The sequence below is a fragment of the Mixophyes fleayi genome, chromosome 10 (genome assembly GCF_038048845.1).
Source record: "Mixophyes fleayi isolate aMixFle1 chromosome 10, aMixFle1.hap1, whole genome shotgun sequence".
NCBI classification, from domain to species: Eukaryota; Metazoa; Chordata; class Amphibia; order Anura; family Limnodynastidae; genus Mixophyes; species Mixophyes fleayi.
The window spans coordinates 7,543,173-7,687,351 of NC_134411.1; the positions used below are offsets into that span (position 1 = coordinate 7,543,173).

Below are 144,179 nucleotides of genomic sequence, written 5' to 3' on the forward strand. Positions count from 1 at the left end.
GTTTATGGTATAGGTATCAATACCCTACAGTTTGTGTAGTAATAAGTGTGTGTGAATCGCAGATGGTGTGACTGGCTTTCACACTGCACCCACGTTAATACATGTAGTAAATCATGTAAAGGATCATACATTTAAATTAAAACTAAATCATGGAAACTTATATTTGCACAAAAAATACATACAGGGCATTGTAGATAGGCACCAAATTGTAGGTACATTCACTTGTAGGTAAGTGAATATACACTATTATTTTAAATAATCTAATCCATTCTGGAGAACATTTCAGTCTGCTGCTATTCCATTAATATTTATATATGTAATTAAGACAACCTCACTAGGCCAAGAATTTTGAGGACATACATAAGGGTTTTTTCAGGCTAGAGCAGATTCAAAGGAACTTCAAAAGGAGCAATTACTCCATCTTGCTACAGTCTTAAAGGCACATTAAGAAATTTGGAAGGAGTGCTTTTGCCTATAGGGGATACCCTATCTTGGGGTGAAATTTATTGGGGCTGTCCCAGTTCTACTGATCAACAAATTGGTAAAGATCAACCCTCAGGATGTCTATAGAGAGGAGACTGAAGGAGCTGGAGGACATGTTTCTCAGAGGCCCTTATGAATCTGGCTGGGATTCTTTAAGTGTGGAGACCCTTCTAGATGTCCTCATCTGCCTATGTCAGGAATGCAATGCAGCACCTCTCCGTCGGGACAAGAACGTGACCGAATTCCTGGCCTGGGGTAAGAACTGCAGACCTACTTCTCATTATTCAGTGCGACTTGTGTGTATGTGTATATATATGATATGGCTTATTATAGACATCTGGATAATGTTGACATTACTTGGGTTACTTTTTGGATAATATCAAAATAATTTTGTAATAAACATGCAATTGTCTTAGCACTGGTTGTTGTCTACTAATATATAACTTTTTGCAAATTCTGGGCTTCTGAAAAAATATGCAGAAAACCTTCTAAAAGTAGTCAAATATAAAAACTACATCTTATAATTTGTAACTACACACACTAATCCAATTCCAAGGGTATGTCCAGGTAGATTTTTTTTTTTTATTTTTTTTTGCCACCTCGGATATCAACAAATGACTATCTGGACATTCTAGAACTCCTATCCCTGCTCCTGCAATGGACCTCGCCATAAAAATATATGTCCAGGATCTATTTTGACGTTTGCAGAGGTACCTGAATTATATCAGTATTGCTATAAACATACATCATTATGTAGTGAACTACTAGGGAAGCTTTGTCTTTATTGGTATGTTTTTCTACAGTATGTCCTTCCATTATTTTATTATCACTGTACTCATAAGGATCATATTCCATTTATACTAGTCCTTAAATCTTATTGATCACCCTTTCTTTTAGACATATAACTAATATTCCTTCTGTTGTTGTAACAATAAATCTCAACACTATCATTATAATTTGCAGGTATTCTGTTACTATTGTGTTGTGCATCATTATGTACAGGTAGCACACTGTATTGCATTGATGCCCTATGACCTCCCCTACACAATCTGGTGTGTCTATTAAAGCACAACTGCACCAGTTTAAAATATACATTGTTTTTTTGTGTTGCCTCTGCTTACTAAGGGGTAAATTAAAGCAACCGATAGGGTGTGACATCTTGTCATGCTGTGACATCACTGTCACCCAACCTATTCCCTGACCACAGCTTCTTGGTATCGGTATCTTTGAAATTCCCTTGGTTTAGACTGGTCTGTCTGGCTTTTTAGACACCTTTTAATTGCCTGTTTCTCACACTTGTTCCTTCGGCTAGGAGGCCCTACCTGTGTCACACTACAGGATACTAGTTTGTTTATCTGTGTTTAAATGTTCCAGTAGTATTTCCTTGTTATATGGTATTTCATTTACTTTAAAGTAGTAGGTGTGCAGGCTGCCCCTGTCCCTCCCCCAGTTATATACAAAAAAATGAAGGAAATAATACTGTTGTTGATATAACTTCTTTTTTAATTTTATATTTAGAAAAACTTAAAGTAGTAGGTATAGATGTTGATTAAACAGGTGGATTTACGGTTAGTATTCATATGTTTCAATATTTTAGTCAATAGTACCCTCAGATTTTCAAAACTTAATCCATAAATACAATTAGGCTGTCCTAGGGATTTTTATTAACAAAGTGGAATTGTGCAGTATGTCATGCAGTGAGATGTCTGCTGTCATTGGAGGTTTACAAACACATGTGCCAGAGCCAATCACAACCAATCAACAATTAGAGGGGAGCTTCCTAATGCAAGTTAGACAATGATGGCAAACATATGATTGGCTAAGGGGTGTTGTATATAAATGACCCCTGTTATCTAGCTAGATCGGAAGTGTGAACTCTTTTGTTTTTTTGGCCACAGGGCCGCGTTGTGAGAGAGTACTCATTTGAAGGGGTGACAATAAAACTTGCTTAAACTTTAAAATACTTAGAATTTACTACAGGAAAAGAGGAACCTCTTTCCAGGCACCCCATGTTTTAGTTATGGCACACCTCTCAAGATTGGTCATGGGGACTGAAGTGCACAACCAAAGGGCTGGGTGCAGTCACTTTGTAACACATTTGACCACCCTCACCCCTGTTGTGCAACACGTTTCTTCCCTTTCATCTGTGTAGTAACACATTTCTTCCCCTCCCACACATCTGTAGTAACAAATTTCATACTTGCCTACTCTCTCATAATGTATGGGAGATTCCTGATTTTCAGGGAGTACTCCTGGAAGAGCAAGCATCGTCCTGATTCCTGCCCACTTCACTAGTGGTCCGTGATGGGGCTTGATGACATGAATTGCGGCGTTAAGCAGCAGTACGGCCACAGTGATGCCTCCTCCTGCACTTGCCCCTTGACAACTTGGAAACCTCCACTCTGGGATCTTCCAAACAGGAGGTCAAGTATGACACATTTCTTACTCCCCCTTCCTATCCTGTAGTACCGCACTTCTTCCTCCCCCACTTATCCCTGTAGTACCGCACTTCTTCCTCCCCTACTTATCCCTGTAGTACCGCCCTTCTTCCTCCCCCACTTATCCCTGTAGTACCGCCCTTCTTCCTCCCCCACTTATCTCTGTAGTACCGCCCTTCTTCCTCCCCCACTTATCCCTGTAGTACCGCACTTCTTCCTCCCCCACTTATCCCTGTAGTACCGCACTTCTTCCTCCCCCACTTATCCCTGTAGTACCGCACTTCTTCCTCCCCCACTTATCTCTGTAGTACCGCCCTTCTTCCTCCCCCACTTATCTCTGTAGTACCGCCCTTCTTCCTCCTCCACTTATCCCTGTAGTACCGCCCTTCTTCCTCCCCCACTTATCCCTGTAGTACCGCACTTCTTCCTCCCCTACTTATCCCTGTAGTACCGCCCTTCTTCCTCCCCCACTTATCCCTGTAGTACCGCCCTTCTTCCTCCCCCACCTATCCCTGTAGTACCGCCCTTCTTCCTCCCCCACTTATCCCTGTAGTACCGCCCTTCTTCCTCCCCTACTTATCCCTGTAGTACCGCCCTTCTTCCTCCCCCACTTATCCCTGTAGTACACACTTCTTCCTCCCCCACTTATCCCTGTAGTACCGCACTTCTTCTACCCCCACTTATCCCTGTAGTACCGCGCTTCTTCTACCCCCACTTATCCCTGTAGTACCGCGCTTCTTCTACCCCCACTTATCCCTGTAGTACCGCGCTTCTTCCTCCCCCACTTATCCCTGTAGTACCGCGCTTCTTCCTCCCCCACTTATCCCTGTAGTACCGTGCTTCTTCCTCCCCCACTTATCCCTGTAGTACCGTGCTTCTTCTACCCCCACTTATCCCTGTAGTACCGCGATTCTTCCTCCCCCACTTTTCCCTGTAGTACCGCGCTTCTTCCACCCCCACTTATCCCTGTAGTACCGCCCTTCTTCCTCCCCCACTTATCCCTGTAGTACCGCACTTCTTCCTCCCCCACTTATCTCTGTAGTACCGCCCTTCTTCCTCCCCCACTTATCCCTGTAGTACCGCCCTTCTTCCTCCCCCACTTATCCCTGTAGTACCGCACTTCTTCCTCCCCCACTTATCCCTGTAGTACCGCACTTCTTCCTCCCCCACTTATCTCTGTAGTACCGCCCTTCTTCCTCCCCCACTTATCCCTGTAGTACCGCCCTTCTTCCTCCCCCACTTATCCCTGTAGTACCGCACTTCTTCCTCCCCTACTTATCCCTGTAGTACCGCCCTTCTTCCTCCCCCACTTATCCCTGTAGTACCGCCCTTCTTCCTCCCCCACTTATCTCTGTAGTACCGCCCTTCTTCCTCCCCCACTTATCCCTGTAGTACCGCACTTCTTCCTCCCCCACTTATCCCTGTAGTACCGCACTTCTTCCTCCCCCACTTATCCCTGTAGTACCGCACTTCTTCCTCCCCCACTTATCTCTGTAGTACCGCCCTTCTTCCTCCCCCACTTATCCCTGTAGTACCGCCCTTCTTCCTCCCCCACTTATCCCTGTAGTACCGCACTTCTTCCTCCCCTACTTATCCCTGTAGTACCGCCCTTCTTCCTCCCCCACTTATCCCTGTAGTACCGCCCTTCTTCCTCCCCCACCTATCCCTGTAGTACCGCCCTTCTTCCTCCCCCACTTATCCCTGTAGTACCGCCCTTCTTCCTCCCCTACTTATCCCTGTAGTACCGCCCTTCTTCCTCCCCCACTTATCCCTGTAGTACACACTTCTTCCTCCCCCACTTATCCCTGTAGTACCGCACTTCTTCTACCCCCACTTATCCCTGTAGTACCGCGCTTCTTCTACCCCCACTTATCCCTGTAGTACCGCGCTTCTTCCTCCCCCACTTATCCCTGTAGTACCGTGCTTCTTCCTCCCCCACTTATCCCTGTAGTACCGTGCTTCTTCTACCCCCACTTATCCCTGTAGTACCGCGCTTCTTCCTCCCCCACTTTTCCCTGTAGTACCGCGCTTCTTCCACCCCCACTTATCCCTGTAGTACCGCGCTTCTTCCACCCCCACTTATCCCTGTAGTACCGCGCTTCTTCCACCCCCACTTTTTCTTGTAGTACTGCGCTTCTTCCTCCCCCACTTATCCCTGTAGTACCGTGCTTCTTCCTCCCCCACTTATCCCTGTAGTACCGTGCTTCTTCTACCCCCACTTATCCCTGTAGTACCGCGCTTCTTCCTCCCCCACTTATCCCTGTAGTACCGCCCTTCTTCTACCCCCACTTATCCCTGTAGTACCGCACTTCTTCCACCCCCACTTATCCCTGTAGTACCGCGCTTTTTCTACCCCCACTTATCCCTGTAGTACCGCGCTTCTTCTACCCCCACTTATCCCTGTAGTACCGCGCTTCTTCCACCCCCACTTATCCCTGTAGTACCGCGCTTTTTCTACCCCCACTTATCCCTGTAGTACCGCGCTTCTTCTACCCCCACTTATCCCTGTAGTACCGCGCTTCTTCCACCCCCACTTATCCCTGTAGTACCGCGCTTCTTCTACCCCCACTTATCCCTGTAGTACCGCGCTTCTTCCTCCCCCACTTATCCCTGTAGTACCGCGCTTCTTCCTCCCCCACTTATCCCTGTAGTACCGCCCTTCTTCCTCCCCCACTTTTCCCTGTAGTACCGCCCTTCTTCCTCCCCCTCTTATCCCTGTAGTACCGCCCTTCTTCTACCCCCACTTATCCCTGTAGTACAGCGCTTCTTCCTCCCCCACTTTTCCCTGTAGTACCGCGCTTCTTCCTCCCCCACTTATCCCTGTAGTACCGCCCTTCTTCCTCCCCCACTTATCCCTGTAGTACCGCACTTCTTCCTCCCCCACTTTTCCCTGTAGTACCGCCCTTCTTCCTCCCCCACTTATCCCTGTAGTACCGTGCTTCTTCCTCCCCCACTTTTCCCTGTAGTACCGCCCTTCTTCCTCCCCCTCTTATCCCTGTAGTACCGCCCTTCTTCTACCCCCACTTATCCCTGTAGTACCGCACTTCTTCCTCCCCCACTTATCCCTGTAGTACCGTGCTTCTTCCTCCCCCACTTTTCCCTGTAGTACCACCCTTCTTCCTCCCCCTCTTATCCCTGTAGTACCGCCCTTCTTCTACCCCCACTTATCCCTGTAGTACAGCGCTTCTTCCTCCCCCACTTTTCCCTGTAGTACCGCGCTTCTTCCTCCCCCACTTTTCCCTGTAGTACCGCGCTTCTTCCTCCCCCACTTATCCCTGTAGTACCGCGCTTCTTCCTCCCCCACTTTTCGCTGTAGTACCGCGCTTCTTCCTCCCCCACTTATCCCTGTAGTACCGCGCTTCTTCCTCCCCCACTTATCCCTGTAGTACTGCGCTTCTTCCACCCCCACTTATCCCTGTAGTACTGCGCTTCTTCTACCCCCACTTATCCCTGTAGTACTGCGCTTCTTCCTCCCCCTTGTACCCTTGTGGAAACACAGTCTACCCTTTTCCCCTTGAAGCAGCACATAACCCCCCCCCCCACACACACACACACGTACTAACACACACCATTCACCATTCCACACCATTCTACTGCACAATTCTTACCTGTCCTCCTAATAGTACAGCTCATTCACTCCGATTCACTGCTGGACCCCCACAGCCACAGTGAGACCTGGTACCATACAGAACAGATAACGAGGGTGGAGGGGGGACGGCACCAAGACAGAAATACTACATGTCTCTGCCTCTGATACTCATTTTTGAACTGGAAACAAACATGTGAGTGCACAGCACATTTTTTTTAGATGCAATTTTACCGGTTCAATATAGGAACAGTTTATAGACTTTTGCTCTATGGCTGCAATTCTCATGTCAATGAAAGTAAAGTCATCATCACTAAGCACCTGCTACTATCACATTTTGTTTACTCCATTTAACTTCTCTTTTCTCCTGCTACAAGGTTGCTCTTTTGGCTGTTATTTTAATTTATTTCCGTAAGACTGGTTACCCATTGGTTTTGCGATCACATTGTCATGTGATTAAAATTTGGTGGTAATGAGGGCTTGCTCGGAACATCATTTGAGGACCCCCCACTGAAATAAAGTGTGCACCATCACAAAAATCCCAAAAAGTAGTGCCAAAATAAAAATATTCCCAACAGAAGGCGCAAATGGAAGTTGGTATGTGGTCATTGGAACCATGGCCCATTTCTATTGCTATTTATATTCTTTTAATAAAATGAAAATACAGGCAGTAAAATCATGCATTTTGACGCCAGTGGGTAAGGGCCCTAGTGCATTTCATATGTATTATCTGTGCATATTAATGCGCTTATTCTACAAATTCTCCTAGACTAGGGGAAAAAAAGCTTTTCATTGTAATAAATGGTTGAGCACTGACTGCTGCAACTGCTGAGGAAAATTATGCAACTATATAATTGAGCAGAAATTTGGTAATGTCTCAATCTCTGGCAATTTCCCTGCGAATTGTTAATTAATGAACTCTGATTACTCCTGTTTTTCCACACAGAAATAGGAGCATTATGTAGCACGGCTTTTACTTAAGTAAACCACTATACAGGCATGAGCTACCTGTGTGCTCTGCTGCGTTTAAGTTGGTTTACACATGGAATCACAAATGTTTCTTCTGTAGTTAAGTTTGTTACTCTGAAAAAAAAAAAAGAGTTTTTTTGCTGCCTGTCCTTCAAGTGATCTGACAGAGCTTGTTTTTCAGGTAGAACATGTCCATGCAAAACCCTGGAGAATGTTTAGTTCTCAGACTAAGTTCTTGAGGCCCTAATGAAAAATGTTTTGGATTTATGACTGCGTGACTGGTGTAGATCAGATGCATGTAACTGGCTCTTACAGCCTCGCTCTCTTTAGAGCAAGATAATTACTTAAGATAGCCATATTTAAAGGAAACCTGCAGCATTAATGTTCTTCTTTGAAAATTGGCAATAGCGATAGCACTCATTATACCTGGTAGAAGTATCCTTTTGTGTTCCAATCTTTTTTTTCTTTAAGACAATTTATTTGACGTTCAACTTGTGTTTTTTGGTTTTTTTAAGGATTTAAAAGTTGAATAGTGGCTGTGACCTGTTTAACCAATTAAACTTGAGCTGTTTTCACTTTATACATGCATTTGTAGCCTTTTCTGAGGGTTGGTTCACACACGTGACTTCAGAGGGGAATTACAAGAGCGGAGGGGGGCGGGGTGTCATAATTTGCCCCCACAACAAAATGAAACTGCATCATCGAGGCCCCAACTCTCCCAGGAGTCTGGGAGACCTAGCCAATGTTTGGGAGTCCCGGGAGAGTGGGCAATTATGACTTATTAAATGTGGATTAAGACCCTGATGTGTTGGCTATTTATTTATTTATTTTTTTGCTTTTTAAGTGTAAATATGCTTTTCCATACTGCACATAAGTTCGTAAGCACAGTCGGACACATCTTACATTTTCAACTCCTTATGCTTATAGATGTAGGATGACAGAGGGGAAGGGTGGGCAAGGTGTGTTCACGTAATGGTGATAGTTTTAATTTTTCTTTTAATACCCCCCCCTACTAAGTGGCTCTGAAAGACCAAGCCTGTGCTTTTCGTTCAACTGCACATGTGTAAGCTGGCTACCTGGGTCACACATGCCTAGAGACAGGTGGGATGGCAGAGGGAAGGGTCGTATGTGCATGGTGTGCTCACTTAATAGCGATATAACCAGAGGTGGACACAGTCAAAAATGAGTCCAACACTGCATCAGTCCTTTCTCCCTTTGATAAATAGGCCCCTATCTACAGCAAAAATGGATGTTTTGCCAGAAATAGGGCTTCTCACTATCTTTAAAGGGGTTACCTCCAGCGATAGCAGTGCTATGGCTATATGCAGACCATCAAATTTTATTTTTTTTCATGCTCCTTTTTTCTTTTTTCATTTACCCAGCTGGCGGGGGTTGAGGCGGGTGGGAGAAAGGGTGGGGAGGAGAGGGCGCTGATCCCTGCCAATGTAGTCTAGTTCCTGCCCGCAGTTTCCTCCCACACACAGGACATCATGCTGTGAACACTGGGACTTCTTACATTGCAGTGTGATTGCCCAGTATGTATTCTAGTATAACACAAGTAAGTTGTGGGCACTGCCATAATATGGAAGGGCAGTTTAATAAGTACATTGTAATCTATGATCTGTGCTTTGGTACAACACACCTAAAATAGCCATTGCAAACAACAATAAGGTGGTGTAAACACATCTATTTACTCTATTGCAGTTATAAATATTTGCTGTATAGCACAATGTATTTGTTGTTTATATGGAATAAAATTATCATATACACAAAAGGGGGTTAAAAAAAAAATACTCTCATCATACTTTACATATACTTGTATATTATATTAATTTTTCTACAAGGTTTCCAAACTATATATATATATATATAATTTTTTTTTTTTTTTTTTTTAAGTGAGTAAGTCTCCAAGCTGTTCCTTTTCCCCCCTAAACATTATTTTCAACAGACAAATAACAAAGCCAATGCATAGCAATATTGGATAGAAAAGTTATGTAGGCAACAGATCCAGTTTAACAAGAACCATAAACAGAGACATTGATGTTTAAAAAGTAAAATTGTGGGGGAGGGAAGAAGAAGCAGAGAACAGGGGGGCAAGGCAAATCTGTGACTGATTTGTATTATCCATGCCGTTTCTAGTTTTGAATAAGAAAATAAATGGCTGTCTAAATAATGCAGTAGATGCTCACTGAGGCCAGCCCTGTCAGTGATCTAAGTGAGACAGGCAGCCAGGCAACAAATCAGACTGCTGCCAGGCTGCTTGTCATTGCAGAGCGCAGCTGCGGAGCTATTGGCCTCTGGAGATAAGGCTTACTGTCATTCTCTCTGCAGAGAATTTCTCCAACAGATGTAAACGGGTAAGTACAATGGGGTGGGGGTGTCATATACCAGGCATTGTGTATGTATATGGCATTGTGGAATGTGAAACATGCCAAATTATTTTTTTCACATGATCTGTTGCCACAATTTTAACTGGATCTGGTTTTAATTGCCTTGGTAGTCACAAGGGTGCCCTCTGTATTTTGTGGCGGTCCCAAGGGTGCCCTCTGTATTTTGTGGCGGTCCCAAGGGTGCCCTCTATTGTGTGGCGGTCCCAAGGGTGCCCTCTATTGTGTGGCGGTCCCAAGGGTGCCCTCTGTATTGTGTGGCGGTCCCAAGGGTGCCCTCTGTATTGTGTGGCGGTCCCAAGGGTGCCCTCTGTATTGTGTGGCGGTCCCAAGGGTGCCCTCCTTATTCTCTCTGTCTTCTGAGGTCACTTATTGCTATGCTTTCCATATGTCATGTACCTATACATTTTCCAAATAGATCCCAACATTTCGGGATCTATACAAGAATCCAGTACCAGGTTGTGAAAGCTGCAGTAACATGGTGTTGCTCTCATCTACCTTTTAATACATATGTCATGCATAAAGAGGCACAGCCACAGCCCATGTTGTCCACGCCCCCATCCTATGATGTGTGGAGGGGGGGCCCCAGAAAGTTGCTGTATCGGGGCCCCAAATTTCTGTTGGCGGCCCTGGAGATTGGAACACTTGTGAGGGTGTAATGATTTGCAAAGCGGTGAGGCAGATGTGGAGCGGTGAGAGAGGAATATTTGTCCTGCAGCGACATTTGAGATGGATTTAAGTAGGGATAGATAGGTGAGAGGGATGAAGAATTTAGCACAAATTTGCAAAGTAAGAACAGTAGTTGACACCTGAAGTGCCCTAAAACCAGTGGCTTTCACTTTTTTTTTTTATGTCCAAAATAATAGTAATGCAACATCATTCATAATGAAACTGGAGGACATTGCTAATTCCATCCACTATCTAACTACTAATCTGTAGCTTCCTGTTTTCCTCCATTCTTCTCCCCACATCAAGACACTGCCCCTATCACATGCAGCTAGCTGCAAGTTCGCTTACTGAAACGCCTCCCTCCAGATCAGCACATATAGCTTATGAAATATTCTACGTTGCGTAAACATACCAATGATCTGATCGGCTAGAAGGTGTTCTGTCTCTTGCCCACTTCAGGACTGGGGGCATAAAGTACAAGCAGTGCATGGTGATTGTTTGTGTAGAGTCGGAGCACTTTTTTTTTTGTTATCGCCCATTTATAAATGACATAAACAACAAAGTAGCCAATTCAAATCTTGTAATCCTAGCTCATGTAGTTTTAGCCTATGACTAACATGCCAAGAAGCCGGCAGAGAAAGTATTGGATAAATGTTGTCAGATTGGTACCGCTTTTGAAACATTTGTAATTGTCTTGGAGACAAATAATAAATAGAAAAGTATAGTTTACTCTAAACCTCCGTAAATGGGTGAACAAGACCCGACTAGCACTATATCAAGAATATTTCTATCATCCTTCATCCCTTTTATATATTACATTCTAAAAATACAAAGTGGAAAATAAAAACATAAGGTGACAGTCTCATTTAATAAAAGCCTGTTCAAATGCATGTTGTTTGCATGCGCTAGTAAACACTTAAAAATCAAACTAAATTTCGTGTTTTTTAATGGAACTCATTGACACTGTTGCTTTAACGTTTAGAAGCCCTGTGCTGGATGCTGTACTTTTAATTATTTGACGCTCGTATTTTTCATTCATGCAGTTGAGCAGAGTCCTCCTGCTCAGTGGATTAAAAATGTTCTTTTTCAGATGCATTTTTGTAGGGAAAATAAAATGCATGGATGTGTGAAGAAACCCTTATTGTATTCACCAGTATGGCCTCTGAATGTGGCAGTGCAGCAAAATTGTAAGAATTTGACCCGAACGTGCCATGGGCACACAGGGTGGTGTGGCAATCCAATGCCACATACCTTGTTTCCTGATGCTACAAAACTATAGAAAGCGCAATGTTATTTTTTAATACAGCTGACCATATCCTTTAAAACTTCCTAAGGAATAGAATTTGTTGTTTGTTATTAGTCATGACATACTGAGTTGATGTAGGTCAATTGGCAAGATCTTGATTTCCTGGATTCAGAAATATCTAGGTGTGCCTACGCAATATTGTTTTACTGCTGATTACGACAGTTTAAACTACAATGAATCAAAGGCAGCATACGGGTATCTCTAGGATGTTAAACATATATAAGGGTAAAAAAAATTTGACAAATGAAAATTGGAAGTAACATTAATAAATTTGATTAGTCTTGGCTTCAAACACTTGCAGAGCAATGCTATGACCTATTAGAATATAATACATAATAATACCTAAAAAAATGAAATGTGGTAAAGTAATGTTTATCTTAAAGTAATGGGCACATGCTTTTGTATGTAACATAATATAGCCAAGTTAAAATTCTATCTAGTTGCGAATGATGTGGCAAATTGTTCCATCTTTACAATGATATTACTGGTTGGCGGCAGCGTTAAGAGTAGTCTTGCTGCTCTCCATCTAGTCTGGGACCAATCTGCGCATGCGCAGGCTGGCTTGCAAACTTAAACAGCATTCCGGGACTAAGGCTTTCAGTTCCAGGTTTAAAAAAATTAAATAAAACAAAAAAGTAAAAAAAAAGTTTATTTATGAAAAAATATTTAAAAAAAAAAAAATAGAAGAAATATAAATAACTTTATTTAAATAAAAAAAGAAAAATGTTTAACGTTAATAAAATATATTTTTCATTGCTGAGCCCTAAATCTGGAAAACTTGTTAGTTTGTTTTTTTCTGTCTCCGATTTAAGTCTCCTCTTCCTTTGATAAATAGACCTGTGAGTGTGCACTCTAATCATTGCTCAGAGGGTGACTATCACATAGCAGTGCTATTGTCCCATGATGCTCATCCTCACACTACCATGAATGGTCCATGGAAATCAATTGTAATTTTAGATGTATTTTGTTTTCACCATTGTTAGGACCTGACATATTGTCCACACAAATTTAATTAAATAAAATGATCTGTCTTAATTTGGTAAATGCGATTACAGATCCTTACAACTTTCAGCTACAAACATGGGCTAGTCAGTGAATAATTTAATGTGTTTGATTCATCTATACAACCATTGCTTTAGCTTAAGGGAAGTTTGTGACATTTGTTTTGGTCTGCTTGTGTTCACGGAAGTTTCCATTTTCTATAAAGTGACTTCTTTAAACCATACTTGCCAACTTGTTGACCTCCAGGAGATCCGGGTGAGAGTTGGGCGTGTGGAGACGGGGCGCATAGAATTGTCATTTTGGCCCCGCACCAGTGATGCAATGACACAAATGCATTATGGAGGCTCCAAATCCTGCCCACTTCACTATGAAATGGGCGGATGCGGTAGAATGTCCTACTCTCCCGGGAGACCTAACCGGATTTCAGGAGTCTCCCGGACATTCTGGGAGAGTGGGCAAGTATGGTTTAAACCCAGTGATATTAGAAGAACAATGTGCTGATGGGGGGCTGTTGCATGCTCACTGTTTTTAAATGCTTGGATTGGAATCCTGAATCAACTTTGAAGTGGTCATTGGTGCCATTAGATACTACATAGGTGTTTTGGTGCTATAGGGCCTTGGCAAGCTTTCATAGCCTGAGTAAACCCAGATTGGACAAATTGCCTATCAGAAGCAAAACTTGCTCCGTTCTATAGATAGATAGCATCACGGTAATTTGAGATGTTGCTAGACACATTTTGGAGGGTTTTGTTTCCTTTGTGCTTACCATGTATGCAAAAACCAAAACTTGCTGAATTAAGGTGTTAATAGGGGTAAATGCAGTCACACTGTTGCTTATGTACTTACCTTGGTTGTTGCAGTTCAGTGCAAATGTTGCTTTGAAATGCAGTTGGCTTTTACCGGCTTATTCCAAGACAAGTAGAGCAAGTGTGGTGTCGTGGTTAGTCTCAAAAGTCATGGTAGTTAATGAGACATACTTACAATAATATTAGGGAAGCTCAATTTTTTTTTTTTTTTATTTAAGACCTCTAAATACCATAGGGCAGGGTTTCCCAAACCCAGTCCTCAAGGCTCCCCAACAGTGCAGGTTTTCTGGATCACATGTGACATAATTAGGACCACCTGTGGATCTGTTACAATGTGTCAGTCAGTAATGAATACACCTGTGCTCCAGCAAGGAGATATGGAAAACCTGCACTGTTGGGGAGCCCTGAGGACTGGGTTTGGGAAACCCTGCACATAGGGGAGTCTAGTTACCAGGTGAGAGGTTTCTGTATCTGTTTTATAGCATACCTCCAGAACTCCTGCTGTTGTTTTAAACTAGAAAAGAAAGTGTAATTCACTTGACTAAGAAATAGAAATGTATTCTCAATGAAACATTACAAATTAACAAATTGTTTAGGGGTTATGGACAGCTTTATAACCATAGTTAGGAAAAGGTTAATATAGCAGACCACTTTATCACCAACACCACCCCCTTCCCTTCCCGTTCCCACTTTGAATTGAACACATTATAAACTGTAGAAAAAAACATCTGAATGTGCACCATGTAAATACTTTGGAGTAACCACCCATTTCGGGTATTGAAGGCGATTTGAACAGATGTCCGTGTAGTGTTGTAGACTGCCCTCCCCATGTAGAAGATTTCCCCTCTTGTAAAAGTAGATTTTATGTTGATGCGGAACAGAGGCTTCCTCCCATGAGACTAGAGGAACTGGGAGACTTACCTCACTAATCTGTGTATATGATGTTGCTGATTTGTTATAATGGGTTTTCAAGGGGTAGAGAGACAAAATAAGAGTGACAGCGATGCATCCAACATGCCCTCTATTTATCTCCTTGCCTTGCTTTTCAGCTCTAAATAAGTTTATTTTAGACTTCTGAATAATGGTTCCTGGAAAAGTCAAAGGAAACCTGTAGTCTCTGAGGAGAATCTGTCACTTTCCATTCCACCTCTTTGTGGCAGTGCACACGGTTCTACCAAAAGAAACGAGACTGAGGGACATATTTGTCAAAGGGCGAAATGCCAGAGAAAGGGCCTCTTTCTTCTGCTTCACCTAATATACCAAAGGTTTACCACCAGGGTACATTTGCATGTTGAAGCTTATTGATTGGCGGTACAATACATGTTCTGTTCTCATCATCCTGAGATGAAGAGAATGATTATATGAAAAAAGCGTGTTTTCAATGTTACATAGTTTTCAAATACTTTTATTTTTTTTATTTTTATTTAGTGAAACTGAAAGCTCCAGTACAGTACAGATGCAAAAATCTATAAATACTGTTCCGGCGAAGAGATAGATTAACCTATACTGCTGTGGGCTGGTGTCGCCGCAGCAGCTGAATATTACTGAGTTGCCCGTCATTTTATCTGTAACTGGATTATCACAGTGATTAAAAGAAAAAAAAAAAATCTTCCTTATTGCCCCATATTTATACACCTGTCTGTCCATTTTCTAGAGACCACAGGAACAAGCCATTACACCTCATCCACTGCAATGCACATAATTGCAAAATACACATAAGCAGAGGAACCTAACCTTGAATACAGACAACTAATCTTTTTGCAAACATGGCTTGTGCAGTGCAAGCAGGTTTCATAAGGATATCTGAGGTGGGCAATAAGTGCATGTGCATAGCTGGTTTGGATAGAGCAGTGAAGTGATAGGAATCCTGATCAGGGCCGGATTAAGGGGGTGAAGGCCCCCGGGCTAAGGGGGCCTCCATCCCCCCGTGAGGGCCCCCCTTCCCCGGCGCGCTGTATGCTCTTTACTGAGGAGATCTCGTGAGAGTGAGACTCACGAGATCTCCTCAGTAAGCAGACTAGAGCGCGTCGGGGAAGGACCGTAGTGAAATTGCTCAGCAGCATTGATCGGGGCGGGGGCGCCCCCGACCGATCAATAATGCTGCTGAGCACTTTCAAGGGCCCCCTGGATGCCCGAAGGCCCCTGGGCTGTAGCCCAGTTAGCCCTAGGGTTAATCCGGCCCTGATCCTGATGCACTTCAGGGGCCACATGGTGTGGACCTCTAACCTTCAAAAGGGTCACACATTACCTATCATCTCGGGAATACGTTAAAACAATACATTTAATCAAAGAAAGAGACACCTTTCTGTAATAAGCTATCAGCAGGCATTTTAAAAACAAGTGTTCCAAGCTGTTGCCAAAAAAAACTATCTGACAATAGCAAGGATGCTTGAGGGCTGCCTACTGCCCATCACTGCTTTACAGAGCCCCAGATGTAAGTGTTTCACTAGGAGGTATCCGTAAAGACTTTGCTAAGACTGAATATTGTTATAAATACATATTCTGGGTGTGTTCAGACATGCAGATTAATGTTTATCTTCTAATTAGTGGTGTCCTTGTTTGCAAATCACTTGTTAGGCTATTTCTCTCTGGAGAAGAAGCTGCTTATTAAATATTTACATGCAAACTGGTTTGATTATATGTCTGTGTTTAAATATATTGCACCAAGTGTGTAAATTATATATGGGTGTATATGTGTGTGCATATGTGGTTGGTTCTACACTCCTCTTATGCATCTGTTGCCAGTGAAAGTAACACGTCAACTCTCCTGATTTTATAGTAAATAAAGTAATAATAGTAATTCTACTGTCAGTTCTGCTGACCCTGCTCTTCATCTGAACTCGCTTGGCACCTGTTTTGGCCAGTGAGTGGAAGAGCTTGTTCTTCAGCTATCAGCTCAGAATAGCTCTACTGTAGAAAGGTGTTGTGCACTGAGCTGTATTCCAGATATTTCTTCACCTTTTCCCATGGCTGTGCTGTCTAATACTGATTTGAAAATATTTTGCCTAAAAAACACATTATTAGTAATGTACCAATAATCCTTGTAAATATTTGTTTTTACAATAAACCTTGTAGCCACACGTTTCTTACCATAAAGATAAATCAAAGATTATTTCATTGTAGAGTTCGGGTGGGATCTGAAAACTTGTTTATTTGCCACACTTACAATTAGATGTTTCTTGAGCAGATACTATCTTAGATGCTATTTTGTTTTGATGTCAAAATGCTAATTTAAAACTGTAATATGTATACTTGAGACATGTGAAGGTCTATTGACCTATAAAGACAGTTTTACTCTCTCCCAATGTCTTTTATTCCATGATCCCTTGTTGTGGTGCCGGATATCGGGGTGATTCTTAACATTTCAGCCCATCCATAAGAATGCAGAAATATGGAATTTAATACCCTGGGGGCACCTGCACACTTTAGCCCTCATTTGTAGAAATATCTATTCACACAATCATTTTTGTCATGCAGCTGTGATTGAGCATGTTCTAGAACACTAACTTTATAAATATATCTATCTCTGCTGGGAGCCTGTTAACATATCATAGACCCGGCATCCAATCAAATTGTCCCTCTTTTGTTGGTAGTCAGGGCCATCTTTTCCATTGGGCACGATGGGCAGGTGCATGGGGGCCCCACGGGCAAGGGGGGCCCCAGAGGCAGGGCTCTTAATTAGAATAAATAATCCTGCAAAAGAAAAAACCTGCAAAAAAAACCTTCAAGTGTCACTGAGCAAGTACATCTATCTATCTCTATCTCTATATATCTATATCTATCTATCTATATATATTAGTTTCCATTGTTTTTTGCTTTTTTTTTTTTTTATTTTTTCCCACAACCTATTGAAATGAATGACTTTTTACGATAGGGTGTCAGAGTGTGTTTTCTGCTCTGTCTTCTGATTAAAAACTACAAGCAGCGTTTATGGCTACCTGAAAAACAGCCCAGACAAAAGGTTCTTCATAAAAGTCTGCTATTTCCCTACACCTTCATCATCATCATCATTTATTTATATAGCGCCACTGATTCCGCAGCGCTGTACAGAGAACTCATTCACATCAGTCCCTGCCCCATTGGAGCTTACGGTCTAAATCCCTACACCTTTCGCACAAGCAGTTGTAGAGCTTTTCAATAGTGTCATTCTTGCTAGTGGGACTATTGCACTGAAACATATTGCCCCAGCCTTTTTTTTTCTGATATGTGAAAAACTCTTGTATGACACAAATCTCTATCTGTTCTGCCTTTCAGAAATTGCTCTGCAAACAAGGGTTAGGTGTAATAATTTTTGATGTCCAGGTGTGCTTATACTGTATGCAGATATGGGTGGATGTACTTGTTTTTGCATATGTATAGAAATATTTACTAATTCTGTATTTGTTATAAAATGAACTAGTTGGGAAACCAGAAACCCTCAATGACAGAAATTGTCATGTTTGTAAGATATAGATAGAGTGCCCTAAACTAGTTTCTTGTGTTCCTGTTTATTGAAATAGTCGGACTTGTCCAATTGAATATGATTTTATTTTTGTGTTTGTGGTGTGTATGTCCTTTTTAGGTGTGTGTTTGTTTTTTTTTTTTTGTTTTTTTTAAAGTTTTAGATTATAATTCTTGGCTATATGGACAGTACTATAATCTACGCACATCGCTCAGGTATTTTCTAATTTTATTCTTAAGAAAGACGGCACACACCTGCAATAACTAGTAAGGCACATTCTGATTTAAATATCTCCGTGTAGTTTGTGTACAGAGAGCAGTCCTTGCATTTGTAAATGTAAGTGTCATCTTATTTTTAAAGTTTAAGTAAAGGGAATAACTGGCGCACAGTCTAAAAATAGTGCTAGTGTCTGCAGGTGGTAATAGACACGTTGCAGACAGTCGTTTCATGCAGGTACCCAGCTGTCGGCTATTTAATCCCAGCAGCACCTGAAATGCTAGGGGTTCAGTTACATTTAATGGCTAATTCTGTAATGGACATTCGGCATAATCTGTGGAAATACTTCAGTTTTTGTAGTCTGTTTCACTTGCCGTACTGCTAATCTTTATTCACAATTGCACCTTGGGTTAGTCTTGCTCATTGTATGGGTTTCCTTTTTAGGACATATAGAGCCATTAAACATTGCATTACTTCTCATTGTGGTAACCAGGGCCCCGAGAGGGAAACACATTTCTTTGTGACACCTTATGGATAAATTCCTCGGTTCAATCACCCTCATAATATTCTCTACATATACCATTTATTGTAAGGTAGTTGCCATCATGTGGTAAGGATTTCCACACTCGTATATGATGAAACCTTCTTCTTCTTTTTTTTTTTTTTTTTTTTTCTATCCACAACTTATGGATCCTTGTCATCTACCTGGTCCTTGGTACAAAAAGATAATCAGAAAAGTCTTTGTATTGATCTAATTTTTTATAAATATATATATATATATATATATATATATATATATATTTGTGCAGATAACAGATACCACATAAAAGGGGGCGCGTAACCTTATTCAGTATACAGTCACTAGGCGGGATAATGACACCCAAAGTCCAATGTACAGGAGGCAGCCAGTTCCAATACAGGTGGTGAGTCTGGAAAATCTATAAAGGAATAAAGGAAACACGGCGCCACATGGTGTATTACTTTACTCTCTCTTACTACATTAATATATTGTGGTAATACACCATGTGGCGCCGTGTTTCCTTTATTCCTTATATATATATATATATATATATATATATATATATATATATATATATATATATATATATATATATATATATATATATATATATATATATATATATATATATATATATAATCGGCCACAACATTAAATCCACCTGCCTAATATTGTGTAGTTCCCACTTGTGCCGCCATAACAGCTCTGACCTGTCGAGGCATGGACTCCACAAGACCTCTGAAGGCACAATGACATTAGCAGCAGATCCTTTAAGTCCTGTAAGCTGTGAGGTGGGGCCTCCATGGCTCTAACTTGTTTTTCCAGTGTATGTATGTGTATATATGTGTGTGTGTGTATATATGTGTATATATATATATATATTTATATATATATATTTATATATATATATATATATATATTTACACACACATACATACACAGGGCTGCCATCAGAAATCATGGGGCCCACCCACCTGGTGAGCGCATGCGCCCCCCCCCCCCCCCCCTCATGAGCAACAGCGCAACACAAAATTACCTGGGGGCCCGCTGTCTTGCAGTCCGCTGGTCTCCGCTACTCTGCGCTGATGTTTTCAGCCTGGTTGTCACCGTGACAGCCAGGCACCAGAATGGAGGAATCATTCCCCTGCGCTCATTTGTGATCTGCCTGTGACAGCCAGATCACATGATCGCAGGGGAATGATTCCTCCACCCCTGCGATCGCATTCTGGCTGTCACGGTGACAGCCAGGCTGAAGACATCAACGCAGAGTAGCGGAGACCAGCGGACTGCAAGACAGTGGGCCCCCAGGTAAGTTTTGTGTTGCGCTGTTGTACCGGGCCCCCTGGTGAGCAGTACCCCCTGCGGCCCTGTGTGTGTGTGTGTGTGTGTATATGTGTGTATATGTGTGTGTGTATAATATATATATATATATATATATATATATATATATATATATATATATATATATATATATATATATATATATATATATATATATATATATATATATATTAGTGTTGAAGAGGAAATTTATATTTAAGACATATCTGTTTAAAAGTGCATACACTTAGTTTTTCTAACCTACTTTACAATCTGTTATTTATTAAGTTATTTAGTGACTTCATATTATGCAGCCCATTACAGATAGTAATCATTCACATCAGTCCCTGCCTCAGTGGAGCTTACAATCTATATTCCCTACCATTCTCTCTCACACACACTAGAGTTAATTTAGTCAGAAGCCAATTAACCTAGGAATTCCCCAGTTGGATTCCATTTAATGTGTAAGTAGTATTGTTGTTACAACAGCCTAGGTGCACAACCTTATATTTATCTACAATAAATTTCATCTTTAATTTCATAACCGAATTTACCATTTTGTCGATCCCTTTCTGTAGTAGGTAACTAACTATCTTGCACTGTCTTCCTAACCCTAGATAGTGTCATAAGAAAATATGGACACCTTCCTTTCAAGGTCATCTACAGAGTCATTATTTAAATAAAACCTAAAAATGAACTACAACTTGTCTTTTTGTCCTTCAATCTGTGCTTTACCAATACTTTTAACATTTACCAAGTACTTTTATCTTATGTAGCAGAACAAATCCAAATATATCTCATTACTGCACTATCAAGATCCACTCGTAAAAACTAACCATGCTTCTTAAAGATGACTGCATCACTCAGCTGAGTCGGCAATATTTTATTAATGAATTTCGGCAATAGGGAGGTTTTCTATTGCTGTGATAATTTGGCGATATAAAATCATCATCTATCTCCTGTCTGTGTAATTAAGAGTCCCATTAGGATTGTTCCACATAACTGCAGCTTTTAATGGTGTGCATGGGGCTATTGCTGGCTAGGCACCTGATTTCCTGGTATTTTTTTTTTTTTCTTTCTTCATTTTGAATAAAGACGAAACAAAACCCTATCTATTTAAGAGATCGGGTCATATTGCATACTGTCCGGTTGACCCACAAACTTTGGGAGGGGGGCAATGCCATGATGGGAGATGGGCAAAGTTGTCAAGTGTGGATCTGCTGCATTTTTAGACATAATTTTCCCTAGAGGCCTCTTGTAACCAGCTTTTTGTTTTTTGATGCTTATGCACTTGAAAAAATATATTCAGATTAGACTTGCTATCTTTAGCAACTTGTTTTTTAGCTTCAGTGTTTGCTAAACTAATTTTTTATTTTTAGATACTTTACTTTATTTACTGTATTTATGGATTTTACCCCCCCCCCCCCCCATCACCTCCAATACTTTCTTATTTAATCACATTGGTCACCTTTGTATTCCTAAACATTGTGTTGCCATGCAGTATGTACTGAAAATAGCATTTATTTTACTTATTTTAATAATTTAATAAATCCTCTTTGTCTCTTTGAGGACTTTTTCCCAGCATACAGGTTTCAATGTTTCTCTGGGGTCATTGAATTTTGGCATACATAGTGCTTTGTTTTGTTAAGCTCTCTTACAAAATGTTTGTTTGAAAGGTCATATGTCTCCTTGTTTTGATCACTATCCCTGAAATGCACCTGTACATTAGCTGTAATAGAACTAGATATGGGCGGGTCCGGTTCCCCGAGAACCGAACCCACCCGAACTTTGGGTATCTGAGTACCGAGCTGAGCAGCTCGGTACTCGCCCGTTCAGAATCCAAATCGAGGCCGAACGTCATCGTGACGTCGTCGGATCTCGTGGCTCGGTTCTCGCGATACTTCAAGATTATAAATACACGCCTCCACAGCAATCCATCGCCATTTGACAGAGGGAGAGAGCAGGGTGTAGTCACAGGCTGATTAGAGCAGGGACAGAGAATACAATATTCTTATTCCAATTGCTGTAACAAAAATCACTAGAGAAGAGGATAGAGGTTTTTTATTTTTGTAATATTTGGCACTCCCCAGTGCTTTTGGGGTGTCCCCCATAACTGTGCATAAATATTTCTGGCTGTCAAAAGTCATATCTGTCAGCAGTATCTACCAAATAATTTTTAGCACTCCCCAGTGCTTTGCGCTCAGAATGGATTCAAAGCAGTCCACATATGATCAGAATGAGCAACCAGGTTCTGTCACCAGTCCTGATAGTGTTCCCAGTACGTCATCTGGCCAAGGTGATGTCAAACAGAGTGTTTCCAAATCAGTGCAAAAAACAAAAACCCCCAAAAAATTTACTGTGTTGAAGCGAAAAAAAAGTGTTACTGAGCAAAAGTTGTGGCTATAAAAAAAAAATTGCCAACATGCCATTCTACACACGCAGTGGCAAAGAGAGAATAAGGCCTTCACCTTTGGCTATTAGTGGCAGATCCAAAAATGTTACAGACCCTACAAGTGGTGCACAACTACTGTTAGGCGTCAAAGCCGAGCTGCAAGATAACAGTAAGGCATTGGAGAATACTGTTTGCTCTGAATCAGAAATGACACCGATCCCTGTGGAGAGTCCATCCAACAGTGGTATGTCTAATTGTGAGCATTCTGTTAGTGTACCCATAAAGAAGGGCCCTTTCAGCAGTTCTGCTGATGTGTACCTGAACAGCCCGAGTGTAGCCGCTGATACACAAATTGAGGATGCCACTTTGGAAATAGAAGAGGATGAGGGGGAGATATATGGAGGTGACGAGGGCGCTAATGAGGATGTTGATGATTATGATGCAGACAGATACCAAATTGCCTTTCTCAATTTCTATTTATATTCTAGATTATACAACGGCTGAATAGTTTTCTATTTTATTCCTAGTGGAGAGGGGATCTGATGCAGACAGATACCAAACTGCCTTTGTCCATTTCTTTGTATATTCGAATTTCTAGTTCTACAATTTATGCAGGCTGCTTTTTTTATATTCAGCTACAAGTGGAGGGCGGGGGGGGCTTAGATAGCCACCAAAGTACCGTGGTCCATTTAATTCTACTTTCTAGCTCCACAGTCTGTGCAGGCTGCTTTTTTTATATTCAACTACAAGTGTAGGGTCTAATATACACCCAAAGATGATGGCTAAATTGCCAATTATCAAAGATGGAGGAGGTAGACAACCAGGTTTGACTGTATAATTTGCAGACAAGTGTTCGCATTAAGGACGGCCTACCAGGGATTCAACTGTTTTTTCATAATTTATTAGCTTTAGAATTACCTCACTTATCTAAGAAAACGGTGGAGCACTAAATTAGGTTATTTTAGACCCAAAAAATTGTATTTTCTTCAAAAATAGCAAAACCAAAACACGAAGATAATCCAGATCCAAAACCGAATACAAAACCAAAACACGGGGGTCAGTGACCATCTCTAAATAGAACAGATATTACATCAGTGATGGGCAACTGGTGGCCCTAGAGCTATATGTGGCCCTCAGAGCCTTCACCTTTTGGCCCCAGCTCCTTTTTGTATTACACATAGTTGGTCCTTTTCACAACTTTATACCCTTTTGGCCACAGCTGTTATGTTCTGCTTTTTGCCAAGCTAACCAACTAAGCTTATTGAAAGGTGGGGTAATAGGTGCAGTTTGGTAAGGTTGCAAAAAAAATACCCAACAACTTTGGTCTTGTACTTGCCCAGAGCAGCCAAATTCCCATCCCTTGACCTCTTCCTTGGCACAACGTAGAGCTTTATCCTTACGAGAGAGGTGTGTGATCTCTGCTTGCTTACTTAGCCAATTGACCAAGCAGTGTAATTTCATTTGCTTTATTTCACTCCCAGGTTTATTGACCTCAATAATCATTGTAGGCTGAGGTAAATATTTCTGTCGCCATAAATAGTGCTTAAAGGTTTTATAGACACAGTTTATATTTTTATACATAAAAGTATACAGCTAAATTCTTCTATTTGCTGACAAGACATTGTATTGCACGATCAGAGATGCTCACTGACCCCCGTGTTTTGGTTTTGGATCTGGATTACCATCGTGTTTTGGTTTTGCCTAACCGCCATTGCGTGTTTTGGTTTTGTTTTGCTATTTTGTTTAAAATTCAATGTTTTTGGGCATAAAATAACCAAATTTAGTGCTCCACCTGTTTTTTGGATAAGTAATGTAATTGTAAAGCTAATAAATTATCCAAAAAACAGTTTCATTCCTGGTAGGTAGGCCTTCATTAATTCTACACACAAACCAGATTGTCTTCCTCTCCATCTATGCATATTGGCAATGCAGCCATCGTCTTTGGATGTATATTACACCCTACACTTATAGTTAAATATGTAAAGAAATGGACAAAGGCAGTTTTGTTTCTGGCACTCTAGGCCCCCCTCCAATTGTAGAAAATACTCAAAAATTCAGCCGTTATAGACTGTACAATATTAATTGAAATGGACAAAGGCAGTTTGGGGTCACTGTGTCTATGACACCCTACCCTTAATGAGAAATTGCCCAAACAGCAGCCTTTCAAGACTGTACGTGATATAGAAATACCCCAAGTCCCTTTCCTCTTTAGGGGTAGACTGCACCCTACATTTAAATAGAAAGTTTTAAAAAGATGTTATCGTCGTCATCTTGAGCTTCATCCTCACCCTCATCAGTGTGTACGTCATCACAGACTATCAATTCATCGCCGCTTGAATCCGCCATTAGAGAACAGTCAATGCTTGGATGTCTTTGATGGTGAAAGCCTTCCTCGTGGAAGATGTAGTTCATTTTTATAAACATTTTCTCCACATTTTTGGGAAGTAACCTTCTACGGCGATCACTGACTAAGTTCCCTGCTGTGCTGAACACTCGTTCAGAGTACACACTGGAGGGTGGGCAGCTTAGGTATTGCAAAGCAAGTTTGTACATGGGTTTCCAAATGGCCTGCTTTTCTTCCCAGTAAGGAAAGGGACTGTCTGACATTTCCATATCAATTACCTCTTGAAAATAATCCTCCACCATCCTTTGCATGTTAATACTCGTATTGGATGGAGTTATGGGCAAGGTCACACAATTTTGGAAAAATTCTTCAAACCAGCCCAGATGTTAAACTGTTCTGGTCTGCCCCCTGCGTCTTCTCTGCTTCTTTTTGGTAAATTTAATTTTTTACGAGCAGCAGCTGCTTGAGAAACTAAAGGAGGACATGTCGTCAAGCCGAGGCCCAGTTCAGAGGACAACTTGCTGAGCAATAGCTCCTTACAAAAGTTCACATCTCGTTCATTTTGAAGCAAAGACTCAATGTAGGTCTTAAACCTTGGGTCAAGCACAGTGGCCAAAACGTTCTGATCCGAGTTCAAGATCTTAATAACTTGAGGATCATTGTGAAGCAGATTAAGTACTTGATCGACAAGGCCAACATACTTTGCTGAATTGCTTGCTTTCATCTCCTCCTTCAGTTTCTCAAGCTGCTTTTCCAATAGTTTAATTAAAGGAATAACTTGACTCAAACTAGCAGAATCTGCACTCACTTCACACGTCACAACTTCAAATGGTTTCAGCACCTTGCACAGCACTGAAAGGATTCCCCACTGTGCAAGAGTGAAATACATGCCCCCTCCTTTCCCAATGTCATGGCTTGTGCAATACGCTTGGATGGCTTTGCGCTGTTCCTCCATCCTCTGAAGCATGTACAGAGTGGAATTCCACCTAGTTACCACCTCTTGCTTAAGTTGGTGGCAGGGCAAGTTAAACTGCTCTTGGAGCTGCTGCAATCTCCTACATGCTGTGGCAGAATGCCTAAAATGGCCTGAAATTTTACGGGCCACCGAAAGCATCTCCTGCACCTCACGGTTATTTCATAGGAAGCCCTGCACCACCAAGTTGATGGTGTGAGCAAAACATGGAATGTGATGGAATTCACCTAGCTATATTGTTTGCGTTATCAGAAATGACATCCTGGGGAGAGTCCAAGTGGTATAGGCCATGTATCAATCACATCTCTTAGTTTGCGTAACAAATTGTCAGCTGTATGCCTGTTAGTGAAGCCGGTGATACAAAGAGTGGCCTGCCTGTGACAAATGTTACGTAGTGGTGTACATGCTGCTGCTGTTCCTGCTGGTGAAGGTGAATGACCAACCCAGTGGGCTGTCACAGTCATATAGTCTTTGGTTTGACCACTTCCACTTGTCCACGTATCTGTGGTTAAGTGGACAGTGGGCAGAATGGCATTTTTCAGCGCAATCTCAACATTTGTACACACTTTTTGGTATAGTTGTGGAATAGCTTTAAGGGAAAAATGGTGTTGCGATGGAATTCTGTAACGCGGACAGAAAACCACAATTAACTGTGAAAATCCAGCTGCGTTTATTGTGGATATTGGACGCAGATCTAGCACTAACATGGCAGCCATGGTGTCTGTGATTCGCTTGGCGACTGGGTGAAAAATTAGTCTAAAACACTGTGGAATATGGGAGACCCCAAAGCACTTGTAGTGCAAACAAATTGAAAAATAAGCCTCCTCTATCCTCCTGTCTTGCTGCTCTAACAATTGCAATTAGAATTTGATTTAATAATAGAATTGAATAGATTTGAAATGAAAGACTAATAGAATAAGGTGTACAATTATTGCTCTGTCCCTGCGCTAATACAGCCTCTGACCTAACCCTGCTCTCTCCCACTGTCAAATGGCGATGGATTGCTGTGGAGGCTGGTATTTATGCTTTTCAAATCTCGCGAGAACAGAGCTCAGAAATACGAATACGTCACAATGACGTTTTGCCTCGATTTCGATTCCGAATGGGCGGGAGAGTTCGGCTCGGTACTCGGTTAGATGAAATTCGGATCTCGGGGAACTGAGCCCGCCCATCTCTAACGATAATACAACATTTCTGGGTTCTTGATCTTACCTGATAAACATGTCAAGTATCCCCTTGCAATAACATTTTTGTTTTTTGACATCAGAGAATTTGTGGCTCCTTGCTTTATTGTGTAAAAAAAAAAAAAAAAAAAAAAAAAAAGGCTTTCCATGATAGATGATTATCAGAGCTGTCACCTCTCATTGCCATGTAGTCATGCCCTCTGTGTTTCTCAGGTAGCTATTCAAATCGGTCATTGTATACAGTGGCATTTTTCTTACAATTTTTCTGTTTTGATTGACATGAAGACAAAATAGATGCTCTATAAGCCTTTCTTGTACATTAAAGAAGTCAATTTATGAAATTAAATTCTGATTGCATTCATACCATTTGCTAAGAAACTTATTTCAATTCTGGTGCGATCAATTGTCTTTGGGGATTATACAAACAATTGACTGGAATCCACTTGTGTAAAATGAATGTTCTAATTGATTAGTGCCTTGTAAGAAACTGATTTGTCTTGAAAATCTAAGCACTTTCAAGACAGCACGTGGGAGACCCACATACCACTTCACAACTGTCCTGATTTTGGGGGGAGATCCCAATTTGCGCAACCTTCATGGGAGGGGAGGAGCGCAACGCTTGACTGGGAGAGATCTAAGATGCTCTCCCCATAGGAAAGAATGACTAGCGCCATCTTCAGATGGTGTTGGGGCCAATCTCTGAAAAGCTTAGTCTTTTTTGAGCTTGATAAATTCATCCAGATTGCTGTCCCCACTGAGAATAATGGGGACTGCGGTATTGTGTGGTAGTTTGCTTAATGCCGAAGATATTTCTGATATCTCCTACATTCGGCTAATGTTAGATAGCCCGATAATTAAATTTTGCCTAAACTGTACGGAAAATAGTTGCTGTATGATTTAAGGCTTCATAAATAAGCCCCTAAGTATTAAAGCAAGGTGGCTGAATACCTATTTAATTGTCTGTTTTATTTGTAATTAAGAATTATATTTTTTTTGTTTTTTTAAATATATTTGGTGTTGCAGAATATTTTGTTTTCTAAATATATCCGTTTTGATTCCATTGTGTAAGAAAATAAAGTGTGAAAAATGTAAGTACTTTGTATAGCATGTACAGTGCCTATAAAATCTATAATTGGCAGTGATATCTGAACAGAGGTGAAGATGTATTTTGCTTTACAGAGGTGGGAGTAATTTGTTGTTTTTGTGTGTGTGTGGTAGACACACCATGTAAACAAACTCATGAATGTTTTGGTGATTGGATACTGAAGTGGGAGTACAATGAACTAGTGTAGGAATATTTTTTACACACTGTTTGGTAATGTAATGTCAGCTTGAGTATACTAGTCATTTTATAGCATGCTCACATCTCATACAGTGGCAATATTACAGCATGCAAATCCTATCAAGTGTACAAGGCTTATGATTTGACAGTTGGTAAAATGTAAGCTGTTATACTGTATATTTACAGCTTGTCGACGGGGGGGGGGGGGGGGGGGGGGGAATTTCTGAAATGAAATGGAACTTGGTCTCTTCATAACTAACTTGCTCTAAACCCTTCATTTCTATGGTCTTTTAGCATTCTTGTAAACTGGAGATACCTTTTATAAACTAAACATGCTTTCTGTATGATTTCATTGAACATGAAATGCTCAGTAGGAGTATAATAAAACTCTACTTATTTACTAAAAGAGCCCGGGGGGGTATGTTGGCAAGTATAGGATGGGTTTGTTTTGTGGCACTAGACTGGCGGTTGAAAACTTCCCATCCAGCACCGCAGGCGGGTGATCTTCTCCTGAGACCCCCAACTGGCACCTGTAGGGGGTTTGATGCTAGCACTAGACTGGTAGTTGGTACTCTTCCCTGCCCCATGAAAACTGTTTTATATTATGGGCCCATTTAATAGTGCCACTTCGTCCCCAGCATTCCAGGGGTAGGGGGTGCCTGGCATGCCTCCAGGGACTGAGATTAAAGTCCCCAGACTAGTAGTAATATTTTTATGTGTTTTCTTTTCTTTAACACAGCTCTGCTCAGCTTTACTGTGTCCCTCTTTTACATGTAATGCAGGAAACGGAACAACTTCTATTTTCTATATTATTGTTTGTGAGGCATGTATGCAGTCGGCAGCTGACCGGGACTGCTGGTCCTTCTATTGCCATCTAGGAGACCTTTCTTGGGTTATCTCTAGGTAAGAGGATAGGATTTGCGTCATCATCAGGGAAGGTCCATGATGAGATATGCAGTGAAGTGGGTGGGCATGCAGGAGCATGGCCCTCTCACACAGCAGTCTGGGAGAGCTCCATGAAGTTCGGGTGTCTTCTGGGAGAGTAGAAAAGTATGGGCCTAACATAAAGTTACGCATTGTTTGGAGTTAGGGACACTCTCTGGTTCATCATATATATACAAATGTGTGTAACTAAGATTCCTGCATGTTATGTACAAACAGAATAGCAGCCTTTTTACTGGTTCATAGCAAACTGTGCTGGGAGATTTCTATGTGTGCGCGTCATTAAAATATGACAAGTTTATAAGGTTTTCCCATTTTGTTTTGTTTTTGTTTTTTGTTTCTTTACATATTTTACTGCTTTTATTGTGCCCCTCCCCCCCTCCCCCATACTATACTATCATAGCATGGAAGTTTTTAACTTCCGATTTCTGCACATTTATGGAGCATTGAATGTGGTATGTTTAACAAGACTACAAACAGCACCTCATATTATATTTGCGGCCCTATATATAGAATCATACATCCAGTCCTGACTTGAAGGATTTGCCCCAGCCGTTGACACCTTTCTTCCCCGTCTGTTGCTTATACCTCCCATGGCCGGATTAACCCAAGGTGTAACTGGGCTACAGCCCAGGGGCCTCAGGACATCCAGGGGGCCCTTGACAGTGCTCAGCGGCATTACGTTTAACCGATCTCCTCATTAAGGAGCTTACAGCACGCAGCGGAAGGACAACAGTGACAGGACAACAGAAAGCGGTAAGCGCCGCACTTGGGGTGGTGGACGGTGGGCGGCTCATGGGGGGGCGGCTCACTTGAGAAAGGAGGCCCCCTTAGCCCAGGGGCCTCCATTCCTTTAATCCGGCCCTGATACCTTCCAATATTCCAATTCACCACAAGTCTAGGATGTTTTAGGGGAGGGGTTTGGGGGCAGCCTAGTGCTTCTGAAGCATGATCATTTCCACAAAGTGGCATTGCTACATCCCCTTGTCCCCTATTCCAGAGGAGACCAATGTTGGGAGGTATGCAGAACTGTTTTAGAACATACATTTTCTATGGTGTTTAAAGCCTAGGCTTCAGCATTTTGTTTTGTGAATTTTTTTCACATATGGTGTGACTGCATGAACCTCCTATGCCATCCTGTTGTGGTGCTGGGGACCGGCAGGGCTTGCTTGCCTTGTCACTGTCCCCTCTCTTTATCCCAAATGCGCCCCTCTAAATGCAGTAGGAGGAGCTTTGCTGCCACCGCTAGGCTCCTTCAACGGCACCTAGAGCTGCAGGCTAATTGGGCATAGCATACTAGATGCTGGGTCCCACCCTCAGAACAGCCAGAAAACTGATTAGATGGGTCTAATCTGTAGGTCACAGGAATTACAGCAGGTAAGTAGGTGTCAAAGCAAGATGATTAATCAATGATGTTTATTAGCTCAAGAAGTCCTTATAAGGACAGATAAGCACTAATTGGTAGGACCAGTGATCTCCAGAAGCTCAGATGGTATAATACAAAACATGGTCAAACAAGGCTCCTTTTATACAGTTTCTGACACATATTGGCGATTAACACGATTTTAAACTTGCCAAAATTGACATCAATCTGTGATTTCCCAAATCACTTTCTGTTTCATTATTTAGACAAGTTCTAAGACACAGGATGAAAAACTACACAGGCTAGAAAGGTAACGACTCCCTGCTGTACATTCAGACTAAAAACATATGTTGGCCACTCTAAGATGAATTCCTCCAACATGGCAGATTACCTCATAAAATCAATACATGAACAATATGAAAATATTTTACTCCCAGTGCCGGGACTTGGCCCTTTCTGGCACTGGGCACCGGTTAGTAATCGGCGCCACAGCACCCAATACATTAAATATATACATTTAAATTAATAAACATACCCTTTAATACATCTTTAATCCATTAGGGCTGGGATTTAACCCATACGGCACCTTAACATCCGGTATTAACTCATTCAATGCTGCAGCAATCATCTTGACCATGTGGGAGGTGAGGGGGACACGGCCACATATGGCTTTTGTAATCATAAATGGATTAGGTTAAAATGACAGGTAGTATACAAGTTGATCCACTATGAAAGTATGTGTGTATATATATATATGTATATATATGTATATATATGTATATATGTGTGTCTATATATATATATATATATATATATATATATATATATATATATATATATATATATATATATATATATATATATATATATTCCTCATACTTATCCCATACTTACCAACTTTCTGTTGGTGAAATCCGGGAGCCTGCAGAGGAGGTGGGCGTAACGGGGGGGCGGGGCTCCAAGTGGCGTCATTTTGGACCTGCCCCCATGACGTGATGACGCAAAATGCGTCATTTGACAGCGGGGGGCGGGGCCAAACGCCGCGATTCACCGGGAATCGCGGCGTTTGGGACTTAATTCTGCCCACTTCACTAGGAAGTGGGCAGAATTATCCAGATGCGGGGGATTGCCACACTCGCCCGGGAGACTCTCGCAAAATGCGGGAGTCTCCCGGATATTTCGGGAGAGTTGGCAAGTCTGACTTATCCACCCTCCCAGTATGTCCGTATGTCCGCACTTTCATGCTTGCTATTCATCTCCCCTCCTGGATCTCCCAGAAATGCACATAAATAAGCATTTCTCCTCATTCCTTGACAGAGTTGTAACTGGGAGAAGGGCAACAGGGAGTCGTCCTGATCTAGTGTAATCCTTCACCTCTCTCCCAATTCCCCCAAATCCAAAAGCATGACAGTATCTAACTCTCCACCAGGTTTTCTCTTTCTTAAGCTGCCTCCGTTGAGTATCAGGCTTAGGCTGGAGGTATCCTTGTGATTGGTAGAGGGATTCCCTTTGCTGGAAGTAAGCATGAAGTACTGTGTAACCAGAGCAGGCCTGACAGCTTTCATATGTCCCTGCCTTATATAGGCGGTTTAATGTTGAGTCAGAATGCTGAGGAGTTTGCTGAAAGGCAGAGCATGAAATCGGAAGTAAGAACATATTTCTGAAAAGGGGAGTTAATATATGTAAGGGATATATCAATTGGCCCAGACAACTGACTTTAATATTTGTATGATACAACACCTTTAATAGGCCTTCACTTTTAAACCTTGGGTCTTGGCTAAACCATAATATGATAGAATTACCAACTTAAAGCTGAAATGTTGTCCATAAAATAGTGACACTTCCCCAGAGAGGAAAAAAGCTCTACTAACAACATTTTATAGTTTATGGAGTTTGCAATTTATCAGGAATTACAAAATGATCACAGTCTATTTTTAATCAAGTTTATTTCAATTATTAGAGTTCTATGTTCTGTCCAGAATTCTCCTTGTGTTGCACCAAATGTCAGTGCATCTGTTACTTGCACAGATTTTAGGGGCAATCCAGGGAAATTGCCTGTCTGTGCATACATTTGATTTTGGGATATCTTCACATTGGCTTTTTTATTTATGGAGAGATAAAGGTAATAAAGTTAAGATGTATAGACCTATCAAAGCAAATTCAAATGTGATCATTAGAACAGTCAATCAAACAGACATATTGTCTAACTCTTGTTATAAAAGAATCAATAATTAATATGCTGAGGAAAATCTTATGTATGAGAGATGACTTTTAACTTGGAATATTCATTCAGTTTGAAACGCCAGCAGAAATACTTGCCTCTGCATTGTGCCGAGTCATAACACCACTCAAACTAAGGTATTATGAACCATCTATTGACCATAGTTGCCTACTCCTCAATTTCTAGGGGTTCTTCCGAACACCCAGGATAGTAGTGCACCATCTGCATCCCACTCACTTTGCTAATGAGGTGGGTGGGGACAGGACTAGAAGACACAATTCACGACAAGGAGTAGGGGGAGTGATGGTGTGACACCCAGCACCAGTATGTCTTGTAGGGGAGATCCAAAATGTTGGCAAGTATGCTGCTGATGAAGTACAGATGTGTCAGAATTAAATTGACAGCTGGCTCGTCATGATATGACCGGATCATGGCATTACTGAGTTAGTTTGATACTATAACACTACTGCGTAATCACTGTTCTGCTTCTGAACGTAGTACCAGTACAGGCTGCTTTGTGGAATCTTAATGCATAATGCGAAAGTCATTCATACTAAAATCCCCTGTCATAATGTGGAACCAACCCAGTCAACGTGTGGTGGAATTCCCAAGAGGTATCTGGCTGGCAAAAAATGAGTGCTCCACTCCCTGGGCGGGGCAAGCCAGCTGAATAGCACATGGGCTATCCTGACTCCCTGCTCCCTTTGACTGTTGCTGCATCCAGGACCTGTGTATGAGAAGATGGCAAGTATCATGATCATCGTCACCATTTATTTATATAGCGCCACTGATTCCGCAGCGCTGTACATAGAACTCGCTCACATCAGTCCCTGCCCCATTGGGGCTTACAGTCTAAATTCCCTAACACACACACACACACACACACACGCGTCAATTTGTTAGCAGCCAAATAACCTACTAGTATGTTTTTATGGGGTGTGGGAGGAAACCGGAGCACCCAGAGGAAACCCACGCAAACATGGGGAGAACATACAAACTCCTCACAGATAAGGCCATGGTCGGGAATTGAACTCATGACCCCAGTGCTGTAAGGCAGAAGTGCTGACCACTAAAGCTGGGTACACACTACAGAATTTTCCACCAACTTTTTATACGGAGCGATTTTACATGCGATCGATGTTCCGATCGCTCGGTCCATGGACTGCATACACACTAGCCTTGTTTAGGACGTTAAAGGGAAGAGGGGACGTCCCTTTATCGACTTTTTACAGCCATGTTGTCGTGAGCAATGACTGTAATTTCGTACTCACTGTTGTGGATCGGTCGGAAGTTTATACACACTACACAGTGGAAACGAGATTGGAACGAAAATATTAAACGGTACGACCAACCAAATGAGGCGACAATCGTCCATTTGGGCAGACTTTCGACCATCGTGTCACTGCACACACTGACCCGACTTTTGAACGAGCGGTCGTATGTCGGCTGATTTGGCCCATTATTGGATGAAAACTGTGTAGTGTGTACCTAGCTTAAGACACCGTGCTGCCCAATATTATCTACTACATTGCTTTCAACAATGGAACAATGTTGTGTCAATTCTGAAGTGTGTACGTACTCGCGACTGTCTGTCCTACAATTCTGCTGATAGTTCCTCCAAGACAAAGCTGTCTTAACGTATGAGCCCACTGGGCAGTTGCCCAATAACCCCATGAGCAAAGGGGCCCCATAGGCTTGCCGACTTTTCAGTATATTATTCTGGGAGATTTATTCGGAACCTTCAAACCCTCTAAATGTTTAGGTGGACTAAATACCTGAGTATCAGTTGTTATCTGTGCATGCGATCTTATGTTGCGAATACATTTCTTGACCTTGACTAAAATAACGTACACGTACTAATTGTACATGAATGGGTGAGTTGTTGTGTAGGTAGGGCCCCAGTGCACTGCTTTGCCTGGGAGCCTATAATGCTCTGGTGTGCATATTTAATTCTATGATGATTGCTCGTCTCGTATGTGCGGTGTAAAACGTAAAGCACATGGAAATAGTGTTCTTTTCAGATCACCCTTGACGCCATGGCGATAAGCAAAAAAAAAAAGCACAAGGTTGTCGTTTATTTGAACAGGTCATTATAGAACAATAAATCATACCTAGTGTACAGTTGTGCACGGAGTTGACGAACGTACACTATACACAAAGCAGAACAAAGCATTGAATGGTCGAAGATGGTATTTCCTGTTCCTGGATGTTTGTGCGTGTTGTGTACGCTAAGGTTCAGACCTTTATTTAAATGATATTTGCATATTGGTGCAAGGACAGCAAATATCTGTCCAGGTTTGTACGGAGCCATGATCGTATGAGCAGATGGTTATGACAGACAAAACTCAGAGATTGGACAGTAAATCGTCTAAGTGTGTACGCATGAATCTACAGGCTGTTAGGGACTTTGTCGTTGGTAAATCGTTACAGATAACGCATCGGGATAAAATTTCTGTAGTCTGTACCCAGCTTTACAGTATGATATGTTCTATTAAGTAAAGATCAAGAAATATTGCATGACCTATATTGTTACAATAAATACTTTGCTTAACTCAAACACAGAGGCTGGACATATCAAATGCAGAGAGCGTATCTCATGGCTATCCTTGGGTAACTAGATATGCCAACACCCTTAGGAAAATAATTGACCACCTGGAAGCACTTTTTATTTATTTTAATTTTTGTATTGTTTTTTTATATAATTTATTAATTTAATAAACTTTACTAGCTTCTTATTTATAAATGTTGAAGTAGCAGAGAGCTGGTAATGAATCACCAATTGCAAAGTGATCAGTGTAAGGGACATTTGTATGTCCTTGGTTCCTCCCATGAAGTAGTGGCATCTCAATGCTCCTAATGAAAGCCCTGCAATAGAGCAGTCAGACTTATATACTTACTGTCCTGCACCTGCTCTTCATCGGTGCTGTCTGTTTCCTATTCTGTTTGACCCGCTGTTCCCTTGGCTGTATTACTAATTATTTATCTTTGCACACTGGCAACTACCCGGAAGCTGTCATCAGTTCTGGTTTAGCTCCATATAATGATGCATTAGATTGATCTGAAGTAGTGCCAGGGCTTTGCAAAGCATCGGGGACACCTGTATATGTATCAACACAATCTCTGGCCAGTGTGATATATGATCAGTGTCTTTTGTTTTCAAAATATTGTTTCATTTGATCTCTGATCTCTTTCTGTGTTAAGACATCTGTCACAAGAGGTGAATTTAATCTCCATATCCATTCTGACTTGATAAAGATTGATGTGTTAACCGAGAGAGACCAGTATATGTCCCGATGCAGTGTTTACCAACTCTTTTGAAGTTCTAATTGGGAGTTGATGGTGATTTATGACGTCTAACCTAGTATATTCCGTAATCCCCTTCTGAGGGAGGAAACTGCCTTCATCGGTTCTGTTCAGAGTGTAATTCTTTAAGGGGCACATTTATCATTATTCACATAAAGTGAAAAGTAGTTTTCAATCCTTATCGCAATGATAAGGATTGAACTACTTCTCACATTTATGTACAGCCCTGCACAGAAACAGCAGCTCCGAAAAACTGCTGTTTCAGTGATAAAAAAAAACATACTTACCCCCCTCTTCGGAAGCGCTGTCTCCGGGTCTTCTCCTCATTCTTCAAGTGCGCATGTCCAGTACACAGATCCCCTCTCTGTCTCTGCAACTATCGTTGCAGAGAGAGAGCTGTGAGTGACAGGGAGGGATCATGTGATTCCTCCACACATGCGCTGTCCAGCTCTGCTCTTCGGAGCAGAGCTGACAGCATTAGATTTCCTCATGTACGCCAGCTGCAGCTGGTACATTAACATGACAAGTTCCCGAAAAAAATGTTTTTTCGGGACTTGTTAGATTGCGGCCAGGAGCAGTCACCATTCTGTTGAATGGTGACTGTTAGAAAAAACGAACTGCAGCGAAAATTAGTGGTTTTGAAGATTGAACAGTCGAACGGAGCTGTCTTAAATATCAATTGCAGACTTCCTTCACCTATTTTCACGGTAAGTGCACGATAGGGGCACATTTAACAAATGACGGTATTGCACTAAGTGTTTTCCAAGGTCTGAAGAGAGAAGTGTGGGAGATATTTGAGGCACCGTTTGAGGAATCTAATTTGGGCTCTAGAATAGTGATGAGCAAGAGTTGGCCCTAGGGCTCATGCGTTCCTCTGTGCCTTCACCTGTGGCCCCCAGCTCATTCCTGCTTTATGCATCGACCCCCAGCTCTTATTCTTTGTTTTATGCCCGGCTGGGTTTCACCTGCGTCACAAGCTATTATTAAGAAGACAGAGAATAAGACTGAGCTTGATCTTATTCTTGGCCTGAAGCATCCAACTTTCACATCACATAACCTCCTCCACGCAATATAGGGAGGTCACACGGTGCATCAGAGAAAGCGGAACATACAGTCTGTACCACATTATTTCCCTGCTTTCTCTGCGGAGAAAGAGCTGCTTCACTCCTGTTTACTTCACTAAATTTGGGTAAATTCCCTGGGTTGGACTTGCGGTCTTCATTACAGTTGCATTACGAAGTTATATTCTGTTAAAATGCTATTGAGGCTTCTAGTCCATTTTCTTGGCTATGTTGCCTCCTGAGCTGTAACTAGAAATTTTAGCACCTGGGGCAAGAAAGAAATGTGACACCCCATTGTCCTCACCTTTTAACCAAATTGACCGAATATATTTCCCTGCACACCCGTGCCAGCTTTGCACCCTGGGCGGTTGCCCCTCTCGCACAGCTCAAGTTACGGCTATGGTTGAATCATCCAGTGTGCAGAAGAACAACAGAAGGGAAATAAGTGCTAATTCATGATCCAAACAAAATTGTTGTCCATTTAGAAGGGTAAAGCAATATGGACGGCAAGGAGGAGGATAGGTGGTATTTGTTTTAGCAATGAGAATAAAGTACCCTTTTTTTTTTTTGGATCATTTTTACAAACTAAGTGACTGCTTATTTTGTTTTGTTTTATAGACCCTATCAGCTGTATTTATCACATCTATTGTTTGATACTTTGTTTTGTTTTTTTTGTTTTTTGTCCCAAGAAGGAGACAATAGGATTTATGGAACATGGCAGCATATATTATAATCGCCTTACACTGTCCTCTCGAGTTGGTAGGCGAGGGTTACATAGGTGTTGCAGAAAAGTGTCAGGCTAAATACCCTTCTCTCTGGATGACTTTGTATGATACTTGCTGACTCTCCCTGTATGTCTGGGAGACTCCCAAGTTCCTGATTAGTCTCCTGGGAGAGCAGGCGATTCTCTCTCATCGTGCGAGATGGAGAATTTGAGAACATGTTTTGCAGGGGAATCACATCATTTTAGCCCTGTTGTGGAATGACACAATTGTGTAGATTCGCCGCAGGGGGTGGGGACAAAATGACACGGTTTTGTGGTACCCTGCCCCCATCCACATTACCATTACACCTCCCCTCCGGGATCTCAGAGGGGAGAACTAAAAAGTTGAAGAGTGTGCTTTATACCATGGACCAGCTGTCTAGTTGTGTGCCCTCTACTGGTTGGGGGTATCCCCAAAACTTGATCCCAATCTGATAATCTTATTATTTGGGAGATGAATTCCTGTTAGGAATGTTGACAAATGTAAAACGTGTATAGCTATCTCACTATGCACGAAGATACTTAGGTGGGAGGTACGGTATACTTCCAATCAAATCCCAATAAGCCCTTAACTGTGTTTTTTGTTTTGTTTTATTTTTTTGCTTGTAATGTGCAATCTGTATAAGTATGCACAAATAACAACAAAGAAAAATTGTATCCTAACAGCTGAAATATAGTAGACCTCCCTCACACATTTTACAAGCATGCCTTTTCTAGCTATAACTGCTAATGAGCAGTTTTTGGCCCTTTTAATGGTGGCTAAGTGGTTAGCACTTCTGCCTCACAGCACTGGAGTCGTGAGGTAAATTCCCAACCATGGCCTTATCTGTGAGGAGTTTGTATGTTCTCCCCGTGTTTGCGTGGGTTTCCTCCGGGTGCTTTGGTTTCCTCCCACACTTCAAAAAAAACATACTAGTAGGTTAATTTGCTGCTATCAAAATTGACCCTAGTCTCTCTCTATTTGTCTGTCTGTGTGTATGTTAGGGAATTAAGACTAATACAAAAGTGGAAGCTGCTCAAATCAATTTATAGGCCATAACAGGTGCTTGAAAGGGTGGGGTTATCCTGCAAGGAAACTACACATCACATATAAAAAGCACAAATTGTTGCACCTACCCTAAGGTCCGTTCGTAAAAAATGAATCCCATCTAAGCACAGTTACAGACTGCATGTACAACATCACTAGTATGATCACATAATCAATCAATAAAGAAAATAAAGTCCTCCCTAAAGTGTAAATTCATGCAGATTATGAATGAGGAAAAACTGTCCTAAGTAGATGTCAGATTTCTGTACCCTAATACAAAGCCATATCAAATGCAGATAAAAGGAAAAGACAATCCTGAGCTGTTATTGACAGATGCAGATCAATTTTTGTACACATGTTGTTGGGAAGTTGTTCCTGCTGAATTAGCTAGGTTATTCAAGTTCAAATGATGCATCATCGCAGTTGCGTTAGACATATGTAAAATAAAGGTTTTGGTACACTGCACAAGTTGGTGGTGGCAGTAAGTGTCCTAGGGGTGAATCTGTTGTCAAGCAGACTGATTTGCCACTCGTTGAGACCAAGGTGCATCTTCATCTCTGCATACAGCGTACGTATGCATACCATACTTGCCTACTCTCCCGGAATTCCCGGGAGGCTCCCGAATTTCGGGGAGTCCTCCCGGAAGAGTAGGCAAACCTCCCGGATTCGCCAAAATTGACGGCATTGAATGGTGGGGGTGGGGCTTAATCACATCATTAAGCCCCGCCCTGCTATTCAATGCCATGAATTTCGGCATTTTATAGTGGGGGCGGGGATATGGTAACGGGACAACGACAACACACCCCCTCCTACCCCCTGTCGCATGACTTCTCCCCCAATCTCCCGGGGGAGAAGTTTTGAAAGTTGGCATGTATGATGCATACACTTGAATGCAACTTTTTCAATTGCAAGTTATGCTTGTGCTCCACTCTGAATTGGGCCTACAGCCCTGAACGGTTGTTCACACTTTCAAATCATTGTAAAGTGTATAAGGAACTGGCAGCCTTATATTGCTGATAAATCTCCAGGTGTCTGGATGCGAAGCAGAACAAACAGCTCAGCAGTGGAAAAACTTAGGCAGATGCAAACTAGCTCCATATGCTCTGTATCTCATAATAAGGAGTACATATGTGCTGTTATACACACTTGCCAACCTTATGTTGGCGGGTCTGGGAGATCCTGGAGGGCAGGAGGGGTGTATGAGAGGAGGGGGCGTGACTTCACGACTAACACCATTTGGCCCCGCCCCCGGTGACGTAATACGTAATGGCTATTTTGGGTCTTTTTACAGTGTAAAAAGACCCCAAACAAGCATTACATCACTGGGGGCGGGGCCAAAATGACACGATTCGCAAAGCGCCGCCCCCTCTGCCCATACATTCCAGCTCTAATTTTATTGAAGTGGGCAGATGGGCCAGATGTGGGAGAATCGCCAGCTCTCCCGGGAGTCCGTGAGACCGACCCGCATTTCAGTAGTCTCGCGGACATTCCGGGAGAGTTGGTAAGTATGCTGTGTTACATGTTTAGTAGTAGACTCGGCCTCACTGCTATATTTCATAGATGAGATAGATATATATATATATATATATATATATATATATATATATATATATATATATATATATATATATATATATATATATATATATATATATATATATATATATATATATATATAGTGTGTGTGTATAATTTTTTGTTTGTGCAGGAACCCTAGCAATGAAAAGTGTTAAACCACCTGAGCTGAGATAGAGGTTTGTAACTGAATTCACAAGTGTGGCCTAAATGGTTGTCAAAAAATTATCTAAGTCTTACATTCCCGACATGCTTAACATTCATTTGTGACTGTCTGTACACCTATATGTAGAAATAGATACTGTTTTTTGTACATATTGATCAGTGTGGTGTTTACTGCGGTTTATTTTGCAATGTCCAACTTTTGCACATAGCTGCATACATTATTGATGATTAATACTGTATGCCAGTTCACTAATCTCTGCTTGTTTTTTGTTTTTTTCTCCTATCGGCATATATTTTACCGTTCTAAATCAGCCTTAAAAATCTGTTTAAAAAGATATATTCACCAATAATATTGTTTAGATTTTCCCAAAAAAACAGATGTTCCCACTTTCTAAAAACATTTTCAAAGTTTTGGCCGCGTTGTAAAAACTGCGTTAAACCTTAATGAACAGTTTATTCATTAGCAAACAAAAAAAACTTCCATGTCTAATGTCACTGATTTAGAATTTACTCCAGGTGAGTTAATGTTGTGCAAATGTTTGGCCTCAATGCATGCCAAAATATTCTTGTCTGTTGGTTGCCTGCCATTACTTACCTGTCCCATGTGAACTCTGTAGAAATTAGGTATATGTGTGCATCTTTGAACTATTCGTGATAACATACAACAATACATGCTTGTCTGCTATCAGGATTACATTGAATTGTAATGGTTGTGGGTTATTTCGGAAGCATATTGCCTTTTTTTTTTTTTTAAACTGGTTCTAAAAATTGCAAGTCTGCATGCCCTTGTATACCCTTCAGATCTCTTCTGGATGCCATGGTTTACAATAAGATTTCAGTACATCAGGAGATAGAAGAGAACGTTATTATTAGAGCCTTTTATCTGGCTGATATGGGATCTTCCTCGATTTGAACAGAGTGCAGTGTTTACAGCGGGTGAACAACATTTGCATTAATTTCCGTTCGTCTTTACACTGATGGACCTGCAAAGCTAATTTGTAATGTCTTCTACCCTTTTACTGGTCTTTAAAACACAATGAATTAAAAGTAGGAATTTGTGAAGGTGTGTGTGTGTGTGTGTAAAGATGTCCAACACTCTGTACTAAGCCAACATGCAGTTACAAGTACTGTACTATCGTGCTGCAGTACCTAGAAAAATGCATATTCTTGCTCCAAGATACTGTTGCTATGCAAAATAACAGTCTGCTATTCAATGCAGATATTAACACACGATAGGACATGTTGTTCCAAGGCCTCTGGGTACAATAACTAATCTATCTTGCATGAGGTCACCCAGTGGTTTCAATACAAATGACAGCAACAGACACTTATGGCACATGTATTAAGCTCTTTAGTTATTATGAACTATGCAAGAGATAGTTGGTACACATTTACAGTTACAAATAGGAAGTTATATTGCGAGTTTTAGAACATGTCTACCAGATAGCCAAATGTAATAGATTTGATCTGTTTCTATTTTCCTGGGAGATTCACCTTTATTGCATTATATGTGGTAGTTTTTTTTATATCCCCAATTAACCAATGGAACAATATCATATATCTGTTTTGTTCTGTATGTAAACTTGCCTAGTAGTTTTCACTATGGTTTACTGTTAATTGCATACTTGCCTACTCTCCCGGAATTCCCGTGAGGCTCCGAATTTCGGGGAGTCCTCCCGGAAGAGTAGGCAAACCTCCCAGTTTCGCCGAAATTCACAGCATTGAATGGAGTGAGGCTTATTCGCGTCTTTAAGCCCTGTTCCCGCTAAATTAAATGCCGTGAATTTCGGCATTTAATAGTGGGGGCGGGGCTATGGTGACACAATGACGTTGTCACGCCCCCTCCTACTCCCTGTCACATGACTTCTCCCCCGGGAAATCGGAGGAGAAGCTTTGCAAGTTGGCATGTATGATGCATACACTTGAATGCAACTTTTTCAATTGCAAGTTACACTTGCGCTCCATTCTGAATCGGGCCTACAGCCCTGAACGGTTATTCACACTTACAAATCATCCTGAAGTGTATAAGGAACTGGCAGCCTTACATTGCCTCCTATAAATCTCCAGGTGTCAAGATGCGAAGCAGAACAAATAGCTCAGTTTTGAAAGTTGGCATGTATGGTGTAATACAGTGATAGACAACAAAATTCGTGCCCTTATCTGTGGCCCCTAGCTCCGTCCTGCTTTACTGTCAGATTTATGTTCTAGCTTGTATTGTTTATTATGCCTGATTTATATATTGTTACAGGTAGTCGTGTTTTTTTTTTCTTCTATTTTTGTTTAACTTAATATTGAGACTAAGGTTAAGGACACCAATGTGGCTCCTGAGTGTATTAGGAATGCCTGTCACTGGTGTAATAGAATTGTGTTACCATGTTATGGTGCGATGGTGTATGTTTGTACAAGGTGTAATAGATCTGTTTTTTTTTTTTTTTGTTGTTTTTTTACCAAGGTCTAGAACCCTGTTTCACGGTAGTAAGGTTATGGTGGTAATTTCGAAGTACAAAGGGACGTGGAACTGCTTCTGTTAGAAAATACAAAGGGTAATAAAATAATGACTTCTTTTATCTTTTCTCACATTAGCTGAACCAGTTACCTCTAAAATCAAACAGATGAGGCTCAGAAGAGAAGATTTTGAGATTTTAAAAGTAATCGGGAGAGGAGCATTTGGGGAGGTAAGTTCAGCATCCAGCCATTGTAAACTAGCTACCATAGAAAAGTATCGGTTGCTTGCTATGTTTTTCCTGGAACATATTACACTGGAATAAGCATAAAACTCTCATATTTAGTGGATTTGGAATATGCCATTATCATGCAAAATGATTTGCTTCTATCTGCCTGTACATAGACGTTTGCATTACATTAATGATATTGTTTTAAAAATGCAATCCGAAAACATTATCCGGCAGATACCGTAGAAGTACCATGTTTTTGCTGTTAATGAATCATTGGAGGTGATTAGCAAATAAAATGTTGCTTTGGATTTTTTAATATAATTTTGATCAAGCTGCCTTGTCTTGGAATGATGCGTTATTTAACTGTCAAGTGAATTTTACCCTTTTATCTCTCCAATATTTTCAACTCCTCTCCCGTTGTCTGTCTTACAAGGTAGCTGTGGTGAAAATGAAAGGTAGTGGTAAGATCTTCGCCATGAAAATCCTACACAAATGGGAGATGCTGAAACGAGCCGAGGTAATTGTGACCTACCGGACATGGAAGCTAATGCTTGTTGATGTATGAAGTTTGGTTGTTTTAAAAACGTGCACCAACTAAACGCAGTGGTGTCGGCCATATTGTGGGCGGAGCTAATAATAAAGCTACAAAATGACTTTGACCTTGTGACATTGCTGAGACATGAGGTACTCTGTGCCTCAGCGATGTCTCTAGTTTGTAGTGAATTGAAATTGTGCAGTTTCATGAATATTGTTTTAAAATTGTATTTTTGGAGCTCCGTGGTGTCATACATTGTTCTGCCTATTCTAAGTTGGGGGTCATAATGAAGAAATAAAAGCACACCAAATTTTATTTGGATGCTTGTGGGAAAATAAATTTTAAATGTCTTGTGCGCACTAATTTTCTTCTGTTTGAGTCATGTATATTATGAATCATAGTAACAACAGTTCCCACAGTGTTGTATAGAGTAAGCAGTACATACTGGGCATTATAACCATTCGTATACATGAAGACTGTCCGTAAAAGTTTACATTCCGAATATAGTTTAATTATTTTTTTTTCTGGAATTGTAGATTTAAAAAACATTAGATGGGGATCTAAAATAAAATCCAAAGTTCTACTAACTAGAGGATTAGGTGAGTCTCCTGCTACAGCCAATGGTTGCTTGAGCAGCCCTTGTTTGTGGTTGTCAGGGCCCCTCCCTCATGAACCTCTCATTTGCATGAATGTGAAGTTTAACGTGGGAGAAGCTTAGACTGAAGACCAACTTAGGTAGGTCTTGTTTGAATTGTCAAAGACCATTTTAAAAAATAAATAAATACAACTAAACAAAAACACAATCCCTTTTTCTGAGTAGGGTATATTTTTCCTTTAATTGATGGCAGGACACCAAAGGAGTGCAGTGCTCTGATTACACCTTTGAAGTGAAAGGGAGGATACACAGTTTGCTGAACAGACACACTTCTGTAGATTATAGAGTTGTTTTATGAATCACTGGCTTTACATCACTTTCAGCATAACACAGATTACTGCAGGAAAATATTGTTTTTAGAAGTCCTTTTATTCGCCACTTCTGAAACCCAGCCCATGCATGAACTATACCACGAACACTGAATTGGGCTGGGTAGGGAGAAGACGTTAATGGGACATAAGCGGAGGACCATGTAAGGCTATAGCATGTTTAAATCCTGGGAACATTTTAGACTAGTTAAATACAAATAATGTTCGAAATTCTTTTTTGCTGCGTAAAACATGGGTTTGCTTAAAAGTAATCTCTCGTTAGAGCCGTGACGCTCGGCTGCCGTGATGAAAGCTATCTAGAGTGACAACAGAGACTTGAGGTCCCCACTTTGCTGAGCATCGACTTGGAAGCCCAAATTACAGCTTTCTTTTTCACTGCAAGAAACCAGATCAATAACCAAAATTTAAAATTATAGTGGTAGATATAGAATATAGGTGATTTTCTGCAGGGTTGGACAATAGGCCCATTAATTTTAAATATACATGTATTAAAATTTATTTTCGAGTGCTTCCCATTGGGTTATGCAATACTGAGAAAACTTTACTAGGACAGGCATTACAGCGATGCAATCAGTGCAACGATAATTGATAGATAAACTACTCTTGGAAAAAGCATTGAGGAGTCTTTGCTAGCGGGGTGTTGTCGTCGTCTATAACCTCATTTAGTCTATAGGGCAAAGCGAAAATGAGCCCTTTTGTCAGCGAAACCAAAGGCCATTTTTTTTTTTTATTCAATTGTATTTTATTTTCTTAGGCTTCACACTATTTTAACTGATCAGGAAGCGTACAATGATATTTCTCATATATTTTAATATATACAAACTTATGGGGGGATAAGGTTCTCTTTATGTGATGAATAACCTTCTCCCATGAAGTATAATCTATTTGTCCCTTAAATGTAATGGGCCAGGATTTGCAGTCTCCATAGAACACTGTTAATGGGAGCTCTGGTTTGTGAGCGATACAGAGCTGACCTTCCATTCCCCCCAGGTTATGTCAAACTGGAATGCCAAGGTATGTCACTGTTCCTATTCACTGACGTGTCTGGGATGCCTTCCAGAGATCAGACAAGTACAGACAGGCATGTCAACCCATCCTTTACCTTTTATGAGTGATTCAGGAGGCTTGTGCTCATATGTGTTTATAGTTATATATGTTATGTATATTCTTTGTGCGGAACGTCTGCATTACTCAAAATGCCATAGATTATCCCGGCATCTTTTGATAATGGAAAATATGATACATTTTGAGAATAGTGCATGGTAATAGTCACCTGCAGTAACTCTACGGAAAGGATCACACATTGTGCTGGGAGTGAACTTTGTGACTTGTTACTGCTGATGTGGGAATTTTGTGGGTTCGGGAATTATTTACATATCTTGAACTAAACTTTGCTTTCTCGAGTACAATCTAAAGCTCCTCCATGAAGCAGCTGACGAGTGAAATTTACCATGAAAATATTCTCAGAATGTATTACATTAGGCATTATATATGGATGCTTGGTTAATGTTGATAGTTACCAAATATTACAGGCTGCAGATATGGCTAAATAGATGTATACACAGGTAGAGCGTACAGCAATGTAAACCTCTTGTGAACCATATAAATTTACTGTGTGTTGTCTCAAAAGCAACAGAGAATCACTGTGACCCCCCCCCCCCCCCTTCCCCCCCACAAAGCTTGGATCCCCCTGTTGGTTCAGATTTTAATTGCAGTATGTCAGCTTTCTGTGTATGTGCTAATGTGATCGTTGTTGAGAATAGAGCTTAATAACCTTAGGCTCTGCCCTCTTGTGGAGCTACAAGTCGCAATATACCCTGCCAGAGCCTTGTAGTTCCACCGCAAACCACATATTATATACTCTAAAACAGATTTGGGTAAAAAGAAGACAAAAATTACTAGGACACAAGTTCTGTGATCGGCAACAAGATTTTGCTATATATCAAGTAATCCAATCATCCAACTGAAAATGTCGGCATACTGTTGTCATTCATTATATAGTCACATCAAAAATGCCTGGCGCTCATTGGCTTCTATATCTATAGACTAGTAATAATAATGAAAACAGTATCCAGTGAGTGGAGATATATAGGAAGGCAGTAGATGATATAACAAAATACAAATGTATTGCAGACTTGGATAATCTAGTCAATCAATGCATCATAATGTAGATTATTACAAAACTTAGCATAACAAAGATTGGCATATATTTAAAAAGTTGCTTATCCGTGCCGGAATGTTAATAATTGACCTACTAGCATATATCCAGTGTTAAGTATAATCGCTATTAGAAGGTACAATAGACATTTGCTGCAGTGTCTTTACGGAGACAGTCCATCCAGACCGTGTTGAATTGTGGTATGTAAATAAAGTCCAGTATGCAGTACGGTGAACATCAACATAAAGAAATTTGATACTTGGTCAAGCGCTCAATACACGTCATCTCTAGTCAGCTGAAATCATCATAGACGATCACAGTCTCACCCCGGACCGCCGCGCGGCTAAAAATTCTGGGACAAACAGCAAGTATCAAATTTCTTTATGTTGATGTTCACCGTACTGCATACTGGACTTTATTTACAGTCAGGTCCATAAATATTGGGACATCGACACAATTCTCATATTTTGGGCTCTATACACCACCACAATGGATTTGAAATGAAACTAACAAGATGTGCTTTAACTGCAGACTTTCAGCTTTAATTTGAGGGAATTTACATCCAAATCAGGTGAACGGTGTAGGAATTAAAAAGTGGGAGGCACATATAGAAACCGTTGTAAGGGACCAAAAGTAATGGGACAAACTAAACAATCCTACATTAAACTTTCACTTTTTAATACTTTGTTGTAAATCCTTTGCCGTCAATTACAGCCTGAAATCTGGAACGCATAGACATCACCAGACGCTGGGTTTCATCCTTGGTGATGCTCTGCCAGGCCTCTACTGCAAATGTCTTCAGTTCCTGCTTGTTCTTGGGCCATTTTCCCTTCAATTTTGCCTTCATTAAGGGAAATGCATGCTCAATCGGATTCAGGTCACGTGATTGACTTGGTCGTTGCATAACACTCCACTTGTTAGCCTTAAAAAACTCTTTGGTTGCTTTTGCAGTATGCTTTGGGTCATTGTCCATCTGCACTGTGAAGCGCCATCCAATGAGTTCTGAAGCACTTGACTGAATATGAGCAGATAATATTGCCCGAAACACTTCAGAATTCATCCTGCTGCTTTTGTCAGCAGTCACATCATCAATAAATACAAGGGAACCAGTTCCATTGGCAGCCATACATGCCCACGCCATGACAGTACCACCACCATGCTTCACTGATGAGGTGGTATGTTTTGGATCATGAGCAGTTCCTTTCCTTCTCCATACTCTTCTCTTCCCATCACTCTGGTACAAGTTGATCCTTGCCTCATCTGTCCATAGGATGATGTTCTAGAACTGTAATGGCTTTTTTAGATGTTGTTTGCAAAACTCTAATCTGGTCTTCTTGTTTTTGTGGCTCACAAATGGTTTACATCTTGTGGTGAACCCTCTATATTCACTCTTGTGAAGTCTTCTCTTTATTGTTGACTTTGACACATATACACCTACCTCCTGGAGACTGTTCTTGATTTGGCCAACAGTTGTGTAGGGGTTTTTCTTCACCAGGGAAAAAATTCTTCTGTCATCCACCACAGTTGTTTTCTGTGGTCTTCCGGGTCTTTTGGTGTTGCTGAGCTCTCCGGTGCGTTCTTTCCTTTTAAGAATGTTCCAAACAGTTGATTTGGCATCACCTAATATTTTTGCTATCTCTTTGATGGGTTTGTTTTGATTTTTCAGCCTAATGATGGCTTGCTTCACTGATAGTGACAGCTCTTTGGATCTCATATTGAGAGTCACCAGCAACAGATTCCAAATGCAAATGTCACACCTAGAATCAACTCCAGACCTTTTACCTGCTTAATTGATGATGAAATAACGAGGGAATAGCCCACACACGTCCATGAAATAGCTTTGGAGTCAATTGTCCCATTACTTTTGGTCCCTTAAAAAGTGGGAGGCACATATAGAAACCGTTGTAATTCCTACACCGTTCACCTAATTTGGATGTAAATACCCTCAAATTAAAGCTGAAAGTCTGCAGTTAAAGCACATCTTGTTTGTTTCATTTCAAATCCATTGTGGTAGTGTATAGAGCCCAAAATATGAGAATTGTGTCGATGTCCCAATATTTATGGACCTGACTGTACATACCACAATTCAACACGGTCTGGATGGACTGTCTCCGTAAAGACACTGCAGCAAATGTCTATTGTACCTTCTAATAGCGATTATACTTAACACTGGATATATGCTAGTAGGTCAATTTATTAACATTCCGGCAGGGATAAGCAACTTTTTATCTATACTTCTCGGCTGGAGATCAATTTCTTTTCATTTTAGGGATTTTGTGTATACCATCTATGTGTTATTACTACCTATGTTGACTTAACGTTATGTTCAATGGTTGGAAGACGTATCAATTTTTTTGTGATTTTTATATATGCCATAGATTTTATGACCAGAGCAACCTTTCACATGGGTGTCCCTATTTTTCATTGTTAATTATTGGAGATTTAATATTAATATTTAACGAAGAAAAAAGAGGGAAAAACAAAATCTTTTATCCGATGATAAAAACAATAACACTATAATGCTTTAGGGATGCAAATAATGTGAAGTTAGTTTAGCTTCTGGGAATTCAGTCTCTCTTATTGCAATGGCACCGGTAGGATGTTTGACACTGTAAAAATGTTTTTAGTGTCATACCGTGTGCATTAGTAGTGTTTGAATAAAAAAAAATAAAAATAAAAAAAAAAGCAAGTAAAATGCATGTAATAAACACCAGTGAGTGTGAACCTTTGTTAGAGTGCAAACATGTTTGACATGCATTGTTACGTTAAAGTAAGTGGCAGCGTTTGTAGGAATGCAAGAGTTTGTCACATCTGATTTGGAGAAACTAGGTGGTTCAGTGATAGTTTTGCACTTAAGTGAAAAAAATTTTGGGGAATTTCCTGGAAGGAATGATTGAAAAGAGTGCGTTTTAGGGGCAAAACTACTTTAATTCTTCAGCTGATTACTTTAATGGGATGTGATTTTCATATTCCAGTAACACTTTTGCATGAAAGCACATTTCAAGGAGCAATTGACCAATGTAATAAATTTCAGATGTCCCCTCAATATTCTGATCAGGTTAATCCATAAATGAAAATAACCAGGCTGTATTTTAGGAGACAAACATTATAATTGAAATGAAAGAAAAGAGCATTTCCATACTAGATGTGTGTACATATCTCCCAAAATTAATGCCAGTTCAAATTGGGACAAAGTGAAGCGTAACAAAAAGACGATATGGTCTCTTCATGTGGGGGCATGCCACTCTTCCCAGGGGCATGCTAGGCTCACCCCACTTCTGGGAAAGGCTTTTGAATTGCTCCTGACATACGTCCCAACTGAACGACCATTGTGCAAAGTCCCCTCCAATTGGGTTTGTCTAAACTGGGACAGATGTGAGTGTGAGCTAATTGATGGGAGGCTAGTAGACTTGTGCAGAGATATCTCCTTTCTCCCCTTAGAAGATCAAAGCAAAGCAGTCTTAGGGGTAAATTTATCAAGCTGCAGGTTTGAAAAAGTGGCGTTGTTGCCTATAGCAACCAATCAGATTCTAGCTGTTATTTTGTTGAATGTGCTTAATAATGAGAATCGGTTTGTATAGGCAACATTGACACTTTTTCAGACCTGCATTTTGATAAATTAACCCCCTAGACTCATTATCCTGCTGTCAATATATTATTATTATTATTATTATTATTATTATTATTATTATTATTCATTTTCATGATTAAGAAAGTTTGGCTATGCCAACGGCTTCTAACCAGAATAAATTTAAATAAACTAAGTAAACTTGATGCTGAAGTTCAAATATGTATATGAAGGGTGTCTGTGAAGGATGATGTATACAAATTGTATATTAAAGTATAGTTTTTTTTTGTTTTTTTTTACTTTAATCGCCCAACTCCCCCAAATTCTCCTGTCCCTTGCAACACTCCTGTTATGCCCAAAACCGAGTGTATTAAAATGTATGTAAAACTCTAAAATTCAAGCTAAAACATAAATCTATCTACCCCATGTAAATTACTGCACCACTACTTGGTAAATATTAATGTCTCCCATGCATGGAAAAAGAAAATTGCGATACATGTTTTAACACATAAAGAATTTATAATCTGTTTATCAAGCTCTAACTATCAAAAATCTTTCTAGCAAGACAAACAAATACATTTTGGTCTTCTAATAACTTATTAAAGAAATATAAAATATGTAATTATAGATGTGTGTAAATGTACTTACTGGTATATGTAAATACTGGAGAATGGTGGCCATTTTCTTGTAGTACAGATCTTCATCGTGTTAAAAAAGGGACCAAATCTTATTGTTTTATTCTTTATGTAGGACAGTATGAGAGGATAGTTATCTAGAGGTAGCATTAAATCGAAATACTGTATTAACACCTGTCTCCATTTATAAGAGTGGTAGCCATTTTCATGTAGTACAGTAGGTACAGGGAGTCCGGGAGTTTCACGGACATTGTGGTAGAGTAGGCAGCTATGTTCTATGTACTGTACGTAATAGGATTTCTAAAAAGAGAAAAAAAACCGTATTCAAACGATCCCTCCTTGGCTATTCTTTGGGCATTTATTTGTAAGGTAGTATATAGTGCAAAATACATGTATGTTCTCTTTTAAATACTGTGTTTTTTGTTCCAATCCGTGTTTTGCAGACTGCTTGTTTTCGTGAAGAAAGAGATGTTTTAGTGAAAGGAGACACCCAGTGGATCCCTAGCTTGCATTATGCATTTCATGACGAGAATTACTTGGTAAGATACTTTGTTGATTGTTGGTCTCCTAATAGGTCAGCAACAAAAACAGCAACCAGAAAGACACCGATAAAGACCTCTAGCTATTCTAATGATTTTACAGCAAATCCCTCTACACCTAACTAACTGAATGGGGCGGGATTTTGTCATTTAGTAATTTTTCTCAACCTGCTACCTTGGGTCTTGATGATGGTTTCATTCTGCTGCCTCAACAGGAGGTAGAGTAATGAATCGCATTGCTGCCAAGACTTTTGTTTTGATAGCAGCCACAAATCTGCTATTATCTACATTTATTTTTCATTATGCTCCTTTCAATGTACAGTGCTCTGTAATATGTTGGCACTTTTTTATTATTGTGTTCATGTGCTGATGATCTGAAATTCTATTTCATTTAAAGTACTTAGTGATGGATTACTATGTTGGGGGAGATCTGTTAACTCTGCTTAGCAAGTTTGAGGACCGGCTGCCAGAGGACATGGCCCGATTTTACTTGGCTGAAATGGTATTAGCGATAGACTCAATACATCAACTGAACTACGTACATAGGTAAGACAGCGTGCCAGTGACATCCTGATGTATTGTACAAGGTGATGGTGTTCAGCTCTACCCATAAACCTAGTTCACTCTAGAACACTATCCCCATAGTCTTAAACTGTCCCTCTGCTGAACGGAAGCTCCCTGACTTTCCTTCCCTCCAAATTATCCCTCTTTTTGGTCTGATGTATGAACTGGTATTATTTCCTATGTTCAATGTAAAAGCATACATGTTGCATGTGTGTGTGCTCTGGTTTTGCTCCCAGATTCTAAAAATACAAAACCTCACACATCCACATTTGTACTGGTGCATTTCTTTCTGTCTTGTGAGTTACCCCATACTTGCCAACTCTCCCGGAATGTCCGGGAGACTCCCGGAAATCGGGTCGGTCTCATGGACTCCGGGGAGAGCTGGAAAATCTCCCGCATCCCGCAATTGCGGAGCTAAAACGACGGGATTCGCGGTGAATCGCATCATTTTGGCCCTGCCCCCGCGACAAAACGGCATATTTGTCGCGTGGGGCGGAGCCACAATGACGCACTTGCCGCGTCCCGTCCTCTAGACACGCCCCTCTCCCGGGTACAGCTTACCAAATGTAGACAAGTATGAGTTACCCCCATAAATAGACAGTGCAGACCAATGTCTTAAATCGGCCCTGGCTCAGTCAGATGACAGAAGTATAATTTGTGACTATGTTGCTATTTTCTTTTTTCCCATGCAATCTTCAATATTTATTTTTGTTTGTAATCTCTGCAGAGATATAAAGCCAGATAATGTCCTCATTGACATGAAAGGCCATATCCGACTTGCTGACTTTGGGTCCTGTCTGAAGATGAGGCCGGATGGCATGGTAATTGTGCACATTAATGGAATGAAGTCAAAAATGAAAAACCATGTGAAGATCAGCAAAAAAAATATATAATTTTATATAACTTACATACACTTTTAGCTATGAGCTATTTATGAATTCTTTCATGATTCTGAACCTTTTTATTATATGATGCACCTCTCTTGCTAGTTAATTGTTTGTGACACACTTAAATAATATTAACAGCATTTTTGTATCTTGGTTATTTTATATAGATTTCAATTAAAATAGATTTCAGGTATACTCCCTATTATGTATCTTCAATTTTTTCTTTTAAAACTCTTCCCCTTATCACATCTTAATTTGTGAACTATCCAGCATACCTCTGTTGTATAATTTTAATGTAACACTGGTTAGAAATTGCGGTTTTAAATCCTGAGAAACACCACCAAGGGTCAGGTGATATATTTGTAATAAATGCACCTAAAAAGTAGCCTTTGAATAACAAGGTTGATGCAGTTTTGGTGTGCCAAAAAGTGCTAATTAACTAGACAGAGAAAATAACCTTATAATGACCATCAAAAAAATACTTCTTGAACTTTTCTAATAATAAAGTAATGTAGTTTAATTTTATTCAATATCTGAAATTAAAGAAGTAGTTTTAAATAACTGATTATTCTCTCCAGAAATATATAAAAGTTCTCTGGTTAAATAAACCTATCCTTCCTACCTCTATCACTGTAAGGAGTGGAATGATGCTTCCCATCATTTCATTCATAAAAATTGAATGTTGACAACAGAGTTATTGACTCATTTAACTGCAGATTTTGATAAGTAATGTTTTTCCGTATTTCCTTTCATAGTTGCTTTATCCCAATTAGAAACTCCAAAATGTACCTAAAAAAATAATTGGTTAGTTGTGTGAATAGGCAATTATGTTTGTTAAGGGAATGTTGATATATACGGCATAGAAACATGTTTTTCTTTAACCCTGAAATCCTGTCTCCAGTTTCCCCTTTTGCCACCACTGATTCAATATAAACTGTACTGCGATCTGGTAGCCAGGAACCATAACCGATGGTTCCTGGTTACTTATCTGTATCTATTGGCTTTAACTGACATAAAGGCTCATGTATGGGGCTGTGGCACCTGACCTTCATATTGAGCAATATGGCCCTCCCACTGCAGACATAAAAGTGCTGAAGTAGAGAGAGAAGGGCTTAAATTTGTTTTCTGGTGGTGTTCCAAATACTTATACTGCTTGTTCTGTGCTGTTTTGTTCCATCATTTAATACTGTTGCAGTAATTTGTAACATTAGTTCTGAGCTTTTCCATATTGGTTTTGTAGAACCTTTCTCTTCTCCCTCCAGGGGCAAATGCAGGGGGGTTTCCACACCACGCCACCAGTGGGCGTGACCAGCATGCATGGGGTCGTGACTATAATATTAGACAGTGCTTGGCTGCTCTCCAACTCTTCCTATCCCCATAATATACATGGGCAATGCTGCGTGCACTACTGTTATGTGCACGCAACTCTCCCTTTTCAAGCAGAGCCGTGTGAGGCCTCAATTACACAGTGCCCCAGGCTTGGAGGGGGGTTCCAGGCACTAGAAACTCCCCCCTCGGTTTGCCTATGCCCTCCTAAGCTTCATAAAATAAGCTCCTTGAATCTTTCATGACAAAATGTGTGCATTAATATACTGACTCTGATACAATTTTGATCTGGTTAGTAAGAGCTAAATAAACATTCGTTCAATGGAATCAAGGTCACCGTCAATGTGCTGTTTCCTGTTATTTTTATTTTATATATTTTTTTAAAGCCTAACTTGTTACCTAGCTACATTGTGTATTTACTGTAAATTATCTGTATTTCTGTGCAAATACTGTTTCTCCCAAAGTCCATTATTTCTTACTTTGTAGTTTTTACATGTCCTTACATGGACGTACAGGTAAATCATTTATCATTTTTTTTTTTTTTTTTATCCAAACATTTATTTTTATTGTGGCAAAAAGAGAAAAATTTAACAAAAAGAGACATGATAAAGCGAGAGGTACAGGTTAAAAAACAGATATATATGTATATAAGTGGCCACATTTTTTATTTTTTTGTCGGAGGCCAGAACTAAACACAGGTGGCAAGTTTTCTAGCAAAAATAATAATGATGGAATAGAACGAAGGATACCAGTAATCTGGATCCGTATGAAAGAAGTATGCTAAAGGGGGAGTCTAACCTCAAACCTGAACCTACATATAACCTGAAAAGCAAAAGGACTAGACATCCAGAATCTAGAAATCAATCACCCAGATATCTAAAAACCTAACTATCACACTAACTAACCAACAAAACTAACAAACTTACTATCTTAACTAACGAATTATCGAACTATTCTCATTTGTCGTTTTAATCCTGTTACAAATCTTTGTATTATAAGGCAACATATATGGTCTAATAAACCTTCTGCTTTGTCACATAGTTCATTAACTTAAACAGAATGGGGTCCAGCACTGAACCTTACAGTGCTCTCCTTGTTACATGCCTCATCTCAGATTTTTAACCTTCAGACTGCAAAAGGCTACAGTCTCTCTTTACCCATATTACACCTGTACTAAGCTAGCCAAAATTGTTTTCTAACTTTGCACAATTTGCTTTCCCTGAGACTAAGTTTACTACAATCGGGTCCATTGATTGTTATTTTGGGAGTTACACAGATTCTTCCAGTGTGTAAATATGTTGCCTTTATATGTCATATCTTCTATCAAAACACAACAATCAAGTCTAGCACAGTCGGTGAAGTAAGCACCAAGTTCTGCTCACCAAGTAGCACAGAGAAGTGTTATACCGAGCAGAAAGTATTGTGGCTCTGTGATTAGTTACACAGCTTGAAGGTTGTATTTCTGGCTTAAAACTGCTTGCCCAGGGCACCAGAATTCACAGTTACACCTCTGGTCTACTCAAATCCTGCTGTCTGATGGCCCTGCTTCATTTTAGAATGGGTCTCTACCTGATGGAAACGATTCACTGTTGCCTTCTGGTTTGCTCTTGTAGGTGGAGTCATCCGTTGCTGTTGGCACCCCGGATTATATTTCACCAGAAATACTACAGGCCATGGAAGACGGCAAGGGGAAGTATGGGACCGAGTGTGACTGGTGGTCTCTTGGAGTCTCCATGTATGAACTTCTCTTTGGGGAAACTCCTTTCTATGCCGAGTCCCTTGTAGAGACATATGGAAAAATAATGAATCATGAGGTAATTCAAATGCTATGCTCTCCTGTCCTAATACAAAAAAATATAAAGAGCGCTATTGCCTGGCGCAAAAAGTATAAACGGTAAATGTGAATAATTAAAGCAAATATTTATTTGTAAGGTAAATACATCAAAATTGCTCTGGACCAAAACTTAACCAGGAATTAATACACTTGTATAATCCATATATGAGGGATGATGGATCCAAGAAGTCCAGAACATCACCTGTCCATTTAGAGCATTTCCAAAATAAATGTCCTCTCTAAAAGAACCTAGCCGGGTGAATAAGGATGGTTTAGGTAGACAAAGAGACCACTTTTATTAATGGGATGCAAGAGTTGAAAAGTCATTACCGATATTCAATAGAGCAGTCACTCACTTAATATGGATCATACACAGTTGCCTCCGGGATAGTTCCTCTACGAGACGTCCGGGTACTTTGAGTCCGATGCTTCTCCACACGGTTCCGGATTTTGGTCCGGACCAATTTTGATGTATTTACCTTACAAATAAATATTTGTTTTAATTATTCACATTTACCCTTTATACTTTTTGCGCCAGGCAATACCGCTCCTTATATTTTTTTGTATTTGGTTATTTAGGGGAAGGGACCCCCCCTTGATACAATGTATTCCTGTGAAGGCAGCATTCTTTTATATATTACAAAGGAAGCGCGGTGTATCCCCTTTTCATTTTGTTTGTTGCTTTCCTGTCCTGCTTATATAGAATTTCCATGAGTCCTAGTCTTTACAGGTCACTCTCTCTTGGTCACTCCTTTGCCACTTTGAATTCTAGAAAACATTTCGAGTACAGATTTAGACTTGTAATGCATGTAGATATCTGTATCACCATCTAAGCTGGCACATTATAACCTCAACAGGGTTTGTGATTTTACACTTATATGCTTAACCAAATTAGAGAAAAGTTTCTCTTGTAGTGGGGGCACTCTAGGGTGAACTGTCAGGAACCTCTCTGTTAATATGTATTACAAAACCCACTAATCATTTTAATTGGAGCCACTGTAGCTTAGCACCATAGAATGCATTGGGTAGATACCGATGAGAGAATGCACTCTTGGACAGAAATCTTGGCGGTTAGATGCAGAATTAATAGAATCAAGAATCCCAAAGGAATCGCATCAACAGAGACTCTAGCCTGATAATGCAATCCTGTTAGGTGGATGTCAGAAGCAGGTTGAGTTGGAGTGAGGTGTCTGAACTGCAGATTGCAGTTTCGAATGATATGCAGCATTATATATATTAATAGTAACTTCGGTCCAATTACAGAAATAACACCATGTAGATATGAGAGGAAGGTCTGATGTGAACTGAATAATGACCTCCTAGGATGTCTCATTAAAAGAATGGTATTCTGTTCAGACCGAAAGGAAATGTTAATCACCTTGTCTCATTAGACACCGCATTGATCATTAGCGGTGCTGATCTGGCAGTATACACTGCTGTTAGGATTGACATAGATTAACAGAGGTTAATACATTTTTATTGGTGTTGCACCTCTGCCTCAAAGGATTGAATAATGGATAAGAATAGCAGGCAGTCATATAGGATACTATTACACATTTATTGATTGTTCCGTGTGGACGTTCAAACAAAGATTCTTTTTTTTTATAAGGCAATTATATATTTGCCTCCTGGCTGCAACTGCAACGGTGACTCTTGGAAGTTGCTTGTAAATTATAGATTTGATAATCCGCCTTTGAAGAGGCAAAAATAGACAATTGGGTTGATAAGTACAGGAGATATGTGTGATGTGTAAAGGAAAAGAGGGAGACCGAGTATGTAATTAGATGCAGATAAGAGGGATTGAATGTTTAAGGGAGGAGATAATAATGGTTATGGAGTCCTAAATAAGGGAGAGGAGGAGAGGATTGAGTTTAGTTGATTGAAGAGAAGAAACCGTAGCTGCAATGAGTGTTGGAGAGGTGAATGGATTAATAAATATGGGTGAAAATAAGGGAAATCTTAAAAGAAGACTGGAATGGGATAAAAGTAGAGAGGAACAAATAAAATAGGGGTGAATTTAATCAGGTGTACTATTGTGAACTGTGCACGAGGTATATGCATGATGCACCAAGGAGGAAAGTTAAGGAAGATCTATTAATAAAAAATAAAAAAAGTGAAGGATTTTAGAGGGAGCAAATGATGTAAGACAGGAAGTGGAAAATAGATGTACTGGATGGTGTAAGAGTTGAAGGAGAAGGCGAGGAAAGGGATGAGAGAGTGAGGGAAAAGAATATTTAAAATAAGTAGGTAAAGTATGGGAAGGCAACTCTGGGGCTAGTAGGGAAATCCTACAATGCAGTTTAAACTGGTTAATATGAGGGGGTACAGTAGGAGAGAGAGTGAGTAAGAAGTAAGGAAGAGTAAATAAAAAGCAGATCGGAAAGGGCATTTTAAAGGAGTACAGATGAGGGAATGGGAAATATGTATCAAAGAAGCATTAGGGCTGACCAGCAAAGTAAGGCTGAAAGAAAACGGATCGACAAAACTGAAAGACTGTTATAGGTATGGTTAAATATTGACAACTTTTTTGTAAATATTGCATTTTTTTTTACATTCTTCCATGTTATGAGTTCAGAAACATAGTCCTCTGGGATGTAGTAGTTAGCTGGATAGAGCTGATCATTCTAAACTCATTCTACGTTCATGAAAACGAAATCTGAATTTGATAACTGGAACAGTTACATGTGTAGGTTTTGTTGTTCTGTTATATTTACAAATTTTGTAATGTAAGATATATTGTTTAGACCATGTTGGTAAGAGCTGCCTGTTAATTCTTTACACTCTTGGCGCAGGAACATCTGCAGTTTCCACCTGACATTACAGATGTCTCAGATGATGCAAAGGATCTCATCAAACGCCTTATCTGCCGGCAAGAGAAGCGCCTCGGTAGAGGTGGGGTCGATGACTTCAAGAAACATTCCTTCTTTAGTGGAATAGATTGGCATAACCTACATACAGCTATTCCACCCTACATCCCTGAGGTGGACAGCCCGTCGGACACCTCCAACTTTGATGTGGATGATGAGTCTTTGAAAAATTCGGTTGGTCATGGTTTAATTTTTAACTGTGTAAAATTCGTGCTGGTGTAAACATAAACCTTAGCAGACCATGGGGTTTATTTACTAAACTGTGGGTTTGAAAAAGTGGAGATGTTGCCTATAGCAACCAATCAGATTGTAGTTATCATTTATTTAGTACATTCTATAAAGTTACAGATAAAATCTGATTGGTTGCTATAGGCAAAATCTCCACTTTTTCAAACCCGCAGTTTAGTAAATATACCCCCATGTCTTTATTCTGTCCCATTCAATATATGATTTTCTCTCTAAATTCAGAAGACAGGAATTTCATTTAGTTACATTTACACTGCGCTGTTTCTATTTGTTAGTTAAATGAGTAAATGTTATGGATTGAACAATTTTACTACTTTTAGAGCATTTATCTTCAATTAAAATGTTACATTTTTTTTTCCAGGAAACATTACCTCCAAATAACCACAATGGGTTTGCGGCACACCTACTTCCTTTTGTAGGATTTACATTTACATCCAACTGGTTTGTATACTGAGCAGTCTGTTTTATTAGTTGCATTTATCACTTTTGTTAAGGTCCATTGTTTTTTATCTTTTTTACTTTTTCATCACACAAACATTTCTGTCTTATTAGATGAATTATTTCTTATTTTATATGACCATGTTAAAACTAATTAAATCTAAAGTACAGGGCGGTATTCAATTGTTAGCGAGATCGCTGAAATACTTGCGCTCCAAAAATATTACCGTTAATATCTCGCTGAATTTCAGCTCGCAGCTCCCTGATCTCGCTAACAATTGAATACCCCCCTAAATGTTTGGTCGTCATGGCCGCAATATGAATCGATAAATTCTTCTTCCATATGTGTTTTATACGATATGCTGTTTGAGATCTCTACTCTCTTTACTTTTGTGTTGTTTTTAAGAGAGCTTGGAGCGTTTTAAAGAATTGGTGTTACACACCAGAGACGACAACCAACAAAATGTTTTGTTTGATATTTTTTTCATGTGTTTGTGATATAAATGTAGCTCGTTATCAGACAGAGGGACGCTGATGAGCTGCGTAGTCAATAATGAAATAGGGACCAGACTGGGACAAGACAAAGACCACATTCCAGGTAAACTACTCTTATGGTGCATCATCATCATCATCACCATTTATTTATATAGCGCCACTGATTCTGCAGCGCTGTACAGAGAACTCGCTCACATCAGTCCCTGCCCCATTGGAACTTACAGTCTAAATTCCCTAACACACACATACACACAGACAGACTAGGGTCAATTTTGTTAGCAGTCAATTAACCTACTAGTATGTTTTTGGAGTGTCACGGGGAGAACATACCATGGCCTAACCTTCACAGATTAGGCCATGGTCGGGAATTAAACTCATGACCCAAGGTGGCTAAGTGGTTAGCATTTCTGCCTCACAGCACTGGGGTCATGAGTTCAATTACCGACCATGGCCTTATCTGTGAGGAGTTTGTATGTTCTCCCCGTGTTTGCGTGGGTTTCCTCCGGGTGCTCCGGTTTCCTCCCACACTCCAAAAACATACTAGTAGGTTAATTGGCTGCTATCAAATTGACTCTAGTCTTTCTCTCTCTGTCTGTCTGTCTGTTTGTGTGTCAGGGAATTTAGACTGTAAGCTCCAATGGGTCAGGGACTGATGTGAATGAGTTCTCTGTACAGCGCTGCGGAATTAGTGGCGCTATATAAATTGATGATGATGACCCCAGTGCTGTAAGGCAGAAGTGCTAACCACCGTGCTGCCCACATCTGTTTCTATTTCAAACATATGATGTGCTTAGTAGATATTCAGCATCTTTCCTTCTTGTAGACATTGTGCAGAAGCCCCATATATCACACTCTGAGATCACTGCCAAAGACCATGAGATTCAGAAGCTGAAAACAGAAATGGAAATTCTAAAGAAGAAAGTAGCAGGTATGTGCCAATAATTCTGTGCGTTCTATTAAGATATTCTTGGACACTCCACAACTTATTTCTGGAACCTTTAATTGATTGTTCTATACATATAACTTGAACTCTCAAGTACCTCTTACTTCACATGTTGTATTGTATGGGTATTTTAGATGACGGCCTCAGGTCATATGCTGCAGAACGGTTTTTGAAATGATAAATCCACACAGTGTATCAATAATGAGGCAGGGGAGTTAGGTGTCAAGGTCAATCTGTAATCCTGAAGCAGTTTCTAGAATGATGTTGTGTTGCCTTGTTATGGCAACTGGTTTGGGCTTTAGGAATCTGCATGTGTTGCCTTGTTATGGTAACTGGTTTGGGCTTTAGTAATCTGCATGTGTTGCCTAGTTATGGTAACTGGTTTGGGCTTTAGGAATCTGCATGTGTTGCCTAGTTATGGTAACTGGTTTGGGCTTTAGGAATCTGCATGTGTTGCCTAGTTATGGTAACTGGTTTGGGCTTTAGGAATCAGCATGTGTTGCCTAGTTATGGTAACTGGTTTGGGCTTTAGGAATCTGCATGTGTTGCCTTGTGACAGGATTGGCCTGTGCAAAGCCTATTGCTAATTATTAGATCTAGAAAAAAAACTTTAAATGACTATGACTGGCTTATCTTCCTAGAAAAATCCACAGAGCAGGAGACCATATCAGCAACTCAAATCCAGGCCCTGGAGAAACAAATCAAGGCACTCAGGCAAGAGAAAGATCGATGTACCAAGGTAAGAAGTGGATGCTTCCTGGACAGTATAGTGGCACAAATTTGACATCCTTTACTAAAAACATACTATCCTTTGCTTTTAAATGTTCAAATATTTGATCCTTATTTTGTGTCATTATGTAAGGCTTGATTCGCCCATATTACTCTGCATTGTTTCCTCAGGAGCTCTCTGAAGTGCTGGAGCAGCTGAACTATCAAGGGGAGGAACTGAGGGTTGCTCAGGAGAAGCAGAGGAGATTTCAGGAGGAGCTACGTGGGGTGGAGGAGAGGTGTGAAGGTCTGAATACTCAAAACGGACGCCTGTCTCGCAGACTGAAAGACAAGGAAGATGAGGTAGAAGCATTTGCAGAGAAAGTGAGGATACTGAGAAAGGACTTGCATAAAGCGGAGGCCAGCAGAAGGGAGGTGAGAAATGACTGCTCGGTATAGCCAGAACCTTTATTTTTTTCATACCGTGGAAAATAAATCTGTAAACATTGAAGTAGACCGGTTTCCATGATTCAACACATGAAAAAGGAATGGATACGTCCTATTCATTTTATGTATTAGGATGAGAATACTTATTCTGCAGCATTCTGGTAGTTTAGGGTTTTTGTAGGAATGGATTGAAAATGTATTGAAAAGTTAGTTAAATATTTACCACTATATCAGCTATATACATACATCATTGCTGTTTTAAAGATGCCAATGTATCTTTATGTGGGATGAACAGGTCCATATCTTTATTATATTCTATATTTATTTCTGTATTCTGAAAAAAAAAGACCTGATTTGAATCCTGTAAGAGAATTAGTAATGTCTAAGTTATAGCTGTGTGAAATTAGTATACACGTAAACACAATTACACCTTTTGATGGCTGTAGACTGTGGACATATGAAAATAGTGGCAGTTTGTCAACTGGCAAATGCAGCCGGTAAATCAAATGGTACAAAGCTGTCATGGACAGCGTGGATGTGGCACTCTTATCTGTCATGTATGGGCGCTATGTGCCTTGTGGATATCCTGGGTTTTAATATATATCATAGTATCAAAATAGCACTTAACTATTACTATGTTTTTCTTTTTCTTTTTGTAGGCTGAATCATTAGTGGAGGATTTAACCATAGAAGTGGAGAGACAAAAGAAATTGGTAGAGAGAAGCGAGGCATTGGCCAGCCAGACGTTGGAGGACCTGGTAGCAGTAAAGGTAATGGGTGTATTGTTTGTTGGTCATTCTGCAAGTTTTCAGTACATGATGTCTTTTGACGTGTGATGAGTAACATGATGTGACATCTGCTCGGTGGTGCACTATAGTCTGCTCCATCTGTAACTGGGAACTCTGGTTTGTCAATGCTCAGACACAGCAGGCTGTAGCTTCTCCGGTCATCAGTGGCTCACTCCATACTTCTGAGATGATCCAGCTGAAAAGGGAACTTGAGAGGCGAGGACAACAAATGGAAACAGACTTCTCCCAACTGAGAGAAGAGTCTGCACGTCGGGAGACAGAACATGCCAACGAGACCAAATTGCTTCGCCGAGAACTTGGAGAGAAGGAGGAGGAACTAATATCATTGAAACATGAAGTGGAGGGAATGCAGGAGGCCATTGGTAAAAGAAGAAATGACAGGTAGCTGGCAATTTTTGAATAGTAATATTCTTATTTTATTAAATTGTGGTTTTAATTACTGTTTTTAATGTTTAATGTTTGCATAAATTCCCATCCTATGTTCTCACACATTATCTTCATTTGTAATTATTTTTTATCTGTATAAGACACTCTCTTTATGGTCTTTCTCTCTTGAGTTAAAACTTGTTTGCAGACTATATTTCTCTTTCACCATTCAGTGCTCGAGAGCAAGAGGAGGAACTTCAGGAAATCCAGAAGACAAATGAGCGAGAGAAAAATCAACTTAAGGAAGATAACAAGAAACTTAAGGAGGATCTGGAGAGGGTGAGATTACACACTAGAGAGCTTTTTTATTATGATTATTATTTTTTATTTTTATTTTTTTTTGTGTTCATCTCATTATTGTCCATCTCCATTTTCCGGGTCAGGCTTTGATTATTTTTATCCTGATATAAGACAGACTGTCTAACTCTTTAAAATTTCGTTCTCTAGATAACTGCAGCATCAGAAAAGAATTCCATCTCTCAGAAGCGATTAGAAGAAGAAGTCCGATTGTTGGAAACTAAAAGAGAGACTCTAGCCAATTGGGAAGCACAGATCACAGACATTCTCCAATGGTGAGCCCTTTGCTGTGCCCCTTACAATATCTTCTTTGTCAGTTGACTTTTTTTTTTTTTTCTTTTTAATTAAACTAGAACTTAAGTTAAGATATCGCCAAAAGATAACATTATAAAGCACAGTGGCCTAGTTGTAGCTATGTGGTCTACATCCTTGACATAATCTTGTTGATAGACCCCCAAAATGGGTACTATCTATGTTCGAAAGGGACATCTGATAGCAATGGCCTTTTAGGCTTTAAGTAGTGTTTTAAGATCACATTCCTGTTGCTTCTGTGTTCTAAATTCATGTCAATAAGAAAATATATGTGTTGACACTGTGTATCCAATTTACAAAGCGAATGCGCCCTGTAAAAAGCCTTAATTTTGCCCTGGTGAGTCTAGATAGTCCGCCCAGTACACTTCAAGGGGCGCACATACTTTCCTGAGAAACTCCAGTGCAAATTAGAAGCGTGCTTAGGTTTATGGGGAGCTGGACTTTCATTGCAATGTTCACACTTTTGCACACTACACCGCTTTGATTTTTTTTCCAACTTCCTACCTTTTTAGAACCAGCCCTTTCATTAAACTAAACTTTCTGTGTTTTTTTTTCTAAATTGATACTTCTTTATGGCTTTAAAGTAATAATATAAGGTAGGCCCCTCAGCTTTTCTGATGTGTCACTTTTGTGTGTTTGTTTTGTTTTTTTACATTGGGCAAAGTTTGAGTAGAAATAAGCCTCTCCTCTGGCAGGCAATTAAAAGGTGTATATGCTTCTCATGAAAAGTGTAGTACAAGACCTGATTTCCAATCTCCTTAAACACTGGGTTGATGTATATGGCAATACACACTCCCTCACAGCAAGAAACGCACCTAACCATTCGCCCCCCACCATCCCTTTTTTGAATTTCGTTTGCACCCCTCTGAGAAACTAGATTTGCTTAATTTGTACTTGGCAAAGAACATCCTCAGTTTGTCCAAATCCTTCACTACAAATGTCTCCGTCTTGCCCTGTAAACCTATGCACTTTTGCGGAAATCTAGTATCGCCTGCGTACAAGGCCGCCCAGAGGAATTTCGGGCCCCAATACAGAAACAAACCAAAATGGGTGTTACCACACTAGGTTGGTGGATACTCCAACTACATAGACAGGCAAGGGCCCCCAGACAGGTCCCGGTCTGTGCAGACCAAGGAACACTGTGCCACCAAAGGGTTCTCTTTATGCTGCATCTCCACAGTTGGCAATATAATTTATACAGGCTCATCTGTTTCCTCTTTTTTTTAATTTTAGGGTGAATGATGAGAAACAGTCCCGTATTTATCTACAAGCTTTATCAGTCAGAATGACTGAAGAGTTGGAAGCACTGAAGAGTTCTGGTGGTCAAACACCATCCAGCAAGACAGTGGTGAGAAACGGTGGTTGTGTATGAATTGTTTTTCTACAGGTAAAATAAAAATGAAAGCCCATTGGTTGTGTTTGGCTGGAAGACAATTTGAGCTAGTCATGGTGAACTTATTCAACTAGGTCATTTAAATCTAGGGCTCCCTTATTTGATGGCTTAAATTGTGTCAGCTAGTCTGGAATAATGTCTATAGAGCATCTGGATTGCGAGAACTTTTATTTTTCTCTGTTTCTAGGAAACGCAGTGGAAAGCACGTAGGCTGCAGAAACTAGAAGCTTCAGGGCGCCTAGAACTTCAGTCTGCCCTTGATGCAGAAATAAGAGCCAAGCAGACCATCCAGGAGGAATTGAATAGACTCAAGTCCGAAAGCCTTGACACTGACAGGTGCGGACTGTGAAGTTGGTGTCTAACCGGTGTTTGTTGCTGCGGAATTTGGATGTGGAGTCACAGTAGATTTTCTTTTTGATGCCTTGCCTTCACTCCTTAGGTGTAGTGTAGCAGGTCCTGTTCCTTATTGGGGGAAATGATCTTTTTGAATAGATAAATATAACACTGTGTAAGGTAATATTTAAACAAATGGATAAAATTAAATTATGAAAAAGAAACATAAACCAGCAGTGTGTATAAGTTAGGCAAATTACTATTGCTTTCCCATGAAAATTGAAAAGAAAAAGATAAAACATATAGAAATGTATTAGAATATAAAGTGGGATAAACTAGTTAAGCAGTAATGTTTTTTTTCCATAAGCAAAAGGAAATAATGAAATATATATAGTGAGACAATCTATTTGAAGTGATAACAAACTAGAATATATTTCTGCATAAGAGATAATTAAATATTTGTATATAATAAAAAGAAATAGGTAAATGTAAGATCTATAAAAAGTAGTTGTAGATATGGAATTAATAGTTCAAAATGATGCGTGTTTTTACCGAATGTCAATCAACTGTGTTTCTATTCCCAATTAAATAAAAATAATTTATGAATAACAAAGTAATTGTGAAATAATATAATAGTAAATATGGTACAAACTGAGGAACAAATGTTGTAATTTGTTTTCAAACGCATTTTGTCCCAGATGGCGACTTCCTCAATGGGTTCTGTAAGTCGATCACTATTATTTATATAGCATACATTTACCCATTTCATTTCCGTTCACAAGTATCTCCTTATCACGTATTCTACTTTCTTGGGTGAAAAGATCCTAGTTTGTTATCACTTCAAGTAGATTCTCTCTATATTTCCATTTAATTATTCATATTTTCAGAATGAAATAAAAGAATTTTATTACTTGCCATAAAATCCATTTCTCTGACGGAAAACCAAGAAATAAAAAAATGATGTAAGGTTAGTGAGTTCATTGTGCTCGTGCCTTACTCAAGGTCAAGGGTTCCTGTTCTCACCACCAGTGCATGTTTAGGGCACCTCTGGGCCCTCTCCCCCAGAGGCACCTGCACCGTGGCCTCCAGACAACACCGGTCTTCTGAAATCAGACCAAGGCAGTCCACCCTTTCAGAGAGTATCTATTAAACCGGTGATACACGGTGTTGAAAAGGGCGCAGAGTTCTTCCCACCAGCCTATAAAAAGGTTGACAAGCGTTGGAGAATTTTGCCCCCTCTGCATATACAAAACCACTATCAAACGTAAAGTCATTTTGTGTCTCTAAAATCTTTCTGTGTTCTCTCAACATAAATGAGGTGTGAATTGTAAGATGTAAATTGCATTGGGTGTTTTATGGTTCCATTTTCTTTTTTAAAACAGGAAATTACAGGAGGCAGATGATGTAAACAAGAAGTTGAGAGCAGAATTAGAGAAGTTACGAGAGGAAGCGAAGTCCAAGGGGACAGCAGGTAATAGGTTGAGTAGTATTTGTGATAAAATGGTGGTCATATAAATATATCTTTACAACCAAACCGTAATTAGTCCAACATGTCATCATTATGGGTATTCTGTATTTCAGAAAACAAGCCGCAGCGTTCTCTCATCCCATTCCTGTCTTTCCGATCTGAGGTATTCATGACCTAGACTCATTTGAATTGAACTAAGCTTCTTTACATTTCTGTTGGCTTTCTCTGATTTGGGAATGCGGCTTTGGTATGCTTCTCTATATAACCACATTCATCAGTGGTTACTTCCTTTGAGACTTGGAAGTATTTTGTGAAGTCCATGTAATAGAAATACATCTTGATCACAAATGCTTACATCAAATGCAAAATATATTTGCTGAACAATATTCAGTGTAAGGCAAGTGTACACTGTCTTTACTTAAAAACTGGGCTATAAAGGAGACTTTTGTTCTTGGTCCCCTGGCTACAACATTTATACACTCACCAGTTTGTCAGGGGTCTTGCGCTTTGAGCTTCCATTGTTTTTCAATTGGAACTCAGAACGGAACTATAAAGTTTGCTGCAAGTACACCGGTCATCAGCCCAAGCAATGGGCTATGAGCTATGAGAACACAGACTATTAGTGGCAGTTCCTCATTGTATTTGATCAAGCAAACCCTGTAACATGACATTGTGTGTGTATGATATATATATATATATATCTCTATCTCTATCTCTATCTCTATCTATAATATAAATGTCTAGTGGCGTGTGTTAGTCTGTCTGTGTGTGTGTGTGGAAAAATAAAACCAAGCTGCAGCGCCACCTGCTGGGCAGAGTTATACACTGACCTACTAAATTCTTAGTGTGTATGGAAAAAAAATTCAGAAAGGGCTGAAATTTGGTATACTAAGATGTTTTTAATTTGTTAATTTAATTTGTTAATTGTTAAAAGTGTTTATAAAGATTTAAAAAAATCATATATATATATTTCTTGAAGGAGAAGTGACAGTTGGGAGTGGTTGGTGGTTGCCGGGGGTGACAGTGGGGAGTGGTTGGTGGTTGAGGCCTGGGCTATGGCCCAAATGCATGACAAGAACCTTTTTAACACCTTAAGTAGCTTGATTTGACTAGAATGCATGAGTATCATGCACGGGTTAACTTGTGTGTGTGTGTGTGTTTTGATATATATATATATATATATATATATATATATATATATCAGACACATGCAAATAGCAGTGTTTCTTTATGCAAAAAGACTAATAATAGAATAACTAGGCTAACTTTTTTTTTTTTTGCTTTAATGTTGATTGCTGTAATTGCTCCAACAGAAGGATTTGGTCACTGCAGACCACTCGGACCAGGCTCTAAGCAATGTCATCTTGAGACGGGGAGACAGAACTGATGTAAGTATGAGATGAACTGGTCAGTGTTCAGTGTATACATTGTATTACATGAGAAGTGCTTAACTTCACATTAGCTCTGCTTTGAAGTCCTACGCAGAAAGCCGCACAATGGAGTGACCGCAAAGTTTGGAAATGATTCATCTATAGCAAACCTCTTAAACGATGTTACAAATTGTTTTAGGTCTCTTTTTAGAATAGGTGTTAGTTGCACCAATAACGTTTAGCATATACTATAAATACACTGACTGCTATGCAGTCCACTATAGAACACTTTCCAAAAAGCGATGTGACTCAATCGCAGCCCTTGTTTCTTAGGAACAGATGAATTGAGCAAGTATAAAAACACTTAAAAATTAAATGGCAAACGGAGATTTGAACCAAAAACATACTTAAATCACGAAAGGCCATAAAAATAACTGAGAACATGAGCAAACAGGGTTTTTTTGTTTTCCAATTAAGTTTCATATACAAGTTTTAACACATTTTATGTATCAAACCACAAAGAAGAAGAAAGATTACTATCGAGTAGAGGTGCTGCAGTTGTTTGTTTCCTCAATAGTTGTTTTCATTCTTCTTGGTCATTTTGAGATTGAATTCGCTACTGCGAGAGCACACTTATGTAAATTTGAGAATGTGGACTTGTACATACTACATTATGGATAGGGTTTGTGCTTGATCATAATATATAGTTAATTCTCTAGTGTGGTTGGGTGTTTTTGTATATGTTTATGTAGTTTGTTAGTGTGTGTTTATTGAGTGGAGATAGCCTGGAAATGTCCCTGGCTTTCAGTATTGACCAACTGTACAATCAAATTAATATTAGTCAGTATTTTAGAGGGTACAAATGGCATCCATTGTTATACACTAACTTAAAGTAGCATTTGTTGAAAATTAATAATTTGATAAATTCAGTAAGCATGACATGATGGGGATTGTAGAACAAGGCTAGCTGTAGATTTTATTTATTATTATTATTATTATTATTTTTTATTTATGGGGCGCCGCTAGGTATCCATAGCCCCGTACAGGGACAGACAGAAGCACGATACAGGGTGAGACAGCACAGTACAGTTAACAGAAATCACAGTAACTCAGAAGCTCAATGAACAGCTAGATTAGAGGTGAGAGCCCCCAGCGGGGTAGAGACAGGGGCCGGAGGACCTCACGGAGGAGACAAGGAGCTGGAGAGCAGAGTTAAGGTGGTGGAGAACAGAAGGAGAGGAGGCCCTGCTCGGAGGAGCGTACAATCTAATTTATATAACCTGTGTCAATGCACCAGCTTAGCAGCAAAGTGTCCCTAGAACTGCTGGATACAAGTTGTGTAGCCCTTTACAGAGCAGCTATAGAATGATCCACAGTTCTGCTGGTTTTTCTTCACAAAGTCATCTGTTAACTGAAAGTTCTAATGCTCTGATTGGCTACAAATTTTTTTTGCCCCACCCACTTCAAAATAACTTGAGGGAACAGGAAACAATATATAAGGCAGTTCTAAATTGAAAACACAAATAGAGACTCTTGTTAAGGAATTGTCCTAGAGAAGGCCTGTATGAAGGCTGTCTGGTCATGCACATAAATGTGACTTCAGAAAGTTGTTAGCAGATTTCCAATGTTTTAGCAGCATAGATTGATTGCACTTTGGAATAGGCTATATGCATCTTCATAAAACTATGTATCTAAAACTCTTATATTTATTTTGATGATGAATTTGTCCTACGTTGGACGTATATTCCCAATGAAAGTCTAATGGCAGCCTTCTGCATATAACATTTGTCCCAAAGGTAACCACTGAAATTAAGCTGTGTCATGGACCTAACATCTCTTGGCTTTAAATTCCCGGTGTGGAAAGCTATCCGTATGGGGAGTTTGGAACAAAGTGATTTTGAATCCATAAGCGACTGTGGGGAGGTGGTGGGGGGTGGTCACTATACCACATTTACCAGCATTTAATTGTTTTTCTCTGCCAGTGTGACAAAATATTAAAGCGCCTATATTTTCCAAAGTGTAGGAAACAAGCAGGACATTCCCTTAGCCCTAGTGTCTAATCTTTTTTGATATATAGTTGCAGATAGGTTATTTTTATATTATTGATACCAAGTCCACAGCAAACAAACATTTTGGGAACAACCTTTTATTTAACCTCCAGGGTTGTATGATTCCCTGAAATGTAATCACTGTCAACTCAATTGCATAATTATACAAAATATATATTTTATACTTGTATACTGCTTCTATTCACAATACACTGTATAATGTTTAATTTCTCTCCCTATCTGCCTAGTCTGTGAAAAATAAAGCCAACAGGAGGTCTGCAGGAGTCACAGAATGTATAGAAGAGGCGTCGGACAAGGTATAGACTGGCCTAGCCTAATGAACATTGTGTTATTTTTCAGATATATATATTTAATGTACTTGGAAGGGTTTGAGGTCCATGTTCTAAAATTGGTTTGTGCTTTCTTATTTTTGATGTATTTTCTAAGCGACAACTTAGATACCTGGTCCTATCCTATCTCCCTGTAATAGAAGCAATTACAATTTCACTTTGTCTTGCCAAAGGTAAATGACTGGGTAGATGAGTATTACCCATTTTTACAACCATTTGAAATGAAGGGAAATATCTAATTTTGATGAATCATAATGGGTGTTTTAACACCATAATGTATGCAATTAGAAAATATAAATGACCAATGCTGTCCTTGTGTTCTGTGTTCCAAAGGTATAGCTGCAAATATATATTTTCCCATCAGGTTGTGCTGTTTGTGCAGAGGCAAGTGTTAGCAATTAACTGCCTTATAGTCTTGGATATACCAGTTACATTGGTTTTATTAGCTATATTTGAAACGTGTGTTGTGTGTGTGTGATTTAATTTTTTATTTGAATTTGTTGTAACAGCCCAAGTCACACACATTCAAAGTGAAAAACTTTACATCACCGACAAAATGCATGCGCTGCACATCTGTTATGGTTGGATTGGCGAGGCAAGGAGTGTGTTGTGAAGGTGAGGGAAAAGACTGGTCTCTTACTGTCTGCTGCTGTGATCTCGTTGAATAGAAATAATACGCTTATGTTTCTGTAGTGTGTGGTTACAGGTGCCATGTGTCCTGCTCTGAGGGTGCCAACATCTGCCCATCCCCTCCTGGTCAGAATAGGAAGATTCTTGGAGTGGATCCAGTCACTGGCAGCGGCACAGCTTTCGAAGGCTTCTTATCGGTTGGTTTATTGTGACGATTATAATTCTTATTGCATTTTATTAATGAAGTGGAAAAATTCCATGGTGCTCTACACAGCTCATTTACTCTTTTGAAACTCTCTAAACTGAAAATGTAGCTTAACCATGTGTGTTTGTACCATACCCCTCTCCCCTCTTCTATAAACAGTCCAAATACAACCCACCAGTCACTTACGTGTCAGTGCTGACTGAACTACGCATTTCCTAGCCCTTGTGGTTAATATTTTGTACCATCAAATCTGATGTGTAACTTGAAGTGAATGCGAATAATACGGTTTTAGGTTCTTTTACCTTATTCTGGTCAACTAATTGTTTTCCCTCTTGCAAGACCAGCCAAACCTGGCACTTCCACTACAATGTGGCTTCCCGTGTACTCTCAGTGGGACTTACATGGTATGCACTTGTCCTAGAAGTTAAGGAATTGAATTAAAGGTTTTTGACAAAATGCTTTGAGGAATCTATTTTTTTTTTTTTTTCCAGTTTTATTACTTTAAACAGTATTTCTTCCATCGGGATTTCCTACCCATCCTGACACTAATTCTGCTGACGTGTAAAGGAGGACAGGCTAAATGCCTGTATTTCAATTTCGCCAACACAGATAAAATACTGACATCGTGATCCCTAAAAGTTGACATTAAATCTGCACTGCCAGCAGGGTCTATTGGCTGCCACTGGCAGTGAGCAGTCTTATAAACGTCACAATAAAAACAAACATGCGCGCCCCCCCCCCCCCCACCTTAGAGAATCCAGCCCCGTGCTGGGGCTAGTTGGCATCATGGCAGGGGGACCCCCTGCTACGGGTTTCACTGCTATAGTGCCACCAATCCCAGCTGGCTAAGCCTAGAGCTGGTTGAAGGAGGACAGGTGTTTTTTTATTTGTTGTTTTTTTTGTTTGTTTTTTTACATTTATTTTTAAGACTACTTACTGCCGGCGGTATTTTATCTGGGTCGGGGAAATTGAAATACCGGCATTTAGCCTGTCTGCGTTTTCATATCTGCAGAATAAGTGTTGGTATTTCTTCTGTCGGAAATATGACTACCAATGTATTAAACAAATGCAGGGTGGGATTATGGAAAGAGACTGGGATAGGAACACTGGCAGTGTCTATAGACACTTTACATTGGTTGCCTTTATATTTCTATGTGACTCGGGTGCTAGACATTACTTGTCCACTCTCGATTGATCCGCTGTTGGCATTGGTTACTGGTTTATTAGGCTGTTGGTGTCCTTCACTTGTTGCCTGTAATAGCGTCAACTTGCTTGTTTGTCCTCTGTACTGCTTGTTATTGAACCTGCTTGTTTTGACTACTTGTGCCTCCTGCTGTCCTCCACCTCTGATTGTTACTGCTTGTCTGCTGCCTGCCTGGACCTTGGTTTGTTACCACTATTATTCTTTTGGTTCCATGTCTTGATTTTGGATTTGTATCTGGCTATTCTTGCCAGTATTTGTTGTTTGTATTGCTCATAGACTTTAACCAGAATTTAAAATATTTTACCATAGTTGCCGTGTGCTTTGTCATTTTCGTAAGAATGCTTATATTTCAACAAATTCTGTCTTTGAAGCAGTAGATTTTGGCTGTCCTGTGTCTATATCTAAATAAAACTCAACACGCCCCTAGGTACCCAAGCCAGCTGGAGTGAAGAAGGGATGGCAGCGAGCCTATGTGATTATAAGTGACTTCAAGATCCTTGTGTATGATGCCAGTCCCCAAAGTAATACAAACATTCTGCAGGCCATTGATATGAGGTACGTTCCCCCATGGTAAATGTGGATCTCTCACTTTGATATTATATGGGAATGACTGGAGTGTTTCACTGTCTGCCTAGGGATCGTCATTTCTCGGTCACTTCTGTCTTAGAGTCAGACGTAATTCATGCCAACCCAAAGGATGTTCCTTGTATATTCCGGGTAAGTCATGAACATACCCGTGTAGTACAAAATATTAACTTTATTGTACAATTTTTATAGAATTTCCCTTGAAACAAAGTGTTTGTTTATTTTCCTAACTGAAGTGTGGATTGCAAAAAATATGTAGTTGTCAGAATATGGATGTTGTGTGCATTGATATTGCTGATCGATCCAGACATTGATGCCTTTCAAATACATGGTGCATTTCCATCCACTGTAGGTGACCTTCTCTCAGCTCTGCTCACCGCTCACTATGCCCTCTCAGCTACTGCTGGCAGATACCGCGGAGGAAATGCAGAAATGGGTGCAGGTGCTGAAAGAGCTTCAGTCACTCCTGAGGGAACAGGGACCACAGGACTGCAATGTCCGGGTGTTGAAGGAGGCTTATGACAGTGCATTGCCTCTCATACGCACAGCGCTGTGTGCAGCTATATTAGGTAATGTGCCTTTCATTGGAGAGTAAACCCAACAAAATGGTATCAAGAAAATAGACACCATAAAAGGGATATATGAAGGGTCACACGGGGAAGACGAGAAATGACAGTAAGAAAGAAATACTCTTAGGAAATTCATCTATATCCTTCCAATATGAAGAAGCAGAGAGACCTAGGCTGGGTAGAGTAAAGGTGTTTTCTTTTTTTCTTTTTCTTTTTCTTTTTCTTTTTCTTTTTGTGTTTTTGTTTTTTTTTCTTTTTATTTATTTTGATCTTTAATTGATTTCTTCTCCCCTCTTTCCATGAGGATATAAATATTAAGTTATGTGTGATCTTGACCCAAAAATACAGCTGTGAATATAGGACATTCACAAAACGCCAGTTCAACAGAGTTCGAGAGTCCATTTGGATCTACTATGCTTGACGATTTGTGCAAGTGTGTTTAGATTTCCAATGGGGGCATGAGTTTTTATGGAACAAAATGAGTGTGTTTGCAGAAGAGCAGCATCTTTAATGGGCAGCGGGATGAGTTGGGTAGTGTAAAGGGGTTTCAGTGTACACGGGAAACAGACCGACGCATCTAGTTTTGTGGTGCAGTTCAGAAACCAGATTTAATTTTGTGGAGTGGGATAATTCAAATGAAATTAAGGGGTGTTCCTTTTTATTTTTCAATATCACTCTCTTCCAACCTAGCAATTGTGAAGGGTATCGTCGCATGGGTAGGATATCTGACCAAACCGGTGAAAGAAAAAATGACAGTCTGTGGTTGCTTTACTATTGTCTGAAAAGGTGATTAATTCTCCCTCTTGTTCTGCTAGCAGAACACACAGCTGGCAACGCCCAGGAATCTCTACGCTTCCGGTGTTCCTCCCTGGCAAGCAGAGCCGCCTTTAGACCGCCAAACAGTTCTTCCACTAGCTAAACCACTGTGAGATTAGCCTGTGAGAGAACATTAGCCGAACACGGGTTAAAACAATGCAAAGGGGAACATGATATAGTGTATTACCCTTGTGAGAAAGGCGGGCTTAACCTTTATTAACATTAACTAGTTACCTCATTTCATCACTGTGGTCTTTGAGTCTTGTCTATGCTACAAATTTTGTGACTCCATTTGCATAAGTGAATTTCTAGGCACACTCCGAACAATTTAATAAAAAAAACTCCAAATTATTTTTTATTTTTAACTGAGCAGTACTTTAGGTGCAAAATAGAAAGTTTATATTATTGAAAGGGGTTGCTCCAAGTTTTGCGCAGTGAATCTCTTCATTTTCACCTCTAGGAAAACCTACTTCCCTCCAGTTTTAGTGCAGGTCCTCATGTTCTAATACTTCTCTTCCTTTGAAGAATGTTTCCCTCCTGTACCTTGTTAAAACCCTTGATATATTTGGAGCAGAGAAGGGAAAGGTGGGATATGAGAGAAACTTTCAAACTATACATAATAAGATCAGTGAATACACTCCATTTACTACAACTCTGTTTTCTATCCTGCAACCAAGCTCATGTTCATTCAACCATCTTTGAATCCTTTCCCAAGCTTTCAAGTTTCTTTAACAGTCTGCAATGTGGGACAATGCCAGAAGCCTTACTAAAGTCTAGATAAGCTACATCTATGCCCCCCTCCCTCCCCCGTTCGATTACTTTAGTCACCCAGTCAAAAATAACTCAATAAGATTTTGACATGATCCCCCCTCCCAGTAAATCCATGCTGTTTGGGATCCTGTAAGTTACTGGATTTGAACTCCTTTCTCTTAAGGGTGTTGCCATCAATCTCCCTACTACTGATGTAAAGCTCACTGGTCGGTACTTGCTTGTCTCTTCCTGGCTTTCGGATTTATGGGACTACATTTGCTCTTTTTTTGTCCTCTGGAATTACTCTTGCAGCTCGTGACTGGTTGAATAATTCTGTTAATGGTGTTATCAGGACATTGTGAAATGAAGAAATGTATGAATCTCTCCTTTTTGAAGTGCAATTCTTCAGTGATGCAAAACAAAGGCGTCTTGCGATGTGATTCATAAATATCATCATGGCACAATCTGATATTTTCTATGAAACAAATAGTATTAAATGACCTAAGTACAGTTTGCTGTTTTTACAGATCATGAAAGAATTGCTTTGGGTACAGAGGATGGACTTTTCCTGTTGCATATGAATAAAAATGGTAAGGGCTCTTGTAACCTATTATAGTGCAAAAAGAAAAAAAAAAAAAAAAGATGTTTTCACCTAAAACATTTTATTTCTGATGTTTTTATCACTTTAATAGACTACCAAATGAATTAGAAATAATGCAGTATTACTTATCATGATCATCCTTTTTGGAGATATTTTACTTAATATTTGTGACTGTTGCAATAATAAAATATTTTTAACACACATAGCTGGAGAGTTTTATTGTATGTTTTAACCACATTTTTGCCGAAGAAGCAAATATTTTAGATATTAATGTTGTGGATGCTAACATATTTTAGTACTTTACTTTTGTATTTGAACTGAGCTTTTGAAAATATATTTAGAAATGTTACAAATTCTACAAATCTTACATATCTATTAGTTAATTTATTAGATCATTGACCGTGTTGTTAATGAAACCTTCTGTATAGCACATTGACCAAGGGTGACAAGTGTACGGAATGTAGAGGTTTAGCATATGAGTTACCAATGGTGTGGATCTTGAAGCCATGATTCCAAAATTGAAGGGCTTCACCGATCTGTTGATTAATACAATGCTGCGGGTGTGGAAGGTTCCCTCCTCCCATGTAAATCAGAGTCTTATCTTGGCTCGTGCACGGAACGTCGGTCGCACCGAATGATTTCCATCTATCCTGCTTGCTTCTTTAACTCTAAAGAGGACAATGAAGGTGTTTCCTCTGAGTTCAGTTAAGGTTCAGGTGTCTACTCTGTGTGTTCTTAGGGTTCCAGTTGAAACTACTTTTTAGATAAGCTGTTTCTACAAGATGCTCCTCTTTCACCTTTAGACCTCACTCTTGTTCTAACCAATGACAACCAGGTTGGTGGTGCTAGCTTCTGTCACTGACCACATGAAGGGATGTGAGCCTCCTATCAGTCCATCTCTGGCTGCATAAGAATGTCAATTTAGCAAGCCCATGGAGTGGGCAGAGAATCACCTGGGCTGTGCTTTATGGGGCATCAGCAGAGCTGCTATCTGGTCATTCTCGTATACCTTTTATACAATTCTCAAGGTGGATGTTGATTTGTGGAGACATTCTTGGGCATTTAATATTCTGGTGAAAGGCTTTCTATTGTACAGCATCTCATATTTTTAAAATGTTTTTGCCTACGACAAAGTCTATATATGTTGATTGCATTAGTTTTAACCATTTCCTTCCTTCCTGAACTACATATGTCAAACTTTCAGTGAATTTCATACTGCAATACTTCCTACTGCTGTTTTGTCTACACGTTTTATAGACTATTGCAGTCTTTACCCATTTTTTTATGTCTCTAAATCTGGTGTATGTCAGTAATTAATCATAATCCATATATTCCCTTGTCCTACTTAGAAATCACCCAGTTGGGAGACTGCAAGCGAGTTCTGTCCCTTCGTTCTGTTCCTGAAGTCCAGCAGTTGGCCGTGCTTTGTGGGAAAAGCCATAGTGTCCGCCTCTTCTCCTGGGACCTAATCCCAGACTCTGCAGGAGTGAAGATTCCGGAGGCAAAGAGCTGTCAGGCCATTACAACTGGTTTGGTGTGCCAAGGTTCATCAGTTGTTCTTTGTTCTGCTTCTAAGCGCCAGGTTGTCTGTTTTCAACTTACAAACCGCAAAGGTCTCCCCCATCGGATTAAAGAGTTTCAAGCAACAGGAGTGGTGCAATGCATGAACATCTTGGGGGAGCGACTCTGTGTTGGATACGCTACTGGATTTTCTCTCTATCCTCTACTTAATGAGGGAGCTCCAATAAACTTACCCCACCCAGATGACCCTAAGCTAACCTTCCTGGCACAAGCTGCCCCTGATGCACTTTGTGCAGCAAGACTCACGCTTAATGAATACCTACTGTGTTTTTCCACATTTGCAACCTATGTCAATGCAGAGGGTAAAAAATCACGCGCTCAGGAGATTATGTGGCCTGCGCCTCCTCTAGCTTGCTGTGAGTTTTTGGTTTTTTTCCAATAATTATTTTGAAAATGTAATTTATAATTAATATGGAGACACTGTTGCTATTAATATCTATGGGCTTTTTTTTATGTTCTCTTCTGATTCAATATACAAGGTCAGTTAGTAAATATATAATCTTCTGAAGCATATTTTATTTTCTGGTATATTTTTTGTTTATCAATGGTAACATTTTTAACTAACTTTTTGGTTAGCCTGTGCTAATGTTTTATTTTTAAGTTGTATTTCCATAGATAATGTAATAGACTGCAATCTATTAAATAAGATACTCTTTTATTTTGACAACCTATTGACACTAGCTACTAGAATATTATTATATTACTTCAATAAGATTGACAGGAGCAATTTGGTATGATAACTGCATTATGGGTAATGGATATAACTGAATGCAACTGTACTGAATGGTGAGCCCTGCAAAGCACCTAACTAGCACCCTCATAAAAACTAAATAAAGTGATATTTTTTAACATTTATAAGCTAATATTTTCATTAGATATATAAATGCAAAGGAAAATAAATGGTTAGAGACCCTTTGTCATCTTGTAAAGATACAGAATTTAATTTCTTCTTTGCAGTTACTGTGTTTCAGGGTATAAGGATTTTTTTTTACAAGTTATGCATAAAAGTGAATTTATGGAATATATAGGGTAGATTATTGGTACTTTTTAAGGCAGAATGTTTGACAACATTATTGAAGTCTCTCGCACATGGATTGAGAGTAATTTAGAAGCGTTTCTCTCTGCAGCATACACCTCTCCTCACCTTACGGTTTTCAGTGAAAATGCAGTAGACATCTTTGATGTTCGGAATAGTGAGTGGATCCAGACTATACATCTGAAGAAAGTGAGTTTTTTCCGCATGGAATTCTTTTAACTATATAGTAGGGCATTAGAAGACACAAGTTGCCACTATACTCCAAGTGTACACATTATGATGCCACTTTTTCAATTAAAATTGTGTTTAACTGATTATTTCATTATTACAGGAGAACCTTGCCCTTTTTGTGTGATTTTCAGTTTCAACACATGGATTACTTTTAAATACCCTTTTTTTTTTTCTTTTCCATAAATGGTATTCTTACTAGAAAAGTAAAAATTGTAATATGTGGTGTACGTGTTGTGTTCATTGTTCAAAACAGGTATAACATGGAAGAGCAGGTGATGACGCGGGCAAGTTTAGAACACCCTGAACTGAAACCAATTGGGGTGATTGTATTACAGCTCATCCAACTCCATGTCTGGGCAAGCTTGATGTAGAACGAGCTTGGTCAACAAATTGGCTGATCGTTCAGAGTATCTAAATATTAATCAAACCGAAGACTTAGCAGTGATGTAAATTTCCTGCCAAACTCATGTGAGAATATTGTAGTGTGAAAAGGAAGGGGCAATCTTCACTGTCCCCTGGTGCGTAGTTATTCACCTTGCTTATCTGCTAACATTCACTACCGAAATCCCTCACCCCCACTACTGTCCACCTCTTCAGCTGCAAGTCATGTGGACACTTGTTAGCCTAGGGTGAGAAGTAGTTTGGACACTATGTGCAGTCCTGGAGTGTCACTGGTCATCTCGTCCTGGGCAAGAAGAGCTGCACGAGGGCCTCACAAAACCCAGGTCAAACACCTGCACTGTCTTTTTAGAACATGATCTAGTTGCACAGCTGTTTCCCAGAACAGCTGTTTAATGAGTTGGTATATAAATTAATGGATCCAGATAAACTACCTAAGACGACCACCATTTCTCTTTTGAAATTGGCGTCTTTCAAGGACCACCTCTTGTTCAGTGCGGTTTTGATACTCTTGGCCGGAAAATTGACTATCTATGGCTGAAAAACACCTGTAGAGGTTGAAAGATGGCACTCAGGGGTTTTGTAGCTAATCCAGCTTGCCTGAAATTCCTTGAAGGGATCCTCCTACATCGAAGAAACAGCTCATGATTCTGCTAGACACAAGGGCATAGCCTCAGCCAATACACTTATAAAAGCCATGTTCAGAATGGAACTGGAGAAGGACTCTACATATCATGGGCTTATGCGTCATCATTGGGTCATGATTGTGCTGTATGTAGTTAATATCTTGGTGATTCATCATCTCCAGCTTACTGTCCTTTACCTGGAGTTGCATGGCTGGATAATAAACAGGTCCAAATTGTCTCTGGGCCCATTGATCTACAAAGTGTTCCTGGGAATCTATTTTGACGCAGTCCTTCCAAGTGCTTGTCTGACAATTTACTTCAATACTGTAGGAGGAAGGAGAGACCGTGGCCAGGCCCTGGAAGCAGTGCAATTCTACATGTGTTTCATTCAAAATACATTTCTCCTTTCATGGAACAGGTCTCTAGGATGTCGAGAGTGCTTTCTCACTGAATGGTTTACGCCTTAAGGTGATCTGATGATAGGGACTCTCCAGTGTGGAAAATAGTCACTATGGCTGCTAGTCCCCTGGGATGAGGAGCAGTCTTACTTTACCAGTACTCCTATTTATCCTGTCAATCAGTATTCTGGAGCTCACTGCAATCTTCTACTAAGTGATATGACCACATTTGGTAGCTATTTACTCAAAGGTGTTACACCCCTCCTATTGAGGGAGGCATTGGACATCCTACCATCTACTGAATAAGAAAAGGGGATTTTTCAACTTCCGGTTAAATCCCTTTCTCCGAGGTTATCTGGGTAGCTAACAAACAAGGAATGTGTCCTGTTTGTTTCCCTCTCTACTAATTATTTTTCTTTTGTTGCCTTGCTGGGCTAATTGAACTGAGGAAAGTGCATGTTATATGGAAAAGGGTTGGTTAATTCTTGGATTTTCAATTTTCATTTGCTCCGCCACCTCCGCTGTCCCCCTACAACTTCAGAGAAAAGGATTTTCGAACTTGCCATTAGATCCTTTTTTCATGCAGCCAATAGAAAGGTGGAATTATCCCCACTGTAGGCTGCTAAAGCTTTCCTTTACTGACTGCTTTCATGTGTGTGATTCTCATGCAGGTTTTCAAGTTAGGTATGATTTTCAGCTTGTCTTGGGTTACACAAGCTAGTGTATAGATTGACATTTATATATAAATATTTTTTATTTTTTTTTATTACAACACAGGTTCGTCCATTGAATTGTGAGGGATCTCTCTGCATCTTCGGGACAGAGAAATTCCGGTTGATCTATCTACGTAATAAGTTGGCTGGTTAGTAAAGGCATAAAAAACAAGCATGAATTACATTATATTATATTGTTTGGATATCCACAATCTTCCAATCCAAAACAAATAAAAAATGTCCTAGTAGGAAATTCTGACAAGTTCTGCAGGATTTACGGTAGATCAAGTCAAATACAAGGAGTAGAATTTTTTTTATAATAAATAACTGAAGATTTTTTTTTAACAGATTGGGGAGTGGAAATTAATTACTTGATTTGTGCAAGTCGTTTGATACTGTCACAATAAATTGCAAGGTTTAGGTGTTGGCTGAAAAATGGTTGCATTAATAAAATTTGACTAAACTGCATATACAGCGGCAAATTCAGTTAGTAGCGAGGTGCCACCCAGCATAGCCTCGATGTCCGGCTGCGCAGCCAGATGGGGACATCGTCCCATAGAGATGTTAGGGAAAATGAGCTGAGATTTTAGTAAAAATTCCGACCCAATGTGTCTCCGCGGGCCAGTCCTCCCCTTGTACCAAATTGATTCTGCCCCCAGAGTCTTGTAGTCAATTATGTAGATCAGGTGTAGATAAATATTTCAAAGGTTCAATTGTAAAGTGCTACAGAATCTGCTGGCGCTATATAAATGATGATGAAAGGTTATAAGTTGCAAGCTAAATTCTTAAAGGTGGGAGATGTGCACATTGGCAGTGATTACCACACCACAAAAGCATTACTTGACAGCCCCATTGCAGCAGGGGTGCATCTTAATGTGCAGTGGGTGGACCATCCAGGTGCACTGGTGCCAGGACCAAGGTGTTTTTTGGCGCACATAGAGTGCGTTTCAAAATGAGGCCAACTGTATGTTGGAAGCTTTGAAAGGGAGGTGGGTGCTAGCTACGGGGTCTAATGACCTAAAATAATGATAGGAGAGGGAGCACCTTCATGCTAAAAATAAATAATTAAAAGTTGGGAGTGATTTTACAAAATATTTTAATGACACTGGGTAAACTCTAAAACAGAGAAAAGAAACTGAAGAAAAAACATTACAAGCAGAATTCCACATAAGTAAAACCAGTAAATAGAAGTAGGAGAAAAGAATGTAGAGAAAAAAAAGCTCAGGTCCATCTACTTAAAACATACTGCAGTTCTATCCTCCTTCCAATCATCCGTAGTAAGAGTGAAATCTTCTGAAATTCCTCTCTGCTCCTTCATTTGCTGTTAGCGTATGAAGGAGCAGAGAGAGGAATGCACTGTTAGTTCATACTTCTGTTCGTCCCTTGTATCCGTTATTTCACAATTTTTTTTTATTTTTTTTTATTCATCAGAATTCTGTCACTTATGTTGTAATGGATAGGTCACAGCTTTCTTTCCTCTCCATCTTTTTTTCCTATTACTATTTACAGATTTGATTTACTGCAGGCTTACAGAAGAAATTAGTTTTAATAACTGCTCCTTTGCCAATTCTTCACAGATCAAGATGAGTTTGAAGTACCAGAGACATCCGATAACAGTCGGCGTCAGCTGCTTAAGACAAAAAGCAAGAGACACTTTTCCTTCCGTATCTCAGATGAGGAACGTCAACAGCAGAGGAGGTAGAACAGCAGTGATGGTTTTAATGTCTATGGTTCGATTTTCTAATGAGGGGAGATAGGTTGAACAACAACATAGATGTGTGTGTGTGTGTGTGTAGAACTTTAATGTGCAAACATTTTATTTAAATTTTTTATCTGCACTAAAGCATTACCATAGAATGATGGACTGTAAAGCTGCCCCTACGAAATGACGATCATGATCTGACAGTATGTGTGGTCAACTAGATTAACTGTGGCAAGTAGGATCTGAAAGCCTGGCCCAAGCAATGAACATCTGGATATGCTGAATTAGACAGATCCGGCAGTTCAGTGTAATGGCCACACTGTCGGTTGGTGGTCATCATGCAACCACATTTTCTGCCAATTCCAATTGATCATATGTTGGTTGTGATTGTTAAACATTTTGGACCCATACAAGCAGAAATTTTTGCCCAATTGGACACCAATCTACCAAATTTGCTGTATCAATTGCTAACCTTGCTCATTAGGACTTGTCTGTAACTACTTATTAATATTATATATTTATGAGGTGCCACAAAGAGTCCTCACGTTGTACATAGAGCATGGGACAACAGTACAGGGTAACAGTACATGGCATACAGGCAGTAAAAAGTACAAAAAGTACAAATAAGGTACAAAAATTACAAACTCTGCAGAGAAAAGGTACACTAGTAAAGAGTGACTACCGGTGCACAGATAGAGTGGGGAATGAAGAAAGGAGGCTGAACCTGTGCCCGTTAGTATGGGCGCCACTAACAGGATCAGGGCAAAGATGGAGATGCAAAGGCAAGACAGGAGTGAAAGACCTTAGAGGACGAGTATGAGTGGAGATGAGGTTGGTGAGGTAATTGAGCAGTGGAGTTAGAGAGGGCTTTGTAGGTGAGGAGTTTGAAGAGGATATTGAAGCGGACGGGGAGCCAGTGTAGAGCTTCACAGAGAGGGGATGCAGATGAGGTCCGGTGAAAGTAGTAGATCAGTCTGCACTGACTGCTGTAGCCTTAAGTGGAGAGAGACGGGTGTGGGGCAGGCCAGTACTAGTAAGGATGAGGTTGTAGTAATCCAGGCAGAAGATAATGATAGTGCGTTTTGGTGGCATCAGTGGAGAGGAAGGGTCTGATCCGGGCTATATTGCGGAGATAGAAGCAGCAGGATTGGGCAAGGGATTGTATGTGAGGTGAAGGAGAGTGAGCACCATCGATTGCTCTTAATGGTTTATTGCTGGACACCTTTCCTATCTCTCACTTCTGCAAGCATTATTACAGTCCATGACATTCTTAAGGTATTTTAACTTCCATCAAGCAATGAAAGTTTACCTGGAAAGTAATGGGTGCATATACTTCTTAGGATATACTTATCCTTCAGACTTATGAGAATTGTGCTGTGGGTTTTATGTCTTGTTTGAGAAAAGCTAGATTTTAACCAGTTACCCCCTAAGTAGATGTTCAGTGGGTTCCATGGCCTGTAACCCCTCTCCTCAAAAACAGGATATTCCTGGGTGCTGCTTCCAGAATTTTTTTTGTATACTATAACAATTCTTTATATTATTCTATATAATCACATAGATTCGTAGTCACCGTTCTATTACCAAGGTGTAGAAAATATGCCGCTCCCTTTAAGAATTGTTGTGTAACCAAGTCTTGATACAAAATAGATAAGACGTTTTTGCACTTCCATTATTAGTTTCTCAGTAAATGTATACCACAGACACAATAATAATAATTTAAAACATTTTATTAAAAAGTATAACAATAAAACATAATCTGTGGTTCTTATGTAGAATATGGAGAGTCAAGCAGTTGTTAAAATTAAAATGGTAACAAAATTATATATATAATTGAAACAGTTCTCCTATATAAAACTTGATGTTGCGCATCAGATGAAGCTGTATAGGTTGATCACATTGCGTCGCACAAAGTAAACCATCAATACTCCTTTTAATTTTACTGATAATAAAGAAATTTTCTTATGATACTTAGTGGAGGGTGCACTCACACACTATATAGAAACTTATATTAGTACCAAAAAAGAGAGAGAAAAAAGTGTGTCCAAAGTTTGAGGCACTCAAATGGTCAAGTCTTTAAAATGTATAACTTTTATTAATTTTCATTAAAAAAAAATTTAGCCACAAAAAGGTAGAATCTATCTTTTTCTGGCTAAATTTTTTTTTAATGAAAATTAATAAAAGTTATACATTTTAAAGACTCTTGACCATTTGAGTGCCTCAAACTTTGGACACACTTTTTTCTCTCTCTTTTTTGAAGCTGTATAGGTGCCTATTCCCACGGTGTTAAGTTAGATAAAGCATATAGTTATTTAAAATTTTCCAATGACCAGATAAGAAATTCTCCTCTGTACCATATAGATGTTATATCCCACACTTTATCTTATAAGATGATTTCAGAACTACAGAACAAGTACTTCTTATAACTATTTATACACACAGGCTTCTTCCAGTAGGGAGATTGTCCGTACCTGTCTTAGGGGGCAGTGTGTTAAATTGTCATCTCCTTCTGCTGCTAACAGTAAAATGTGCTTACTGAAATGATCGCTGTTACTCAGCCATGTGGGTGATGATCCTTAAGCCTTCACAGCTGAGGGAGGCAGTGGTTTTGCACACCTCTCTTCTAAGGATAGATAATGCTTACTGGAACAGTCGCTCCAAAGCTGGCAGTGTGGGTGGTGATCCTTCAAGGTACAAAACTGTCTGGTCAAACAATGGTATGTAAATCTATCGTGCCTCACAAACGATGAGCCCAGAGTTGCTTGTAACTCCAGTGTGCAATAAAGCATTTATTGATAAGCCACCGACGCGTTTCTCCACATTCAATTTTGGTTTCCTCAGAGAATTCTAGTCCAGGTTTGTAGGCTTCTTTTAAACCTACTTAAACCAATCAAAATACATCAAAATCGTAATACATCCTCAAATCACCTGTGCAAGGGTGAAATCATTTTCCACAGGTGTCTATTTGTTAGGTGGTAGCTGGTGGCTACAATATGATTAACTTTTTTTTATAATTAGTTATAATACTTCATTACATATTAGCTTCTCCATTTTATAAACATCTATTACATCCAGCAAAAGTGTTATATAACACCATTTAGTTTAAGCATAATAAAATTGATTTACATAGGGCAAAAAAATATCTAAAAAAGGGACATATAAAAAATTTGTCTGTCCTGGGATTTGAACCTCCAAAGAAAATGATGGCATCTGCTATGTTTCCCAGAGAAAGAGTCTGCACCAGACTTCAACCTTATTAACAGGTTTCTTAGGTTAAAGAGCTCAAAGTTGAGATATCTAACCGGACATAATTTGTCTTTGATTTTGATGTAATTCACAGAGTAATGATGAAAGACCCTCAGATGAGATCAAAACTAATCTCCACCCCTAAGAATTTTAATCATTTGGTCCACGTTGGGCCGGGAGATGGAAAGCATCAGCTGAAGGATCTGCCAGTGGTAAGTACTGTAACTATTATTATTATTATTGATTTGTAAAACTGCACAATACTCTGCAGCACTGTACAGTAGGAAAAATGAGGACATACAAGATAGACAAAATAAGTGCAGACATGAAAATAAAGGGTATGGAGGACTCTTCTACTTAGAATGTAAGATCTCTGTGTGGCTTAGAGTGGAGATTGGGACAGTGGTGAGGTTGCATTAGTGTCAATAGTATTATCGGGATATAAGGTAAGATGTAAAGAAGAGATAGGTTAAGTTTTACTGATCTGTTTAAGGATGATTAAAAAAAAAAATCATAAATATATGAAAGTAAATTGAGCATAGCATTTTTATACCCCAAAATGCTACATCTATGATTTTCTGAGTTACCCTCTGTAGAGTAGAAGAAATAACATTGTCTATGTGGTCTAAAAGTAAGCTATAGCCTACAGCATTCATAGAACCCAACCTTGTGTGGCAGGAACGTGCATTGTCTCTTATTTGAAAGCTAATAGAGTGTGTGAGTGACAGAAGCAGGTGCACAGAGCTCCATTATGTTTCTAGCTAAAATGATAAAACGATCAACTTCAGGATAACAAAGACACTATAACGTTACATGATTCTCTACCAGGCTCAGGAAGAGAAGCGGAGCAGCAGTGGGCAAGAGCTGGATGTGACTGGAAGACCGCTATCTTCCAGTAGTGACACTGGTAAGCACCCAAAGATGTCAAAGATTTGGGCAAAGGGTGGTTTCCAAAATTAACCAGCATTGAGAATTTTTTACAAACATAGCATTTTAGGATTGGATATTTGCTGTCATTTCCTAACTTGCACTAGACACACAGCTAACTTCTTATTGGCCAAGGTTTTGTGCAAACATGAATCTAAATGCAGTGTTTGTAAAGAAGCCATAATGTCTTTATTTTGCCTTGCAGTAAAACGAAGTTCATGCAGTTCCCAGTCAGAGGATTCTCTGTCCTCACCTCACAGTCTGATCCTCTCATCAGACATTCTTAATGAAGTAAGAAAATATTTATAATTGGTTATTTTTTGTTTGTTTTTTAACAAATAAAATTTTTATTGGTTTTTAAAGTTTTTCAAAAGGGGTACAGAAGAAAAAAAAGGGAAAGGGTACATAAAGGGGATGGAACACAAACACAATGCACTTGAAAACATACAGAATCAAAATCAAATGTATCTGACTATTCGTTGTATACATTAGGCTTGACTAATACTTTACACACCAACAAACAAAGGATCATTCACCAGCGTCATTAGAGGGCGAGGGTAGAGAACGTGATGGATTTCTCTCCCCATCTGTCACATAACTGTGCCAGGCTCTCCACTTAGCGGAGACGATGTTGAGGTGGAATATGGGACACCCAGGGTTTCTATTTCGAAATTGAAATTGATTTTGGACATCACCTTGGCCAGGGTAGGGGGGAGAGGCTGCTTCCAAGCCTGAGCTATAGCTGCTTTGGTTGCTATCAATATCTGGCCTGTCACGTATCTACCTCAACTGGGAAGAGTAGGGGGATAGTATTGCAATAAGACTAACTCTGGTGTGGGGAGGACCGAGTGACGAAGGACTGAGCTGATCAATTGAAAGGCTTTATTCCATATAGGCCTTACTGCATGACCAGAATATATGGAAAATATCACCACGCTCAGAACAATTACGCCAACATAGTGAAGATATAGAAGGCCAGATTTTATGAAGTTTGTCTGGGGTAACATACATTCTATTCAATAATTTTACCAGCATCTCAGTATGGTTAAGGCATTTGGACATTTTTAAGGAGTTGGCGAAAAAATGTTCCCAGTCTTCTTCTGACAAATCTAACTGAAGGTCTCATTCCCATTGGATCTGAAGTTTAGACTTAGGAGCGATAGCATGACCCAATAAGGTTTTATACCAGAGGGTAATACTGGCTCTACTACTACCTTTAGTTAATGGGGAGTAATACCTGGCTAAGGGAGGGCCTATTGCCCGAATACTCAACGGTAGGGAAGTTAATAGATGCCTGATTTGGAGGTATTTGTAAAAGTTGCCTTTGGGCAACGAATATAGGGCACTGAGGTGTGAGTAGAAGAGCCCACCTGAGTCCAGCAAGTGTCCTAGAGTCTGAATACCCCTACCAATCCAATCAGAAAGATTCAAGTCTGGTATTTGTTTGGCGACCGCCTGTAGAGAGACACCCGTCGTAGGACGCAGCAGCCCCTCGGTACTCCGGCATAACCGATCCCACAGTCACGGTATCTCTGATAAGGGCCGCCAAGGTCTCCACTGAACAGGTATCCATAAAAGATCCGTCAAGGGGAATTCTGGAATACACGCTAACTCCAGATCTACCCCAAGGTTTCATTTCTCTTGGGAGATACCAGTCTTGAACCTGGGACAAAATACTAGCCTCATGATATTTTGTCAGATGAGGGAGGGCCAGTCCCCCTTGTCGCTTCCCTCTAGTCATACGCTGCATAGCAATACGGGGTGGTTTGGACTTCCAGATATATGTTCTCAACAGGGAGGTCAACTTGGCGAGCAACCTCGGGGAAGGCAAAATGGGAGCATACGGAATAGGTGCATTAATTTAGGGAGAAGCATCATTTTAAACGCTGAGATCCTGCCTAACCAAGAGACCTCGAAGCACATCCATGAGCCTATAAGCTTCAATAGTTGTTGATGTAATAGATTTAATTATAGAACATAATTTCTCTAAGTGAGGGGTTATTTGAATCCCAAGATAAGCAAGTCCAGTAGTTTTCCAGGAGTAACTAAATTTATATTTTAAAGCCTGTAATGTGTCTACCAGGATGTTTATAGGGAGAATTCTGTCTTTGAAGTATTCAATTTATAAAGGGAGGCTTTCCCAAACTGTAACAGCAGGTCCTGGATCGCTGGCAGCGAGGTCTCCGGGTTAGTCACAAATAGGAGCACGTCGTCAGCAAATAGGCACACTTTATGGGATGTCCCTTTCCCATCTAAACCTGAGCATCTTTGGTCAAGTCTTATCCGTGCTGCGAACGGTTCTATGGCCATCAGATATATTATGGGGGACATGAGGCAGCCGTTGGGTCCCATTAGTAGTTGAAAAATTTAGAGAAAGGAATCCATAACTATACTCTCGCGCTGAAGGGTTCGAATATAAGGATAATATGGCCTTTTAGATATTGGCGGCAAACCCGAAGGTGTGAAGCACCGGAGTCATACAAGACAAATGTAACCTATTGAACGCCTTTTCAGCATCCAGGGATAGCCGTAACATACTATCATTATTCTTATGGCATTGTTCTATTAAATAAAGTATGCGTCTCGAATTATCAGGGCCCTGTCTACCTGTCACGAAGCCCACCTGATCTGGGTGGATCAATTTCGGGATGATAGGAGCAAGTCTGTTAGCAATCAGTTTTGCGAATATTTTAACATCAGAATTTTAAAGGGCTATGGGACGATAATTCTTGCAATCAGTAGGGTCTTTTCCAGGTTTGGGGATAACTACTATATGGGATTCTAACATCTCAGATGGAAAGGAACCAGAGTGGGTCCCGGCCTCATATAGTTGAAGAAGGATAGGTGTCAGTACATCTTGGAATGTGGAGAAGAATGAGTTGCTGTATCCGTCAGGGCCAGGTGCCTTATTCTTAGATAGGGTCATTAAACAACTGCCCAAAGGGGCATTTAGTTCTTCCCTGAGAGAGGGGGGTATAGTTGGCAGGGGGAGATCCCTCAAAAAGGTGGCAATATCATGTTCTGTCGGCTGATGGGTAGAGGTGTCTGTACGGAAATTATATAAGTCTGTATAGAAAGCTGCAAAAGAGTCTGCAATAGCTTTAGGGGGGTATTCAATTGTTAGCGTTAACGCAAAAAAACGAGCGCTCAAAAAATATTACCGTCGCTCGAAAAGCGTTAATACGGTAGTTTACTCGCGGAATTTCAGCTTGCCGCTCGGCGAGCTGAAATTCCGCGAATAGTTACCGTGTTAACGCTAAGATTTTTTGAGCGCTCGTTTGAGAGCGTTAACGCTAACAATTGAATACCCCCTTAGGGTTAGTAATCTTAGTACCCTTGGAAGTCGTAATGGTTCTAATACGATTCCGGGCCTGCAGACCCCTAAGTTTACGTGCCAGCAATCCGCTCGCTCTATTACCCGCTACATAATAATTTTGGCGTAGCTTAGATAGTGCCATTTGGGTGCGCTGCATAAGAAGTTTTTGCATTTCGGCTTTGACCTGCGTTCTCTCGAGGTTTAGCGCTTTGGACAGGTGTGTTTTGTTCTGGGTGTCTAAAAGTTTAAGTTTCGCCTCTAGTTTCGTCTGTAGATACAAGTTCGCCTTATGTAATCTAGAAGCTACTTGAATAATCCTGCCCCGAACTACCGCCTTAAGGGCACACTAGTAAGTAAAGACCGAGGTATCAGCTGGGTCATTAGTTTGTGTGAAGGAGTGAATAGCAACTTTTTTCTCTAATTTTGTTTATAATTGTTTTTGATTGGAAATAATTGTTTTACATTTTCTTTAAAATCAGCCATTTTAACCATGAGGGGGATTAAGTTGTGCGCAGTCTCATCGAAGCCTTGCATGATGTGAGCCTGTGCGCACTTCCAGGTATTATGGTAACTAAGAGATGGCTGATTTTTGCTCACACCTCTGAGGTGCAAGTAAAAATTGTCGATCTTTCAGTAATTGTGTCAAAGTCCAATCAGGACATTACGTGATGAGGCTCTGCGAGATGTTACAAAGTGGGGAATTCAGTTCTATACAGTTACATGGACAAGTAAGGTTTGCTTAATGATATAAACCTAAAATTATCCTAAAATCCCTTTCTCTTAGTCCGTTGGGTAACACTGCGACACATTGGGGGTATTTTAGGCGGTACTGGAGTCAGGGGCACTTTAAACTTACATGTGTTGGGAGTGTAGCTCCTTCCCTACTATGCTCCTCCCAAAGGAACAAACTCAAATTTTTTGCATTTGCCCCATCCCACTCCTGAAGTTCTGGTCACTGGTTGCACTTCAGGAGAATGTGTGGTGACTGGCATGGGGCGGAGTCCCTACTAAACAGTCAGTGGCTGATTAATAGAGGGGAGGCATGTTGGGTAAAGGGTTGAGAACCTCATCTCTGCCCCTGCTAGGATGGTGCCATCTGAGATTAGGTCCTCACCTCATGGGAGAAGGTGACTAACAATATTGTGAGTAAAGAATAACGTTTTAAAAGTCCCTTATGTACAATTCATTTGTCCTATCATTGAACTATGTGAACTTTCTAACAATTACGATTTTTTTTTCCCCTTCTCTCCCTTGTCTAGATCTCTGACCACCCCAGCCTTTTAAACTTATCCAACACTACTTAATACCAGACAGAACAAACCACGCCATATTTGTATCTGTTATTTGTTCTAAGTTACTGCCAGACGTATTGCCAAAATCCAGGGAAGAGGTTCTACTTTCATTCAATTTAAGGCAACACAATATTCTTCAACATTTGGCAAACTCATGAAAGAGTGGAGAAGACAGAACTTTTTATCAGGGTTCAACTAAGTTTAAAGCAAACATGTCATGTCAGCATTTTTTTTTCAAATTTCTATGTCATGTTATCTTCCAATCTCACAAATTGTTGTTTGATTTATATACCTTGTTAACAAAACAAATGAACAAATTGTAGTTCTGTCATAAAAATAGTACCTTCCCCAAGATATGTTGCAGTGTTGGAAGTGAAAGGACTGCATACTTTTCTTGCGTTTTATTTATAAAAACTGGTTAAACATTGTGGTGATCTCCCAGACATTGCTGGAGCAATGTCGTTTCACTCTCCATGGACTCATCAACTCTTTCTCATGGGGGGTGTAGTCGTCTTTTGTGACCACTTGCTACAATCTCGCTCAAGTTGACTTTAATATTTTTTTCTTACGGACCTGAGTTTTACGCTGTTTCAATGTAAGATATTAGTATGAATACATTTTTTTCTTCATTTTTTGCTGGATTGACAAACAGGGAAAAACATGTCTATATTTTATATAGTGACTATATTATAACCACTTTTAATTATTATATAACCCCTATTTCTGCTAGGCACAAGTCATTTTTTACAATTAATACCAAAAGCCAGTGTCTCAATTACCCAGTTTTGTTTTTATTTGGCTTATCTGATATATATACATAGGTTGTTATATCACAATGATTTTTAACTGCAAGAAGCACCTACACATTGAGCCATAGAGTTTTTGTATGGAGTTTATTATATATGTACATGAAATTACAGATGGTTTGGAAAACATCATTTTATTCTTTGGCTGTGAATATACAGCATTGTGTGTAAGATAAAAATTTATACAGCATAAATATTATGAAATCTTTGACCTTGTCCATTCTTAATTATGAAAGTGTCGCGGCTTGTTGGGTGTGTTCTGTCCTGTTAACAAAACATATGGGAATAAACAAATCAGTATCTTGCTGAAACAAATGGTCCCAAATTACATTGATTTATGATTGGTTAGTGTAGATTTACTCATAAAAAGTAAATCAATGTGAATATCTATTGAGTATTTATGAACAATGTTCAAAGCTTGAATTGCACTTTAAAATACATATATAAAATGTTGTCACAGGACAATGTGCTTTTATCCCATCTCTAAAAATATTAGTTAGTGCAGTGTATAATTGTCACTTTAATCATTCAGAATAGTTAGTTTATGTGAGTAATTACAATTTCTGATGCTGTGGCACCAGGGGGACTTTTATTTTTTATTTTATTGGGCAGAAAGTTGGTGTAACGCAGGCTTTGGTCTCATAAGTAAGGCCCACTGCTCTGATCATTCAGTCTCTACATGACTGGCCCTCCACTGTCCATAAGAGCTCCTCACTAGTCCACAGTAGATAAGGGGAAGGGGGTAGATGGAGGGGTTGAGATTTGTTTCTTTTTATCTCTAAAATAAATAACGTAACAAAAACACTGCCATCCCCACTGAATGTTTCTCTTCAAAATATAACCATATTGTAAAATAAATAAAAATTCTAAAATCTTATAACCACACACATAAAATACCAATTGTATATTGTGGCCAGGTCCTCCTACAACATCCCACGCAGGCTGGGGGGAATCCCTCTGATTGGGGCAATGTGCCTGTGTGGAAATATAGAGAAATGTAAATGTTTTTAGTAGTGTTTTGTACCCTGATGGACCAGTGAAGATTGTGGTAAATCCAGCCGGGTTGTGCCACTACTCTGGTTTCCACAAATACTGCTGCTCAGTTTGGTGGGGACACTGGACCCCAGACCAGGGGCTAAATGTATGAACATGCGGGTTCTTCTACACCCGCGTGTTCGGCGATTAAATTTCAAGCGGCGCTGCATTGTAAAGGAAAACTTCCCTTTAAATTTTAAGAGGCGCTGCATTGTAATCGCCGAACACGCGGGTGTTGAAGAACCCGCATGTTCATACATTTACCCCAGGTATCCTGTAACTTCGTTGAGGTGGGAGATTTAAAAAGCATCTCCCAGCCCCGACTTATTGGAGCCAGGGTGAAAAGGGGGCTAGTGTGGGTGATTACGGATACACACACCCGTGCCACTGACTACAATGTAAGAGCATTGTCCAAGCTGATTCATGTGCATGACAACTGAATCAACCTGAAACTAAATGGGACAATTTTGTCCTTTTATATACAAAGTATGTGTAACATGTAGTACTTTTGAGCGTTGTGTGTGTAATCGCTCTTGAAGATAAATATTTGAGCAATAAACAGCACTATCCCTAAAGACACCTATACGTGCTGCATTCCAGTGACTTACAGATAAAAACTCTAATCCAACAACTGGCTATCCTGTGTTAAACCCAATATGCTGATTTAACACACTGCCCACTACTCTGCAGCCCTGATCCAAAGTAAGTGGTCAGGATGATCCAGCCAAAGCCTCCAACAAAGAGGTCATTCAGCTACACACATCATGCAGGTACAAGTGCGTTCAGATGCTGGTGACAGAACAGACTTTTCTGCTGCAACTGGTGGCATCACCTTAGGGTGCGGTGTATAAAAATCAACAACTAACACTGAAACCAAAACAAATCTGTAAAATCATCCCCCTCACAGGGTGGAAAGAAAGCCCATCTGTTATCTACACCAAAAATATATACTTTATTGTGATCACCTTGTAAAAAGATACCAGATATGGATGGGAAGAAGAGGGCTTCTGTGCCTGTAGGATGGTTTCAATAACTGGGTCAGCAAGGCCCCTATGCTTAACACTCGTGGCTTCCAGAGCCATGTGGTCGGAGCCAGCGTCTCTAAACCAGGGGCCCTCAGAAGGGTCTGTCAGTCAAAGAGGAAGGCACCAAGGATTACTGATCAACAAGATCAGTGTACCAGGTTCCTCTGGCCTGATTTGAAGTGATGACCAAGGTTCAGGTTTTACTGGCACATCATCTAGATACAGAACAATCATAACCTCACAACACCAAAGTGCTGCAATAGTGGCCCCAAGCTTATTGAAGAACCACAGTGCTGACACTTGCAAGGGACATTCCTGGAACGCAATGTGAAGAAAGCAGTGAAGGTCTTCTCTGAGAGAAGGGGAAATTCTGGTGTCCTGGATATTCTGCCTCAATATCCCCAAAGACTGATTACCAACTGAAGCGTCTCAATCTCAAATCACTCCATCTGAAGGAATTTTGTTTAGGGCCTTCAAACAAAATAGGTCTAGCCTTCACTGAAAGCAGCAGAGAGACACTTTGTATATTTTCATTTTTGCAGACAATACCTTCAATTTCTCAAATGTTCTTCTTAGAAGATGGTCAACCGAATGCAATTTTATAAACATAGCCTCTGCTCTACTGCATTCTCTCCAAACCCTGCCGACCACAAATAGTTGCAGTAATCACTGCATATCTGAAAGTCATACGCTTGCCCGAAAGCACCCAAAATAGGCAGCATTTGACAGATACCAAGTACTGTGAGGGAGCTACCTTTTTAACATGAAACAAAATAGGAATTTTTACACTTGCTTTAAATCTTTTTCTCTGATTTCAGTGGGGGATACTTAAGCCCAATCGGGTTGAATCTTTAAAAATTCTTCAGAGAGCTTTGTTCCTCTCTCCTCTATATCCCAACCCAGCTATTTTTATAACCAAGGTCCACAGGACAGAGTAAGAGAAAAGGAACCTAGAGAGAGAATCATCATCTCTGAAAAAGCTTCCCCCCCTCCCAAGAAACCCCCCCCCCCCCCAGGGTTGCAGCATTCATGAGTGAAATGGTGGTAGCCCTAGATAATCTCACTATAGGAGTATCTACCTTAGGTGGAATTTCCCACCACTCAGAAACTCCTTTAGGAAAACGGTATACAATTTGCTGGAATCCTGAAACCTCATTTCATGTTTCAGGATTTGCAGAACAAAGTTTCTAATTGTGGTAAGAGGGAAAACAGAGTATGCTTCTGTTTTTAAACAGTGTTGTGTCAGATTCCTCACTGCCAGGGATATGTAGTGTCCGTCACACCGTCCACACTAAGTCACCCAACATCTTTCAGCGTCTTCCTCAAACATGAGAAATCCTCAAACTATAATTCTTCCTCTTCTTCCATCACTCAAGAGTTACACCCTGCCCAGTTCATAGATCTGACATAGACAGGCTGGTGAGGATTTTGCCAGAATCTTCTTCAAGGAAGAGGATGCCTTTACCAGACACTGCACTGACTTACTAAGGCACTGTACCCATAATGGTTCATCTGGTGGCAAACCCCCAAGTTAAATGACCCCCCCCTCCCTAGGTACAGAGGGCCACTAGGAGCTGGATCAGGCAGTATCCTTCCCCTACCAGCTAAAAACACATAGCAAGCTACATGAACAGCAAAATGGACTGTGTCAGGGATTTAGGCCACACTGGTCCTGACAAGACAGCTTTCTACCTTGCGCGCTGTGCATAAGGCATCCATGCCCGTCTGTCCACGGGACAATTTAGCATGACATTTTAAAAGGATGGTCTCCAACTAGTGTGGGGCCTTTTACTACAGAGTGTCACCATCTAACCCTGTCTCTGAGCCCCCCAGGGCCTCTGATGGCTGACGTGGCTTAGACCCTCTTCCTAGCTGGAATGGGAGAGGGGAAAGAACACATTTGACTGTGGCTCCCCAGGTACAAGGTCTGGAGCCACTACTGCCAATGTGATCATCAGCGTGAGGGGCCCAGTCACTAGTTGCATTGGCAGGGACATCCCCCTTCCCAGGAAAAGTGTTCCCACAGCAAGAGAAAGCAATGGGAACAACACCACGCAGCCCGCTCAGGCGTCTCACAGCTTCCCGCTTTCAGAAGTCTTCACTACAGCTGCGCTCTCCAGTATAAAAGAAAATGAATCAATGTTAAATATAAAAAGGCAGGCTGCACTAGCAGCCATACAAAAAAAAAAAAAAAGTGACACCTTGTGGCATTCTAAAACAAAAACGGACTTGCCCACAGGGTGCGGGTATAGAGGAGGAAAGTGCCAGTATCCAAGATGGAGTCTCAGGCTCAAATTGAATAGCCTGTAATGACAATTACAGTACAAAAAAATACACTGGAATGTTAGAAATTCTGTTTTACCCTTTCCACTGAAGGGGATGTGTTATTGTGACCAAATACCTCTATATTTAATTACCTTCTTTATAGGCAAGATTGTTCTCCATGAATGCAAGTAGGGCACCACTGATAGAAATGCAGAACAAATGTTAAACACATACCCCCATCACTTGTTGCATTGTCCCCTTGCTCTCCTCAATCTAGTTTTCTCACTCCCAGTTTTAGAGGTCCCTTGGCAGCTCTCCTTTCTGCTCTCTTGGCTTCCATGTCTCGCTGACGTTCTTCTCTCTTTCTCCGAGCAATTTCAGCTTTGCTGAGGCCTGTCATTTGAAACAACTACCGCATTAACATAAGACTTACTATATTATCTGATGAACAAGAGCAATATATAAAAGAGGAATTAACTACTTTCTCTTATCAACTCACCCTGATCTGCTTCCACAGACTCCCAATTGTCATCTCCACCCCAGTCTCCACTGCTCTCTGAGATGCGATGATCATCTTTTTTCTGCAGAATAAAATAATTCTTTGGTCACTATACATTACACCATGCTCTCTGAATGACCATTACACCAGCTAGCCCCATTATAACTCAGCAGCAAACATCCTTTATACCAGCAGTTCTTAAATGGTGTTAGACCATGAAACCACCCAGACATTCTGGACATCTCTGTAGAGTATCAAGAGATGGAAACTTCACATGAATTAAAAACTAATATTTTAAGTCACTGTAAGAGAATTATTAAGTGCCCAAAACGTAAAAAGAGGCGATGAAACCAGAATCACTTTAATTTCATTACCACTAACCATTTGCTTTACAGTGCTATAACCTCAATAGGCGGTCAATTGTGTGTATGGCTGCTATTTTGCTGCACTTTATCAAATGTCTCCATTTTACAGTTATGTAAAAAAAAAGTACACCTTTCAAATCTATCAAGTAGATCCTTATTATTAAAAACAAAATCATCTTGTCCTCAGAATGTCTTACAAAGTGATAAACCTGTGGCTTTATGTAAACTAGAAATACGGCAACATGAATAGCCATGTATGAAAAAAAGCATAAACTTTGACATTTTCGCTGGAGCATTCAGGTTTTGTGTTAACAACATTCAAAGGAGAAAAAGGGATTTTTATACTTCTGTTAAATTATTTTCTTGAAGTCCATTGGGGGACATTGCAACCATGGGTTATAGGAGGTGTGTGCAGTAGTTTGGGCACTTTAAAAAAATATCACTGAAATCTGAGTCCCAACCCCTTTATATCCCCTAGTTGGTCCGTTTTATTTTTTGCTTTTTTTTGTTGTTTTTTTTTTAACTTGGCCCCAGTACAGGAGAGTTAGAGAGACTTGTCTGTTGTTGGTAGATAAGAGTGTAAAATTGGTGGGTGTCCAGTGTCCCCCAATGGGCTTCAAGAAAAGGATTTAATTCAAAGTACAAAAATTCCTTTTTCTCATTGATCCATTTGGGACACTGGAACCACGTGGACTTCAGAGCATCCCCTCCATATGATCCGCTTTGGGAAGATGCTATTGCGTAAAACCTTCTGTCCTAAACAAGCATTTTTGGATGCAAAATATTAAACTTTGAGAACACACTAACAGATGACCAGCTGGCCGCCCTACACAGCTGCTCCACAAAGGTCCCATCCCATGCCAAGCGACCCAAGTGGCAGTAACAGACATAGTGGAATGTGCTCTCAAATTTTCAGGAATAGGTGCATCTGTTCCAATATATGACTGACGAATTACAGAGGCATATATTGGAACAGGTACATATTTAGGTGGAGTTTTGATAGTGCATTTGGTTGAAATGAGGACTTTGTATGCTTTGTGAACAATTATATATGGGGATCTGCAAGAGAGAGCTCTTAACAGTGACTCTTCTTGCCGTGTAAATCTCCAAAAGAAAAACTGTTTTCAAAGTTAGAAACTTAAGTTCAAAAGATTCGAAGGGTTCAAAAGGAGAATAATATAAGCCCCTCAAAACTAGGTTAAGATCCTAGCAACAGGAGAATATATGGCGGCTGCACATGCTGTACCACCGTCAGACTTCTCTGAAAGAAGACCTTTAAAGGAACTAAGCCTCAAACTCCTGTCCATACCTTTCTGTAAAAACTGAAGTATCCTAAACATTAAAAAAAAAAAAAAAAAAAAAAAAAAAAAGTGGAAATTCCCTTCTGTTCACACAAATATATACATTTCCCATATTCTATGGCAGTTCTTAGCGGACTATGGTTTTTCTAGATTTTAGCATGGTTTCCACCATGTTATCAGAAAAACCTTTAGACTTCAAAATTACAGCTTCAACAGCCACATAGTTAAAGCCAATCAACGTTAATGCCGATGAAGACACGGCCCATAGATTAAAAGGTCCTGTCTTAGTGGAAGATGCCATGACAGGCTTCTTGTCATTTTTAGAACCTCCATGTACCATGACCTTCTTGGCCAATACAGAGCTACAAGAATCGCCTGTACATCTTCCCTTCTTTTTGAGAATCTTTGGTAGCATAGATACAGGAGGGAATAGATAAACAAGATGACAATTCCAAGGAACCAACATGGCATCTACTAGAAATGCTTTTGGATCTTTTATCCTAGAACAATAGTAGTCTACATTGTGGTTACTAGGCTGAAATTAAGAACACAAAATTGATAATGCTGTGATGGGATTACAAATTTGAGAAGTCTACCTTTTCAGATTGGAACATGTAAATATGCATCCCTGATGTTCATGAACACTAGTAACTTGTTTTCCTTCATGCTATTTATAAGCAATCTCAATTACTACATCTTGAACCTGTAAACTCAAAGATGGAGGTTCTGGCCAATTTTGAACCGAGAAGACTTGAAAGTACATTATTTTTCTAGAATAATAAAAGTTTCAAATAAAATACTAACATTTTCTGCAGTTCTAGGACTTCAATATCCACCCGAGGAGTCTAAATATTGAATAGCCTCTGGCAACATCGGTATCGCTTTGTCTTATCTTCTAGAAAACCTGTGATGAAAAATAATCTGGGAGGGGGCTTCAGTAGATCTAGGAGTAAATGTATGAACATGCGGGTTCTTCAACACCTGCGTGTTCAGTGTGTTCGGCGATTAAATTTCAAGCGGCGCTGCATTGTAAAGGGAAGTTTCCCTTTACAATGCAGCGCTGCTGGAAATGTAATCGCCGAACACGCGGGTGTTGAAGAACCCGCATGTTCATACATTTACCCCGTAATCTTGATTTAGGACTCCTTTCACCCAGTAGAGAATTGAACCACTGATCCCTGAAAAGACAACAGGTTCCCACCACAGGAGATCTCGGATGGGCAAAGTGACCATCTTGCTAATAGTTTCTCTGAAGGTTTGGTGGCCGGTCTTTTACGTTTCCAAGTGTGACTTACCTTCTGCTGTCCTCCATGGAGAGCGGAGTATTGTTACCTAGAAAAAAGCCCCTCTCACTCTTCCTGAAGGTTGAAAGGACCTTTCGAATTAGGACCATTAACCCTGTGGCTTGATTAATAACTTTATCCAGCTGAGCACATTACCTGCAAACAGAAAGGGACTCCAGAGTTATTTTGAATTCTGAGTCAGCCTCCCACGCCTTGAGCCAGAGAGTCAGTCAGACTCCAACAACTGAGGCCAAAATAAGTACAGTATTTTAGTCAGATGCCTCACCGATGTGATAGACCAAGGTCAAAATTAATAACTGTGGTATGTCATAAAATGGTCAGAACAGCTTTCTGAAGGCCTACTCTCTAACAGCCTTATTAACCCAGGCTGAAGTGGGAATGGGTCTAAGCCTCTAAGGGATAACATTATAGCAGTCTGTTTGAGATCTTAAACCTTTTATCAGATTTGGTCCACTCCTCCCCATCCTCATTTAACTGAGGGGAGGACTGAAAATAATTTTACTTTTTTCTGGATCAGCTCAGAGCTACTGCGTTTACCTGGTCTATCAGAAGGGGAGGATTCTCAGATCTTCTCCAAAGACGAGGAAAACTTAGCCAAAGCATGAACCAACTTGGACAATCTGAGCCCAAGCAGTTCTTCTGTGGGGATAAGGCAGGAAGCCTGATTAAGAATTCCCAGCAGCCTGAATTCGGTACCAGGAAAATTAAGGGGTGAGACAGAGAATACTATTTTCAATCAGCAGCTTAGGGTAATTTACAAGCAGGTTCCCTCAGGTCAGCACTACCACCTACAGGTGTACGGTGTGAACAGGCAACAATTTCACAACACAGTGTCCAAATGTCTCAAGATTACCCAGTGTACAGTCTGGGGCAAACTATTCTCTCTTATTCTGTAATGCGAGACAAAAAGGAGTAAAGTGGACAGGTGTAGAAAACAATAACATGGTTTCACTGTCCCTCAATGGATGCATGAGAAAAGAGATATATTCATTCATCTCAGTATGGAAAGTAATAGGCAGCCATTATTCTACAATGAAAAAGATTATTTACAAATGTAGAATATTGAAGACAGCCTTACTTGTCTAATCCTGTTCTGTTGGTAGAGTAACTTTCATGGATGGTTATATAGGAGTAAGGACAACATCTCCAAGAAAAAGAAAAAAAGTTCTCTCAAACAGGGGGCACACTTTCTTTAATAAGAAATATATGGTTTTATAGGAACAATTAACGAGTAGTGTGCCCCCGTTTAAGAGAACTTTTTTTTTCCTTTTTCTTGGAGATGTTGTCCTTTATGGCTCTCAAGGGGTTGAACCTCTGCTCTGAAAATGTAAACATGGAGGATATATACAGATAGAACATATCATATTCGAGCAATCTCACTATTTATTCATGATGATAATAATACTGTGCGGAGGTTCAAAAAAAAGTTTCTTATTAGGTAGGAGTAAGCACTTCTCGCCCCCAAAAGCTTTGTAGTACAGAAAAATCAATACACAGAGTATCGCCACAAGAACCTAACACAGTTAGGCACGGTGGTGAAAGGGTAATGATTTGGGCTGTTTTGCAGCTACAGATATGGATGCCTTGCAATTACTGAGTCCACCATGAACTCAAGAAACTGTGAGGTCATCCGACTGATCCAGTTTCAGCCTAGCTTCAATTGTCATTCAACAGGACAATACTCCCAAGCACACAAAGAAATCTACAACTAAATTGCAGAAAAAGGAATCAAGGTTTTGGAATGGCCAAGTCTAAGTCCAGACCTCAGACACAATGAGATGGGGTGGTGGACCTTAGGAGAGCAGTGTATAAAAGAATGCATTCAAACATCAATGAACTGTAGCACTGATAACCTCATACAGAAAACAATTACTTCAAGTTATTGCTTGTTATCCATGATCATATCAATTTACGACACAGCAGGTTGAGCATTTTTACACAAGTTACAAATCTCCAAGGTGACTTATAAAGTAGGATGTACATTTTTCCTTAATATTATTACATATATTTTAATACACAAGTTTTCCTAATCAATACTGAGGTGATGTCAGCAGCACTCACCATTTGTACAGATTTTATACATATATTAGCATCACGTGTGTATTACAAATTGTATAAACAGTTAAGTGTCCCACATAAAAGTTTACTTTCTACAAATGTTCATTAAAATATTATGTACATTAAAGCTTATTTAATCGGTCTTTACAATGACTGGAATTCGTTTCAGGTGAATATAGAGTACGGCATCTCCCAAACAGCAATGTCCCCACCCGTACCTCAAAAGTACACCACATAGGCACTAATGCACTTGTCTGTACCACTCAGACAGTTGGGAGTGTTGACAGTGGGAAAACAATTACTAAGGATTGACTATATTCAGAGCAACCATGATATTAATCTATCAGTTTTATATACTCTGAAATGTACTGTTTGGAGTTCTTTGAATATTGATGCATACAGCTCTATGTGATATCCTTTGTAATGATAAGCGATGTCTCCATTACCTGGACGGCCTTCTCTGAAGCCATCGAGAAGAAGTCCACATTTTTTCCGCTACCTCCTACACTGTCCCAGTTGTATTCACTGGCTGGCCTTGTGCCTTCAGGATGGGAGACTGTTGATGGTGTTTGGCTTCTGTTGTGGGAGACCGTCTGAAAAGCATCTTCCCACCCCCAGCTGTCATCAGAGGTGGAGGTCCTGGTATCGGCAAGCCTCTGGTCTGTCCCACTATGTGGTTTGTTTCTGGAGGATGAATGTGAAACCTGAATGAAGAAAAACCCAATACAGTTTACACTTTTGACAGATAATGATTTTATTGTAAGTAACAGATCAAGTCAATGACAAAAAAAAAATGTCAGTTTATGTGTTAGCCCAAACACACAACAACCGAATAGAAGAAATGAGCAGCACTATGTAACAAATGTCACATGTTTAGTGGTCATTTACGATGGGGAGTCACAAGTCTGCATCTCACTACTTGGTACACTTAGCTGCATGAATGCTGCATCAATCACTTTGCCAGATTGTTGTTGGTTTGCATTCAGAGTGCATGGGACTCACAATCCCATTTTCAAAGTCATGACTAAGCACTTCTCCACCAATGGTCCTTTGGTATGGGACTTATTTTATTTGTGTCAGCTTTAATCTTTTACTTAAACTGCTGAGCCAAAATACAAACCAGGTGTGATCCAATGCATATCTGTGTGCAAACAGCTGCCCATTGAGACTACCTTAGGTATAATTAGAAGAAAAAAAAACCACCTTACATTTTGAAAATACTCCCTCAACATTTGCATAGTCAACTTTATTTTTTGGTCATTTAAATTTTAGGGGGTATATTTACTAAACTGCGGGTTTGAAAAAGTGGAGATGTTGCCTATAGCAACCAATCAGATTCTAGCTGTCATTTTGTAGAATGCACTAAATAAATGACAGCTAGAATCTGATTGGTTGCTATAGGCAACATCCCCACTTTTTCAAACCCGCAGTTTAGTAAATCTAGCCCCAGGAGTTTCAACAGCCTTTCTGATTTGCAATGCACTACATGCTAGCTCGATAGACCTCTATCATCCACCACTCAATCTGAACTGTACAAGAGCATTGACTTCATAATCTTACCATTCTAGGTCAAATAGACAAAATGTAAGACTCTTGAATGAAGCAGGTCTCTTGGTCACACAAAAGATGAGTGTTTACTTTTTGCATACCACATGTTATGTGTGGAAAGTAGAAACAGATCACCTGTCGATAGGGCCAGCATAAGCCACTCTTACTACCTTATCCTGTGTCTTTTTACTAGTGCTCTGGTTCCAGGCTGTGTCCCAGTCTTCACTCTCTGTTTGTCCCTTGCTCTGATCTGTATCCTGAATATAAAGTTGTGAATGAATTTAAAGTTGGGCAATAAGAACAAAAAGCACCTGCAAACTTTAATTCTCAACCTGGGTTGCTGTACACGCTTGCATAAAAAAGGCATATCAAACATAGCATGTTTTGGAAATGACACTCTTTACCTCTAGGCTTCCCCAGTCTTCATCATCCCACCGATCTAAGGGATTATCATCAGCCTCAATCAAATCTTCTTCAGGTTCATAACGAGATGTTAGAGATGAGGTAGAATTGGGAACTGATGCAGGAACAACATCTGAAATAAGACAGAAAATGTCCTACTATAATTGAATACATGTCTGTTCCATATCTTTTTACCATACACACTTTCATTGTTAGAATGCACTTGTCACATACAGATAGTGCAGACAGCCATACTAGAAATCAGTATGAAGTATTTATAGTGCAAATATGTAGCACTTTCATTGTCCAACTTTCCACGAAACTGATCAAAGCTAATGGGCGATTGGTTGCTATGGGTCAATGCATTTTTGCACTTTTTTCCCAGTATATAACCTTAAATGCTTGGATATTTGAACATAAGGGGCCTGATTCTTTAAGGAAAGTAAAGCAAAAAAATGAGTAACTTCGAACCTTGGCAAAACCAAGTTGCGATACAAGGGGTACAAATGAGTTTATTATTTTGCGCATAAGGAAAATACTGGCTGTTTTTTTCATGTAGGACGCAAATACTTGATAGCTTTATTTTTTTTTTTACACTGACAATAAAAGTTGATCTAGGACATACTCTACCCCAATTAAAAATCTGCCATCACATTTTAAATGTACCTCCCCCTCCAATACAACATGGTTTTGCCAAAGATCAAAGTTACTCATTTTTTTTGTTTTTTGAGTCAGTCTCAGTGAATTTCTCACAACTGCTGAAGAGGAGGACGCAGTCACTGTAGGTGAAAAGCCAGGAAGCAGAGCTGTGTATTCAAGCCTTGGAGCAATGGGTTAAAACTCACCTGGTTTGCTAGTTTCTGTGGGTGCTATAGTTGTGGGTACTGATGCATCTGCTCCTGGTGCCGCTTCCTGCCCCCCTGCTGCACTGGTCCGGATGAATTTAGATGTCAAGGAGGAGACTCCTGTGACAGCCCAACCAGCCCAGCCACCAACAATACCCGGGCTCGCTGATGCTGCATGTACATCTTTTTCTTTGAAAATGAAAAAAAAAAAAAAAAAAAAAGCAAAATTTGTAAAGGCATGTTTTAATGCTTGCATTTGATCAGAGTTCAGTAAAGCTACAATTGTGAATTTTATAGGTTCCAAACACTGAATGAAGAATCGAGTCCCCTTATAAATTAAACATTTCAATTCTACATTTGCGGCTTACACTCCTGCACATTTCATGCTAACGAATAATAAAAACCTATTACTCTTTCATCCATAGGGGCGTTGGATACACAGGGGGATATAGTGTGTGGTGACAGGAACTTGGGCACTTTTAAATTTGGTTTCAAAAACCTAAGCTCCTCCCCCCTTCTATACACCAAAAGCCTGCCTGGTAGATAGACATAGGAATCTCTGCCTTTGGTAGATACTCCCATAGCTTGCCTCTTTAAGGCCAGCACCATTCTATTTTGCTATCTAGAAATAACACAGATGGCAATATAGAGGTCACATTAAGTCCGTTCAAACGGCAGCACAGAGGCCTCCCTTAGACCCATGTTAGCTTTGGCTGGGTTCAATTAGCCAGTGAAGAAGTCAGAGCAGTTGGCAAAGGGTCTCCATTGTGGTGGAGCATATCTGTCGGGCTTCAGATTATCTTGGAGAAGCCGCCATCATATCGGGGCTCATTGGAGCTTGGATTCAGCCTCAGCAGTCTTAGCTTTCCATGCCCTCTGGAGACTCTGCAGTAATTGAACTTCTCTGGAGAGATTCTTGTTCAGCCTGAACTAGACAGGAATATTTACTTGTCCACAGGGGGGAAACGTCCTTCTCTGTTTATGCTCCCAGACATAGCGGCCCTAGTTTTTTTATTCTTTTTGTCTCTCAGGGAAGGCAAAGAATCAGACGTCCAGAGGACAAACACCTGCTCCTCGTTGAAGTCCAGGTTGATTACTTCAGTAATTTGCCACTTACATTGGGGGTAGGCAAGTCTGTCCCAGAAAATATGCCGGCACTTTGTATCAGGCTGGTTGGTGCTTCCTAGGTAACATGGCGTGGGATCTCAGCTGTTGCGGATGGCCTTTGGTACATATTTTCCTAAGTTCTATCAATTCAACATTTTGAAGTCCAAAGATGCCAGTCTTGGATTAAAGTTGCTGTTCACCGCAAATGTTATGCATGCCATCCCTTAAGGACAGCTTTGTGACATCCACAGCAAATCCAGTGTCCCCCATGGATGAAAGAGAAAATGGGACTTTTGCAGTTATGTTATAACCATTTCGCTGAGTCCAGTGAGGACACGGGATACATACCATTTACATTCTTTGTTCTCTCCTCTACCCCTTAGTTTGTATTCCTGGTTCTATCCCCAGGGATTTATGAGCAAAATACAATACTTCCGGGGTATGGCAGGGGAAGAACTTGGGGTTTTTGGAGGCAAATTTAATTGTGCTCAAGCTCCTGTCACCATACTCTATACCACCCATTGTATCCAGTGTTCCCACTGGACTCAGAAAAAAAGATTTAACATATATACAAAAATCCCAGTTTTTATCCAAAACACACCAGACCATAAGCGCAAATACATTTGATTATATTGTCAAACAGTTCATTGTAACTTCTTTACAGAAAGTTACAAGATGTGTTATAAAATTAGGATCAATGTTGTCCAAACTAGTCCATGGAACGACAAACAATATATGATCAACTGTAAATTAATTTGCAGTTTAGTTTATGATTTTGAGTAAAGCCACGTAATATCAGGCACAGAAATGGTCCTTAATGAAGACGCTAATCTGACAACAGAAAACACAACATGCACTTTCCCAGTGACTGCAGAACAAGCAAGTCCAACTGGGGTAACAAGTCCCTTTAGTAGGAATAGCCATTTTAGATCAAATATAGGTAAAGCAAGCAATAAATACCACTTTAGTGTCCCCAAGCTCAGACTTACCAAGCTCAACTAACTGTGCTGGATCCTCTGATACAGATTCCAGTTTATCCAGAAAACTCCGTATTGCTTTGAAAGCCTGAAATGAATAAAGTCACACGGTGAGAGTTCCATCTTGCACTGGTACAATGACCAGTTCAATAAAAAAAAAATAAAAAAAAAAATAAAAAAAAAAAAAAAAAAAAAAAAAAATCACAGCATATTGCTATACTGATCATGAAAGATGTAACGTCTTCAATTCCTCTCACCTGATCCCGAACACTTTTTTCATGATCCATCGTCACTCCACATAGCACAGGTATGATTTTGCCAGCACAGTCAATCATTGAGTAAAAGTTGTGAGTAGCAGCAAAGCCAAGAACACCGGCTGCACGTGAAGGGGAAAAAGGATCTTTTGTAGCTCGACTGAACGCAGATATCAATACCCTTTGTCGTGTCTGTAAAGAGTAAATATAGGGATTATAGACTGCTCTTTGTTTGCTTGTATTCACAGATGGGAAGTCATGTAGCTCCATGTTGTTATTTCTGGACCACATGGAACAGTTCTATAAAACTTGCTTCGTCAGTTACCTGCAATATGCATTATTTGCTGCCATCTTTCACTGACATTTATACATTTTCTGCTCCATGAACTTAAAATTTGTTTCATCACACACTTGTGTGTAACAACTAGTGGGTGCAGTTACAATAGACAGACTTGTATGTCTGCTCAAGATTTGGTAATTACATTGAGAACCATATAAAGTGCCAGAGTCCAGGCAATACAATAAATCATCGGGTAATTAAAATATATGGAAAAAAAATGTCAAAAGGTGCCATAGCGCCTTAATAAAGGTGGGGGGGGGGGGGGGGTGGAGCAATAACACATGTAAAGTGAAAGGGCGAGGGGGGATAGACTGGAGACCATATATTAAATCAAATGGGTAAATCAAGGGGAGGAATCTTAAGATTGAGAGAAGTTCATAATAAAGACCCCAAACACTCCAAGTGCTGTTGAATTGATTAGGGAGATTGTTAATTATGCAGGTAATATGTCTTATCTTGTATATTTGCCAAACTTTATTAATGGGGGCCAACGCTGTGGGGGAATCTGGTTTCTTCCATTTAAGTGATATTAAGCACCTAAATGTGGTAAGAATGACCTGTTTTAAGGTATGCTTTGGAACATCTGGAATTGGAAAGGGGAGGAGTTAATATGAATGATTATTAATGTATTTTACTCTATAAAAAGAATCTTTTTATTCCATAGATTACCTTACACATTACACAAAATCCATTATAACAACCAATCTTGTGGTACAATTTTTACTCACAGCAGGGTTCAAATAAGGGGCAATTTTGCCCAAACAGACGGTCGTGTTGCAGCGAATGGGCCCCTGGTCATCCCGAGCCTGCAGCCGAGCGAAATGCTTCATCAACTCCACATTGAGGTTATTTTCATTTAACTTGGGAGCCAGGAGCAACATGGACTACATGAAGAAAGCAGCACGTGAGCACTACAGATTAGTGTTACAACCACATGCCCCATAATAGCCATAGTAAGGTGGAAAAAAACCAAACATTCTGACAAATAGCTTAGAATATTATTCACTAACTATGCACAAAACATCTGTATATAAAACAGGACAAGCGATATTGATACCTCTTAAATAAAAAAAAAGTCAAACTTGGTATATATAGAGCTACAGATTATCAGGCAACCTTTAAATGTACATTGTTGATTGTCAGAAGCGATACTGGAGAATAAAGGGATTATGTGTTTTAAGGTCTGAAATAGCTTATGGACAATATCCACAATTGCTTGGTTATGAGAAAATATACTGATCAACAACAATATTAAAACCACCTGCCTAATATTGTTTAGGTTCCCCTCGTGTCACGAAAACAGCTCTGACCCGTCAAGGAATGGACTCCACAAGACCTCTGAAGGTGTCCTGTGGTATCTGGCAACAAGACGTTAGCAGCAGACCCTTAAGTCCTGTAAGCTGTGAGGTGGGGCCTCCCTGGATTGGACTTGTTTTTCCTGCACATCCCACAGATGCTAATTTGGATTGAGATCTGTGGAATTTGTAGGCCAGGTCAATACCTTAACCTTTTTGGCATGTTCCTCAAATTTTTCTTGAACAATTTTTGCAGTGTGGCAGTGTGCATTTTCCTGCTGAAAGAGGCCACTGCCATCAGGCAATACAGTTGCCATTAAGGGGTGTACTTGGTCTGCAACAATCATTTATATAGCGCCACTGATTCCACAGCGCTGTACAGAGAACTCATTCACATCAGTCCCTGCCCCATTGGAAAGGGGGGGGGGAGAGGGGGAGAGAGAGGGAGAGGGAGAGGGAGAGGGAGAGGGAGAGGGAGAGGGAGAGGGAGAGGGAGAGGGAGAGGGAGAGGGAGAGGGAGAGGGAGAGGGAGAGAGAGGGAGAGGGAGAGAGAGAGAGAGAGAGAGGGAGAGGGAGAGAGAGGGAGAGAGAGGGAGAGAGAGGGAGAGGGAGAGAGGGGGAGAGGGAGAGAGGGGGAGAGAGAGAGAGAGGGAGAGGGAGAGAGAGGGAGAGAGAGAGGGAGGGGGAGAGAGAGAGAGACTCAGGCAAGGGTAATTTTTTGATAGCAGCCAATTAACCTACTAGTATGTTTTTGGAATGTTGGAGGAAACCAGAGCACCCGGAGGAAACCCACGCAAACAAAGGGAGAACATACAAACTCCACACAGATAAGGCCATGGTCGGGAATTGAACTCATGACCCCAGCGGTATGAGGCAGAAGTGCTGTGTTTAGGTATGCATCAAAGTAACATCCACATGAATGCCAGCCAAGGTCTCCTAGCTGAACATTGCCCAGAGCATCACACTCCACCAGCTTGTCTTCTTCCATAGTGCATCCTGGTACCATCTCTTCCCTAGGTAAACAACTCTCACGCACCCAGCCGTCAAAACGCAGCAAGCTGAGATGCACTGTGTGTTCTGACACCTTTCTATCATACTCAGCAATTTGTGCTACATTAGCTCTTCTGTGGGATTGGACCAGTCATGGCACTCATTACCATATCACCAGTTCACCAGTGGTCATTCCTTGGACCACTTAAAGAAATGACTGTTCACTTGCTGCCTAATACATTCCACCCCATGACAGGTGCCATTCAAAAGAGATGTTATTCACTTCACTTATCAGTGGTTTTAATATTGTAGCTGATCAGTGTATAGCATGAAACATAATATATTTGTGGTTTAATTGAAATATTGAATTTGCCATCAGGTAATATATACATCATCCACAAACCATATTATAATTACCTTCACTGTCTGTTCACGTATAGCTGGGTTTGTATCCATAAATCCATGGACCACGTGGGGGAAAATCTGTGAGTTGACTGTTGGCTCATTCAGATACTGGATGAAATTCTCCATCTGCCTCATGTTATAAACAAAGCAAAATCAAATTAACAATGCTACTAGTTATACAAATGTGTGCAAAAATGATCTGAAGAGAGATGGAAAAACAATTAAAAACTTCTGTCTGAATGTCAATAGTTCTAAACTCTCCTTAGTGCAAGTTTACTCAAGTGATTGTAAAGTGAATGTATATTTAATCTTCTGTAGCACTATTTGGATGATAATTCTTGACCTGTTGGCATTTCAAAAACAAGTACACACGCTCCCCTCCCTAAGCAAACCACTGTTCTGAAACTTCCACTTGAAATAGTGTCAGACTGTAACAGGAGGTAGCTTCATATTTTAATACTGGCACGTATGTCGGCAGCAATTACAGTGTCACTTGCCCAGCACTAACTAAGTCATAGCATAGAAGAAAGAACCCACTTTGTCACTTTTATTTGCGCTTGGGAAAAAATCCCAAGAAATTATTCTATTATATCGGTATAAGCAAACAAGGAGCCATATGTCTAAATAAAAAAAACTGTTCCAGGAAAGAATTAGTACGCACCTGCTGAAGGAGTCGTATTCTCATGGCCCGGTCAGTGGAAGAGAACATTTTAACAATAATTGGGATGATCTTTTGCTGATATTCATCTGCACTCAGAAATTTACCAATCTACAAAAGAGTGAAGAATCTTTTATACTGTACAGTGTAAGGACAGAACAGGCAGCTCACAATTTTCTGCACCTTCAGTCAGTGTCAGGGGCGGAACTACCATTGGTGCACCGGGGCCCATGGAGATAATGGGGCCTGCTGCTAAGGGAACTAGTGAGCGAGCTATGGCCCTGGTTCCCTCCTGCCCTGCCCCGGGGCCCACAACTCACTAGTTCCGCCTCTGGTCAGTGTGACTTGCACAGTAGTGACTTGATGCAAGTAACTGCACACACAGACCCACTGTGCTACATCTGCACCATAGTTTGGCATTGGAATGCAAACAGCCTCTTGTAAACACTAATGTCACATAATGTGGCTTTATGCACATTAATACATGCTCGTAAGGATGCAGAATGTATGCCTAAAAAGTAAAAGAACAAGATATCTTACTACATTTTTTCAGAGACAACAGCCTTTAAACACCATTGTTTCCACGGTATAATGCAGCGATATGCCAAGTACAGTACATTGTTACCATTATACACAAGGTCAACATTTACAAAGCTAGACAGCTTCCCACTCTGCTGCAGAGACAGGTATCCGATTTGTGACACATAGTATACAGAGAGAACAGAAAGGGACGATACTAGTTTCAAGGTTCATGAAAAGCTTACTTTAAATAAGGGTGTTAGGATGACAGCGCCTGCACTGCCAAACTCAAATGCTGTCAGCAGCTGGGGAAGGATTTTATGACGACAGAAATCTTCAGGAAACGAGTCTAGGTTTTCACTGAGCTGCTCAAAGAATGACTGACGCTCAGCTGGGTCTTTTATCTGTAGTAAAGAAAAAGAAATAATCTAATTTTATGGACAAAAAAATTCAACATTAGTATAAAAGTAAAAGATACAAAACAAGGAGGAAGATAAGTAATGCAGCAAGACAAGAGATTGCTATATAAACAAGTACAGGCCTTACAAAGAGTGACACACCTGAAGATAACATAAGAGTAGCCAGCAGTTCCATATTTAAGAAAACCTATCGCCTATATTAAATAAATAATCAATTCATATATTTATTAAATGTGATTGACACATGAAATAAAAGGACATTCAAGAGCCAAGTAGTTTCTTATTTTATTGATTATTTTACTCACTACTGGCATGTATTAGCCCTGGAACTAGACAACCACTGATGGACAGAACAGTTATGAATTTTGAGGTTTATAATCCTAAATAAAATGAGCCTTGAAGAAACGGTCACCAAGTGCCCAACTCAATATTAACCCTCCTTTCTCCATAATAATAAAAGTGAAGGCTGAATTTGAATCGGAACTTTTAGGAAAGGAAAACAGACACAGGAGTAGGTTGGAAAGGTGACCATAAGTGGACACAGGTGAACATTCACGAAAAGAGAGCACCGAAAATAAAAAAAAAACAAACAGAGGTACATGCATATGTTATAAACACATGAGGACAACCTATAATAAAGAAATTGACCTGTATCTCTTCCAGGAACAGATTGGTCTCCACAAAACTGTTGCTGAGAAATCCCCCAGGGGCACGGCAGTTCTGAAGGAATCGCGCAGGGTTGGGACGGATTTTAGGATTGGCTCCAACAAGTTCACAGTAATGAGACACCAGTGATTTGGGGATCTGATGTATACAAAGAAAAGCATTACTGAAGCCCTGTGTATGTCAGCATATATATTACACACACACAATGATTACAAAATAATCTATAGTCTATATATATTGCTGTATACAGACAAAATAACTTTTGCTTCCTTAACATTTGATACTTGAGGACAATGTACTCAAAATTTGTGTGTAAATGTTATAGCATGTTAAACGTATATTATTACTTATATTTAGCATACCTTTCCAAGGGAGCGAAGAGCAGTTGGACGAGGAAGAGGACCATTAAATACCTCCCAGATCAGGCAGCCAAGGCACCACATATCAGATGACCTGTTACATAGAGACATTAATCATACAACATTAGATAATAAGAGACAGACTAGAGAACATTTTATAGACAGGTAATGCAACAGAAATATTTAGATACATCTCACATACCACTTGTCCCCAGATGTTTTAGTGCGGTCTGACTTTTCAGGAGGATTGTACTTCTCTAGTTCAGGCCCTTTTATGGGGGCACTGTCCTCACTACCAGCTGGGTACATATAATCGAGACCTCCCAATTTCCACTCCCCTGCTCGGTCCACAAAGACAGCTGACAGATAGACATTATTGTGAATGAGGTTACAATCATTCACCAGGAAACTGAGTGCTTTCTAGATAAAAACAGAGTAAATAATATGAGGCATGTGAAAGTCAACAGATACAAGTATATGTAAATATATATATATACACACATACAAAAAAAACCCGAAAAAACAAAGTGAAAGAGATTATGAATACACTCACCACAATCTGGTGAAGACCCCAGGAAATCTCCAGCTCACTGATCCCTCCAGTGTCACTCCTAGATTTCATATATGTACCCAGAGAGGTTACTGGCTCTGTCACTACGTATAAGCATTTGTCAGTCTGCAGGAACATGAAATAAAATCGGCATCAGCAGGGTGAAAAGCTCAGAGTAGCATACATTTTAAACAGAAGCTATCAAACAGAAACTGGGATAGGGCCAAGCTGGGGAAAAAAAACACCAGTTCAAATACAATGCTAAAAATAAGACAGCAGTTCAGAAGTAAACACAATGGGGCGAATTAAGTCACAAATGATCTGCATTGGCATCCCCAGTTTGATTGCAAACCATAATTGTTTTGCAAATTATTCTTAGTTAGTTATATCATCTGTTACATACACCTTATATTCTACTGACCCAATAATAGTAACTCCCACTTAAAGAGTTTGCCCCCCTTTGGACAACCAATGCTAGTTAGGGACACCATCCCCAACCTTGCATGCAATCGCCATTGTTATAGGATTGCAACTGAGCACTGCCAGCTGGAAGAATGGACTGCTGTTTGAATCCCCTGCCTAGATTTTACTGCCAATTTTGACTCCCAGTGAGTAAGCTTAAGGTGAATGTGGCTTCTGGTTAGACAGGATCTGCAGTCACTACAATCAGGATGTCTTCCCTCACCCATTTCTAGCTGCTTCAATTGCTAAGACAAACAATGAACATACATTATAAATTAACTCAAAATCAATTTAGTTAACTTCTATATTTGCTAATAGTATATTTTGCTTTTACACTTATTACAAACTGTTATTTGACAAAAATCATTTTCATTTTATAATTATTATTTTGCACAAAGCTTCAGCTATAGATATATTTACCAGTTTTAGTAATAAAAAAATAGATGTCTTGCAATACAGGAATGAATGTAATCACATAATTTTGCGTAACAAAATAAATAGATGTGCTCCTAATAGGAGAGCTATAAAATATGTACTGTTAAGCTAGGTACACACTACAAACACTTTAGACCGATTTGTTATCAGTAACGATTTAATGAACGACTGAAGTCCCGATCAGTCTGCTGATTCAGGTATACACACTACACAAGATTTATCATCGATCTGTGCTCTTCATCTGTCAAGTGTTTTGTCCAGCAGGTCTCTGCCTGGCCATGAAGAGTCAGGCTGATGCGTGAGGTTACAGCATGTCCTGCCCTCTCTCCAGCCACATTGTTCAATTCATTGTGTTAACCCCTGTGTTGCTAGCAAGGCGTGCTGGAGGTCCCTGTTACCGTCTGGAACAGTTGGTGCACTCAGAAGGCATGAGGGTAGATCGAGACATGGGGAGAGAGTTTTAACAGCCCGCAGTGTGGCATGTAACAAGGGTTAAATGCTGTGTGTTTTTAAAACATAATGTGATTTTTAGGGTTAAATGCGAGTGAACAGCAGGGCGGGGAGGGATGGAAAGCAGGCATTCAATCACTATGCAGGCTGGCTTCCTTGCATACGCTGTTGCTGTCAAAGTTGTGATTTAAGCAGAGGGGATGCTGCAGGGGGATCGGAAGGTGATTGGGACGAAAATATTAAACAGTACGACTAACAAAATTAAACGATGATCTGCACTTTGGGACGACTTTAGATCATTATGTAAGTATACACACTCACAAGATACCTGGCCAATCAGTCGTTTATCGTCTGATTGGCCCAATAATCTGCTGAAAACAGTGTAGTGTGTACCCAGCTTTAGTTGGAGACAACTAAAAACACAGATAATGCTATTACACAGGAATATGCTATTCATTGCTGACAGGTCAACTGAGAGTTGTAGTGACACAAAAAAAGTTGATTGGACCAGTCACCTCCAAACCATCCAAATATGATAAGATATTTGGGTGTCGCAAAGTCTTGATTCTTTTCAATGCAGATTTGGCTGCTTGTGTCTGTTCATCTGCCCCTGGTCGGATTTCATAAGTAAACACGGACACTGGATCACTATTAGCCTGATGGAGATAGATATATTGATATATAAATTAATTACACCATACAAAAAAGTTATAATACATAGTAATAATGTTAACTATTTGAAACTCATACATTGCAACATTGTAAATGGACAAAGAAGGACACTTAAGACTTGTAAAATCAAAAATACTTTTAAATTGTGTTTTATGTTAATTTGTACATGAAAGCATTCTGTGTGTGTCCCATAACACATCTTTCCATTAACAGTGAAATGACCGCTAAACATCAACACTAATACAAATAACAAATGGATTTCATTAAATGAGCAGCACGGTGGCATAGTGGTTAGCACTTCTGCCTTACAGCACTAGGGTCATGAGTTCAATTCCTGACCATGGCCTTATCTGTGAGGAGTTTGTATGTTCTCCCTGTGTTTGCGTGGGTTTCCTCCCACACTCCAAAAACATATTGGTAGGTTAATTGACTGCTAACAAATTGACCCTAGTCTGTGTGTGTGTGTGTGTGTATGTTAGGGAATTTAGACTCTAAGCCCCAATGGGGCAGGGACTGATGTGAGTGAGTTCTCTGTACAGCGCTGCGGAATTAGTGGTGCTATATAAATAAATGGTGGTGGTGATGATGATGATGGAATGTAAAAACCAAAGAGACACTTTAGGAGGCAACAGATTTATTTCACACATAATTACACGTCAGACTTAAAAGGGGAACATTTTGGACCCAAAAGATGGACAGTTGGTTGGTGGGGTAATCTGGTCGTTTAAAGGAGAGGACACTCTAACTGTATCCTCATCAATGAATCCAGTCAATTAAGCTGTAGGATTGTGGTTCTCACACGTATGCCCTATGATAATCACCTACACATTATATTCCTGGTGGAATGTTGTAAGATAGAGTGGCTTGGAGAAGATACAACGTCATCACCATTACATCTCACCCACCATCATCTCCTTGTCATGTAATATGCAATGCTGTCAACTCACCCAAGAGCCTTCATGGCATTTCTACTGTTTACACCACAATGCTCCCATCGCCTCCCATTCCCCTTACCTTCTTTTTGCCCTTTTGGATGCCCCATCCACCCGGCAATTCCTCTCTTTCGCCTGTGACGTCATACGGAAAATCACGGGCCGGATCCCGGGACCAAAACCACATCTTGACACCGGGAAGAAACACGTCACAGTGACGTTGCCAGAACGGGGGCGGGATTAGGCGGACACGTCACCAGCCGGTAACGTGAGGCTGAGGACACACGTCACCAACTGGATCATGTGATCATCCCAGGCTGAGAGAGTGATCACATGAGTGATCACATGATCCTTACAATCTTTATTGACAGCTTAACTGTTGACAGACGATGTTTACGTTGAGACCAATACCCGCTATACAAACACTTCTTTAATGAATGTTAAGTAATCTGTTAAAACATGTGTCAGTGCACGGTGTCATACCTCCCAGTGTTTCAAGTGGCCATAAAGGACATTTGAGGGGTTTTCCAGCGCCAGACGATGTTTAAGGGGACATTAACTTGATTTTGTATTCTGTTGTGTGCAAGAAAGTAAACATGGAAATTACTATTTAGTATTCGAATAAATATATTTGTTTTTACCATTACAGACAGGGGCTGGCTGGCAGGGCCATCTTTTCCATTGGTCACGATGGGAAGGTGCCCGGGGGCCCCACAGGCAAGGGGGCCCCATATGCAGGGCTCTTAATTAGAATAAATAAACCTGCAAAAAAAACCTCCAAGGGTCACTGAGCAAGTACATATATCTATCTCTATATATCTATATCTGTATCTCTATACATCTATATATATATATATATATATATATATATATATATATATATATCTATATAGGTAGGGGCCCCGGTGCACTGCTTTGCCTGGGGGCCCATAATGTTGTTAAGATGGCCCTGCTGGCTGGCAAATTTGTAGGACGATATGAAAATTAATAATACTTTACATGTAATAAATGCAGTGGGGTGTAAAGTATTGCCTGTATGCAGCCAGACACAGGAAAAATGCTGCATGCAAGTGCTTTAGTGTGACAACACCCAAAGGCTGGTGCCACAGATTACTGTTTCCTGATAGTAAAGCACAACATTCAGGAGACCTGAATTTGTGCATTAAAACATTGGAGTGAAGAGGAAACAGTTCTTCCCAGGGGTGGGTGCATCTCCGGGACCCATAGTAAGATTTGTGTGGGAGTCAAGTGATGGGACTCTAGCCTCCTGGACAATGGCGGATTGGGAACTTAAAAGTGGCCGTGGAAACAATTCTGAAAGCGGCCTCGTATGGGCGGGACTAAATCAAATGTAGTAGGGACCGACACAAAAGTAAGTGGGGTTAGAACCACTTAACGACATTGGTGGCAAAATATTGTACTGGTCGGCGGAGCAAACACAAGTAGGCAGCACACCAGTAGGTGGAGTACATACATCAGTTATGTGAGCGATGCAGCAGCAGGGAGTTCCCAGGGTTAGCATTGAAATGATAGTAGTTGGGTCTGGGAAGTCCTTGTTATTGCATGAAGCTTGGCCATTATCAGACAGATTGTTCTTACTGAGATCTCATCCACTGTCACCCTCCCACTGATTTTAAATTCTCACTAGCAGTATATAAATAAATAAAAACCCACAACAATAAATGACGTGCCTATGCCTACCTTTACGCAAAACTTTAGGGTATCCCAACCATGGTGGGGTATATGCCCTTACCCCAAAGAAGAGGTTCCACTCTAATGATTCCCTCTTTACCTCTTAGCGGGTGTAACGGATTACTGGATACACTACTAATCTTGATTAGCGCTGGCTTACCTAAGGTGCGGAGTCTAACGATCTCCCCCGGTATTCACCAAGAACCGCCGCAAGGCGGGATGGGCTTTGCTGCCAGGAATCACAGGTCGCGGTCCTCAGGTTAGCCTCAAGATGTAGTACAGCGGAATAGGAGCAGGATGAGAATAGTCGGACAGGCCGGGTTGGTTCACAGGAAGGCAATGCAGACAGAATCGGGAGACAATCTCGGAGTCAATCAAACCAGGTTGGTACACGGGCTTACCAGAACAGATGCGAAGTCAGCTAGCCGGGTCAGTACACAGAAATGGCAGATAAACGTATAGAGGAAGGAGCGTGAGACAATCCGGGTCAGGAGCACAGGCAATCAGGGAGGTCAGCAAGCCGGATCGGTAAACAGGAGAAACAGAAATAGAATCCAGAAGGGTCAGCTAGCCAGGTCGGTACACAGGAGATCAATACACACAGGAAGCAGGAACTAGGAGGACACAGGAATCAGGAGCCAGGAACAGGTAAGTTGCTCTGACACTCCTAGTGTTTGGAGTTTTTCTTACTCCTAGAGTGTCAGAGCGCTGTTTAAATAGGAAGTCCCAGATTTGAATTCCCCGCCCTAGGTCTGGCGGTCATGTGACCACCGAACTCGGAAGTGCGGCATCCGGGTCCGACGGAGCGGCGGGGGAGCGAGGAGAGGTAAGTATCGTTACAGCGGGCTTTCAAAGATTAAAACACATACTTTTAAACGGTGATTACTTGTTGTGACTGGGTCACTTATAAGTAACTTATGGTATAAATTTATGTAAAGGAAATAGCGCAGGGCGCTTATTTATAAAATTGCAAATGCACTTATTTTTTGATATTGTGTATATTTTGGTAAGGGAAATCTTTATTTCTGAGACCAGGGAAGAAACTCCTTTGTTTTAACCTTGCTAGAGGAAATGCATTTTTTCTGATGTAAAATATCTGATACAATAAGCCTTTGTTTAGGAAGTCTTTTGTGTATCTCGGTGTAAGGAAATGCCTTGTTTGGGGTTTTGCAACTTTTATTGAGGAATTCTTTATTTGGGAGGAAATGTGTATTCTGCAACTGTTGGAAGAAAGCACCCATGCTAATCTCATGTTAATTAGACCTTTTGATGTGAGTGGCCAATACCACTTAAGAGAAAGGAAGGGGTAATTAGACTTGCTGTCAGATGTCCACTGTATCCAAAATAAGAAGCAGGAAGTCACAGCAAGGTTTTAGGATATCACAGATAAGCGTAAATATTGTTAGCTTTGCATTGCATGTAAATCCATGTTTGGGTAAACAAATTGCATCCTGATTCTAAAAATAGCCTGCGATGCTGTGTCTGAAACTGTATAAAAAGAGAGCCCTTGTACACTAAAATGTATCATTCTAATGTTCCATCTGACCTGACCACTGATACCTTTAATCAGTGGAACTGTCCTTGTCAGGTTGAGTGAAATAAATATCACTTTCTGCTTCAAGACCCTGCTTGACAACTTCTTCAATATTGCTGTAATCCTGTAACCTACAGATAAGACCCTAAATCTTATCCGTCCTCAGGCTGTTCTGAAGTTTGGACCCAGCTTCTAGTGCCACCACTCTGCCCACTACCCAGCAGCTCTTGCCAGTGTGATAGGCCAGGAGGATCTATCTACAGCACCGTGATCCATAGTAAGCGGTCAGGGGTACCAGCCAAAGTGTACCAGCACAGGGGTACACTAGAAGTGACAGTTACCCAGAAGGAACGTGTTTCTGGATGTCATAAAAGGAGTCCAGTGCTGGCAGCAGGGTCCTCCTACTGCGTCAGGAAGGGCGTATTCGGAAAACCGAAAGGGGACGGTGGCAAAGTAAGCCCAGCCCGTTCCCAGCAAGAACAGACAGGGTGGCATAGGCGGTCCATCCTGTCCCAATTAAAAACACTAGCATCAGCAATACAACACTTGTTTTTTTTGTTCTAATTAAACAAAAAAACTCATGAATTAATGCACCACGCAAAATGTATAGCGAGAGAAAACAGCTATTATACTGTTTTGCATGGTAAGTATTATGATAGATATACAACACAGACTTCATCCTAGTAACCACCCTACAATACAGCAAGCATCCTAGTGACCACCCTACAATAGAGAGCATCCGAATGACCACCCTACAATAGAGAGCATCCGAATGACCACCATAACATACAGAGAACATCCGAATGACCACCATAACATACAGAGACCATCCGAATGACCACCATAACATACAGAGAACATCCGAATGACCACCATAACATACAGAGAACATCCGAATGACCACCATAACATACAGAGAACATCCGAATGACCACCATAACATACGGAGAACATCCGAATGACCACCATAAAATACAGAGAACATCCGAATGACCACCATAACATACAGAGAACATCCGAATGACCACCATAAAATACAGAGAACATCCAAATGACCACCATAACATACAGAGAACATCCAAATGACCACCATAACATACAGAGAACATCCAAATGACCACCATAACATACAGAGAACATCCGAATGACCACCATAACATACAGAGAGCATCCGAATGACCACCATAACATACAGAGAACATCCGAATGACCACCATAACATACAGAGAACATCCGAATGACCACCATAACATACAGAGAACATCCGAATGACCACCATAACATACAGAGAACATCCGAATGACCACCATAACATACAGAGAGGATCCGAATGACCACCATAACATACAGAGAACATCCGAATGACCACCATAACATACAGAGAACATCCGAATGACCACCACAACATACAGAGAGCATCCGAATGACTGACCACCATAACATACAGAGAACATCCGAATGACCACCATACTGTTAGGTGCACACAGTTCTGCCTTCACGAGCAGAACACGGTGAAGCGGGACATACCTCCCAACTATCCTAAGTGAAACAGTCACCCAAGTTTGGGACTGTTTCACCAGATTCAGGACATTTGGCAGACTGTCCTGCTCTCTGCTACCTGTCTTGTCACTGTCACCACTTGTGGCTGCTGGTTACTTTAGCTCATTTGCTGGTTGTCTGGATCCTGGAATGTTGGAGGCCCTATTTGGAAAAAAAATGGGTACATGAAATTTAGAAAACTCCAACCAGTCCCGATGTTAAATCAATAGCACTCACATTTTATAATTAGGCCTTCCTCCAGCCACAGCATTAAAATAATAATATTTACATTTGCTAAATATATCTCTTACTTTCCAACCAACCCTGACATTAGATAGCAAACACATTTAATATATAAACCTATTTCCCTGCCTCCAAACAGCCCCAGCAATAATTTAAATAGCATTTACATTTAACAAATATAACCATTTTCTACAACAATCACAGGCTAAAACATAATCACATATTAATAAATAGATCTAATTTTCCACAAACAGTCCACAATCAATAAATAGCTCCCAAAACACACCAGCATTAATCTAAAAGTCCAATTACTCCATCTTAAATTCATAGGACCCACTATTAAATTAAATAGCCCCACCATCACCCCACAAATAAAATTGCACCCAATAATTAGCGCCCACCTGCACTCCTCGATTAAATTAATAGCCTACCCCCCACATTATATTAAGACCCCCCTCCCTCTCACACACACATACATACATACATTCATATACTGGCCCCTTCTCACACAGACATACATACATATACTGGCCCCTTTTCACACATACATACATACATACATACATACATATACTGGCCCCTTCTCACACATACATACATACATACATACATACATACATACATATACTGGCTCCTTCTCACTCACACATACATACATACATACATACATACATACATACATATACTGGCCCCTTCTCACATACACATACATACATATACTGGCCCATTCTCACACAGACATACATACATATACTGGCCCCTTTTAAACAGCTTAACTGTAAGAAGTAGGAAGCCAGACGTACCTTGCTGTCTAGTAGAGAGGCACGAGGAGACAAACACGAGAGGAGTCAGGAACTGTAGCCGGTTCGGTACACAGAAGGTCTGCCAGTGAGTGTTGCCAGGGATTCAGCAGATGCAGGGTTAATAGACAAGCCCGGTCGGTACACAGAAAGTCAGCCAGTATTCACAGGGAGAAGTGCACAGGGAAAGCACAGGGATCAGGAGCAGCCAGACGCTAAGTACACTTGTTGCTCTGACATAGGAGAGTGTCAGAGTGAAGACTAAATAGGGGGGAAGTTTGAATTCCCCGCCTCTCAGGTCACGTGATCAAATGGGCCTAACAGTACCCCCTCCCTCAGTGGTGGCCTCTGGACTCCCTATAGGGTTTAGAAGAAAATTTAGCGTGAAAATCCTTTAAAAGTCTAGGTGTATGAAGGTCCCTAGCGGGAATCCAAGAGTGCTCCTCAGGTCCGTAGCCTTTCCAGTCAATGAGGAATTGTAAAGAAATTCTAGAAATGCGGGAGTTAAGAATCTCTTTGATTTCAAATTCTTGATTCTGTGTGGAGAAGGCAGCGGGAGGTCTCCTAGTAGAAGAAAACATGTTAATGACAAGGGGTTTCAGAAGGGAAAAATAAAACACATCTGGAATCTTCAAGGTGGGAGACTCAATCTAAAAGCCACCGGGTTTTTGACTTCCGAAATTTTAAAAGGTCCAATGAAGCGAGGAGCAAACTTCATAGAAGGCACCAGTAAACGGGGGTTCTGGGTGGACAACCAAACTTTGTCACCGGGGGAGAGAATAGGTGTAGGTCTTCTCCTTTTGTCAAAAGATTTTTTACTAGTGGCTGAAGTTTGGGATAATCTACGTTTGACTGCGTCCCACCTAGAGGAATAATCTCGAAGGAGGGAGTCAACGGCAGCAACTCCGGAGGGAGGATGATCATGAAAAGGAGGGATTTTGGGATGGAATCCTTGGAGAGCAAAGAAAGGGGACATACCCGTGGACTCATGAGCATGATTATTATGGGCAAAATCTGCCCAAGATAACAGATCAACCCAGTTATCATGTTTGGCAGAGATATAGCACCTCAGGAACTTTTCAAGCTCTTGGTTGGTTCTTTCGGTGAGGCCATTGGATTGGGGATGATATGTAGAGGAGAAGTTCAGTTTGATCCCACAGACTCGAGAAAATGCCCTCCAAAATCTTGCCACAAATTGGGTTCCACGATCGGAAACAATCACATCAGGACAACCATGAAGACGGAGGACCTCTCTTACAAAACTTCGTGCCAAGGCAGGAGCAGAAGGTAGGCCCTTCAAAGGCACAAAATGAGCAGCTCGAGAGAGATGGTCAGTGACGACCCAAACTACGGAGAAACCTTTGGAAACGTGGAGGTCGGTAATAAAATTCATTGAAAGATGACTCCAAGGATGAACCGGAATGGGAAGCGGATGTAATAATCCATAAGGAGCCTGTCGAGGGACTTTATTCTGAGCACAGGTGGGACATGCTGCCACAAAGTCTTGTATATCCGACAGTATAGATGGCCACCAGTAGTTGCGTGACACAAATTCCTTGGTCTTCCAGATACCTGCTGTCACGGCTCTGAGGTTTTTTGCAGATCCCTTACCTCTACTATAGAGGATGGTGGAGGCAGAACACAATGATATTCTCAGGATAAGTTCACAGCTTACAAGCATCAATAATAACACAGGAGAAAGTAGTAGTGCTGCAACGTAGTGTATTGAATGTTGGTACAACAGGAAGGAAATAGATATATATATATATATATATATATTGGCAGAGATGAATACACGGCAATTCGTAGTAATGCAGACACGATTCACATATGCTACTTCATAATCGGTAACCCTTGGCAACAGCATGAGATGAGATGATATACAGTTCAACGCAGTGATGATAAACAAGAACACTAGTATCCAATAGAGAACCACACAGCAGATGAATGTGAATCACTGGTACAGCTTACAGTCCAAACAGAGTAGTATATAGAACTTAGCTGATCCGAGAGTAGAGATGACTCAACATAGCAGGAATCGCTGATTCTTATTAAGTAGAGCAGTAAGCGTTAAACATCACCCAAGGAGTTGGATGAACACTGACACATGCAGTAGAATGTTGCCTAGAAGTAGCAGAGACGTGAGTAGTATCTGAATCATGCGTGGAACTACAGGTAGCAGGATTCGTTGTAACTGCAATGGTAAGTTCGCTGTAGTATGGAGCAACTGAACAGAGACACGCAACTTGAGCCCAAGTACTAGCCAGGTAACAGCAGAGTAAGGATAACCCGTGTCAGACGTGGAACTATAGGTGACAGGTAACTTGATAGTAGCTCTAACAGTGAGATGCAGCGATCCTAGCCAGCCAGCAGTAAAGTCGAGTCAATAGATAAGGCACAGGTATAGCAACAACTCACGATACTTGTTCAGCGTGCAGATGAACAGCGGAGAGGAGTTCCAGCTTGCAGGTGAACAGCGGTGAGGAGTTTGCAGCTTGTAGATGAACAATGGTAAGAAGTTACAACTTGCAGGTGAACAGCAGTGAGGAGTTTGCAGCTTGCAGGTGAACAGCAGTGAGGAGTTCAGTCCAGCGAGCAGGTAACGGACACACGGAAGGAGAGGTATACAGCCAGATCCAAATGCAACCAGAGTAACATGAAGAACAGGCAATGAGCCCATAACCTTGGGAGGTTAATATAGTTCTCCAGGACCAATGAGGTTCAGGGGGAGGTCCAGATAGCAGTAGCCAGGAACACCTGTGAAAGTAATGTCTCTGAGGCAGAAGCAAGCAGAATCATGGTTCTTAAAGGGAAAGTCACAGCGCCGGCACCTAACTATGGGACCAGTGTGTGACACCTGCATGACCAGTAAATCGGCAAGCATGGGCCCATTTAAGAAGCTTAGAACGTAGGTGGGAAGGGACCAAGGTCTTCCCCCGGGGAACAAGTTGAGTAGGGGTGGTAGCCGCGATACATTTCGGACCCAGAACAAGTCTAGGAGAATCTTCCACAGCATTGGTAGAGTCGAAAGAACGGGACAGAGTGTCATCTTTTTTGTTCTTGGAACCTGGCCTGAATGTAATGATCATGTTGAAATGAGAGAAAAACAATGACAACCTGGCCTGACGGGGGTTGAGACAAGATGCTGTTTGAAGGTAAAGGAGATTCTTGTGATCCGTGTATATGGTTATGGGAAACATAGCTCCCTCCAAGGGATGCCTCCACTCCTCTAGAGCTAACTTAATGACAAGAAGCTCCTTGTCCCCAATGCCATAATTTTTCTCAGAGGCAGAGAATTTTCGGGAAAAGAAGCCACACGGAGAGAGTTTCCCCGAGGAGTCCCTTTGAGATAATATGACTCCTACGCCAACTGAAGATGCATCGACTTCCAGGAAAAAGGGAAATGTAGGATCAGCCTGAGAAAGAATGGGGGCAGAAGTAAAGGCTCTTTTCAGTGAAGAAAAAGCCTCGACCACTTCTGACGGCCAGGACTTAGAATTGGGGGATTTCCTGGTTAGAGCGGTGATGGGTGCTATTAAAGATGAGAAACCCTTGATAAATTGTCTGTAGTAATTGGCGAAGCCTATGAACCTTTGCACCACCTTAAGTCCAACTGGCTGAGGCCATTCCAACACTGCCTTCAGTTTCTCGGGATCCATCAGCAGATCAGATCCGGACACCACATAGCCTAAGAAGGGAAGGGAATCTTTTTCGAAGAGACATTTCTCTAGCTTACAATATAATTTGTGCTGACGTAAGCGGCCAAGCACCAAGGAGACATGTCTACGATGAGATGATATATCGGAAGAAAATATAAGAATATCGTCCAGGTAGATGACTACAAAGTGATACAGAAAATCCTGAAAAATTTCATTGATAAAATTTTGAAAAACGGCAGGGGCATTACTCAAGCCAAAAAGCATGATGAGGTATTCAAAGTGTCCATCATGGGTATTGAATGCCGTTTTTCACTCGTCTCCTTGTTTAATACGAATGAGGTTATAAGCCCCTCTGAGGTCCAATTTGGAGAACACTGAAGATCCTGTCAAATAACTCGGAGATCAAGGGTAGGGGAAATTTATTTTTCACTGTTATGGCATTGAGACCCTGGTAATCGATACAAGGATGAAGACCACCATCATTTTTCTTTACAAAGAAGAACAAAGCCCCTGGTGGGGAGGTGGATTTCCTAATAAAACCTCGTTTCAGATTTTCTTCAATATACGTAGACATGGAGATAGATTCTGACACGGATAATGGATAGAGCCGGCCCCTGGGCGGCACTTTTTTTCGGTAGGGGTTCAATACTACAATTCAAGGATCGGTGGGGAGATAATTTAGAAGCCTCTTTCACACTGAACACGCCAGAGAAGGAATGATATTGGGGAGGAATGCCCGGAGAGAAATGGGAGGAAGAAGCGCCTTTGGGTGGAGACCTCTTTACCTTCGGGAGACAACGAGAATGGCAGGCCGGGCCTCAAGCAAGAACTTCCACTTTATGCCAAGTCAGAGGGGGAGAATGAACTTTGAGCCAGGGGAGACCCAACACTAAAGGATTGATGGCTTCGGGAATGACAAGGAAGGAAATGACTTAAGTGTGCAATGCTCCAATTTGCAGAAAAAGGTTCACAGTACGTTCATTAATAGATCCCCCTACAATACGACTGCCATCTATAGCAGTGAGGACGATGGGAGGATCCAGAGAAAGGGTAGGTACCCCTAATCTTTGGACAATGGCGGCACTTAAGAAATTCCCTGCAGCCCCGGAATCAATAAGAGCTGGAAGAGAAAGAGAAAGTGGAATATCTTTGAAAAGTAGAAGGGCCTGAATAGAAAATCAGGGATCGACAGGAGATGTAGAGGAAACACCTAACCTGGCCTCTCCGGAACCGGTTAAGCTCTGTAGTTTCCCGGCTGCTTGGCACAAGAACTCAGCAGATGCCCAGGTTCTCCGCAGTATATACATAGCCGATTCTTGAAACGTCTCTCTCTCTCTTCCCGAGAGTGACGTGCTCTGCCTAATTGCATAGGCTCTTCTACAGGAACCATAGGACTTTGAAAGTGCGGAGCCAAACGAAATCCCGAACGGCGGGAAACCTCCTTCTCCTGGGTACATTCACGGAAACAAATGTCTATTTGATTGCAAAGCGAAACCAAAGCGTTCAAAGAGGTAGGAAGCTTACGACCTGCTAATTCATCTTTAATCCGTTCAGACAGGCCCTGCCAGAACGTAGCCACCAACGCCTCGTCATTCCAACGGAGTTCAGCTGCAAGAGTGTGAAACTGGAGAGCGTACTGTCCAAGAGGGAGTGTACCCTGGTGAAGGCATAGAAAGCCAGTAGCAGCACTGGACACCCGTCCGGGTTCATCGAAGATGCGCCAAAAGGTCTCCAAGAAAGTTTCACAATTGTGTAACAAAGGATTGTTATGTTCCCACATAGGAGATGGTCCAGATAATAATGTAGGCCACTTTAGTTTTTTCAGTAGGAAAGTTCCCGGGCTGCAGCTCAAACTGGATGGCACATTTATTTAAAAATCCACGGCATGCCTTGGAGTCCCCGTCAAACTTGGGAGGATTAGGAATACTAAGCTGCGAAGACTCAGGAGTAGAGGCCACAGCGCCACTAGGAGTAGGAGCGGCCTGCGGAGGAGAAGGAGGAAGGAGTGGTACACCAACCTGGGCCGAGAGGGTATTCAGGAAAGTATCTAAACGGGCGGACATACTCTGAAGGAATTGCAGCAGCTGGGTTTGGTTCTTCTCTTGCTCTTCAACCCTAGCAGCCAGGTGCTCCAGCAGATCTCTAGCAGAAGGGTTCCCAGATCCATCCATGGTTTGCCGCCAAGGAAGCACTCATTGACTTCGTAGAGTGAGCCAGAAAATTATCTGGAACAGGCTTCCCAGGCCCTCTGTAAACCTGATGGATTACAGCCTTAATCCACCGAGCAATAGTCACCTTGGAAGCTGGCCAGCCTGTCTTGTTTGTATCAAAGAGAACCAGAAGATCCTCAGACTTGCGCACATCCAGAGTCCTACGCACATAAATACGCAAAGCAAGGACCACATAGATCAAATTGAAACTTCGTTCTCCGAAGACAGACAAAGTCAGTGTAAGACTTATGATGTCCTGATTTAAGTGAAATCTAGACCCCACTTTAGGGAGGAATGAAGGCTTGGTACAAAAAACTGCCCCTATCCTCATGAAAAACAAGAAGATAAGACTTGCAAGCTCTGAAATTCTTCTCGATGTAGAAATGACCAAAAGAAAGACAGCCTTCCAGGTAAGCAATTTGAAATCGACCGTAGCCAGGAGTTCAAAAGGTGGATGCTCCAAAGCATTGGACACCAAATTTAAATCCCAAGGCACTACTGGAGGAACTTACAGAGGTTGCACAAGAAGCACCCCCTGAATGAAAGTTTGCACATCAGGCATCACAGTGAGTCTTCTTTGAAAGAAGTCAGAAAGAGCTGACACTTGACCTTTAAGAGAACTAAGGGGTAAACCAGCATCCAAGCCGGCCTGCAAGTACATGAGCAACCTGGACAATCGAAAAGAGAAGGTAGGTAATGCCAGGCAATATAAGTATTCCAGACCCGATGATCTATCTTGGCTGAACCCGGTTTCCAAGCCCGAAACATGGTCTGATTCACGCGTTCAGAAAACCCCTTAGCTCCAAGATTCATGGATTCAGCAGTCATGCGTCAAAGTCAGATGTTCCAATCCTAGATGACAGAAGGGACCTTAAGTTAACAGGTTTGGGCTTAGTGACTGATGACCCATCAACACCCCCCGCCCCCCCGTGCCATCATCCATATACCAGGTCTCCTGAGGCCAGTTCAGTGTCACAAGCAGGGCTGGTATACCCTCCCTCTTTACCTTTTTCAATGCCTTTGGAAGTATTGCTACAGGTGGGAACAGGTAAACTAAGCGGTACAACTAAGGAACAGATATAGCCTCTACTGAGACAGTAGTGGATGTCTAATGGACGTTGTAGTTCAACCAAGACGCCATCATATCGACATCCGGTTTATCCTGCCTAACAACTGGTGAAACACCTCCGGGTGGAGAAATTAATCGCCAAAATGCAGTGTCTGCCTGCTTTGAAAACCGTCCACCAGAACGTGCTATTCGGCCCACTGAAAAATCCTGTGCATCTGTCGCATGGCTAAAGTACTCATGGTGCCACTCTGGTGATTGAGGGATGCCACTGCCATGGCATTGTCTGAATTAATCTTTACTGCCAGTCCATGCAGCATATGTTGCATGCTGATCAGAGCATGGAACACAGCCCGCAGTTCCAACACCTTGATCGGAAGTTTCAATTTCTTTATCATCCAAAGACTCTGAAACCGAGTGTGCAGACAGGCGGCCCCCCCAACCCCGAAGGCTGACATCCATTGTGATCCAATCCCAGATGGAGAATGGACGAACCCTGCAAAGATTTTGCTTCTGGAGACACCAAGGGAGTGAACCACGCACACGAGGAGACAGATGGAATATCTGGCCCAAGAGAGTAAGATGGGATTTGTTCCATTTTGACAGAAGTTCAAACTGGAACTCCCATGCATGAAATTAAGCAAACTGGAATGCCTTGAAAGTTGATACCATCTTGCAGGGAACTCTCATGCTGAAATGCACCATCTTCTGCAATGCCAGAATCTTGTCCGGAGGTAACAACATCCACTGTTGTCGTATGTCGAATAAAAGCCCCAATAATATCATCCATTGGGTTGGGACCAACTTTAGAATTCCACAAGTTCAAAATGTCTGGATCACTACCTGGATATGAGACAGAATTACCTCCGGAGACTCTGCATTTAAAAGAAGATTGTCCAGGTAAGGGATGATCATAATCCCTTTTGACCTCAATAGAGCAGCCATGACCACCATGATCTTGGTGAAGACCCGTGGGGCTCTGGCCAGACCAAAGAGAAAAGTTCAAAATTGGTACCATAAACCTGAGGAAGGACTGATGACCCTCCCAGATGGGCATCCTTGATGTCCAGAAACACCATGAACTCACCCTGTTCTTTGCCATGAATCACAGACCACAAATGCCTATTTGATAACTAATAGCTCTCTATTCCCAATCCCATAAGTTTTCTCAGCAGGGGGAAATTTATGTGAGATGAGCCCACAGAGATAGAGTTTCCCAGAAACTGCTTTTTGGCAAAGCATGGCTCCAACGCCTATGGAGCATGTATCAACTTTTAGCTGTTGATGGATGGGAGCAGATGAAGAGGCTTGCTTTAACTGATTGAAAGCAAGATCGGCTTCAACAGGCCACTGTTTAGCATTCTCGTTCTTACTAATGAAAGCTTCAATGGGAGCAATCAGGGTGGTATAGTTCCTGATGAATTCATGGCAATCGTTTGCAAAACCCAAAATCATCTGTGTTGCCTTAAGGCCAGTTTGTTGAGGCCATTTCAGAATCATGTAATTTGACTGGATCTATTGTGAGACTGGAACACAAAATTATGTAAAAGTTAAAATGTAATCAAATGCTCTATAGTATTTATGAGTGTTTTCTGAGAACTGGTCTTATTGACCTTCACAGTTACATTCATATTGCAAAATGGATAACTCATTCAAATTTCAAGATCACCAACAGCTTTCTTGTATTGGTAAATACCTAAACTCATTTTTGGAACCTTTTGAGAAATGTTTTTTCAATAGTTACAATCAAGGCAGAAGATATTCAAACTTTTAACAAGACCAACATCTTAGAGATGACATTGCACTTCTTTATAGAGTTGTATTTGTGAGCATAAATATATTTATTTTATAAAGTGGTGTATGCCTTTGTCAGTTTGGGAGTTTTGGAGGATGTGAAGTGATCTAACTCTTCTGAGTTAGTTTTTTTTTTTTGGCATTTTAAAATTAATAAATGAGAATTCTATAATAGTGTATGTTTGTGTTTTAGGGATTTTTTTTTTGTTCTTTTCTTTATCCGAATTATGCAGGATCCACGATGCACACTGAGCTTTTGGGCCAGTATTGTATGTGTCTTGACTTATCTCGAAGTCCATTTTTATTTGGAGAATAAGGTCAGATGAGGGATTGGCTTGATCAGTGCTGTGATAAGTATGGATTGTGGGTGACAAGAGAAAATGTTTGTTTGGACTTCATCCCATTTTTACCAGGATAACACAATACTATTCAGAAGTATGTAGCCATTTTGATTTCCAACTTTGGTAAGTTGAATAGAATGCAACGCAAGTACAATTACACTGACTGCAGCCAGTTGGATCAAATGTTATCTTATATTTATGAGGAGTTGTTGGGCACTGGTATTATTTATCTCCTCAGCTGCATTCTGATTCCAACATGGAATCACTCATTTAAACTACAAGCTTACCAACATATAACTTTCTCTGGTTAAAGTCACATTTGGATGCTTTTGAGGAATGTGTTTTCTCTGTGCAAGGATTTCTTTGTCTTGATATCCAATAAGTATAAACAAGGTAGAATATTTCAATACTTCTAACGAGGCCAACACCCTAAAGGGTGGCATGGTACCCTTTATGGAGTTGAATTTGTTAGCATAAATGTGTCTATTTTATAAAGCAAATGGATTTACCTTTCTTGGAGGATGGAAAGTTACTTCAGTCTTTTGATGTATGTTATTTTGCATAGCTTTTCTCAGAAATTATGAGGTTTCTACAATATTGTATGTTTGTGTTATGGGGGTATTTCATTTTTTGTCTCTTATCTTTAGAAGAATTATACAGGATCCACAAATTTCACTAAGCAATCTCAACGATTATTTAAGTGTATTGATCAATTTTAATCCTAGACGCTCATCTTTTGACTAGCTTCTTCATTTCAAATTTCTGGTTCTTCGGATGAACCTATGCAGTTGGGTCATTCTCGTTTAACTCCTGAAGAAAAGAGAATTAAGAATAAACTCTGTCTTTATTGTGAGGATGCTGGACATGTTCTTAAACTTTGCTTTAAACGGTCGGGAAACACCAGGCCTTAGCTTGTTCAGGAGAGGTCAGGCTAGGGGCATTCCATCACTCTCCCGATTTTTTGACCAAATGTGTTCATTCCCTGTTAGTTTACATTGGGCCTCTGAGACTGCAGGAAATTTTATCTCTCTACATTTCGTTAAGCAGTTGGCTCTTCCTACAGTGCCTTTGGATAAATCTATTATGATTACAGGTATTGATGGAGCTCGCCTCACTAATGTTCTTATTCAGTATCGCACTAGCCCACTCTGTTTACAAGTAGGAGCACTCCATCTGGAGGAAATTTTTTTCCTTGTTCTTCCTCTTACCACCAGTCTGCTTATTCTAGGTCTACCATGGCTTCACCTCCACTCACCACAATTGGATTGGCCTTCTTCTCAGATTACAGCCTGGGGTAAAACCTGTTCAGGTAGATGTCTTACTCAAGTCAAGCCTTTAAGAACTCTTCTTGCCTCACCAGATTCTAACATCTCTGCTTTGCTGCCACAGTATTCCTCTTTTGCTGATGTTTTTAATAAATCTAACGCTGAACGGTTGCCGCCTCATCGTCCATGGTATTGCCCGATTGATCTGATTCCGGGTAAAGTGCCACCCAGAGGACGTGTCTATCCTTTATCATTGCCTGAGACTGAAGCTACCGCAAATTATATTAAGGAAAATCTGCAAAGAGGTTTTATTAGACCTTCCACCTCTCCAGCCGGAGCTGGCTTCTTCTTTGTAAAGAAAAAAGATGGAACTCTTCGCCCTTGCATTGATTATAGAGGCTTGAATACCATCACAGTGAAGAACCGCTACCCCAATCCATTAATCACAGATTATTTGATCGCATCAAGGGTGCAATTTTTTTTTTTCAAAACTAGACCTTCGAGGTGCATATAACCTCATTAGAATAAGAGCTGGAGATGAATGGAAGACTGCGTTCAACACACGAGATGGCCATTATGAATATCTTGTTATGCCCTTTGGTCTGTGCAATGCGCCTGCAGTTTTCCAGAGCTAGGTCAATGAAATTTTCCGTGATCTCCTGTATTCTTCTGTGGTAGCGTACCTTGATGATATATTCATTTTTCAAAAGATCTCCAGTCTCATCGTCTTCAACTTGCCGAAGTTCTTTCCTGACTACGAAAAAACAACTTGTACTGTAAATTAGAGAAATGCCCTTTTGAAGCCACTGAACTGCCTTTCCTAGGGTACATTGTATCTGGTACCAGTCTGTGGATGGATCCTGAAAAATCTGGGCTGTTTTGGAGTGGCCTCCCCCCAATACACTCAAAGCTATCCAACGGTTTTTGGGTTTTCCTAATTATTACAGACGTTTTATTTCTGGATATTACACCATTGTGGCTCCATTAGTGGCTCTCACCAAGAAAGGTTCCGAGACGCAACATTAGTCTCCAGAAGCACTTGAGACATTTTCTTTTCTCAAAGAGGCTTTTTCTACTGCTCCTGCCCTGAAGCAGCCTGACCTCTCCCTTCCATTTTTTCTCGAAGTTGATGCATCTACGATGGGAGTTGGAGTGGTTCTTTCACAGAAGTCTATTCAAGGGAAACTCCATCCCTGTGCTTTCTTTTCCCGTAAATTTCTACCAGCAGAAAGGAACTACTCCATAGGCGATAATGAATTACTGGCCGTTAAATTAGCATTGAGCGAATGGCGTTATTTCTTGGAAGAGGCTTGACATATTGTTACAGTACTTACAGATCACAAAAATCTTCTTTATCTCCAATCTGCCCAATGCTTAAATCCTCGTCAAGCTCGTTGATCGCTCTTTTTCTCACGTTTTAATTTACATGTTACATTTAAACCTGGTCTGAAGAATAAGAAAGCTGACGCATTGTCCAGGGCATTTGATATACTGAACCCGAGGATTTTCTGGATCGTCCCATCCTGGATCCAAAATGTGTCAATGCCATCAACCTATTCAAGAATCCTCCTCCTCCTCCGGGGAAAATGTTTTCTCCTCCTTACCTACGGAAAGGACTACTGATCTGGTTCCATCCTCACGCTTTGCGGGACATCTGGGAGCTCGAAAGACCTTTGAACTAATTTCCCGACAATACTGGTGGCCCAAATGTCAATCTGAAGTTAAGAAATTTGTAGGTTCTTGTGCAGTTTGTGCCCAACACAAGTCTTCTCGCCATTCCAAGTATTCTAGAGGGATATTGAAGTACCTTGTCGACTAGAAAGGTTATGGTCCCGAGGAGAGATCTTGGGTATGAGCATCTGATGTTAATACACCTCTTCTATTGAAGAAATTTCATACCAAATTCCCCAGGAGACCTGGTCCTAGGTGTTCGGTGACCACCTTTAAAGTGGGGGTTATGTCACACCCGCTCCCCGGGTATCTCTACCTGAGCCTCAAAACACTGACTCTTACTTTAAAACCTCTTCTTGGTACAGGCTGTCAGCCACGGTGTACATCTGTGATTACTTCACCTATTATTATATTATTATTATATTATTATTATATTATTATCATTACTTCAGCTTTGCTATTGGTCAGTCCTCCTTTATAAGGCCCCTCCTTTCACCTATTCGTTGCTGGTTCTTCAAGTCTACACCTGGCCTGGTTCAGCTGCCTGTTCCCTTTATTATCTATGCTGCCTACGTGTTCCGTTCATCTGTGGTATCGCTGTGATCTACACCAGCCAGCTACTCTGCATACACCGCTGACTACTGCTGACTTGTTCCACATTCTTCCTTTGGTAAGCTGTGGCTCATCGTTTACTGCATATCTAGAGTCCGCTGATCTCTGCTCACCTGTTCCACTCATCTGTGGTAATTGCTGTGATCAACGCCCGCTAGCTACTCTGCATGCACCGCTGACTATTGCTGACTTGTTCCACATCCCTGTGGTAAGCTGTGGCTCATCATTGCTGCATATCTGATTTCGCTGATCTCTGCTCACTAGTCCACCCATCCGTGGTAATTGCTGTGATCAGCGCTCGCTAGCTACTCTGCATGTACCGCTGACTACTGCTGACTCGTTCCACATCCCTATGGTAAGCTGTGCTCATCATTGCTGCATATCTGGACTCCTCTGATCTCCGTGCTCCTGTTCCATTCATTTGTGGCAATCATAGTGATCGATGTCCACTGCCTGCTCTGCACGCACCGCTGACTATTGCTGTATCGTTCTACATTCTTGGGTTGTCTGTGTCACTTCATCGGTTGCATATTTGGATTCAATTGAAATTACATTATGTATCCGTTTTAATCGTTAACTTTTCCGATTGTTTCTATTCTCCTGTATAACAGCCGGGGCCTACCATCCACAGTATACTCTGCACTCCATTGAACTTTTTATTTATATTCCACTTCCTAGGAGCACTTGCTGTTGTCAACGCTCACTATGTATTTTGCCCACATCGTGGAACTCCGTTGATTGTTTCTACTCTTCTACACAACAGCCGTGGTCCATCATCTGCAGTATACTCTGTACTTCATTGAACCTTGCATTTGTGTTCCACTTCTAAGTGGTAATCATTATTATTATCAACCAATACCTGAACTGTATCTCTCTGTATGCTGTTTAGATTTGTTCTCCCATCTGTCACACTGGGAACTTCCCTGTACGGCCGCGACCTGCATGGTGGAAGCTGCTAAGTCCAAATTCCCTTGCGGGAATCCCTGATGAATACCTTCCACCCTGTTAGACTCCATGCCTCTAGTGAAGTCTAGCCAATCCCAGTTGAGACAGCCCTGACATAATGGTTTTCAGGTGTAAAGCTGCCTAATTAAGTATTGCTTACTACTTATCCAGATTCCAAATCATTTACAGTAATTGGTTAAAGTTACCCAATTCCCAGACTGCACAATCTCAACCCATAAAATACAACCTGGTGGATCCTTGTTAAAAAGTTCATCCAGACGTCACATCTTCAAGCCCTTTAGGACGGTCTCTTCTAAGTGCTACAGATAACCACCACAGCAATAAAAGTTAAAGAAAAAAAAGCTTGGGTGCTTGCTTTTGATTGCATCTGCTTATACTGGACCAGGATGAGAAGCAGATGACCTCACATCAGGTGCAAAATCATAGCCCTGAAGCAAAGTTAGCAGTAGATGTTCATGATTAAACACTTGAACTATGCATATCCAAACAGCAACCTAGTTATTTAAACCTTTTAACTATGTTGGACTTTGCCATTATATGTATCCAGCCTGCAGTGATGCGTTCACCAAAGTGTGGTACTTGGATTTTTTTCTACTTGCTAGAACTAAGCTCATTACTCCGGGATGCTCAGCACCTGCCCCTCTAGCCGTTAAAAGACTATCTCTCCCAGCAGTCTTTGCCAGTTAATTTGTTGCCTTAACCTTTGCTGGTTCTCCTGTGTGTTATCCCTTGGCATCTCTTTCTGTGACCCCTGACCCGACATTGTTGTGGCTTTGCACCTGCTTTCTCCCTGGTATCGTGGTTGACCATCTGGCTTTGATCCACGGCTTGTTTGTGGCTGCAGAGTATTGCTCCCCTAGCAATCCAGCATCTATAGTCTGTAGCAGCTATCTAGCTCCTGTGTCTGATCCAGCCTTCTACTGTCTGCCTACCTACATCTCTGACCACTACACTTTCTCTGCCTGCTGATCATCCGGTGCCTCGTGCTCCCTGAGTCCTGACACCTGTGACTCATCCGGTGCCTCGTGTCTCCTTAGTAACTTGGAGTCCTGTCATCCTTGGTTCAGTTGGTGCCTCGTGCCCATTGAGTTATCCAGGTATCCTGATGTGTAGGGGGGAACCATGGTGTATGTGTGTGCGTGCGTGCACACGTACATAGTGCGACTTGCGCAGTTACATAGCAGAACCCCACTGTGTGTGTCGACTCAAGTCGGCACGTACACAGTGGGGAGAACCGCCAGGAGTGATGATGTCATCACCCCTGGACACACATAACATCCATGTGTGTGTGGTGAATCACCACACACGTTGCTGCTGGGGCGGATGGGAGTTTACGGGTCTGGACTATAAAAGCCAGACCCGGGACTCCCCCTGCCCCTCGACAACGAGCACTGTCCTATACTACACTACATATATATTATACCACACTACACTACAGAAAATAAATATTATACTACACTGCACTACAGAAAATACACTATATTACAGAAAATCTACACTAAGCTACAGGAAAGGATTCTATACTACAGGAACGTTCCCTACATTGCAGAATATAAACTGGATCCAGGATACAACGATTTGATAAGTATCGTGTGTGTGTGTGTGTGTGTGTGTGTGTGTGTGTGTGTGTGTGTGTGTGTGTTTGATTAGAATGTGGATTTAACTGTTTATATACATACAACTGTGCAGCTATTGCCTGATATCTGTGATAGTTAAATCAATATTCTAAATACTAATTCTTATTAAGGATACTTATGTAAAGCAAGGATAGTGTAAGGAATAAAAGTGGTGAACCTAGGGTTAATTTTATATTGATATACTATGTTATGTTGAACAACATTATGATATATGTGTGAATTGTGAATGAAAGCTTTTCTGTGTTAACAATAAAATACTTTGATTGAAATACATACATATGTTGTGAATATTGGTTATTTATAATGAATATATACTGTTAAGTACTGCTGCGATACAGTGGTTATTGGATAAATAATTCTGTAAAGCTTAAGTGTTTGTGTGGTCAAGAGATTAAGAAAGGCAACATTGTGTAAGGAAAAATGCATAAAAGTGTGAGTTTTATAAACGAGTGTATTTCAGAACAGAATAAGAGGGTAGCGTGCGTATGTGAGGCGCAACCACAGGTCCTTTTACATTAATGAGCCTAGGCCCAACTGTTTTTATTGTGATATTTATACTAGGATATAGTAGTGAAAATTGTTGTATTGTAAACCTAATTCGGTAGAGGGGCGGGGACGAATAGCATAGGTACACAAAGGAGATGATACTTATGTTTTATTAGCTTAAGCTTTTTCTGGAAAGAGGTTTGGATAGATAACATTGTTTTACTTGAGGCCTAGAAGAAATACAATTAATTACAGCGAATCTAGTTTAAAATTTAAAGTTTCTTGGATACTCGTTGTTTTATTTCTTTCTTTAAGAAGGAACGGCTTGTCGCGCTGTGAGCTTTTGTGAGAAACGTGGATTCACTTTTCAAGGTTGCAACAGTCCTTTGGAAGGGTCCTGCTGAGAGGAGAAAGACGTTCCTGAACTGAAGAGGATCTTTCTGGAAGCAGCATTTTTAAGTCTCGGAGGCTTAAGGGGACCGGTATTACTACAGTGAGAAGTAACACAAAACAAAAATGAATTCTGTATCTGGACAGGCGAGTATTAATTTTATTACCATTGAGAAGTTGTCAGCAAATAATATGTTTAACCCAGTGATACCTAATAATTACACATCTGCGGAAAATTTATGGTCAACACATTTAGAACAGGCTTATACACATGATTCGCTGTGTATTAACAGGAGAACCGTGTTCAAAAAAAAAACTAAATGTCTCCAAATGTTGGGTCTGGAGTCTCAGGCCTCCTTGTTCAAGCAAAAGCTCACGGATATTGAAGGGCGTTTATGCCGCAGCAAATTATGTCTGGTTGGGTTGCCCAAGAAGGCAGAAGGTGCTGCCCCAGAGTCTTTCCTGGAAAAGTGGTTAATCCAATTGTTTGGTACAGATTAGTTTACAGCTCACTGCATTTCAAACCAGGAATCTCCTCCTGGAGCCTCTCTGTGTACCTTCCTAGCCAAATTCTTGCATTACCATGACCGAGATTCTGCACTGCATCTCGCTAGGCAGAAAGGCCCAGTGGAATACAATGGTCAGCGAGTAGCGGTGTATCCTGATTTCGCCTTAGATGTACAAAAGAGTAGGGTTCCGTTTATTCCGGTGAAGAGAAGATTAAGAGACCTGCAGATCCCATACGCCATGATCTTTCCTGCCCGGCTGCGGGTGGTTTTGGAGGGTCGTACATCCTTCTTTGATACGCCCCGAGAGGCTGCTGTCTGGTTGGATCATCTGGCTGCTGGTGGACGCTGATAAGTGATATCTGATGAGTACTTTTCTCTGCTTCTCTTCTTTGACCTTGGGACACTTGTTGCTGTCCTGCATTCTATACTATGCATGGAAGTGCTAAACATAATGCAATCTCTAATGTACAAAAATGTTTGTTTCTCTTTTGGCTTTTGTATTTTTTAATAATGGTCAACATGGGTGGATAAGAAATAGTGTGTTACTATTGCCACTATAAGATGTAATGGACTGGAGAGCCCATGGCTTTAAGGCCGATTTTGGTCTCAGTTTGCCCATTCTTTTCTTTTCCTTTCCTTACCTACTATTTTTTTGCTTCTCTATCTTTGTCTTCCCTTTTCTTTGGTTTGTGTTTATAATTTACTATTTTGCTGGTTGGCGGGCGGCCTCTCTTGGTCGTGTGCTGGCCTGCTGAATATCCTAAGTTAACCTCAGTTAGGAATTAAGGTATACTAAAGTTGGGTAGAGTATACAGGGTGGGGGTGCGGGTTTAGTGTTAAGGTTATTTAACTCAGTTTGTGGGTAGTTTTAATGTTATCGCAAATGTATAAACAAGGTTTATGTGTGCTTACAATTATACTTGATGATGTATGCTCTGCAGGGTTGTGGGATACGGGGCAGTGGAACTCGAGGGACCCAGTGCATGGTTATGTGGTTTTTGTATGTGTTCTGGTGCATCTGACAGGGAACTGAAGAGTCTCTCCTGGAATGTGCGAGGCCTAAATAATGGTGTGAAACGCTCTTTCGTGTTTCGTCAAATCAGAAAAAATGACCCTGACATAGTTTATTAGAGACTCATTTACATGGTGAAAGAGTACTCTCCCTAAAAAAGCATGGGTGGGTAGGGCTTACCACTCAACCAACTGTCGAGGAGTCTGGTGCATTAACTTCTTGGTTTCTCCCTAGAATAAATACAGGTGGATTCGGGGGGGAGGTTCGTGCTTATGAAAGCTGTCATTAATTGGGTCCCAGTGCTTCTCCTAGTAGTACAAACCCCCACCATATAACAGTGAGGTGTTAAAAAAGTGTGGCGAATTCATAGCAATGTTTCCGTAGGCTCCCATTATATGTATAGGGCAGAGTTTTCCAAACCCAGTCCTCAGGGCTCCCTAACAGTGCAGGTTTTCCATATCTCCTTGCTGGAGCACAGGTGTATTCATTACTGACTGACAGGACTGGATTAAGGGAAGGGAGGCCCCCCGGGCTAAGAGTACTGTGAGGCCCACCCCAGATGAGGCTCCCCCCCCCTTTCTCCCCTGTGAGCTTACCTCCTTCTGTTGTTTCAGTCCCTGAAGTGCTTCCACGGTGCGCTGTGATCTCCTTACTGAGGAGATCTCGTGAGAGTGAGACTATGACTCATAGTCTCACTCTCACGAGATCTCCTCAGTAAGGAGATTACTGCATGCTGCGTAAGTACTAAAGTGACAGCAGGCATCCAACAGCATAACATTTGCTGTTAGCTGCCTGCCATTCTCCTTGAACAGGTGACAGTCGGAGCCAGGGGTGGGGATGCCCCCAACCCGATGAATGCCAGCGGGGCCTCCAGCTGCCTGAGGCCCCTGGGCTGTAGCCCCTTTAGCCCTATTGTTAATCCGGCTCTGCTGACTGAAACATTGTAATAGATCCACAGGTGGTCCTAATTATGTCACATGTGATCCAGAAATCCTGCACTGTTAGGGAGCCCTGAGGACTGGGTTTGGGAAATCCTGGTATAGGGGATTTCAATAATGTGATAAATAAAGCTGTTGACAGATGGCGGGAGCAAAATGTTGTAATTGGTCATTCTAAGTCAGCCTTCTCCGCCTTGGTAGATGAGATGGGGTTGGTAGATGTCTGGCACCTGAGGCATCCAGAAGATGTCCATTTCTCCTGTTTCTCTACATCATATAATGCATTCTCAAGAATTGATCTAGCTTTGTTGTCACATTCTTTGGTGCCGCTGGTATGTGAGGTAGAATATAAGGCTAGAGGGATCTCTGACTATTCGCCTCTCTGTTTGTCTATTGATTTTGCTATTACCAGAGGCCAGTCCTTTTGGAAATTGAACCCCTTTTGGCTCTCCTTGATGGGCACGGCATTACTGATGACAACGTGGGAAGGTTTCTTTATGGATAATTCTGTGACAGCACAGCCACCGATAGTTTGGGATGCTTTTAAGGCTGTTTTGAGGGGGACATTAATCGCTGGCGTGGCTGAAATCAAAAAGTCATCTAGACTTAAGGTAAAGGAATTGAAGAAAACATGTAAATCATTAGAAGTGCAATATATAAATGGTAGAACTGAGGCTGCAATGCGAGCTTGGCAGCTGGCTCAGAGCGAGTGGGTTGACTACGTCTTTGATAAATCCAAACGTAAGTTCATTTTTTCTAAGCATGTGAAATATGCTGAAGGTGACAGAAATGGTAGTTTTCTGGAATATCTGACAAGGGTGGAGAGGGCGGACGCGGCTGTACCAGTTATTTGCGATAATAGCGGGGTTAAGAGGTGCCTGATGCCTGGTATTGTTGAGGTGTTCTATAAATAGCTGCCTTACAGGGATACTTGAATATTATTACTCTCCCCGTGCTCTCCGTTGATAGTAGAGAGTATCTTAATTCACCTTTCACTCTTGAAGAAATTGATATGGCTATTATGTCGTTCCCTAATGGCAAGGCTCCTGGAGTAGATGGTGTACCCATTGAACTATATAAAAAATATTGTCCCTTTTTTGTATCTAGGTTTTTGGACACATTAAGCGAGCTTTTCCCCTTCAATGACAGAGGCAATAGTGGTGGTGTTGCCTAAATCAGGGAAAGATCTGTTGTACCCCGAGTCCTATCGCCCAATTTCACTTTTGTTGAGTGATGTTAAGATTTTGGCTAAACTGCTGGCTCTGAGGTTGAACAGTGGTACTGGAATTGATTCATCCGGATCAAAAGGGATTTATGCCGGGCAAGTCTACATCTATTAATCTTAGGAGGCTGTATACTCTCCTACAGGTTCGGTCTCCTCCTTCTGAGAACAAAGTTGTGGAGTCCTTGGACGCTGCCAAGGCGTTTGACTCGGTGGAGTGGCCTTACCTGTTGGAGGTGTTATCCCAATTTGGGGTGGGACCGGAATTTATAAAAATGGGTTAAGCTCCTGTATTCACATCAAGTGGCACGGGTTTGTGTTAATGGTCATCTTTCTCAACCATTCCAATTAGAACGTGGGACTAGACAGGGATGCCCATTGTCTCCGGCTAGCAATAGAGCCGCTGGCTTGTCTGATCCGTCAGGATAAAGAAATTAAAGGACTTAAATCAGAGCATAGAGAGGATAAGGTGGCGTTATACGCAGATGATATGCTACTGTTTCTTTCAGACCATGATACTTCCCTAGGAACTGTCTTGCGAGTGGATGATGGATTTGGGTTTTTTCCCAGTTTAAAAATCAATTGGGATAAATCCAGTGTGCTCCCTCTGGGTTCGGAATGTCCTGTGACACTATTAAAAGACCTACAATTAAAATGGGCACCGAAATTCAAGTATCTGGGAATATGGATTACTAATACCCCCTCAGAGTATGTAGAACTAAATTTGCGACCCCACATAGAATATCTTAAATCAATAATTCATGTGTGGAGGAAGCTCCCGCTTTTTATTTTTGGTAGGATAAATTTAATAAAGATGATGGTGCAGCCAAAGTTTTTGTATATACTCCAGCAGCCACTTGTATATATCACACCCTCCATTTTCCGCTGCATTGAAAGTTACTTGATTTCTCTGGTCTGGGGAGGGGGGAGGGGGGAGGGCTAAGGTTAAGCTCAGCTCACTGTGCAGGTCCAGATCCTCTGGTGGTCTTGCATTTCCTAACTTGAAACTGTATTATATTGCCTCTCAATTGGCTCATCTCAAGGCAATGGGTTTCTGATCCTGACTATCATGATTTACACTGGGTGTTGGTACACCAATTTAATGCCAACCATACACCTTTACAGTCACTGTTGGCAGGACGGCTTGGCTCACACGCTCCCCTGCTCCTGATCCAGGCAATTAAGATTTGGACAGTTAGTAATAAAATAATGAGACAGAATGACATTGATCCATGTATTCCTCTCTGGGGGCAAAGAAATTAAAGGAGGATACAGTGGAGGGGTCCAGGCAGTGGTCCTGGTTGGGTGTAGTGGCTATAGGTTAATTGTATGACATTAATGTGCTCAAATCCTTTGAACAGTTGGCTAGGAAATTTTCCATGCCCAGAACAATGTTTTTCTCATACCTCCAATTGTGACATACTATAAACACA

General features: G+C 40.7%; 2 protein-coding genes across 5 annotated transcripts; one reads left to right on the forward strand and one right to left on the reverse strand.

The window, feature by feature from the left end:
* Positions 1 to 223: 223 nt before the first annotated feature.
* On the forward strand, positions 224 to 93,231 carry CDC42BPG (CDC42 binding protein kinase gamma). Its single transcript, XM_075187788.1, has 37 exons — positions 224 to 738; positions 43,322 to 43,413; positions 43,847 to 43,930; positions 51,737 to 51,832; positions 52,230 to 52,378; positions 53,124 to 53,217; positions 56,223 to 56,423; positions 59,236 to 59,484; positions 59,918 to 59,997; positions 60,504 to 60,592; positions 61,313 to 61,417; positions 62,074 to 62,171; positions 62,333 to 62,575; positions 63,247 to 63,357; positions 63,509 to 63,777; positions 63,996 to 64,101; positions 64,270 to 64,394; positions 65,665 to 65,779; positions 66,012 to 66,160; positions 67,540 to 67,628; positions 67,739 to 67,788; positions 68,939 to 69,013; positions 71,292 to 71,360; positions 71,903 to 72,008; positions 72,087 to 72,220; positions 73,860 to 73,987; positions 74,068 to 74,149; positions 74,370 to 74,586; positions 76,680 to 76,742; positions 78,103 to 78,690; positions 79,462 to 79,559; positions 81,802 to 81,886; positions 83,315 to 83,435; positions 86,777 to 86,894; positions 87,511 to 87,589; positions 87,815 to 87,900; positions 92,185 to 93,231. Exons 1-37 carry the CDS (start codon positions 561 to 563, stop codon positions 92,227 to 92,229), a joined length of 4,866 nt encoding a protein of 1,621 aa, XP_075043889.1. The 5' UTR covers positions 224 to 560; the 3' UTR covers positions 92,230 to 93,231.
* SCYL1 (SCY1 like pseudokinase 1) lies at positions 93,094 to 117,478 on the reverse strand. 4 transcript variants are annotated; one of them, XM_075187791.1, is made up of 19 exons: positions 117,243 to 117,478; positions 116,072 to 116,212; positions 114,213 to 114,335; positions 113,862 to 114,079; positions 113,663 to 113,753; positions 113,283 to 113,438; positions 112,461 to 112,619; positions 111,700 to 111,807; positions 111,051 to 111,164; positions 109,077 to 109,232; positions 108,012 to 108,200; positions 107,767 to 107,842; positions 105,671 to 105,859; positions 104,828 to 104,958; positions 104,594 to 104,680; positions 103,322 to 103,579; positions 97,848 to 97,929; positions 97,583 to 97,741; positions 93,094 to 93,287 (listed from the first exon to the last, which is right to left on the reverse strand). In XM_075187791.1, exons 1-18 carry the CDS (start codon positions 117,345 to 117,347, stop codon positions 97,617 to 97,619), a joined length of 2,508 nt encoding a protein of 835 aa, XP_075043892.1. In that variant the 5' UTR covers positions 117,348 to 117,478; the 3' UTR covers positions 93,094 to 93,287; positions 97,583 to 97,616. The 4 variants fall into 4 exon arrangements, with proteins under 4 accessions (XP_075043892.1, XP_075043894.1, XP_075043895.1 ...); XM_075187792.1 differs by lacking the exon at positions 93,094 to 93,287 and adding an exon at positions 93,303 to 93,998; XM_075187793.1 differs by lacking the exon at positions 104,594 to 104,680 and having other exon boundaries at positions 117,243 to 117,476.
* Between the last annotated feature and the right edge of the window lie 26,701 nt (positions 117,479 to 144,179).

Excerpts from the sequence above, each read along its gene's own strand:
- CDC42BPG (XM_075187788.1), top strand. The coding sequence starts at position 561 with ATGTCTATAGAGAGGAGACTGAAGGAGCTGGAGGACATGTTTCTCAGA. Across the intron at positions 62,172-62,332 it reads AGAAAGATCGATGTACCAAG|GAGCTCTCTGAAGTGCTGGA; the intron begins GTAAGAAGTGGA and ends TTGTTTCCTCAG. Across the intron at positions 79,560-81,801 it reads AGACTATACATCTGAAGAAA|GTTCGTCCATTGAATTGTGA; the intron begins GTGAGTTTTTTC and ends ATTACAACACAG.
- SCYL1 (XM_075187791.1), bottom strand. The coding sequence starts at position 117,347 with ATGTGGTTTTGGTCCCGGGATCCGGCCCGTGATTTTCCGTATGACGTC. Across the intron at positions 112,620-113,282 it reads TGTTCCTGGAAGAGATACAG|ATAAAAGACCCAGCTGAGCG; the intron begins GTCAATTTCTTT and ends TCTTTACTACAG. Across the intron at positions 108,201-109,076 it reads CCCCTTATTTGAACCCTGCT|ACACGACAAAGGGTATTGAT; the intron begins GTGAGTAAAAAT and ends TACTCTTTACAG.